This window comes from Cyclopterus lumpus, chromosome 8 (assembly GCF_009769545.1).
Source record: "Cyclopterus lumpus isolate fCycLum1 chromosome 8, fCycLum1.pri, whole genome shotgun sequence".
NCBI lineage: Eukaryota > Metazoa > Chordata > Actinopteri > Perciformes > Cyclopteridae > Cyclopterus > Cyclopterus lumpus.
This window is the reverse complement of record NC_046973.1, coordinates 8156236-8295624: the sequence shown is the minus strand read 5'-3', so window position 1 is coordinate 8295624 and position 139389 is coordinate 8156236. Positions and strand designations below refer to the sequence as shown.

General features: G+C 41.6%; 13 protein-coding genes, 1 long non-coding RNA gene and 2 pseudogenes across 25 annotated transcripts; 13 read left to right on the top strand and 3 right to left on the bottom strand.

Moving 5' to 3' along the window:
• Positions 1-9721: 9721 nt before the first annotated feature.
• On the top strand, positions 9722-12127 carry LOC117734884 (zona pellucida sperm-binding protein 3-like). 3 transcript variants are annotated; one of them, XM_034539209.1, is made up of 9 exons: positions 9722-10149; positions 10221-10336; positions 10419-10522; positions 10592-10766; positions 10972-11089; positions 11164-11246; positions 11331-11479; positions 11562-11699; positions 11983-12127. In XM_034539209.1, exons 1-8 carry the CDS (start codon positions 9778-9780, stop codon positions 11675-11677), a joined length of 1233 nt encoding a protein of 410 aa, XP_034395100.1. In that variant the 5' UTR covers positions 9722-9777; the 3' UTR covers positions 11678-11699; positions 11983-12127. The 3 variants fall into 3 exon arrangements, with proteins under 3 accessions (XP_034395100.1, XP_034395098.1, XP_034395099.1); XM_034539207.1 differs by having other exon boundaries at positions 11978-12127; XM_034539208.1 differs by having other exon boundaries at positions 11913-12127.
• Positions 12128-15571: 3444 nt separating this feature from the next.
• On the top strand, positions 15572-18017 carry LOC117734883 (zona pellucida sperm-binding protein 3-like). Of its 2 annotated transcripts, none has more exons than XM_034539205.1 (10): positions 15572-15999; positions 16071-16186; positions 16277-16380; positions 16459-16633; positions 16833-16950; positions 17034-17116; positions 17204-17307; positions 17448-17603; positions 17665-17772; positions 17855-18017. In XM_034539205.1, the coding sequence occupies exons 1-10, from the start codon at positions 15628-15630 to the stop codon at positions 17869-17871; spliced, it is 1353 nt and encodes a 450-aa protein (XP_034395096.1). In that variant the 5' UTR covers positions 15572-15627; the 3' UTR covers positions 17872-18017. The 2 variants fall into 2 exon arrangements, with proteins under 2 accessions (XP_034395096.1, XP_034395095.1); XM_034539204.1 differs by having other exon boundaries at positions 17204-17349; positions 17855-18014.
• Positions 18018-22361: 4344 nt separating this feature from the next.
• On the top strand, positions 22362-24758 carry LOC117734870 (zona pellucida sperm-binding protein 3-like). 3 transcript variants are annotated; one of them, XM_034539187.1, is made up of 9 exons: positions 22362-22789; positions 22861-22976; positions 23059-23162; positions 23234-23408; positions 23604-23721; positions 23796-23878; positions 23963-24111; positions 24194-24331; positions 24614-24758. In XM_034539187.1, exons 1-8 carry the CDS (start codon positions 22418-22420, stop codon positions 24307-24309), a joined length of 1233 nt encoding a protein of 410 aa, XP_034395078.1. In that variant the 5' UTR covers positions 22362-22417; the 3' UTR covers positions 24310-24331; positions 24614-24758. The 3 variants fall into 3 exon arrangements, with proteins under 3 accessions (XP_034395078.1, XP_034395076.1, XP_034395077.1); XM_034539185.1 differs by having other exon boundaries at positions 24609-24758; XM_034539186.1 differs by having other exon boundaries at positions 24545-24758.
• A 3442-nt stretch (positions 24759-28200) lies between these two features.
• LOC117734869 (zona pellucida sperm-binding protein 3-like) lies at positions 28201-30704 on the top strand. 2 transcript variants are annotated; one of them, XM_034539184.1, is made up of 10 exons: positions 28201-28628; positions 28700-28815; positions 28905-29008; positions 29085-29259; positions 29459-29576; positions 29660-29742; positions 29830-29933; positions 30071-30226; positions 30288-30395; positions 30480-30704. In XM_034539184.1, exons 1-10 carry the CDS (start codon positions 28257-28259, stop codon positions 30680-30682), a joined length of 1539 nt encoding a protein of 512 aa, XP_034395075.1. In that variant the 5' UTR covers positions 28201-28256; the 3' UTR covers positions 30683-30704. The 2 variants fall into 2 exon arrangements, with proteins under 2 accessions (XP_034395075.1, XP_034395074.1); XM_034539183.1 differs by having other exon boundaries at positions 29830-29975.
• Positions 30705-35033: 4329 nt separating this feature from the next.
• On the top strand, positions 35034-42971 carry LOC117734752 (zona pellucida sperm-binding protein 3-like; the record flags this gene model as incomplete). Its single annotated transcript, XM_034539016.1, has 9 exons — positions 35034-35401; positions 35473-35588; positions 35671-35774; positions 41696-41870; positions 42070-42187; positions 42271-42353; positions 42441-42586; positions 42681-42836; positions 42898-42971. Coding segments are annotated over exons 1-9 (1281 nt in total), but the record flags the coding sequence as incomplete, so codon positions are not given.
• LOC117735375 lies at positions 42972-43315 on the top strand. The gene is made up of 2 exons (XR_004609880.1): positions 42972-43006; positions 43091-43315. It is a non-coding gene; the product is annotated as an uncharacterized LOC117735375 (long non-coding RNA).
• Positions 43316-51024: 7709 nt separating this feature from the next.
• LOC117735374 (zona pellucida sperm-binding protein 3-like) lies at positions 51025-53421 on the top strand. Of its 3 annotated transcripts, none has more exons than XM_034539942.1 (9): positions 51025-51452; positions 51524-51639; positions 51722-51825; positions 51897-52071; positions 52267-52384; positions 52459-52541; positions 52626-52774; positions 52857-52994; positions 53277-53421. In XM_034539942.1, the coding sequence occupies exons 1-8, from the start codon at positions 51081-51083 to the stop codon at positions 52970-52972; spliced, it is 1233 nt and encodes a 410-aa protein (XP_034395833.1). In that variant the 5' UTR covers positions 51025-51080; the 3' UTR covers positions 52973-52994; positions 53277-53421. The 3 variants fall into 3 exon arrangements, with proteins under 3 accessions (XP_034395833.1, XP_034395831.1, XP_034395832.1); XM_034539940.1 differs by having other exon boundaries at positions 53272-53421; XM_034539941.1 differs by having other exon boundaries at positions 53208-53421.
• Positions 53422-56864: 3443 nt separating this feature from the next.
• On the top strand, positions 56865-59370 carry LOC117735373 (zona pellucida sperm-binding protein 3-like). The gene is given in 11 exon segments (XM_034539939.1): positions 56865-57292; positions 57364-57479; positions 57569-57672; positions 57749-57846; positions 57848-57924; positions 58124-58241; positions 58325-58407; positions 58495-58640; positions 58737-58892; positions 58954-59061; positions 59146-59370. Coding segments are annotated over 11 exon segments (1581 nt in total). The 5' UTR covers positions 56865-56920; the 3' UTR covers positions 59349-59370.
• Positions 59371-66348: 6978 nt separating this feature from the next.
• Positions 66349-66864, top strand: LOC117734750 (zinc finger BED domain-containing protein 1-like). Its single transcript, XM_034539014.1, has 2 exons — positions 66349-66495; positions 66577-66864. Exons 1-2 carry the CDS (start codon positions 66394-66396, stop codon positions 66862-66864), a joined length of 390 nt encoding a protein of 129 aa, XP_034394905.1. The 5' UTR covers positions 66349-66393.
• Positions 66865-68784: 1920 nt separating this feature from the next.
• On the top strand, positions 68785-71178 carry LOC117735099 (zona pellucida sperm-binding protein 3-like). Of its 2 annotated transcripts, none has more exons than XM_034539539.1 (9): positions 68785-69212; positions 69284-69399; positions 69483-69586; positions 69687-69861; positions 70067-70184; positions 70267-70349; positions 70434-70582; positions 70665-70802; positions 71080-71178. In XM_034539539.1, the coding sequence occupies exons 1-8, from the start codon at positions 68841-68843 to the stop codon at positions 70778-70780; spliced, it is 1233 nt and encodes a 410-aa protein (XP_034395430.1). In that variant the 5' UTR covers positions 68785-68840; the 3' UTR covers positions 70781-70802; positions 71080-71178. The 2 variants fall into 2 exon arrangements, with proteins under 2 accessions (XP_034395430.1, XP_034395431.1); XM_034539540.1 differs by lacking the exon at positions 71080-71178 and adding an exon at positions 71016-71064.
• Positions 71179-79421: 8243 nt separating this feature from the next.
• Positions 79422-82905, top strand: LOC117734748 (annotated as a pseudogene).
• A 5633-nt stretch (positions 82906-88538) lies between these two features.
• On the top strand, positions 88539-94968 carry LOC117735087 (zona pellucida sperm-binding protein 3-like). 3 transcript variants are annotated; one of them, XM_034539521.1, is made up of 11 exons: positions 88539-88626; positions 92594-92889; positions 92963-93078; positions 93159-93262; positions 93335-93509; positions 93714-93831; positions 93911-93993; positions 94082-94230; positions 94313-94471; positions 94573-94677; positions 94760-94968. In XM_034539521.1, the coding sequence occupies exons 1-11, from the start codon at positions 88596-88598 to the stop codon at positions 94948-94950; spliced, it is 1527 nt and encodes a 508-aa protein (XP_034395412.1). In that variant the 5' UTR covers positions 88539-88595; the 3' UTR covers positions 94951-94968. The 3 variants fall into 3 exon arrangements, with proteins under 3 accessions (XP_034395412.1, XP_034395411.1, XP_034395410.1); XM_034539520.1 differs by lacking the exon at positions 88539-88626 and having other exon boundaries at positions 92467-92889; positions 94793-94968; XM_034539519.1 differs by lacking the exon at positions 88539-88626 and having other exon boundaries at positions 92467-92889.
• A 3111-nt stretch (positions 94969-98079) lies between these two features.
• On the bottom strand, positions 98080-99894 carry LOC117734747 (annotated as a pseudogene).
• A 9447-nt stretch (positions 99895-109341) lies between these two features.
• On the bottom strand, positions 109342-111891 carry LOC117734746 (zona pellucida sperm-binding protein 3-like). Its single transcript, XM_034539011.1, has 9 exons — positions 111472-111891; positions 111294-111409; positions 111110-111213; positions 110866-111040; positions 110447-110564; positions 110280-110362; positions 110046-110194; positions 109817-109966; positions 109342-109544 (listed from the first exon to the last, which is right to left on the bottom strand). The coding sequence occupies exons 1-9, from the start codon at positions 111841-111843 to the stop codon at positions 109342-109344; spliced, it is 1470 nt and encodes a 489-aa protein (XP_034394902.1). The 5' UTR covers positions 111844-111891.
• Positions 111892-113739: 1848 nt separating this feature from the next.
• LOC117735009 (zona pellucida sperm-binding protein 3-like) lies at positions 113740-116054 on the bottom strand. Its single transcript, XM_034539395.1, has 8 exons — positions 115583-116054; positions 115361-115476; positions 115176-115273; positions 114936-115113; positions 114741-114858; positions 114557-114642; positions 113939-114042; positions 113740-113855 (listed from the first exon to the last, which is right to left on the bottom strand). The coding sequence occupies exons 1-8, from the start codon at positions 115967-115969 to the stop codon at positions 113797-113799; spliced, it is 1146 nt and encodes a 381-aa protein (XP_034395286.1). The 5' UTR covers positions 115970-116054; the 3' UTR covers positions 113740-113796.
• Positions 116055-135325: 19271 nt separating this feature from the next.
• Positions 135326-137603, top strand: LOC117734745 (zona pellucida sperm-binding protein 3-like). The gene is given in 11 exon segments (XM_034539010.1): positions 135326-135555; positions 135557-135695; positions 135766-135881; positions 135965-136068; positions 136138-136309; positions 136514-136631; positions 136707-136789; positions 136868-137013; positions 137097-137255; positions 137357-137461; positions 137497-137603. Coding segments are annotated over 11 exon segments (1479 nt in total).
• Positions 137604-139389: the final 1786 nt, after the last annotated feature.

The window sequence follows — 139389 nt, the reverse complement described above, 5'->3', positions numbered from 1 at the left end:
CTTACACATACACACAATGTAAATATACAGATTCTTCAATGAAATAACTTGCTTTATTTTTAACCGCTACTTTTATGTATTTACTACTGATTTACACATATGTTCCTATAAACCACTGTATTTTAACATAGTTAACAAGTTTCATGACATTTCATCAATACCTGATGGTTTCATGACTTTACTGCCTCAAAGCTGCATTTTCATATTTTTATGGTCTTAAAAGACGTTTCAGCCTTGGAACAGGCCAAAAACGAATTTTCTTAAAGAATACAAAGTTCCTTGATTTTCTTCAAGAAAGTGTCTCAGAACACAAGACTTACAAGTTTCATACAAGTTTCATGACTTTTTTCATCAATACCTGATGGTTTCATGACTTTACTGCCTCAAAGCTGCATTTTCATATTTTATGGTTATGCTGCCCTCAGTATATGTGCCGTGATACACCTTGGCAGTTAGACAAACTCTTTCCTGACATCACGACTCTAAAGACAGTTGTCCGTTGTCCACAGTTTTTTAGACGTAAGAAAGAGTAAAACTAAAACACACAAAGGGCATAATGAATACAAACAAAATGCTTTCTTTTTAACCTTACACATACACACAATGTAAATATACAGATTCTTCAATGAAATAACTTGCTTTATTTTTAACCGCTACTTTTATGTATTTACTACTGATTTACACATATGTTCCTATAAACCACTGTATTTTAACATAGTTAACAAGTTTCATGACATTTCATCAATACCTGATGGTTTCCTGACTTTACTCCCTCAAAGCTGCATTTTCATATTTTTATGGTCTTAAAAGACGTTTCAGCCTTGGAACAGGCCAAAAACGAATTTTCCTAAAGAATACAAAGTTCCTTGATTTTCTTCAAGAAAGTGTCTCAGAACACAAGACTTACAAGTTTCATACAAGTTTCATGACTTTTTTCATCAATACCTGATGGTTTCATGACTTTACTGCCTCAAAGCTGCATTTTCATATTTTTATGGTCTTAAAAGATCATTGAGCAACAAGTCAAAGTTGTTTCTGATCCTATCTTCGGTGATATCCATGACACTCAAGGCGGTCTCACTAAAGGAGACAACAAGGCAAGGACACAGCAAAAGGCACAGTTCAAAAGAAATACCTTCGCAACTGCCGTTTTTGGTGACTGAACCAGCCAAGAACGAAAACAAGAAAAGCATTCAGACAGGAATTATGTCACCTACAGTCTCAAATGTTTGCTGTTTGTACTGTGGGCATAGACATGCACTGGAGCACTGTCTACACTTAAGAAAAAGAACACATCGGGAAAAATTGGACTTTCTGAAAGAGAAAGGGGTTTGCTTTGGTTGCATGCGCACAGAACACTTGAACTAGAGTTGCAATAACGCTCTTGCGAAGTTTGCAAACAAAATCATCCCAGCACTCTGCACATTGAAAAAAGGGAAAGACGCAAAGGCGATGACAAGCCAAAGGAACTGTCGGTGAGTGGCACAACTGTCTCAACTTGTGGTCATACAGGGGCCGGAGGCAGTAACGGCATCCTCTCAATCTTACCTGTCAATGTCAAGTGTGCAAAGGGAAATAAAATCATACAAACTTATGCATTCCTGGACCCAGGAAGTACCGACACGTTCTGTTCTGAACATCTAATGGAACGGCTGAACATTAAAGGAAGAAAAACAAAGATTCAGCTACGTACAATGGGGCACAGTACTACTGTGCCAAGTTGTATTGTTGAAGGTTTGGAAATCTCTGGAGTTGCCAACAATCAGTTCGTTGAACTTCCTAAACTCTTCACGCAGAGGAAAATGCCAGTGTCAACAGACAATATCATTTCTGAAGATGAGCTTTCAAAGTGGACTTACCTGAAAGGTGTAGACATTCCTCGCATTAATGCAGATGTTGATTTGTTGATTGGCACAAACGCCTCAATGTTGATGGAACCATGGGAAGTCATCAACAGTCGAGGAGAGGGACCATATGCAGTACGAACCCTATTGGGTTGGGTGATTAATGGACCTCTTCATGGAAACAGTGCCAAGCAGTGTGAGAGTGGCTACCCTGCTGTTACTGTTAATCGGATTGTTGTTGACAAGTTGGAAGAACTGTTGATTAAACAGTACAATCAAGACTTTTGTGAGAATTCACAATCGTTGCTGAGGTTAATTCTAATCCCACCCATGAATTGGTCACTCACTTTTCCAGCTGGGTTAGATTCTCATGATGAAGAAGATTTTGCTGTCTTTAAGCAAGAAAAGGAAGCAGTTGATTACTGCAAATACCCAGCGGCGATGGTCGTCTGCTAATGGATGTCAGTGTGGAGATGCAGAAGTTCAAAAGCCACGTTAGGAGGACAAAGGTTGTCCGTGATGACCTCTCTGAAGCGAGGCATCTATTGTTCGCATTCAGCCAATGGGAACGGTTTCACAACGAGATTGCTGCATTGACATCTGGGAAATTGAAAGTGAGAAAAGACAGCACTATCTACAAGCTGAACCCAGTTCATGAAGGAGGTCTGTTGAGAGTTGGAGGAAGACTAAATAAGCTTCAATGCCTGAAGACAGAAAGCACCCGCTCATTCCTAGCTAAGGACCAACACGTCTCAACTCTGATACTCCGCATTATTCATGAGCAACTGGGCCACGGTGGCAGAAATCATATTACTCTAAAATTAAGAAATAGGGAATTGGAAAACAAGTGCCAATTCAGCAGTGAGAAAGGTAATCAGGAAAATGTCTATTTCTGCAAGCGTCACAGAGGAAAGGTTGGAGAGCAGAAAATGGCAATTTACCCGCTGAAAGAGTTGTTCCTGACATCCCACCTTTCACAAATGTTGTTGTTGATTACTTTGGCCCAATTTATGTAAGGAGAGGTCGGAGCGTCATAAAGCGCTACGGAGTGCTTTTTACTTGCATGGCAAGTAGAGCAGTCCATCTCGAAGTCGCTTATTCGCTCAACACAGACTTGTGTGTCAACGCTTTAAGAAGATTCATCTGCAGAAGAGGTCAAGTCGCTACGATGTGGTCGGATAATGGAACTAACTTTGTGGGGAGCCGAAAGAGAACTCAGTGAAGCTCTGGCGTCAGTGGACCACAACAAAATACAAAGTACTATGGCACAGGAAAGGAATTAAGTGGAGTTTCAACCCTCCTGCAGGATCTCATCATGGCGGCATTTGGGAACGTGTCATACGTATGATCAGGAGGATTCTGAACACTGTTCTTCGTCAGCAATGTTTGGAGGATGAAGGATTTCACACTGTTCTGTTTTCACTTATGTTCAACTCATGTTGTCATTTGTTTTCCTGCAAGGCCACTGACAGTTTACAAACACTTTGTTTATTTCTTTAGAAAAAAAGAAAAATCAGCAACACAAAGGAATTAAACCATGGGAATGTTGGAAAAAAGGACAAATGCTTCCATTAAAATAAAAAAAGTGCAACACAATACTTCAAAGAATGAATATTTCTTCTGTTACTTTCAGAACTCTGGGATTGAACATTGTTGTCTTGTTCTGTGTAACCTTCTTTGTTCTGTGTTAATGTTGATTTCATTGACTATTGTCTGTATGTTTTATGTTGATTATATATATTTTTCCTTTATATAAAAAAAAGGAAAAGACAAAAAGACATAATTGCTCACTATCTTGCACACTCACGAAAAAAGTTGATCTTGTCTCAGGAATGCCAGGGTTCCAGAGTACCAACTCCACGCCATGTTAATGTACATTTTTATGAGTAAAAAAAAATATGATGATTTAAATGAAACAATTCTAAGCACTAAAAGTTATGGATTTCAGAAGAAGAGAAAATACCTTTTGTTTCTAAATCCGTAGGCGTTACATAATAACTTTAAATGAAAATGGAGTGCTTTATATATAAATCTATATATTAAAATTGCTTTACATTTAAAAACATCAATGATTTTGATTGTTAAAAAAAAAACAAAGATAGTGAATAACGTGCAAAATGCTGTATGTTTGAATCTTTATTGTGTTTTCTTAATGAGGTCCCATCATGACTGAATCAAGAACATTGTGCATTACTCTTTCTCTCCTCTTTTCACTCTCTCATTCTTCCACAGTGGGTATTATAAATAGAGAAAAATCTGACTTTTGTGGAACATTTTTCACATTTTGGAGGATGTTTGGAAAACATGAGGTGGTTGTAAAGGTTCATGAAACTACGCGTTTGGGGGTATGGGGGTTATGGCCTACTTCTAAGTGACTGATCTATTGCCGGGGTTTTTGGAATCCAATGTGTTTTTATTTTATTTTGAAAGGGGGGGGGGGGACGGTCTGGTGGAGCGTCTGAATAAGACTTTAAAGTCCATGATCCGTAAATTTATTAGCGAAGATGTGCGTAATTGGGATAAATGGCTTGACTCTCTGTTGTTTGCAGTGCGGGAGGTTCCCCAGGCCTCCACAGGGTTTTCTCCCTTTGAACTTTTGTTCGGCAGGACTCCGCGGGGGGTGCTCGACCTTATTAAGGAAAACTGGGAGGAGGGGCCGAGCACCAGCAAAAACGATATCCAGTACGTTTAATGTTAAGTAAAGATGTTTGTACTGAGATTTAATGAAAAGTCAGTGGCTTGTAATGTTTTATTTTTTCTCTCTGTATATCTCTTTTTCCTCATAAAATGTGATTGTTAAATGAGATGCACCCAAACAAATGTTTTCATGAACTATGGAGCTTCTTTCAAATATTAATAAAACAGCATTTTTTCTTGGCTGTGAAAAATGTTGGTTTGTTCTACGAAACCAATATATTTGTGTATGTCCTGGATGATTCACCTCACGCTCGCGTATTATGTTTCTACAGTAGAACTGGTGTGAGTGTAAATGTTTGCTGCACGTCAGGCTCTGAGGGCGAGCTGTCTGGGACAGGCGTAGTAGTTGTCCTGTGGTAGTCGGATGTTGGGGTTAGCGTACACCGGGAAGTTGACTTCCTCCAGGTGTGAGGAGGCCTCAGGGTTATTTTGGGGGATTCCCATACTTTGCTGCTTCCTAGTCATCTCCTCATAGATAGGAACCGGAGGTTGCTGTCTATGATGATGCCTTGCCTTCACCTACAACACATAACTTCACTGTGACCTCACAAAACACATTTGGCAAATAACTCTTTACAATTTCACACAAATAGGATAAAATAATGAAATGATGACATTTTGCACAGATGGAATGTAAACTGCAACATGACTAGCTGGCCATGATTCTAGTTGACTATTATTTTGCAATCAGTTTGTGCTCAGTACCGATTATCAAGAAGTCTCAACACTTTATTTCTATATACTATTTATATGTTTATACTGTTGAGTTGTAGTGGATTTTATATATACTTGCATAAGTAGATAAGAAAGTTTATGTTTTAAATTAATACATATAAAGAAAGTTATGATAATTAATTTGGGATATTATGAGGAATATTCTGGAGGAATGTATTATAAAACATAAGAGAGGATCACTGTTTTATTATTCTGTTTGTTGATGACAAATGTAATGATTAACTGTATGATGCATGAGAATGAATGATGTTTTATTGTTTAGACAATAGTTGAAATGGATGCCGATTGAAACCTGAGATGTTGCTTTTATTCTGAAGGCAGGATAATAGGTTTTATTCTAATGGGGAACTTCCGGTCCCTGACCGGATGTGTGCGCTTTGACCCCGCCAGCTTATTAATTAGCTTAGCGAACAGACCGGCAGCATTCTTTAAACTAGCCAATGCAACTAACCCTTAGGTGTGAATTAATTTGCATGACCATACTAATAGCCGAACATTTGTTCTGGGGAGATGGTTCTACTGGATTGGAGCTCTTTGAGAGCGGCAGTCCGTCTGTGGAGAGTTCTTCCTTTCTGGCCCCACGAACGCTATATGAATATTATCTTTGCCATTAAATATTGTTAAACTTTAATTAATTGAATCCTGAATTTCCTGCGACCACGGGACCCGAGTTCTGAACATATTTTACAATACTCAAGGCCTCATTTTACTTTATGTATTTGTTACTTTTACCATTTGTCTTAATCTGACTGTTTTAATATATTATAATCTATAAAATATCAGGAAATTGTGAACACAATGTTTTCACAGTTTCCCAGAGTTAAAGGTGATGTACTTAAACACCCAAAAAACGAAAGAGATACATTTTACAATCATTAGGAAGACGGTAAGATTACCATTACATTTTTACATTTGAGAAGCTGGAACCAGAGAATGTTTTGCATCTTTTCTTAAAATATTACGTAATTGATGAATACATTGTTGTAGATTAGTTTTCTTGTGATCTTATTGCATGTTGAATAGAGTAATGCTATTTGAGATTACGTTGATGTTGGGGCTTTCATCTTTCAGATGAGAAAAGAAACTATTAGAACTGAGGAAAACCACAATACATTTGTATCCCTCTTGTACTGTGTTCCAGTTCAACCTTTCTTTTGGATTAGAAAAAACAGTTTTTTATCCTCCAATTCTGCAGCTGACCTGCATGACCTAATGATCATTTTGAAATTAAAAAGGGGAAAACCAAAATGAGTGGAAGGAAAAAGTATGTAACAATTCACTCTAAACATGTTTTGCGGCCAGGACTGTTTTTTTTTTTAAGAATACAGCTACTAGGATGGTTTGACCATGGTCATTTTTTAAAGCTGTAGTTTGTTACAGCTGCTGTTTTCTGTCATTTAATATTGATTTGGAGAATCTTTCCCTTTGCCACTAGGCATAATGTCAGATTGTGTGAGTCATGGACCAACAATCTCAGCAGTAATTATCATTTACATAAATTGCCTTGAAAACTAGCTCCCTCTGGCCTCTATTGAAGTTGACACAGTAATTGCTGTTGAACTCAATATGACTCACTTCTGTAAAGGCCATTTTTTACAGCATTTGAAAAGCCTGAAAACCTAGTGCATTATTTAGAAATACTGCAAAATTATAGGACACAATACTGTTTGTCAAAACAGGGGCATTGTTGCATCACATTATAAAAAACATCAGGAATTACCAATGCAGTTAAAAATGTAAACACTTACACATTTATCTATGGCCAGCCAGCTGAGTGTGAGTAGAAGAAGCCCTGCTACTGTAAAGATGGTCAGGAGCAGAGGAGGGTAACTGGGAGAACACTGGCATGACCTCCCTGCACCACACACAACACACACCAATATACATTTCAAGATGCATAGAGGTACTTGGGTTTAACTTCAGCACAGTGTATTGTGAACAACGTACCTGTCCCTTCAACCAACAAGAAAACCTTTGGAGCACTGAGGAAGATCCGGTCAGAGCTGTTCTCCACTCTGTAGCTCAACTCCCACATGTAGAGTCCTGTGTCACTGCGCTGTAAAAGGTCCATGGTCACATTGACCTGCAGGGAGTCCAGACCTCCACAGAGCTGCAGACGCCTCCTGTGTCCAGTGTTGACCCTCAGCCCGCCGCCCTTGGCCATGGACAGCAGGGTCGTCTGGCTCTGGGCACTGCGGTGGTACAGGTGGAGGCCTATCAGGGTTATGTGCTCTTGCTGAGGGGAACAGGAGAGCTCCAGTGACTGGCTCTCTGTCAGCTGCCTAAAGATCAACTCTGCATAGGCTGGAGGAGAAAGAAATAGTTTCTAGTTAAAATTCGAACAAAAATACACAGTTAATGACGGCCTTTAGTCATGCCAGCATGACTTTAGTCATGCTAGCATCACTAAAGGCATGCATAGCTTTGCATGCCTTTGGATGGCAATGTTGGTCAGTAAACCACTTTGGTCCAGACTGAAATATCTCAATATCTCACTGTTTCCTCTGGCGCATGGGAAGAACATGCTGTCTCCACACAGAAAGGCCCACGTCAGGCGATGGGGTCGAACCCAGAACCTTCTAGCTGTGGGTTGACAATGCTAACGACTGCAGAATCGAAAACCACATGTTTATTTGTTAAATATAACACAACTAATGATTGTCTTGTGAAGAATTTAAATACAACCTAAAAATATGTAGACATTTTTATACAAGAATATTTAGTGCTGATTAGCTGATATAATTAATATAATTGCAAACATGCTCAACATTATGCCTGATAAACGTCTGGTCATTGTTAGCATGTCAACATTAGCATTTAGCTAGCTTGAAGCCTCACGGAGCAGTGAGCATGGCTGTAACCAAAGCCCCACGACTGTGGTCGGATAGTCCTCCCAAAATGAAAAACAAATGACATTGAATTAGACGGGAGAAGAAAGTTAGTTTTTGTTAGTAAAAAGTAAAAATGTTCTTACCTTCAAAGAGCTGAATGAAAATGAGAATGCATGCCAAGCTCATCTTCATGGCCTTTTCAGTTATAAACACACAATAAGACCTACCAAAGCTCAGTCATGTTGGACTCCTACCATTTCCTTCTGTCTATTGTAAGACTTTGTGAACTCACTGTATTTATTGTTCTTCACCTCGAAGCAGGAAGAGGACTTCAGTGTAAGAACTGCTGTTGAAATACTGTCGTTGGTCATGTGTGACAGCAAGATTGTCAAAGTGAATTTTAAATACTTTCTTTTGGGTTGTTGTTAAGCATCAGACTTTAAAACCATCAGCAACTGAATGAACCCTTTATGTATAAAGGGAGTGCTTCCAAAATGTAATAAAAAGTCTCAGTATGCTATAATAATGTAATACAAATGTAATAGTATGCCATTAAATGTGATTACTATGCCCTTTTGTGACATACAGGACTATAGCATGTTGACGACTTTTTATGACGTATTATATTATTCAAGATGCTATACTAAGACATTTTATTTTGACAATTCTATTCTGTTAATACTTACCAATGCCTTTTTTTGACATACTATACTTTCTATGATATTTTTTACATGCTATTACTTTTATAACATTTTTTAAACTTACTATACAAAGACTTTTATGACATACTATATTATAATTTTGTTGACATACTATGTTGTACTGTACTGTATAGTCTGGTCTCAAGAGCAAGTAACAGGGGATAAAAAATAGGAGGCTGCTGAAACTATGCAATAATTTGAAAAATGCTTACAAACTTAAATCAAACAGAAAAGGCAGCACTGAATGAAGAAAAACCAATAAAGAATAATGTAACTGGGCTGATATAAATAACGACTGCGTAATGGGGAAGTGTGAACAAGTGAGCAGGAGCACAGGCGACCACAAGGCTAACGATAAACAAGTTGAATTAATGAGGGCGGGGCAGACAATCACAAAAATGGGAAAACAAACAAAGGCTGAAAGTAAAACAAGACACGACACATGAAAAGTTAAATTAAAACTAAAAGCAGGAAACACTTAACCTGAAAGAAACATATGAACACACTCAGAACATAAAATGTCAGAGGGCATGATGCAGACTATACGACACACTATACTATGGCATTTTTATAATTTATTTGACATAGGATACCATGACCTTTTTCAACATATTGCTTTTTAAATAGTATTTGGGCATTTTATTTGACTTTTTCAACATTGTATAATATGATTCTTTTGGACATAGTATTTATTTTATTATAGTACTTTTTTTTTTCATCTTATGTTTAGTTTTGCATAATATACTTTAGAACCAAAAACTCTCGCACAGTGTCCTCACTTGCTTTCAGAAAATGTAGTTACAAGCTGATAATTGGATGATTAGACTCAGGTGTGCAGTGCTGCTTTGATGAGGCTGATTGTCTGAATATAAAGTAAGAAATGCTTCCCTACTCAGATTGTTGTGCTGCTTAGTGGGTCAGACAGGAGGACAGTTTGCAGTCTCAACCAGTTTGCTGTTCTTCAGTGCTATGAAGCCCTTGTGTTTTTTGGTTCACCTCCTAGTTGGACTGTGTTTCAGGTCATATGTTGCTTTTCCTCCCAAAGATTACACTCAACATGCTTCAAATCAAAGTCCTCAGATCACAGGGAGCTCCCAACACACACGGCAAGAAAAGGCTCCAGCCGAGGAACAAGAGCAGGAGAATACGGTCGGAGTGACCTGCCATCCAGACTCCTTGGAGATTATTATTAAAGCTGACATGTTTGAAGTTGGAGCTCATGTTAATGGCGATGACTTGCGTCTTGGAGTGGAGCACAATGACTACTGTAGAGCTACAACGTCTTCAAGAGATGAGTACAGAATCCTTGTTGGACTCATGGACTGCGGCACCAAACAAAGGGTAATGATTAATTCATTTTCAATTAAATTATTTTACACTGTACTAGTTTTAAATGCATTTACTCCCCACAGATGACTGAAGACACACTGGTTTACACAAACCTCCTTGTATACTTGCCTGTGGCCTCTCCAGATGGGGTGGTTCGAATGGATGAGGCTGTAATTCCAATTGCATGTCATTATGAAAGGTCTGTCTTTTACAGCTCATATCTTTAAAGCGCTCGACCCTGTCTGACTTTTTTTATTTTAAATGCTTTTTCTGTTTCTTAGGAAATACAGTTTGTCCAGTTATTCACTCATGCCCACCTGGATCCCCTTCATGTCTACACAAGCTGCAGTGGAAACTTTGGAGTTTGACTTGAGAATTATGACAAGTAGGTTTCAGACATTTCTAATGTTTGTACTTATTGGCTTTCACTTTATGTCTTTTTTTTGTTGTGCAGATGACTGGCTTTATCGAAGAAGCTCTAATGTGTTTTACCTTGGCGAGCCCATCGGCATCGAAGCCTCAGTCAGAGTTGGACATCACACGGGGCTCCGAGTGTTTGTGAGCAGCTGTGTGGCGACACTTTACCCAGATGTAGCCTCTGAGCCAAGATACGTCTTTGTTGAAAATGGGTAAGCGTTTGGAAGATTACTGCATTGTGTGAAGCCTTTTATGGCTCCAGAGAATGACGTGTGAAGTCTCCTCAATTTCCTCAAGGGATTTCATGTTAGTTGGTGTCAGTTGGGTCTGAAGACTACAAATGGAAAAACTAATTTAGGTATTGAAGGGAGGATTAACCACTACTGGAACAGGCTAAATTCTCCCTTTTCTTCACAGGTGCCTTGTTGACTCTGAGCTTCCAGGTTCTAGGTCTCACTTCTTATCAAGGACACAGGATGATAAGCTCCACCTGACCATTGATGCCTTTAAATTTCATAATGAGGATAGAGGAGAAGTGAGGCTCTACTTTAACGTGCTCAAGTCATTATTGCACATGTAGATGTTTTTTTACTTTTTTCCGTCTCACAGCTCTACATCACATGTCACCTGAACGCTGTACTTGCAAATGATGCAGAGGCACCAAATAAGGCATGCAGTTTTGTAAATGGAAGGTAAGTGAGATCAACCCGAAATGTCTATCACGGAAAAATGCAGAGTAAATGAGGGTGCGTGTGAATATTTTAATTGCTTTTCAGATGGAGGTCAGCTAATGGTAATGACTATTTATGTGGCTATTGTCAAAGTCACGATAAGCCCAGCAGCCTTGGCAAGTTTGGTCCTCGTGGGTTTGAGAAGCCAGATGAACCTGAACTGTTTTGGAGGAGTGGACGGAGAACCAATACAGGTTGGGTTTCTTATAGAAACTTGTATGATGGGAACATGCAATGTCTGGCTTCACACATGGTTTTGAACTTTAAATTATTTAGTGTGGGAAAAGGAGGCAAGAGTGGGTCCGATGATTGTCTTGCCAGCGAAGCAGAACAGTGGGCCAATACCTGTGGAGGAGCTTCCTTCTAGTCTGAAAAAAATCGGGAGACCTTGAATTGGAATAAATGACAAAGTTGGTGAGTTTAACTCAAAGTTGCATGATTTTATTTGGGGCCCATATGTTGAAGCACTTTGTGCTCTTGATAGATTTCTGTTCTAGCTGAGAAGGGACTGCTTCTTTGTTCATAATCTACACCAGACAACGTGATGGTTCAGGCTTTAGATTTTAAACGGAATCAAGATGTGGAAAGATTAAATGACTCTTTGCATTATTTATTTTTAAATGGCAGTGGCATGGCAATTAAAACCGACTAATTAGAGATGGGGATGGTGTGACGGTCTATGCCTTTTCTAGAAAAGGAATCTCCCGAGGTCGACTTGGAAACAAAGGAAGCACCGCTGGATGAAAACGGCATGTCAACCCTTGAATGTCAGCTCAACTGTTCAGTTTACTGTGACCAAAATGTAAACTGCAAATATAATAAACTATTGCTTTATAAATGTATTGCTTGTTGTGTGCTGTTGATGCATAGTTTTCCTGCAATGCGCAAAGAAAACTGGACTGGATTTGCAACCGGCTGAATACCCCTGTTTTTTATTTCTAAAAATGTAAAGTTTTCTTTTTGCCACCCATTGTTACCGTTTCCTACGGGACTAAAATGTGGGACGCCAGTGTCTGCAGTCAAATCCACTTCAACTTTAAAATTCCACAATCAAAAACTTCAGACAAGGCACACTGAGATTTCCAAACTCTTTTCCTAGCTCTCTGGTGGTTTAACTTTTCCCAGTTTCCACACCAAGTCAATCAAGTCTGTTTTGAGTATACTTGATACCCTTCCCAATGTACATGCACCATATACCATACCTACTTAGTTTGGGACACTTGTTGCATTGCTGTTATGGAAGTGGCCACAGAAGGGTTAAAATATAGCACGCAGAGACCAACTGCAAATTAGAGTATTAAATCATATGAATAGTTAGACATCTGGTCCTGACCTGTGGTTTAGGTTAAACTATTTTACACTCGTTTATCAATACCAGATATGTCAAAATGTGAATTATCAGATCGATATGACTACAGGATCATATTTTTGAAGCATTGGGGAATATCCACAGCCAGATGGCATCCAGAAAATGAGAACTTTGTAAATAGAACTCAGATGAGTTGCCAACAAGACAAAATGTGTCAAAAATATTCAGTGATTTCTAAGGTATCGAATTCTGTATGAATTTTTTGCATTTTTGGAGTGCAGTGTCATTGCCAGGAAGGGCTTGTTGCTTATACAGAATTGGGTACTGTGAGGTGTTTCTAAACTTGAGTATGCTTATTCGCGGTAAATGTTTTCTTCCTTAATCAATGTACTCCTTCAAATTAAAGCTATATGTTTGTAAGAGAAAAGACAATTTGAACAATGAATCGCTTGTAGGCAACACATTAAAGCTGGATTGTTGTGGAGCTCAAAATGGTCACTGTACCGTTATTTGTCAATGCACATCAGATCATTATTAACATTAACTGTGAAACATTAGTGTGAAGTACATTAGTATGGGATTCTTTGACTCATATTGACGTAGTTCTTGACTAGCCTAGATAGCCTACTACAACAACATATTAGAATTGCTGAAAATCAGTTAACAGCTTTTGGTTTTGGTGTGCCCCCCCCCCCCACAATATTTTCAGTGGCCCCATCTGAACACCCCTATGAACAATATATGGGTGCACCGCTGGCAATCGCAGGCCTGTATCTCAGTGCGCCTGCAGCTTTAATTCTCCCACATCAGTTAAGGGGTAATTGCATCCAGCTATTGTCTCCATGTGATTTGATTTATCTGAAATGGGAAGTATTTAGGATTGTGTGTTTGAACCATTTACATCCATACTTTAGATCTAGATACATATGTCACCATACAAGGGCTGGCTAAATGCATTGAAGAAATCAACAACTGGATGTGGCAGAATTTTCGTCAATTAAATAAGGATAAAACAGAAGTAATTGTTTTTAGTCCCAAGGACGAACGATTGAAAGTCAGCGCTCAGCTTCAACCTCTGATGTTAAAAACCATAAAACAAGCCAGAAATCTAGGTGTAGTTATGGATTCAGACCTTAACCTGAACAGCCAATTACAATATCAGCCTACTATCACCTGAAGAATAAATCAAGGGTTAGAGGACTTGTGTCTCAACAGGATTTGGAGAAACTTGTCCATGCATTTATCTTCAGTAGACTTGACTACTGTAACGGCTTAGTAGGCCTACTATGAAAACACAACTTGATTTTGACTTGAATGAGATTATCTTTTTATTATTTTTGGATAAGGTGTCTCACTGAAAAAGAGGAAGAATCAGACGCACTATTCCAACCCAGAACGAGTGCTTCTTCGCTTCAACTGCAGCTTGATGCTTTCCTATTTAAACAGGAATCGAGGAATTTAGTGAGCCATTTTCACGGTTGATTTAAACATGTTTGGAAATGCTCCCATTTTATATGGTGACATTTCTGTGATCTATTTTATTGTTTCCTTCTTGGTGATGGAGCTGATGTGTGGATCCCATTTAAGGATCTTGGGTTATGGTGTGAGCCCAGTGTGACGGCCATTGTTACCTTACCTTTTTAAGCTGATATAACAAATATCGAAGAATAATATAATGTCAAATAATGTATTCTTGCACAAAAAAAAGGAACATTTGATTTCAGGTTGTCAAGAACAAAAGGGATTGGGTCAGCGTGGGAATCAAAACAGTCAGAGGTCTATGACTTAATTTATGACATGTCCACACAAGTACTTTATAACTTAACGACAGGTACGGGGGTTCCTATGCCATTTGAGCAGTTACTAAATTATCCCGTAGTCATGCAATGGAGGTTCTGATAAAATGTGTCTTAAGAAAGGATTTATAAGCAGAAATAGTATCACTAGATCGGATACTCACTGGAAGACTGTTCCAGAGCGGAGGTGCCAATACAAGAAGTACTCAATCTTCCTTAGACCCTCAGACCTGAACCTGAACTCTGGAACAGCTAGCAGGCCTAACCCAGCTGATCTGAGAGACCTTTTTTGACAATAGGGAGCGAAAAGTTCACTGATGTATTTTGGCCCCTGACCATGTAAGTCAGTAGTAAAGATTGAAAATGGATTCAAAAATAAATTGTTTATCAGTGCAGGGAGGCTACAACTGGGGAGATGTGAGAAGAGCATTTGGTCTTTGTTAGCAGTCTGGCTGCAGAGTTCTGCACAGTCTGAGGTGTATCTACATCTCGGTCACTGAGGCAGGTAAACAAAGCATTACAATAGACCAAAAGTAAGCAAACAAGAGCATAAATCATTTTCAAAGAATAGATCCTTGAATGAATCAATTGAGACAGAAAATGTTCTATTTGACAAAAAAGAGGAGAACCACCACTGAGCCGTTCTAGAAATCCCAACCCAATCCTTCAATCAAACAACACTTTAATAAATAAGCCTGTGTGGACAGAATTGTGAAAAACTTCAAATCTACAATACGACGGCCAAACACAGAGTAAGGCAACGCCCCGGAACAGGCAGAAAACCTAGTTCCTGATTTATATCTTTTAAAAAGTGACTTCATTTAATTTTGATATTCTTTCATGTCAATTATGTAGAGGAATTTTCTACAGGTTTTTTCTTAATTTTTGAACTGCATTTCTGTATTGATTTTCTTTTTACAATGTTTAGTTAATGTAATGCATATTTGAATTTCCAAAGAAAAAAACAATAAACATGTTTAAAATGTATTAACAGATTTAATTATGGTTGAATCTAGCTCAAATTCATCAGACTTTAGGCTATGATTTTTAGAAGGTGTGAAACCAATTACAGGCTGATTAGTGGATGATTGGACTCAGGTGAACCATGCTGCTTTGATGAGGGTGATTGTCTGAATATAAAGTAAGAAATGCTTCCCTACCCAGATTGTTATGTGGCTTAGTGGGTCAGACAGGAAGACAGTTTACGGTCTGAACCAGTTTGCTGTTCTTCAGTGCTATGAAGACCTTGTGTTTTTTGGTTCACCTCCTGGTTGGACTGTGTTTCAGGTCATATTCTGCTTTTCCTCCCCAAGATTACACTCAACATGCTTCAATTCAAAGTCCTCAGATCACAGGGACCTCCCAACACACTCGGCAAGAAAAGGCACCAGCCGAGGAACAAGAGCAGGAGAATACGGTCAGAGTGACCTGCCATCCAGACTCCTTGGAGATTATTATTAAAGCTGACATGTTTGAAGTTGGAGCTCCTGTTAATGGCGATGACTTGCGTCTTGGAGTGGAGCACAATGACTACTGTAGAGCTACAACGTCTTCAAGAGATGAGTACAGAATCCTTGTTGGACTCATGGACTGCGGCACCAAACAAAGGGTGATGATTAATTCATTTTCAATTAAATTATTTTACACTGTACTAGTTTTAAATGCATTTACTCTCCACAGATGACTGAAGACACACTGGTTTACACAAACCTCCTTGTATACTTGCCTGTGGCCTCTCCAGATGGGGTGGTTCGAATGGATGAGGCTGTAATTCCAATTGAGTGTCATTATGAAAGGTCTGTCTTTTAAAGCTCATCTCTTTTTAAAGCGCTCGACCCTGTCTCACTTTTTTTATTTTAAATTGGGGTTTTTTTTCTATTTCTTAGGACGTACCGTTTGTCCAGTTCTTCACTCATGCCCACCTGGATCCCCTTCATGGCTACACAAGCTGCAGTGGCAACTTTGGCATTTGACTTGAGAATTATGACAAGTAGGTTTCTTCAATTTCTCATGTTTTGACTTCTTAGCGGTCTATCTCTCCATCTCTCGCTCTCTCAAATTTGTGCAGATGACTGGCTTTATCGAAGAAGCTCTAATGTGTTTTACCTTGGCGAGCCCATCGGCATCGAAGCCTCAGTCAGAGTTGGACATCACACGGGGCTCCGAGTGTTTGTGAGCAGCTGTGTGGCGACACTTTACCCAGATGTAGCCTCTGAGCCGAGATACGTCTTTGTTGAAAATGGGTAAGCACTTGGAAGATTGCTGCATTGTGTGAAGCCTTTTATGGCTCCAGTGAACACTGTGAAGTCTGATCAATTGCCTCAAGTGATGTCATGTGAGTCGGTTGAGTCTGAAGACTACAAACTGTAAAACTAATTTTGGTATTAAGGGAAGATTAGCCACTACTGGAAGAACAGACAAAATTCTCCCTTCTCTTCACAGGTGCTTGGTTGACTCTGAGCTTCCAGGTTCTAGGTCTCACTTCTTATCCAGGACACAGGATGACAAGCTCCATTTGACCATTGATGCTTTTAAATTTCATAATGAGGACAGAGGAGAAGTGAGGCTCTACTCCAACGTGCTAAAGTCATTGTTACACCTGGAGATGTTTTTTTCCAACATTTACTTTTTGTTGTCTCACAGCTCTACATCACATGTCACTTGAATGCTGTACTAGCAAATGATGCAGAGGCACCAAATAAGGCATGCAGTTTTGTAAATGGAAGGTAAGTGAGATCCAGCCTGAAATGTGCATCACAGAAAAATGCAGAGCAAATGAGGGTGCGTGTTAATTTTTTTTTATTGCATTTTAGATGGAGGTCAGCTGATGGTAATGACTATGTATGTGGCTATTGTCAAAGTCTCGATAATCCGAGCAGCCCTGGCAAGTTTGGTCCTCGTGGGTTTGCGAAGCCAGGTGAACCTGAATTGTTTCAGAGTGGATTGGGAACCAATAAAGGTTGGGTTCCTAATAGAAACGTGTATAATGGTGGGGGGGGGGGGGGGGGGAAAGCAATGTCAGACTTTACACATAGTTTTGAACTTTTAATTCTTTAGTGTGGAAACAGGAGGCAAGAGTGGGTCCAATCTTCTTGCCAGTGAAGCAGAACATTGGGCCTATACCTGTGGAGGAGCTTCCTCCTGGTCTAAATAAAATCATCAGACCTTCACTGTTTGGCAGCCAGTGGCGAAGTGGAATAAACCACACAATTGGTAAGTTGAACTCTAAAGCATTTTGTGCTCTGTTAAAGATCTTAACTTATTTATCTTCTAGATGATAAGGGACTCCTTCTTGGTTCACAATCTACACCAGACGAGGTTGTGGTTCAGGCTTCAGATTCTAAGCAGAATCGAGATGAAAATGGTGGAACACATTTGGAGGGTAAAATATGGAAAGATTTAACATCTTTTATGTCTTAAATAAATGCCACTGTCATAGAAATTAAAACCACCTCTACTTACAGATGCGGATGCTGTGTAAGTCTCTGCACTTCTAGAAAAGGAATCTCATGAGGTAGACTTGGAATCAAAGGGAGCAACGGTGGAAGAAAGCAGCATGTCAACCCTCGACGATGCCAGCCCAATTGTTGAGTTTACTGTGGATGTGACCAAAATGTCAAATGCAACACAAAGTGCCCTTATAGATACAAATGACTCCCAAATATAATAAACTATTGCTGGTAATTTGACTAGTGTGCCGTTGATGCATGGTTTCCCTGCAATTCCAAAGAGAACCTTGTTAAAAGGACCAGTGTGTCTGCTTTAGTGGCACCTCTAGCAAGAGGGTCCAGACTTACAACCAGCTGAATTTCACTGCTTTCTAAATTTAAAGGAATTGTTTTGCCAACTTTAAAATGCCACAATCCAAACTTCAAAGAAGGATAACAGATGTAAAAACTGTTCTGAGCTCTCTGGTGTTTCTTGAATTGTTCCCAGCTGTCCAGTTTCCACACTAAACAAATCACTTTATTTTCTGTATACTATACCTACTTAGTTTGGGACAAGGGTTCAAATGTAGACCCAAACTGCAAATTAGGTGGTGGAAATGGAAGCTAGTGAAGCGATACAATACAGATTTCTTAGAAGCTGAGAAGGATGAACTGTCTCGAGGATAACCAATTCATGCACCTAGTTACTTGGTCAGTAAAGTTGGTAGATTTACACTATTGCATGAGTTTGCCCCTAAGAAATGACACTCGTGCCAATCGTTGCACTGGATTGCCATCCAATTATTTGGCACCGAAGGTGTCATTTCTCAAGTGGAAGAGTTTAGGATGAAGGTTGACCTTTTTGGTGCCACAGCTTCACCTGGTTGTGCATATACTTTAAGAACAACTGCAAAAGCAGTGGAGACGGTGCTAAAAACATTTGATGTCTAAAATCAGTGGCAACAAAGGATCAGGCAATCAGCCGAGACCTACAAGACTTGTTTTCCAGAGGATACCATCTGACCAAGTGGGTAAGCAACAGCTGGACAGTCTTTTTCTATCCCTGGCGAAGAGTTTCTGAAGTAAAAGACCTGGACTTTAGCCACAACTCACTTCCCATGGAACGTGCCCTTGGAGTTTAGTGGAGCACAGAGACTGACAACTTCAAGTTCCAGATAAATGTGCAAGACAAGCCTTTTACTAGACGTGGAATCCTGTCCACTGTCAGTTCTATTTACCCTTTTGGCTTTCTGGCGCCGCTTATGTTGCCAGCGAAGCTCATGTGAGACCTGTGCAAAAGGAAGCATGGCTGGGACGAAGAGATAGAAAATGGACACACCAAAAGATGGCGTGAGTGGCTGTCAAACTTGGAGGTATTAGCAGGATTTAGCTTACTCTGATCCATAGAAGGATTTGGAACCCCTCACCCTCTTGATCAAAGTAAATATCACTGTTACATTGCGTACTTTGAAATCGTTAGCCTTGGTGTCTGGAAACACTCAACCTGTTGATGTTCTACTTCATCCAGTGGGGAGGATCGCCATGGTCTTCGTCCTTTTTGATTTTCGTTGTCTTTCTATTGGAGGCCCTGCCAACCTCTGTGATAGTGTGGCCACTGAGTGCCTGCCTGCTGCAGAGTGCAGTGCAGTGGCCATGGCAGGAGGCATCACACACAGCCAGGTCCAATGGACCCTATGAGACGTGAAGTCACATAGACTCCGCGGAGGAAGCAGAGTTAATAAGGTGCAAAGGAGAGATGTAAATTACTACAAGCTCCTTAAGATATGATGGTGCATCTCCAATCAAGGTTTTGTAGGTGAGGAGAATTTAAACTTAATTTTTGATTTTACAGGGATTTAGTGCAGAGCATCTAATACAGAGATAATGTGATCTCTTTTCTTAGTTTTTGTGAGTACACAAGCTGCAGCATTCTGGATTAACTGTAGGGACTTGAGACTTATTAGAGCAGCCTGATAATAAGGAATTGCAGTAATCTAATCTTGAAATAACAAATGCGTGAACCAGTTTTTCTGCATCTTTTGTGACAAGATGTACCTGATTTTTTAAATGTTACATGAAAAAATGCAGTCCTTGAGATTGGATCCACGTGGGAGTTAAAGGACAAGTCCTGATCAAAGATAACGCAGAGATTCTTTACAGTGGTGTTGGAGGCCAGGGCAATGCCATCTACAGAAACCACATCACCAGATAATTTATCTCTGAGGTGTTTAGGGCCGAGTAAAATAACTTCAGTTTTGTCTGATTTTAACATCAGGAAGTTGCAGGTCATCCATGTTTTTATGTCTTTAAGACATGCTTGAATTTTAGCAAGCTGGTTGGTCTCCTCTGGTTTGATCGATAGATATCATTGAGTATCGTCTGCATAACAATGAAAGTTTATGGAGTGTTTCCTGATAATGTTGCTCAAAGGAAGCATATATAAGGTAAAAAAAATTGGTCCAAGCACAGAACCTTGTGGAACTCCATGATTAACGTTGGTGGTCATCAAGGCTTCATCGTTTACAAATACAAATTGAGATTGATTTGATGAATAGGATTTAAAACAACTTAGTGTGGTACCTACATTGACTACTACTGCTGTGTTGGAGTCTGTCCTCAGCAACTCCCAACTCGACTCTCTCTTTGTCTTACTCCTGCAAGGATCACTTTAGCCAGAGATGGAGGTGTTTGATGTGTTGTTGTTTTCTTGGTTTCACTTATGGAATTGCCAGTGTGCATTTATATTTGATTGTTGTCATGAAGTTTGCTGATATTGTTGCTGTTATCATTGATGATATAGATAATGATTGTTTACATGGCTTTTTTAAATAATGGTCTTTATGCAGTGTTCAGCTTCCTGCCCCCCCCCCCCCCCCCCCCCCAACTGCCTCCGAGGCACAAGCAGTATAGTGAAGAGGTGCAGCAAAGCCATACAAAACACTGCAGATCTCAGTCGAATAGGTTCGTGGGGGAGTTCTTTACGTGGGCTTCTTGAAACCAGACAGGGGGTTTAAATAGTCAATTACATGTTGGTGGGAAAGAATGTGTAGTCAAAGGTTCTCCAGGATAGTGAGCCAACTTCTTCTGTCCAACCGGGGGCGCCGCCACTCTATGTTGTCTCATAACACACACATCCTGATGGGCCTTACTCACACTGGTGCTTTATGTTTAACTCTGGGAGCACTCAGTTACACTTAGAACCACCTCAACTGATAACAGCCTTCCATTTCTATGCAAAAACGAGGAAGTGTTGATTCACAGCCATCTAGAAAATCATAGCGGCTCTGAGGGCAAGCGGTCTGGGACAGGCGTAGTAGTAGTCCTGAGGTTGTCGGATGTTGGGGTTAGCGTACACCGGGAAGTTGACTTCCTCCAGGTGTGAGGGGGCCTCAAGGTTATTTTGGGGGATTCCCATACTTTGCTGCTTCCTGGTCATTTCCTCATAGATAGGAACCGGAGGTTCTGTGATGATGCCTCGCCTACACCTGCAACACATAACCTCACTGTGACCTCACAAAACACAATTGGCAAATAACTCAACGCAATCAGTTTATGTTCAGTATAGATTATCAAGAAGTCTCAACACTTTATTTATATATACTATTTATATGTTTATACTCAAGGCCTCACTTTACTGTATGTATTTGTTACTTTTACCTTTTGTGTTAATCCGACTGTTGTTTTCAATAGATTATAATCTATAAAATATCAGGAAATTGTGAACAAAATGTTTTCACAGTTTCCCAGAGTTAAAGTTGATGTCTTGAAAACAATAAAAAAATGACAGATTCATTTTACAATCATGACATACTATGTTGAACTGTACTGTCTGGTCTTGAGCGCAAGTAACAGGGGATGGACTCAAATGCAGAAAAATAGGAGGCTGCAGAAACTATTGCAGTCATTTGATGCTTACAAACTTAAATCATACAGAAAAGGCAGCACTGAATGAAGACAAACCAATAAAGAATAATGTAACTGGGCTGATATAAATAAGGACTGCATAATGGGGAAGTGTGAACAGGTGAGCAGGAGCATAGGCGACCACAGGGCTAACGATAAAAAAATAACTTCAAAATAAAAGCAGGAAATACTTAACCTAAAAGAAACATTTGAACACAGTCAGAACATACAATGTCAGAGGGCATGATGCAGACTATACGACACACTATACTATGGCATTTTTATAATTTATTTGACATAGGATACCATGACCTTTCTCAACATATTGCTTTTTAAATAATATTTGGGCATTTTATTTGACTTTTTCATGAGGTTTTTCAACATTGTATAATATGATTTTTTTTTGGACATAGTATTTATTTTATTATAGTACTTTTTTTTTTCATCTTATGTTTAGTTTTGCATAATATACTTTAGAACCAAAAACTCTCGCACAGTGTCCTCACTTGCTTTCAGAAAATGTAGTTACAAGCTGATAATTGGATGATTAGACTCAGGTGTGCAGTGCTGCTTTGATGAGGCTGATTGTCTGAATATAAAGTAAGAAATGCTTCCCTACTCAGATTGTTGTGCTGCTTAGTGGGTCAGACAGGAGGACAGTTTGCAGTCTCAACCAGTTTGCTGTTCTTCAGTGCTATGAAGCCCTTGTGTTTTTTGGTTCACCTCCTAGTTGGACTGTGTTTCAGGTCATATGTTGCTTTTCCTCCCAAAGATTACACTCAACATGCTTCAAATCAAAGTCCTCAGATCACAGGGAGCTCCCAACACACACGGCAAGAAAAGGCTCCAGCCGAGGAACAAGAGCAGGAGAATACGCTCAGAGTGACCTGCCATCCAGACTCCTTGGAGATTATTATTAAAGCTGACATGTTTGAAGTTGGAGCTCATGTTAATGGCGATGACTTGCGTCTTGGAGTGGAGCCCAATGACTACTGTAGAGCTACAACGTCTTCAAGAGATGAGTACAGAATCCTTGTTGGACTCATGGACTGCGGCACCAAACAAAGGGTAATGATTAATTCATTTTCAATTAAATAATTTTACACTGTACTAGTTTTAAATGCATTTACTCCCCACAGATGACTGAAGACACACTGGTCTACACAAACCTCCTTGTATACTTGCCTGTGGCCTCTCCAGATGGGGTGGTTCGAATGGATGAGGCTGTAATTCCAATTGCATGTCATTATGAAAGGTCTGTCTTTTAAAGCTCATATCTTTAAAGCGCTCGACCCTGTCTCTCTTTTTTTATTTTAAATGCTTTTTCTGTTTCTTAGGAAATACAGTTTGTCCAGTTATTCACTCATGCCCACCTGGATCCCCTTCATGTCTACACAAGCTGCAGTGGAAACTTTGGAGTTTGACTTGAGAATTATGACAAGTAGGTTTCGGACATTTCTAATGTTTGTACTTATTGGCTTTCACTATTTCTGTCTTTTTTTTGTTGTGCAGATGACTGGCTTTATCGAAGAAGCTCTAATGTGTTTTACCTCGGTGAGCCCATCTGCATCGAAGCCTCAGTCAGAGTTGGCCATCACACGGGGCTCCGAGTGTTTGTGAGCAGCTGTGTGGCTACACTTTACCCAGATGTATCCTCTGAGCCAAGATACGTCTTTGTTGAAAATGGGTAAGCGCTTGGAAGATTACTGCATTGTGTGAAGCCTTTTATGGCTCCAGAGAATGACGTGTGAAGTCTCCTCAATTTCCTCAAGGGATGTCATGTTAGTTGGGTCTGAAGACTACAAATGGAAAAACTAATTTAGGTATTGAAGGGAGGATTAACCACTACTGGAACAGGCTAAATTCTCCCTTTTCTTCACAGGTGCCTTGTTGACTCTGAGCTTCCAGGTTCTAGGTCTCACTTCTTATCAAGGACACAGGATGATAAGCTCCACCTGACCATTGATGCCTTTAAATTTCATAATGAGGATAGAGGAGAAGTGAGGCTCTACTTTAACGTGCTCAAGTCATTATTGCACATGTAGATGTTTTTTTACTTTTTTCCGTCTCACAGCTCTACATCACATGTCACCTGAACGCTGTACTTGCAAATGATGCAGAGGCACCAAATAAGGCATGCAGTTTTGTAAATGGAAGGTAAGTGAGATCAACCCGAAATGTCTATCACGGAAAAATGCAGAGTAAATGAGGGTGCGTGTGAATATTTTAATTGCTTTTCAGATGGAGGTCAGCTAATGGTAATGACTATTTATGTGGCTATTGTCAAAGTCACGATAAGCCCAGCAGCCTTGGCAAGTTTGGTCCTCGTGGGTTTGAGAAGCCAGATGAACCTGAACTGTTTTGGAGGAGTGGACGGAGAACCAATACAGGTTGGGTTTCTTATAGAAACTTGTATGATGGGAACATGCAATGTCTGGCTTCACACATGGTTTTGAACTTTAAATTATTTAGTGTGGGAAAAGGAGGCAAGAGTGGGTCCGATGATTGTCTTGCCAGCGAAGCAGAACAGTGGGCCAATACCTGTGGAGGAGCTTCCTTCTAGTCTGAAAAAAATCGGGAGACCTTGAATTGGAATAAATGACAAAGTTGGTGAGTTTAACTCAAAGTTGCATGATTTTATTTGGGGCCCATATGTTGAAGCACTTTGTGCTCTTGATAGATTTCTGTTCTAGCTGAGAAGGGACTGCTTCTTTGTTCATAATCTACACCAGACAACGTGATGGTTCAGGCTTTAGATTTTAAACGGAATCAAGATGTGGAAAGATTAAATGACTCTTTGCATTATTTATTTTTAAATGGCAGTGGCATGGCAATTAAAACCGACTAATTAGAGATGGGGATGGTGTGACGGTCTATGCCTTTCTAGAAAAGGAATCTCCCGAGGTCGACTTGGAAACAAAGGAAGCACCGCTGGATGAAAACGGCATGTCAACCCTTGAATGTCAGCTCAACTGTTCAGTTTACTGTGACCAAAATGTAAACTGCAAATATAATAAACTATTGCTTTATAAATGTATTGCTTGTTGTGTGCTGTTGATGCATAGTTTTCCTGCAATGCGCAAAGAAAACTGGACTGGATTTGCAACCGGCTGAATACCCCTGTTTTTTATTTCTAAAAATGTAAAGTTTTCTTTTTGCCACCCATTGTTACCGTTTCCTACGGGACTAAAATGTGGGACGCCAGTGTCTGCAGTCAAATCCACTTCAACTTTAAAATTCCACAATCAAAAACTTCAGACAAGGCACACTGAGATTTCCAAACTCTTTTCCTAGCTCTCTGGTGGTTTAACTTTTCCCAGTTTCCACACCAAGTCAATCAAGTCTGTTTTGAGTATACTTGATACCCTTCCCAATGTACATGCACCATATACCATACCTACTTAGTTTGGGACACTTGTTGCACTTGCTGTTATGGAAGTGGCCACAGAAGGGTTAAAATATAGCACGCAGAGACCAACTGCAAATTAGAGTATTAAATCATATGAATAGTTAGACATCTGGTCCTGACCTGTGGTTTAGGTTAAACTATTTTACACTCGTTATCAATACCAGATATGTCAAAATGTGAATTATCAGATCGATATGACTACAGGATCATATTTTTGAAGCATTGGGGAATATCCACAGCCAGATGGCATCCAGGAAAATGAGAACTTTGTAAATAGAACTCAGATGAGTTGCCAACAAGACAAAATGTGTCAAAAATATTCAGTGATTTCTAAGGTATCGAATTCTGTATGAATTTTTTGCATTTTTGGAGTGCAGTGTCATTGCCAGGAAGGGCTTGTTGCTTATACAGAATTGGGTACTGTGAGGTGTTTCTAAACTTGAGTATGCTTATTCGCGGTAAATGTTTTCTTCCTTAATCAATGTACTCCTTCAAATTAAAGCTATGTTTGTAAGAGAAAAGACAATTTGAACAATGAATCGCTTGTAGGCAACACATTAAAGCTGGATTGTTGTGGAGCTCAAAATGGTCACTGTACCGTTATTTGTCAATGCACATCAGATCATTATTAACATTAACTGTGAAACATTAGTGTGAAGTACATTAGTATGGGATTCTTTGACTCATATTGACGTAGTTCTTGACTAGCCTAGATAGCCTACTACAACAACATATTAGAATTGCTGAAAATCAGTTAACAGCTTTTGGTTTTGGTGTGCCCCCCCCCCCACAATATTTTCAGTGGCCCCATCTGAACACCCCTATGAACAATATATGGGTGCACCGCTGGCAATCGCAGGCCTGTATCTCAGTGCGCCTGCAGCTTTAATTCTCCCACATCAGTTAAGGGGTAATTGCATCCAGCTATTGTCTCCATGTGATTTGATTTATCTGAAATGGGAAGTATTTAGGATTGTGTGTTTGAACCATTTACATCCATACTTTAGATCTAGATACATATGTCACCATACAAGGGCTGGCTAAATGCATTGAAGAAATCAACAACTGGATGTGGCAGAATTTTCGTCAATTAAATAAGGATAAAACAGAAGTAATTGTTTTTAGTCCCAAGGACGAACGATTGAAAGTCAGCGCTCAGCTTCAACCTCTGATGTTAAAAACCATAAAACAAGCCAGAAATCTAGGTGTAGTTATGGATTCAGACCTTAACCTGAACAGCCAATTACAATATCAGCCTACTATCACCTGAAGAATAAATCAAGGGTTAGAGGACTTGTGTCTCAACAGGATTTGGAGAAACTTGTCCATGCATTTATCTTCAGTAGACTTGACTACTGTAACGGCTTAGTAGGCCTACTATGAAAACACAACTTGATTTTGACTTGAATGAGATTATCTTTTTATTATTTTTGGATAAGGTGTCTCACTGAAAAAGAGGAAGAATCAGACGCACTATTCCAACCCAGAACGAGTGCTTCTTCGCTTCAACTGCAGCTTGATGCTTTCCTATTTAAACAGGAATCGAGGAATTTAGTGAGCCATTTTCACGGTTGATTTAAACATGTTTGGAAATGCTCCCATTTTATATGGTGACATTTCTGTGATCTATTTTATTGTTTCCTTCTTGGTGATGGAGCTGATGTGTGGATCCCATTTAAGGATCTTGGGTTATGGTGTGAGCCCAGTGTGACGGCCATTGTTACCTTACCTTTTTAAGCTGATATAACAAATATCGAAGAATAATATAATGTCAAATAATGTATTCTTGCACAAAAAAAAGGAACATTTGATTTCAGGTTGTCAAGAACAAAAGGGATTGGGTCAGCGTGGGAATCAAAACAGTCAGAGGTCTATGACTTAATTTATGACATGTCCACACAAGTACTTTATAACTTAACGACAGGTACGGGGGTTCCTATGCCATTTGAGCAGTTACTAAATTATCCCGTAGTCATGCAATGGAGGTTCTGATAAAATGTGTCTTAAGAAAGGATTTATAAGCAGAAATAGTATCACTAGATCGGATACTCACTGGAAGACTGTTCCAGAGCGGAGGTGCCAATACAAGAAGTACTCAATCTTCCTTAGACCCTCAGACCTGAACCTGAACTCTGGAACAGCTAGCAGGCCTAACCCAGCTGATCTGAGAGACCTTTTTTGACAATAGGGAGCGAAAAGTTCACTGATGTATTTTGGCCCCTGACCATGTAAGTCAGTAGTAAAGATTGAAAATGGATTCAAAAATAAATTGTTTATCAGTGCAGGGAGGCTACAACTGGGGAGATGTGAGAAGAGCATTTGGTCTTTGTTAGCAGTCTGGCTGCAGAGTTCTGCACAGTCTGAGGTGTATCTACATCTCGGTCACTGAGGCAGGTAAACAAAGCATTACAATAGACCAAAAGTAAGCAAACAAGAGCATAAATCATTTTCAAAGAATAGATCCTTGAATGAATCAATTGAGACAGAAAATGTTCTATTTGACAAAAAAGAGGAGAACCACCACTGAGCCGTTCTAGAAATCCCAACCCAATCCTTCAATCAAACAACACTTTAATAAATAAGCCTGTGTGGACAGAATTGTGAAAAACTTCAAATCTACAATACGACGGCCAAACACAGAGTAAGGCAACGCCCCGGAACAGGCAGAAAACCTAGTTCCTGATTTATATCTTTTAAAAAGTGACTTCATTTAATTTTGATATTCTTTCATGTCAATTATGTAGAGGAATTTTCTACAGGTTTTTTCTTAATTTTTGAACTGCATTTCTGTATTGATTTTCTTTTTACAATGTTTAGTTAATGTAATGCATATTTGAATTTCCAAAGAAAAAAACAATAAACATGTTTAAAATGTATTAACAGATTTAATTATGGTTGAATCTAGCTCAAATTCATCAGACTTTAGGCTATGATTTTTAGAAGGTGTGAAACCAATTACAGGCTGATTAGTGGATGATTGGACTCAGGTGAACCATGCTGCTTTGATGAGGGTGATTGTCTGAATATAAAGTAAGAAATGCTTCCCTACCCAGATTGTTATGTGGCTTAGTGGGTCAGACAGGAAGACAGTTTACGGTCTGAACCAGTTTGCTGTTCTTCAGTGCTATGAAGACCTTGTGTTTTTTGGTTCACCTCCTGGTTGGACTGTGTTTCAGGTCATATTCTGCTTTTCCTCCCCAAGATTACACTCAACATGCTTCAATTCAAAGTCCTCAGATCACAGGGACCTCCCAACACACTCGGCAAGAAAAGGCACCAGCCGAGGAACAAGAGCAGGAGAATACGGTCAGAGTGACCTGCCATCCAGACTCCTTGGAGATTATTATTAAAGCTGACATGTTTGAAGTTGGAGCTCCTGTTAATGGCGATGACTTGCGTCTTGGAGTGGAGCACAATGACTACTGTAGAGCTACAACGTCTTCAAGAGATGAGTACAGAATCCTTGTTGGACTCATGGACTGCGGCACCAAACAAAGGGTGATGATTAATTCATTTTCAATTAAATTATTTTACACTGTACTAGTTTTAAATGCATTTACTCTCCACAGATGACTGAAGACACACTGGTTTACACAAACCTCCTTGTATACTTGCCTGTGGCCTCTCCAGATGGGGTGGTTCGAATGGATGAGGCTGTAATTCCAATTGAGTGTCATTATGAAAGGTCTGTCTTTTAAAGCTCATCTCTTTTTAAAGCGCTCGACCCTGTCTCACTTTTTTTATTTTAAATTGGGGTTTTTTTCTATTTCTTAGGACGTACCGTTTGTCCAGTTCTTCACTCATGCCCACCTGGATCCCCTTCATGGCTACACAAGCTGCAGTGGCAACTTTGGCATTTGACTTGAGAATTATGACAAGTAGGTTTCTTCAATTTCTCATGTTTTGACTTCTTAGCGGTCTCTCTCCATCTCTCGCTCTCTCAAATTTGTGCAGATGACTGGCTTTATCGAAGAAGCTCTAATGTGTTTTACCTTGGCGAGCCCATCGGCATCGAAGCCTCAGTCAGAGTTGGACATCACACGGGGCTCCGAGTGTTTGTGAGCAGCTGTGTGGCGACACTTTACCCAGATGTAGCCTCTGAGCCGAGATACGTCTTTGTTGAAAATGGGTAAGCACTTGGAAGATTGCTGCATTGTGTGAAGCCTTTTATGGCTCCAGTGAACACTGTGAAGTCTGATCAATTGCCTCAAGTGATGTCATGTGAGTCGGTTGAGTCTGAAGACTACAAACTGTAAAACTAATTTTGGTATTAAGGGAAGATTAGCCACTACTGGAAGAACAGACAAAATTCTCCCTTCTCTTCACAGGTGCTTGGTTGACTCTGAGCTTCCAGGTTCTAGGTCTCACTTCTTATCCAGGACACAGGATGACAAGCTCCATTTGACCATTGATGCTTTTAAATTTCATAATGAGGACAGAGGAGAAGTGAGGCTCTACTCCAACGTGCTAAAGTCATTGTTACACCTGGAGATGTTTTTTTCCAACATTTACTTTTTGTTGTCTCACAGCTCTACATCACATGTCACTTGAATGCTGTACTAGCAAATGATGCAGAGGCACCAAATAAGGCATGCAGTTTTGTAAATGGAAGGTAAGTGAGATCCAGCCTGAAATGTGCATCACAGAAAAATGCAGAGCAAATGAGGGTGCGTGTTAATTTTTTTTTATTGCATTTTAGATGGAGGTCAGCTGATGGTAATGACCATGTATGTGGCTATTGTCAAAGTCTCGATAATCCGAGCAGCCCTGGCAAGATTGGTCCTCGTGGGTTTGCGAAGCCAGGTGAACCTGAATTGTTTCAGAGTGGATTGGGAACCAATAAAGGTTGGGTTCCTAATAGAAATGTGTATAATGGTGGGGGGGGGGGGGGGAAAGCAATGTCAGACTTTACACATAGTTTTTAACTTTTAATTCTTTAGTGTGGAAACAGGAGGCAAGAGTGGGTCCAATCTTCTTGCCAGTGAAGCAGAACATTGGGCCTATACCTGTGGAGGAGCTTCCTCCTGGTCTAAATAAAATCATCAGACCTTCACTGTTTGGCAGCCAGTGGCGAAGTGGAATAAACCACACAATTGGTAAGTTGAACTCTAAAGCATTTTGTGCTCTGTTAAAGATCTTAACTTATTTATCTTCTAGATGATAAGGGACTCCTTCTTGGTTCACAATCTACACCAGACGAGGTTGTGGTTCAGGCTTCAGATTCTAAGCAGAATCGAGATGAAAATGGTGGAACACATTTGGAGGGTAAAATATGGAAAGATTTAACAAATCTTTTATGTCTTAAATAAATGTCACTGTCATAGAAATTAAAACCACCTCTACTTACAGATGCGGATGCTGTGAAAGTCTCTGCACTTCTAGAAAAGGAATCTCATGAGGTAGACTTGGAATCAAAGGGAGCAACGGTGGAAGAAAGCAGCATGTCAACCCTCGACGATGCCAGCCCAATTGTTGAGTTTACTGTGAATGTGACCAAAATGTCAAATGCAACACAAAGTGCCCTTATAGATACAAATGACTCCCAAATATAATAAACTATTGCTGGTAATTTGACTAGTGTGCCGTTGATGCATGGTTTCCCTGCAATTCCAAAGAGAACCTTGTTAAAAGGACCAGTGTGTCTGCTTTAGTGGCACCTCTAGCAAGAGGGTCCAGACTTACAACCAGCTGAATTTCACTGCTTTCTAAATTTAAAGGAATTGTTTTGCCAACTTTAAAATGCCACAATCCAAACTTCAAAGAAGGATAACAGATGTAAAAACTGTTCTGAGCTCTCTGGTGTTTCTTGAATTTTTCCCAGCTGTCCAGTTTCCACACTAAACAAATCACTTTATTTTCTGTATACTATACCTACTTAGTTTGGGACAAGGGTTCAAATGTAGACCCAAACTGCAAATTAGGTGGTGGAAATGGAAGCTAGTGAAGCGATACAATACAGATTTCTTAGAAGCTGAGAAGGATGAACTGTCTCGAGGATAACCAATTCATGCACCTAGTTACTTGGTCAGTAAAGTTGGTAGATTTACACTATTGCATGAGTTTGCCCCTAAGAAATGACACCATCGTTGCACTGGATTGCCATCCAATTATTTGGCACTGATGTCATTTCTCAAGTGGAAGAGTTTAGGATAAAGGTTGACCTTTTTGGTGCCACAGCTTCACCTGGTTGTGCATATACTTTAAGAACAACTGCAAAAGCAGTGGAGACGGTGCTAAAAACATTTGATGTCTAAAATCAGTGGCAACAAAGGATCAGGCAATCAGCCGAGACCTACAAGACTTGTTTTCCAGAGGATACCATCTGACCAAGTGGGTAAGCAACAGCTGGACAGTCTTTTTCTATCCCTGGCGAAGAGTTTCTGAAGTAAAAGACCTGGACTTTAGCCACAACTCACTTCCCATGGAACGTGCCCTTGGAGTTTAGTGGAGCACAGAGACTGACAACTTCAAGTTCCAGATAAATGTGCAAGACAAGCCGTTTACTAGACGTGGAATCCTGTCCACTGTCAGTTCTATTTACCCTTTTGGCTTTCTGGCGCCGCTTATGTTGCCAGCGAAGCTCATGTGAGACCTGTGCAAAAGGAAGCATGGCTGGGACGAAGAGATAGAAAATGGACACACCAAAAGATGGCGTGAGTGGCTGTCAAACTTGGAGGTATTAGCAGGATTTAGCTTACTCTGATCCATAGAAGGATTTGGAACCCCTCACCCTCTTGATCAAAGTAAATATCACTGTTACATTGCGTACTTTGAAATCGTTAGCCTTGGTGTCTGGAAACACTCAACCTGTTGATGTTCTACTTCATCCAGTGGGGAGGATCGCCATGGTCTTCGTCCTTTTTGATTTTCGTTGTCTTTCTATTGGAGGCCCTGCCAACCTCTGTGATAGTGTGGCCACTGAGTGCCTGCCTGCTGCAGAGTGCAGTGCAGTGGCCATGGCAGGAGGCATCACACACAGCCAGGTCCAATGGACCCTATGAGACGTGAAGTCACATAGACTCCGCGGAGGAAGCAGAGTTAATAAGGTGCAAAGGAGAGATGTAAATTACTACAAGCTCCTTAAGATATGATGGTGCATCTCCAATCAAGGTTTTGTAGGTGAGGAGAATTTAAACTTAATTTTTGATTTTACAGGGATTTAGTGCAGAGCATCTAATACAGAGATAATGTGATCTCTTTTCTTAGTTTTTGTGAGTACACAAGCTGCAGCATTCTGGATTAACTGTAGGGACTTGAGACTTATTAGAGCAGCCTGATAATAAGGAATTGCAGTAATCTAATCTTGAAATAACAAATGCGTGAACCAGTTTTTCTGCATCTTTTTGTGACAAGATGTACCTGATTTTTTAAATGTTACATGAAAAAATGCAGTCCTTGAGATTGGATCCACGTGGGAGTTAAAGGACAAGTCCTGATCAAAGATAACGCAGAGATTCTTTACAGTGGTGTTGGAGGCCAGGGCAATGCCATCTACAGAAACCACATCACCAGATAATTTATCTCTGAGGTGTTTAGGGCCGAGTAAAATAACTTCAGTTTTGTCTGATTTTAACATCAGGAAGTTGCAGGTCATCCATGTTTTTATGTCTTTAAGACATGCTTGAATTTTAGCAAGCTGGTTGGTCTCCTCTGGTTTGATCGATAGATATCATTGAGTATCGTCTGCATAACAATGAAAGTTTATGGAGTGTTTCCTGATAATGTTGCTCAAAGGAAGCATATATAAGGTAAAAAAAATTGGTCCAAGCACAGAACCTTGTGGAACTCCATGATTAACGTTGGTGGTCATCAAGGCTTCATCGTTTACAAATACAAATTGAGATTGATTTGATGAATAGGATTTAAAACAACTTAGTGTGGTACCTACATTGACTACTACTGCTGTGTTGGAGTCTGTCCTCAGCAACTCCCAACTCGACTCTCTCTTTGTCTTACTCCTGCAAGGATCACTTTAGCCAGAGATGGAGGTGTTTGATGTGTTGTTGTTTTCTTGGTTTCACTTATGGAATTGCCAGTGTGCATTTATATTTGATTGTTGTCATGAAGTTTGCTGATATTGTTGCTGTTATCATTGATGATATAGATAATGATTGTTTACATGGCTTTTTTAAATAATGGTCTTTATGCAGTGTTCAGCTTCCTGCCCCCCCCCCCCCCCCCCCCCCAACTGCCTCCGAGGCACAAGCAGTATAGTGAAGAGGTGCAGCAAAGCCATACAAAACACTGCAGATCTCAGTCGAATAGGTTCGTGGGGGAGTTCTTTACGTGGGCTTCTTGAAACCAGACAGGGGGTTTAAATAGTCAATTACATGTTGGTGGGAAAGAATGTGTAGTCAAAGGTTCTCCAGGATAGTGAGCCAACTTCTTCTGTCCAACCGGGGGCGCCGCCACTCTATGTTGTCTCATAACACACACATCCTGATGGGCCTTACTCACACTGGTGCTTTATGTTTAACTCTGGGAGCACTCAGTTACACTTAGAACCACCTCAACTGATAACAGCCTTCCATTTCTATGCAAAAATGAGGAAGTGTTGATTCACAGCCATCTAGAAAATCATAGCGGCTCTGAGGGCAAGCGGTCTGGGACAGGCGTAGTAGTAGTCCTGAGGTTGTCGGATGTTGGGGTTAGCGTACACCGGGAAGTTGACTTCCTCCAGGTGTGAGGGGGCCTCAAGGTTATTTTGGGGGATTCCCATACTTTGCTGCTTCCTGGTCATTTCCTCATAGATAGGAACCGGAGGTTCTGTGATGATGCCTCGCCTACACCTGCAACACATAACCTCACTGTGACCTCACAAAACACAATTGGCAAATAACTCAACGCAATCAGTTTATGTTCAGTATAGATTATCAAGAAGTCTCAACACTTTATTTATATATACTATTTATATGTTTATACTCAAGGCCTCACTTTACTGTATGTATTTGTTACTTTTACCTTTTGTGTTAATCCGACTGTTGTTTTCAATAGATTATAATCTATAAAATATCAGGAAATTGTGAACAAAATGTTTTCACAGTTTCCCAGAGTTAAAGTTGATGTCTTGAAAACAATAAAAAAATGACAGATTCATTTTACAATCATGACATACTATGTTGAACTGTACTGTCTGGTCTTGAGCGCAAGTAACAGGGGATGGACTCAAATGCAGAAAAATAGGAGGCTGCAGAAACTATTGCAGTCATTTGAAAAATGCTTACAAACTTAAATCATACAGAAAAGGCAGCACTGAATGAAGACAAACCAATAAAGAATAATGTAACTGGGCTGATATAAATAAGGACTGCATAATGGGGAAGTGTGAACAGGTGAGCAGGAGCATAGGCGACCACAGGGCTAACGATAAAAAAATAACTTCAAAATAAAAGCAGGAAATACTTAACCTAAAAGAAACATTTGAACACAGTCAGAACATACAATGTCAGAGGGCATGATGCAGACTATACGACACACTATACTATGGCATTTTTATAATTTATTTGACATAGGATACCATGACCTTTCTCAACATATTGCTTTTTAAATAATATTTGGGCATTTTATTTGACTTTTTCATGAGGTTTTTCAACATTGTATAATATGATTTTTTTTTGGACATAGTATTTATTTTATTATAGTACTTTTTTTTTTCATCTTATGTTTAGTTTTGCATAATATACTTTAGAACCAAAAACTCTCGCACAGTGTCCTCACTTGCTTTCAGAAAATGTAGTTACAAGCTGATAATTGGATGATTAGACTCAGGTGTGCAGTGCTGCTTTGATGAGGCTGATTGTCTGAATATAAAGTAAGAAATGCTTCCCTACTCAGATTGTTGTGCTGCTTAGTGGGTCAGACAGGAGGACAGTTTGCAGTCTCAACCAGTTTGCTGTTCTTCAGTGCTATGAAGCCCTTGTGTTTTTTGGTTCACCTCCTAGTTGGACTGTGTTTCAGGTCATATGTTGCTTTTCCTCCCAAAGATTACACTCAACATGCTTCAAATCAAAGTCCAGGGGAGCTCCCAACAGACACGGCAAGAAAAGGCTCCAGCCGAGGAACAAGAGCAGGAGAATACGCTCAGAGTGACCTGCCATCCAGACTCCTTGGAGATTATTATTAAAGCTGACATGTTTGAAGTTGGAGCTCATGTTAATGGCGATGACTTGCGTCTTGGAGTGGAGCCCAATGACTACTGTAGAGCTACAACGTCTTCAAGAGATGAGTACAGAATCCTTGTTGGACTCATGGACTGCGGCACCAAACAAAGGGTAATGATTAATTCATTTTCAATTAAATAATTTTACACTGTACTAGTTTTAAATGCATTTACTCCCCACAGATGACTGAAGACACACTGGTCTACACAAACCTCCTTGTATACTTGCCTGTGGCCTCTCCAGATGGGGTGGTTCGAATGGATGAGGCTGTAATTCCAATTGCATGTCATTATGAAAGGTCTGTCTTTTAAAGCTCATATCTTTAAAGCGCTCGACCCTGTCTCTCTTTTTTTATTTTAAATGCTTTTTCTGTTTCTTAGGAAATACAGTTTGTCCAGTTATTCACTCATGCCCACCTGGATCCCCTTCATGTCTACACAAGCTGCAGTGGAAACTTTGGAGTTTGACTTGAGAATTATGACAAGTAGGTTTCGGACATTTCTAATGTTTGTACTTATTGGCTTTCACTATTTCTGTCTTTTTTTTGTTGTGCAGATGACTGGCTTTATCGAAGAAGCTCTAATGTGTTTTACCTCGGTGAGCCCATCTGCATCGAAGCCTCAGTCAGAGTTGGCCATCACACGGGGCTCCGAGTGTTTGTGAGCAGCTGTGTGGCTACACTTTACCCAGATGTATCCTCTGAGCCAAGATACGTCTTTGTTGAAAATGGGTAAGCGCTTGGAAGATTACTGCATTGTGTGAAGCCTTTTATGGCTCCAGAGAATGACGTGTGAAGTCTCCTCAATTTCCTCAAGGGATGTCATGTTAGTTGGGTCTGAAGACTACAAATGGAAAAACTAATTTAGGTATTGAAGGGAGGATTAACCACTACTGGAACAGGCTAAATTCTCCCTTTTCTTCACAGGTGCCTTGTTGACTCTGCGCTTCCAGGTTCTAGGTCTCACTTCTTATCAAGGACACAGGATGATAAGCTCCACCTGACCATTGATGCCTTTAAATTCCATAATGAGGATAGAGGAGAAGTGAGGCTCTACTTTAACGTGCTCAAGTCATTATTGCACATGTAGATGTTTTTTTACTTTTTTCCGTCTCACAGCTCTACATCACATGTCACCTGAACGCTGTACTTGCAAATGATGCAGAGGCACCAAATAAGGCATGCAGTTTTGTAAATGGAAGGTAAGTGAGATCAACCCGAAATGTCTATCACGGAAAAATGCAGAGTAAATGAGGGTGCGTGTGAATATTTTAATTGCTTTTCAGATGGAGGTCAGCTAATGGTAATGACTATTTATGTGGCTATTGTCAAAGTCACGATAAGCCCAGCAGCCTTGGCAAGTTTGGTCCTCGTGGGTTTGAGAAGCCAGATGAACCTGAACTGTTTTGGAGGAGTGGACGGAGAACCAATACAGGTTGGGTTTCTTATAGAAACTTGTATGATGGGAACATGCAATGTCTGGCTTCACACATGGTTTTGAACTTTAAATTATTTAGTGTGGGAAAAGGAGGCAAGAGTGGGTCCGATGATTGTCTTGCCAGCGAAGCAGAACAGTGGGCCAATACCTGTGGAGGAGCTTCCTTCTAGTCTGAAAAAAATCGGGAGACCTTGAATTGGAATAAATGACAAAGTTGGTGAGTTTAACTCAAAGTTGCATGATTTTATTTGGGGCCCATATGTTGAAGCACTTTGTGCTCTTGATAGATTTCTGTTCTAGCTGAGAAGGGACTGCTTCTTTGTTCATAATCTACACCAGACAACGTGATGGTTCAGGCTTTAGATTTTAAACGGAATCAAGATGTGGAAAGATTAAATGACTCTTTGCATTATTATTTTTAAATGGCAGTGGCATGGCAATTAAAACCGACTAATTAGAGATGGGGCATGGTGTGACGGTCTATGCCTTTCTAGAAAAGGAATCTCCCGAGGTCGACTTGGAAACAAAGGAAGCACCGCTGGATGAAAACGGCATGTCAACCCTTGAATGTCAGCTCAACTGTTCAGTTTACTGTGACCAAAATGTAAACTGCAAATATAATAAACTATTGCTTTATAAATGTATTGCTTGTTGTGTGCTGTTGATGCATAGTTTTCCTGCAATGCGCAAAGAAAACTGGACTGGATTTGCAACCGGCTGAATACCCCTGTTTTTTATTTCTAAAAATGTAAAGTTTTCTTTTTGCCACCCATTGTTACCGTTTCCTACGGGACTAAAATGTGGGACGCCAGTGTCTGCAGTCAAATCCACTTCAACTTTAAAATTCCACAATCAAAAACTTCAGACAAGGCACACTGAGATTTCCAAACTCTTTTCCTAGCTCTCTGGTGGTTTAACTTTTCCCAGTTTCCACACCAAGTCAATCAAGTCTGTTTTGAGTATACTTGATACCCTTCCCAATGTACATGCACCATATACCATACCTACTTAGTTTGGGACACTTGTTGCACTGCTGTTATGGAAGTGGCCACAGAAGGGTTAAAATATAGCACGCAGAGACCAACTGCAAATTAGAGTATTAAATCATATGAATAGTTAGACATCTGGTCCTGACCTGTGGTTTAGGTTAAACTATTTTACACTCTTATCAATACCAGATATGTCAAAATGTGAATTATCAGATCGATATGACTACAGGATCATATTTTTGAAGCATTGGGGAATATCCACAGCCAGATGGCATCCAGGAAATGAGAACTTTGTAAATAGAACTCAGATGAGTTGCCAACAAGACAAAATGTGTCAAAAATATTCAGTGATTTCTAAGGTATCGAATTCTGTATGAATTTTTTGCATTTTTGGAGTGCAGTGTCATTGCCAGGAAGGGCTTGTTGCTTATACAGAATTGGGTACTGTGAGGTGTTTCTAAACTTGAGTATGCTTATTCGCGGTAAATGTTTTCTTCCTTAATCAATGTACTCCTTCAAATTAAAGCTATGTTTGTAAGAGAAAAGACAATTTGAACAATGAATCGCTTGTAGGCAACACATTAAAGCTGGATTGTTGTGGAGCTCAAAATGGTCACTGTACCGTTATTTGTCAATGCACATCAGATCATTATTAACATTAACTGTGAAACATTAGTGTGAAGTACATTAGTATGGGATTCTTTGACTCATATTGACGTAGTTCTTGACTAGCCTAGATAGCCTACTACAACAACATATTAGAATTGCTGAAAATCAGTTAACAGCTTTTGGTTTTGGTGTGCCCCCCCCCCCCCACAATATTTTCAGTGGCCCCATCTGAACACCCCTATGAACAATATATGGGTGCACCGCTGGCAATCGCAGGCCTGTATCTCAGTGCGCCTGCAGCTTTAATTCTCCCACATCAGTTAAGGGGTAATTGCATCCAGCTATTGTCTCCATGTGATTTGATTTATCTGAAATGGGAAGTATTTAGGATTGTGTGTTTGAACCATTTACATCCATACTTTAGATCTAGATACATATGTCACCATACAAGGGCTGGCTAAATGCATTGAAGAAATCAACAACTGGATGTGGCAGAATTTTCGTCAATTAAATAAGGATAAAACAGAAGTAATTGTTTTTAGTCCCAAGGACGAACGATTGAAAGTCAGCGCTCAGCTTCAACCTCTGATGTTAAAAACCATAAAACAAGCCAGAAATCTAGGTGTAGTTATGGATTCAGACCTTAACCTGAACAGCCAATTACAATATCAGCCTACTATCACCTGAAGAATAAATCAAGGGTTAGAGGACTTGTGTCTCAACAGGATTTGGAGAAACTTGTCCATGCATTTATCTTCAGTAGACTTGACTACTGTAACGGCTTAGTAGGCCTACTATGAAAACACAACTTGATTTTGACTTGAATGAGATTATCTTTTTATTATTTTTGGATAAGGTGTCTCACTGAAAAAGAGGAAGAATCAGACGCACTATTCCAACCCAGAACGAGTGCTTCTTCGCTTCAACTGCAGCTTGATGCTTTCCTATTTAAACAGGAATCGAGGAATTTAGTGAGCCATTTTCACGGTTGATTTAAACATGTTTGGAAATGCTCCCATTTTATATGGTGACATTTCTGTGATCTATTTTATTGTTTCCTTCTTGGTGATGGAGCTGATGTGTGGATCCCATTTAAGGATCTTGGGTTATGGTGTGAGCCCAGTGTGACGGCCATTGTTACCTTACCTTTTTAAGCTGATATAACAAATATCGAAGAATAATATAATGTCAAATAATGTATTCTTGCACAAAAAAAAGGAACATTTGATTTCAGGTTGTCAAGAACAAAAGGGATTGGGTCAGCGTGGGAATCAAAACAGTCAGAGGTCTATGACTTAATTTATGACATGTCCACACAAGTACTTTATAACTTAACGACAGGTACGGGGGTTCCTATGCCATTTGAGCAGTTACTAAATTATCCCGTAGTCATGCAATGGAGGTTCTGATAAAATGTGTCTTAAGAAAGGATTTATAAGCAGAAATAGTATCACTAGATCGGATACTCACTGGAAGACTGTTCCAGAGCGGAGGTGCCAATACAAGAAGTACTCAATCTTCCTTAGACCCTCAGACCTGAACCTGAACTCTGGAACAGCTAGCAGGCCTAACCCAGCTGATCTGAGAGACCTTTTTTGACAATAGGGAGCGAAAAGTTCACTGATGTATTTTGGCCCCTGACCATGTAAGTCAGTAGTAAAGATTGAAAATGGATTCAAAAATAAATTGTTTATCAGTGCAGGGAGGCTACAACTGGGGAGATGTGAGAAGAGCATTTGGTCTTTGTTAGCAGTCTGGCTGCAGAGTTCTGCACAGTCTGAGGTGTATCTACATCTCGGTCACTGAGGCAGGTAAACAAAGCATTACAATAGACCAAAAGTAAGCAAACAAGAGCATAAATCATTTTCAAAGAATAGATCCTTGAATGAATCAATTGAGACAGAAAATGTTCTATTTGACAAAAAAGAGGAGAACCACCACTGAGCCGTTCTAGAAATCCCAACCCAATCCTTCAATCAAACAACACTTTAATAAATAAGCCTGTGTGGACAGAATTGTGAAAAACTTCAAATCTACAATACGACGGCCAAACACAGAGTAAGGCAACGCCCCGGAACAGGCAGAAAACCTAGTTCCTGATTTATATCTTTTAAAAAGTGACTTCATTTAATTTTGATATTCTTTCATGTCAATTATGTAGAGGAATTTTCTACAGGTTTTTTCTTAATTTTTGAACTGCATTTCTGTATTGATTTTCTTTTTACAATGTTTAGTTAATGTAATGCATATTTGAATTTCCAAAGAAAAAAACAATAAACATGTTTAAAATGTATTAACAGATTTAATTATGGTTGAATCTAGCTCAAATTCATCAGACTTTAGGCTATGATTTTTAGAAGGTGTGAAACCAATTACAGGCTGATTAGTGGATGATTGGACTCAGGTGAACCATGCTGCTTTGATGAGGGTGATTGTCTGAATATAAAGTAAGAAATGCTTCCCTACCCAGATTGTTATGTGGCTTAGTGGGTCAGACAGGAAGACAGTTTACGGTCTGAACCAGTTTGCTGTTCTTCAGTGCTATGAAGACCTTGTGTTTTTTGGTTCACCTCCTGGTTGGACTGTGTTTCAGGTCATATTCTGCTTTTCCTCCCCAAGATTACACTCAACATGCTTCAATTCAAAGTCCTCAGATCACAGGGACCTCCCAACACACTCGGCAAGAAAAGGCACCAGCCGAGGAACAAGAGCAGGAGAATACGGTCAGAGTGACCTGCCATCCAGACTCCTTGGAGATTATTATTAAAGCTGACATGTTTGAAGTTGGAGCTCCTGTTAATGGCGATGACTTGCGTCTTGGAGTGGAGCACAATGACTACTGTAGAGCTACAACGTCTTCAAGAGATGAGTACAGAATCCTTGTTGGACTCATGGACTGCGGCACCAAACAAAGGGTGATGATTAATTCATTTTCAATTAAATTATTTTACACTGTACTAGTTTTAAATGCATTTACTCTCCACAGATGACTGAAGACACACTGGTTTACACAAACCTCCTTGTATACTTGCCTGTGGCCTCTCCAGATGGGGTGGTTCGAATGGATGAGGCTGTAATTCCAATTGAGTGTCATTATGAAAGGTCTGTCTTTTAAAGCTCATCTCTTTTTAAAGCGCTCGACCCTGTCTCACTTTTTTTATTTTAAATTGGGGTTTTTTTCTATTTCTTAGGACGTACCGTTTGTCCAGTTCTTCACTCATGCCCACCTGGATCCCCTTCATGGCTACACAAGCTGCAGTGGCAACTTTGGCATTTGACTTGAGAATTATGACAAGTAGGTTTCTTCAATTTCTCATGTTTTGACTTCTTAGCGGTCTCTCTCCATCTCTCGCTCTCTCAAATTTGTGCAGATGACTGGCTTTATCGAAGAAGCTCTAATGTGTTTTACCTTGGCGAGCCCATCGGCATCGAAGCCTCAGTCAGAGTTGGACATCACACGGGGCTCCGAGTGTTTGTGAGCAGCTGTGTGGCGACACTTTACCCAGATGTAGCCTCTGAGCCGAGATACGTCTTTGTTGAAAATGGGTAAGCACTTGGAAGATTGCTGCATTGTGTGAAGCCTTTTATGGCTCCAGTGAACACTGTGAAGTCTGATCAATTGCCTCAAGTGATGTCATGTGAGTCGGTTGAGTCTGAAGACTACAAACTGTAAAACTAATTTTGGTATTAAGGGAAGATTAGCCACTACTGGAAGAACAGACAAAATTCTCCCTTCTCTTCACAGGTGCTTGGTTGACTCTGAGCTTCCAGGTTCTAGGTCTCACTTCTTATCCAGGACACAGGATGACAAGCTCCATTTGACCATTGATGCTTTTAAATTTCATAATGAGGACAGAGGAGAAGTGAGGCTCTACTCCAACGTGCTAAAGTCATTGTTACACCTGGAGATGTTTTTTTCCAACATTTACTTTTTGTTGTCTCACAGCTCTACATCACATGTCACTTGAATGCTGTACTAGCAAATGATGCAGAGGCACCAAATAAGGCATGCAGTTTTGTAAATGGAAGGTAAGTGAGATCCAGCCTGAAATGTGCATCACAGAAAAATGCAGAGCAAATGAGGGTGCGTGTTAATTTTTTTTTATTGCATTTTAGATGGAGGTCAGCTGATGGTAATGACCATGTATGTGGCTATTGTCAAAGTCTCGATAATCCGAGCAGCCCTGGCAAGATTGGTCCTCGTGGGTTTGCGAAGCCAGGTGAACCTGAATTGTTTCAGAGTGGATTGGGAACCAATAAAGGTTGGGTTCCTAATAGAAATGTGTATAATGGTGGGGGGGGGGGGGGAAAGCAATGTCAGACTTTACACATAGTTTTGAACTTTTAATTCTTTAGTGTGGAAACAGGAGGCAAGAGTGGGTCCAATCTTCTTGCCAGTGAAGCAGAACATTGGGCCTATACCTGTGGAGGAGCTTCCTCCTGGTCTAAATAAAATCATCAGACCTTCACTGTTTGGCAGCCAGTGGCGAAGTGGAATAAACCACACAATTGGTAAGTTGAACTCTAAAGCATTTTGTGCTCTGTTAAAGATCTTAACTTATTTATCTTCTAGATGATAAGGGACTCCTTCTTGGTTCACAATCTACACCAGACGAGGTTGTGGTTCAGGCTTCAGATTCTAAGCAGGAATCGAGATGAAAATGGTGGAACACATTTGGAGGGTAAAATATGGAAAGATTTAACAAATCTTTTATGTCTTAAATAAATGTCACTGTCATAGAAATTAAAACCACCTCTACTTACAGATGCGGATGCTGTGAAAGTCTCTGCACTTCTAGAAAAGGAATCTCATGAGGTAGACTTGGAATCAAAGGGAGCAACGGTGGAAGAAAGCAGCATGTCAACCCTCGACGATGCCAGCCCAATTGTTGAGTTTACTGTGAATGTGACCAAAATGTCAAATGCAACACAAAGTGCCCTTATAGATACAAATGACTCCCAAATATAATAAACTATTGCTGGTAATTTGACTAGTGTGCCGTTGATGCATGGTTTCCCTGCAATTCCAAAGAGAACCTTGTTAAAAGGACCAGTGTGTCTGCTTTAGTGGCACCTCTAGCAAGAGGGTCCAGACTTACAACCAGCTGAATTTCACTACTTTCTAAATTTAAAGGAATTGTTTTGCCAACTTTAAAATGCCACAATCCAAACTTCAAAGAAGGATAACAGATGTAAAAACTGTTCTGAGCTCTCTGGTGTTTCTTGAATTGTTCCCAGCTGTCCAGTTTCCACACTAAACAAATCACTTTATTTTCTGTATACTATACCTACTTAGTTTGGGACAAGGGTTCAAATGTAGACCCAAACTGCAAATTAGGTGGTGGAAATGGAAGCTAGTGAAGCGATACAATACAGATTTCTTAGAAGCTGAGAAGGATGAACTGTCTCGAGGATAACCAATTCATGCACCTAGTTACTTGGTCAGTAAAGTTGGTAGATTTACACTATTGCATGAGTTTGCCCCTAAGAAATGACACCATCGTTGCACTGGATTGCCATCCAATTATTTGGCACTGATGTCATTTCTCAAGTGGAAGAGTTTAGGATAAAGGTTGACCTTTTTGGTGCCACAGCTTCACCTGGTTGTGCATATACTTTAAGAACAACTGCAAAAGCAGTGGAGACGGTGCTAAAAACATTTGATGTCTAAAATCAGTGGCAACAAAGGATCAGGCAATCAGCCGAGACTTTCAAGACTTGTTTTCCAGAGGATACCATCTGACCAAGTGGGTAAGCAACAGCTGGACAGTCTTTTTCTATCCCTGGCGAAGAGTTTCTGAAGTAAAAGACCTGGACTTTAGCCACAACTCACTTCCCATGGAACGTGCCCTTGGAGTTTAGTGGAGCACAGAGACTGACAACTTCAAGTTCCAGATAAATGTGCAAGACAAGCCTTTTACTAGACGTGGAATCCTGTCCACTGTCAGTTCTATTTACCCTTTTGGCTTTCTGGCGCCGCTTATGTTGCCAGCGAAGCTCATGTGAGACCTGTGCAAAAGGAAGCATGGCTGGGACGAAGAGATAGAAAATGGACACACCAAAAGATGGCGTGAGTGGCTGTCAAACTTGGAGGTATTAGCAGGATTTAGCTTACTCTGATCCATAGAAGGATTTGGAACCCCTCACCCTCTTGATCAAAGTAAATATCACTGTTACATTGCGTACTTTGAAATCGTTAGCCTTGGTGTCTGGAAACACTCAACCTGTTGTTCTACTTCATCCAGTGGGGAGGATCGCCATGGTCTTCGTCCTTTTTGATTTTCGTTGTCTTTCTATTGGAGGCCCTGCCAACCTCTGTGATAGTGTGGCCACTGAGTGCCTGCCTGCTGCAGAGTGCAGTGCAGTGGCCATGGCAGGAGGCATCACACACAGCCAGGTCCAATGGACCCTATGAGACGTGAAGTCACATAGACTCCGCGGAGGAAGCAGAGTTAATAAGGTGCAAAGGAGAGATGTAAATTACTACAAGCTCCTTAAGATATGATGGTGCATCTCCAATCAAGGTTTTGTAGGTGAGGAGAATTTAAACTTAATTTTTGATTTTACAGGGATTTAGTGCAGAGCATCTAATACAGAGATAATGTGATCTCTTTTCTTAGTTTTTGTGAGTACACAAGCTGCAGCATTCTGGATTAACTGTAGGGACTTGAGACTTATTAGAGCAGCCTGATAATAAGGAATTGCAGTAATCTAATCTTGAAATAACAAATGCGTGAACCAGTTTTTCTGCATCTTTTTGTGACAAGATGTACCTGATTTTTTAAATGTTACATGAAAAAATGCAGTCCTTGAGATTGGATCCACGTGGGAGTTAAAGGACAAGTCCTGATCAAAGATAACGCAGAGATTCTTTACAGTGGTGTTGGAGGCCAGGGCAATGCCATCTACAGAAACCACATCACCAGATAATTTATCTCTGAGGTGTTTAGGGCCGAGTAAAATAACTTCAGTTTTGTCTGATTTTAACATCAGGAAGTTGCAGGTCATCCATGTTTTTATGTCTTTAAGACATGCTTGAATTTTAGCAAGCTGGTTGGTCTCCTCTGGTTTGATCGATAGATATCATTGAGTATCGTCTGCATAACAATGAAAGTTTATGGAGTGTTTCCTGATAATGTTGCTCAAAGGAAGCATATATAAGGTAAAAAAAATTGGTCCAAGCACAGAACCTTGTGGAACTCCATGATTAACGTTGGTGGTCATCAAGGCTTCATCGTTTACAAATACAAATTGAGATTGATTTGATGAATAGGATTTAAAACAACTTAGTGTGGTACCTACATTGACTACTACTGCTGTGTTGGAGTCTGTCCTCAGCAACTCCCAACTCGACTCTCTCTTTGTCTTACTCCTGCAAGGATCACTTTAGCCAGAGATGGAGGTGTTTGATGTGTTGTTGTTTTCTTGGTTTCACTTATGGAATTGCCAGTGTGCATTTATATTTGATTGTTGTCATGAAGTTTGCTGATATTGTTGCTGTTATCATTGATGATATAGATAATGATTGTTTACATGGCTTTTTTAAATAATGGTCTTTATCCCACTCCTCCTATGAATCGCCACCTTAACGTGGTGGAGGAGTTTGAGTGGCTCTCCTCCTATGAATCGCCACCTTAACGTGGTGGAGGAGTTTGAGTGGCTCAGTGATCCTGGGAGCTATGTTGTCCGGGGCGTCAGCCCCTGGTAGGGTCTCCCAAGGCAAACAGGTCTCGGGGGAGAGCCCAGACTAAGAGCGGTTCAATAAACCCTGATGAATAGCAGCCCACGGATTGTAGCCACCTTGCCCGGACAAGGGAAACCGGGGCACCCTCCCGGAGCCAGACCCAGGAGGGGAGCTCGTCGGCGAGCGTCTGGTGGCCGGGCTTTCGCCCATGGGGCCCGGTCGGGCTCAGCCCGAAAGAACAACATGGAGCAGCTGTCACCCTGTGGACCCACCACCCGCAGGGTGAATTATCGGGGTCGGGTGCTATGTAGACCGGGCGGCGGGCCAGGCGGGAGACCTGGGCGGGCCGATCGCCGGCAGCATAGACTAGCTCTAGGGACGTGGAACGTCACCTCACTAGCGGGGAAAGAGCCGGAGCTGGTGCAGGAGGTGGAGCGGTACCAGCTAGATATAGTTGGGCTCACCTCCACGCACAGCATGGGCTCTGGAACCAAGCTCCTGGAGAAGGGTTGGACTTTGTCCTTTTCTGGAGTTGCCCAGGGTGAGAGGCGCCGGGCGGGAGTGGGGATACTCACGAGCCCCCGGCTGAGCGCCGCTGTGTTGGAGTTTTCCCCGGGGAACGAGAGGGTCGCCTCCCTGCGCCTACGGGTTGCGGGGAGTAAGGCTCTGACTGTTGTTTGTGCTTATGCACCGAACAGCATTTCGGAGTATCCGGCCTTCTTGGAGTCGGTGGGAGGGGTCCTGGAAAGGGCGCCGCCTGCCGACTCCATAGTTCTCCTGGGAGACTTCAACGCTCACGTGGGCAATGACAGAGAAACCTGGCGGGGCGTGATTGGGAGGAACGGCTTGCCCGATCTGAACCCGAATGGTGTTTTGTTGTTGGACTTCTGTGCTAGCCACAGTTTGTCCATAACGAACACCATGTTCGAACATAAGGTGGCTCATAAGTGTACCTGGTACCAGAACACCTTAGGCCGGAGATCAATGATCGACTTTGTAATCGTATCATCTGATCTGCGGCCGTATGTCTTGGACACTCGGGTGAAGAGAGGAGCAGAGCTGTCAACTGATCACCACCTGGTGGTGAGTTGGATCAGATGGCGGGGGACTCGGCTAGAGAGACCTGGCAAGCCCAAACGTGTAGTGAGGGTGAACTGGGAACGTCTGGCAGAGGATCCTGTCCGGGAGGTCTTCAACTCCCACCTCCGGAAGAACTTCTCACAAATCCCGAGGGAGGCTGGGGACATGGAATCCGAGTGGATCTTGTTCAAAGCCTCTATTGTGGACGCGGCTGCTCGGGGCTGTGGCCGGAAGGTCATCGGTGCCTGTCGTGGCGGCAACCCTAGAACCCGGTGGTGGACACCGGGGGTGAGGGTAGCCGTCAAACTGAAGAAGGAGGCCTTTCGGGCCTGGCTGGCCCAGGGGTCTCCTGAAGCAGCTGACGGGTACCGGCGGGCCAAAAGGGCTGCAGCGACGATGGTCGCGGAGGCTAAAACTCGGGCATGGGAGGAGTTCGGGGAGGCCATGGAGAAGGACTTTCGGTTGGCCTCAAGGAAGTTCTGGCAAACCATCCGACGGCTCAGGAAGGGAAAGCAGGGTCTACCCCAGGCTGTTCTCAGCAGGGGGGGGGAACTGCTGACCCGGACTGGGGACATCGTCGGGCGGTGGACAGAGCACTTTGAGGAACTCCTAAACCCGGCCAACATGTCCCCCGGAGAGGGGGCAGCGCCGGAAGACTTTGGGGTGGAATCACCCATATCCCTGGCAGAGGTCGCTAAGGTAGTCAAAAAGCTCCTTGGTGGCAAGGCGCCAGGGGTGGATGAGATCCGCCCTGAGATGCTGAAAGCGCTGGACATTGTTGGGCTGTCTTGGTTGACACGCCTTTTCAGTGTCGCATGGGGGTCGGGAACAGTGCCCATGGACTGGCAGACCGGGGTGGTGGTTCCCATCTTCAAGAAGGGGGACCGGAGAGTGTGCTCGAACTATCGAGGTATCACACTGCTCAGCCTCCCGGGAAAAGCTTATGCCAGGGTGCTGGAGAGGAGGCTCCGACCGCTTGTCGAACCTCAGATTCAGGACGAACAGTGCGGATTCCGTCCCGGTCGTGGAACAGTGGACCAGCTCTTTACCCTCGCAAGATTACTGGAGGGGTCCTGGGAGTTTGCCCAACCAGTTTACATGTGCTTTGTAGACCTGGAGAAGGCTTTCGACCGGGTCCCTCGGGGGTTTTTGTGGGGGGTGCTGCGGGAGTATGGGGTGCCGGACCCGTTGGCACGGGCCATCCGGTCTCTGTATGCCTGCAGTAGGAGCTGTGTTCGTCTCCTCGGTAGTAAGTCAGACATGTTCCCGGTGGGTGTTGGCCTCCGCCAGGGCTGCCCTTTATCACCGGTCCTGTTCGTGACCTTCATGGACAGGATATCTAGGCGCAGCCAGGGGGCGGAGAGGATCCGGTTCGGGAGTCTCGGGATCGCCTCTCTGCTGTTTGCGGATGATGTGGTCCTGTTTGCCTCCTCGGACCGTGACCTCCAGCATTCACTGCGGCGTTTTGCAGCCGAGTGCGAAGCGGCAGGGATGAGAGTTAGCACCTCCAAATCTGAGGCCATGGTGCTCTGCCGGAAACCGGCGGATTGCTCCCTCCAGGTGGGGGCAAACTGCCTACCCCAAGCGAAGGAGTTCAAGTATCTCGGGGTCTTGTTCACGAGTGAGGGTAAGGTGGAGCGGGAGATCGATAGGCGGATCGGTGCGGCTGCAGCAGTAAAACAGGCGCTGTACCGGTCCGTCTTAGTGAAGAGGGAGCTGAGCCGGAAGGCAAAGCTCTCCATTTACTGGTCGGTCTACGTTCCAACCCTCACCTATGGTCACGAACTCTGGGTCGTGACCGAAAGAACGAGATCTCGGATACAAGCGGCCGAAATGAGCTTCCTCCGTAGGGTGGCCGGGCTCAGCCTTAGAGATAGGGTAAGGAGCTCGGACATCAGGGGGGAGCTTGGAGTCGAGTCGCTGCTCCTTCGTGTCGAAAGGAGTCAGCTGAGGTGGTTCGGGCATCTAGTTAGGATGCCTCCTGGACGCCTCCCATTAGAGGTTTTCCGGGCACGTCCAACTGGTAGGAGGCCCCGGGGAAGACCGAGGACACGCTGGAGGGATTATATCTCCCGGCTGGCCTTGGAACGCCTCGGGATCCCCCAGAATGAGCTGGAAAGTGCTGCGGGTGAGAGGGAAGCCTGGGTCGGCCTGCTGAACCTGCTGCCACCGCGACCCGACCCCGGATAAGCGGGTGATAATGGATGGATGGATGGATGGTCTTTATGCAGTGTTCAGCTTCCTGCCCCCCCCCCCCCCCCCCCCCCCCCCCAACTGCCTCCGAGGCACAAGCAGTATAGTGAAGAGGTGCAGCAAAGCCATACAAAACACTGCAGATCTCAGTCGAATAGGTTCGTGGGGGAGTTCTTTACGTGGGCTTCTTGAAACCAGACAGGGGGTTTAAATAGTCAATTACATGTTGGTGGGAAAGAATGTGTAGTCAAAGGTTCTCCAGGATAGTGAGCCAACTTCTTCTGTCCAACCGGGGGCGCCGCCACTCTATGTTGTCTCATAACACACACATCCTGATGGGCCTTACTCACACTGGTGCTTTATGTTTAACTCTGGGAGCACTCAGTTACACTTAGAACCACCTCAACTGATAACAGCCTTCCATTTCTATGCAAAAACGAGGAAGTGTTGATTCACAGCCATCTAGAAAATCATAGCGGCTCTGAGGGCAAGCGGTCTGGGACAGGCGTAGTAGTAGTCCTGAGGTTGTCGGATGTTGGGGTTAGCGTACACCGGGAAGTTGACTTCCTCCAGGTGTGAGGGGGCCTCAAGGTTATTTTGGGGGATTCCCATACTTTGCTGCTTCCTGGTCATTTCCTCATAGATAGGAACCGGAGGTTCTGTGATGATGCCTCGCCTACACCTGCAACACATAACCTCACTGTGACCTCACAAAACACAATTGGCAAATAACTCAACGCAATCAGTTTATGTTCAGTATAGATTATCAAGAAGTCTCAACACTTTATTTATATATACTATTTATATGTTTATACTCAAGGCCTCACTTTACTGTATGTATTTGTTACTTTTACCTTTTGTGTTAATCCGACTGTTGTTTTCAATAGATTATAATCTATAAAATATCAGGAAATTGTGAACAAAATGTTTTCACAGTTTCCCAGAGTTAAAGTTGATGTCTTGAAAACAATAAAAAAATGACAGATTCATTTTACAATCATGACATACTATGTTGAACTGTACTGTCTGGTCTTGAGCGCAAGTAACAGGGGATGGACTCAAATGCAGAAAAATAGGAGGCTGCAGAAACTATTGCAGTCATTTGAAAAATGCTTACAAACTTAAATCATACAGAAAAGGCAGCACTGAATGAAGACAAACCAATAAAGAATAATGTAACTGGGCTGATATAAATAAGGACTGCATAATGGGGAAGTGTGAACAGGTGAGCAGGAGCATAGGCGACCACAGGGCTAACGATAAAAAAATAACTTCAAAATAAAAGCAGGAAATACTTAACCTAAAAGAAACATTTGAACACAGTCAGAACATACAATGTCAGAGGGCATGATGCAGACTATACGACACACTATACTATGGCATTTTTATAATTTATTTGACTTAGGATACCATGACCTTTCTCAACATATTGCTTTTTAAATAATATTTGGGCATTTTATTTGACTTTTTCATGAGGTTTTTCAACATTGTATAATATGATTTTTTTTTGGACATAGTATTTATTTTATTATAGTACTTTTTTTTTCATCTTATGTTTAGTTTTGCATAATATACTTTAGAACCAAAAACTCTCGCACAGTGTCCTCACTTGCTTTCAGAAAATGTAGTTACAAGCTGATAATTGGATGATTAGACTCAGGTGTGCAGTGCTGCTTTGATGAGGCTGATTGTCTGAATATAAAGTAAGAAATGCTTCCCTACTCAGATTGTTGTGCTGCTTAGTGGGTCAGACAGGAGGACAGTTTGCAGTCTCAACCAGTTTGCTGTTCTTCAGTGCTATGAAGCCCTTGTGTTTTTTGGTTCACCTCCTAGTTGGACTGTGTTTCAGGTCATATGTTGCTTTTCCTCCCAAAGATTACACTCAACATGCTTCAAATCAAAGTCCTCAGATCACAGGGAGCTCCCAACACACACGGCAAGAAAAGGCTCCAGCCGAGGAACAAGAGCAGGAGAATACGCTCAGAGTGACCTGCCATCCAGACTCCTTGGAGATTATTATTAAAGCTGACATGTTTGAAGTTGGAGCTCATGTTAATGGCGATGACTTGCGTCTTGGAGTGGAGCCCAATGACTACTGTAGAGCTACAACTTCTTCAAGAGATGAGTACAGAATCCTTGTTGGACTCATGGACTGCGGCACCAAACAAAGGGTAATGATTAATTCATTTTCAATTAAATAATTTTACACTGTACTAGTTTTAAATGCATTTACTCCCCACAGATGACTGAAGACACACTGGTCTACACAAACCTCCTTGTATACTTGCCTGTGGCCTCTCCAGATGGGGTGGTTCGAATGGATGAGGCTGTAATTCCAATTGCATGTCATTATGAAAGGTCTGTCTTTTAAAGCTCATATCTTTAAAGCGCTCGACCCTGTCTCTCTTTTTTTATTTTAAATGCTTTTTCTGTTTCTTAGGAAATACAGTTTGTCCAGTTATTCACTCATGCCCACCTGGATCCCCTTCATGTCTACACAAGCTGCAGTGGAAACTTTGGAGTTTGACTTGAGAATTATGACAAGTAGGTTTCGGACATTTCTAATGTTTGTACTTATTGGCTTTCACTATTTCTGTCTTTTTTTTGTTGTGCAGATGACTGGCTTTATCGAAGAAGCTCTAATGTGTTTTACCTCGGTGAGCCCATCTGCATCGAAGCCTCAGTCAGAGTTGGCCATCACACGGGGCTCCGAGTGTTTGTGAGCAGCTGTGTGGCTACACTTTACCCAGATGTATCCTCTGAGCCAAGATACGTCTTTGTTGAAAATGGGTAAGCGCTTGGAAGATTACTGCATTGTGTGAAGCCTTTTATGGCTCCAGAGAATGACGTGTGAAGTCTCCTCAATTTCCTCAAGGGATGTCATGTTAGTTGGGTCTGAAGACTACAAATGGAAAAACTAATTTAGGTATTGAAGGGAGGATTAACCACTACTGGAACAGGCTAAATTCTCCCTTTTCTTCACAGGTGCCTTGTTGACTCTGAGCTTCCAGGTTCTAGGTCTCACTTCTTATCAAGGACACAGGATGATAAGCTCCACCTGACCATTGATGCCTTTAAATTTCATAATGAGGATAGAGGAGAAGTGAGGCTCTACTTTAACGTGCTCAAGTCATTATTGCACATGTAGATGTTTTTTTACTTTTTTCCGTCTCACAGCTCTACATCACATGTCACCTGAACGCTGTACTTGCAAATGATGCAGAGGCACCAAATAAGGCATGCAGTTTTGTAAATGGAAGGTAAGTGAGATCAACCCGAAATGTCTATCACGGAAAAATGCAGAGTAAATGAGGGTGCGTGTGAATATTTTAATTGCTTTTCAGATGGAGGTCAGCTAATGGTAATGACTATTTATGTGGCTATTGTCAAAGTCACGATAAGCCCAGCAGCCTTGGCAAGTTTGGTCCTCGTGGGTTTGAGAAGCCAGATGAACCTGAACTGTTTTGGAGGAGTGGACGGAGAACCAATACAGGTTGGGTTTCTTATAGAAACTTGTATGATGGGAACATGCAATGTCTGGCTTCACACATGGTTTTGAACTTTAAATTATTTAGTGTGGGAAAAGGAGGCAAGAGTGGGTCCGATGATTGTCTTGCCAGCGAAGCAGAACAGTGGGCCAATACCTGTGGAGGAGCTTCCTTCTAGTCTGAAAAAAATCGGGAGACCTTGAATTGGAATAAATGACAAAGTTGGTGAGTTTAACTCAAAGTTGCATGATTTTATTTGGGGCCCATATGTTGAAGCACTTTGTGCTCTTGATAGATTTCTGTTCTAGCTGAGAAGGGACTGCTTCTTTGTTCATAATCTACACCAGACAACGTGATGGTTCAGGCTTTAGATTTTAAACGGAATCAAGATGTGGAAAGATTAAATGACTCTTTGCATTATTTATTTTTAAATGGCAGTGGCATGGCAATTAAAACCGACTAATTAGAGATGGGGATGGTGTGACGGTCTATGCCTTTCTAGAAAAGGAATCTCCCGAGGTCGACTTGGAAACAAAGGAAGCACCGCTGGATGAAAACGGCATGTCAACCCTTGAATGTCAGCTCAACTGTTCAGTTTACTGTGACCAAAATGTAAACTGCAAATATAATAAACTATTGCTTTATAAATGTATTGCTTGTTGTGTGCTGTTGATGCATAGTTTTCCTGCAATGCGCAAAGAAAACTGGACTGGATTTGCAACCGGCTGAATACCCCTGTTTTTTATTTCTAAAAATGTAAAGTTTTCTTTTTGCCACCCATTGTTACCGTTTCCTACGGGACTAAAATGTGGGACGCCAGTGTCTGCAGTCAAATCCACTTCAACTTTAAAATTCCACAATCAAAAACTTCAGACAAGGCACACTGAGATTTCCAAACTCTTTTCCTAGCTCTCTGGTGGTTTAACTTTTCCCAGTTTCCACACCAAGTCAATCAAGTCTGTTTTGAGTATACTTGATACCCTTCCCAATGTACATGCACCATATACCATACCTACTTAGTTTGGGACACTTGTTGCACTGCTGTTATGGAAGTGGCCACAGAAGGGTTAAAATATAGCACGCAGAGACCAACTGCAAATTAGAGTATTAAATCATATGAATAGTTAGACATCTGGTCCTGACCTGTGGTTTAGGTTAAACTATTTTACACTCGTTTATCAATACCAGATATGTCAAAATGTGAATTATCAGATCGATATGACTACAGGATCATATTTTTGAAGCATTGGGGAATATCCACAGCCAGATGGCATCCAGAAAATGAGAACTTTGTAAATAGAACTCAGATGAGTTGCCAACAAGACAAAATGTGTCAAAAATATTCAGTGATTTCTAAGGTATCGAATTCTGTATGAATTTTTTGCATTTTTGGAGTGCAGTGTCATTGCCAGGAAGGGCTTGTTGCTTATACAGAATTGGGTACTGTGAGGTGTTTCTAAACTTGAGTATGCTTATTCGCGGTAAATGTTTTCTTCCTTAATCAATGTACTCCTTCAAATTAAAGCTATATGTTTGTAAGAGAAAAGACAATTTGAACAATGAATCGCTTGTAGGCAACACATTAAAGCTGGATTGTTGTGGAGCTCAAAATGGTCACTGTACCGTTATTTGTCAATGCACATCAGATCATTATTAACATTAACTGTGAAACATTAGTGTGAAGTACATTAGTATGGGATTCTTTGACTCATATTGACGTAGTTCTTGACTAGCCTAGATAGCCTACTACAACAACATATTAGAATTGCTGAAAATCAGTTAACAGCTTTTGGTTTTGGTGTGCCCCCCCCCCCACAATATTTTCAGTGGCCCCATCTGAACACCCCTATGAACAATATATGGGTGCACCGCTGGCAATCGCAGGCCTGTATCTCAGTGCGCCTGCAGCTTTAATTCTCCCACATCAGTTAAGGGGTAATTGCATCCAGCTATTGTCTCCATGTGATTTGATTTATCTGAAATGGGAAGTATTTAGGATTGTGTGTTTGAACCATTTACATCCATACTTTAGATCTAGATACATATGTCACCATACAAGGGCTGGCTAAATGCATTGAAGAAATCAACAACTGGATGTGGCAGAATTTTCGTCAATTAAATAAGGATAAAACAGAAGTAATTGTTTTTAGTCCCAAGGACGAACGATTGAAAGTCAGCGCTCAGCTTCAACCTCTGATGTTAAAAACCATAAAACAAGCCAGAAATCTAGGTGTAGTTATGGATTCAGACCTTAACCTGAACAGCCAATTACAATATCAGCCTACTATCACCTGAAGAATAAATCAAGGGTTAGAGGACTTGTGTCTCAACAGGATTTGGAGAAACTTGTCCATGCATTTATCTTCAGTAGACTTGACTACTGTAACGGCTTAGTAGGCCTACTATGAAAACACAACTTGATTTTGACTTGAATGAGATTATCTTTTTATTATTTTTGGATAAGGTGTCTCACTGAAAAAGAGGAAGAATCAGACGCACTATTCCAACCCAGAACGAGTGCTTCTTCGCTTCAACTGCAGCTTGATGCTTTCCTATTTAAACAGGAATCGAGGAATTTAGTGAGCCATTTTCACGGTTGATTTAAACATGTTTGGAAATGCTCCCATTTTATATGGTGACATTTCTGTGATCTATTTTATTGTTTCCTTCTTGGTGATGGAGCTGATGTGTGGATCCCATTTAAGGATCTTGGGTTATGGTGTGAGCCCAGTGTGACGGCCATTGTTACCTTACCTTTTTAAGCTGATATAACAAATATCGAAGAATAATATAATGTCAAATAATGTATTCTTGCACAAAAAAAAGGAACATTTGATTTCAGGTTGTCAAGAACAAAAGGGATTGGGTCAGCGTGGGAATCAAAACAGTCAGAGGTCTATGACTTAATTTATGACATGTCCACACAAGTACTTTATAACTTAACGACAGGTACGGGGGTTCCTATGCCATTTGAGCAGTTACTAAATTATCCCGTAGTCATGCAATGGAGGTTCTGATAAAATGTGTCTTAAGAAAGGATTTATAAGCAGAAATAGTATCACTAGATCGGATACTCACTGGAAGACTGTTCCAGAGCGGAGGTGCCAATACAAGAAGTACTCAATCTTCCTTAGACCCTCAGACCTGAACCTGAACTCTGGAACAGCTAGCAGGCCTAACCCAGCTGATCTGAGAGACCTTTTTTGACAATAGGGAGCGAAAAGTTCACTGATGTATTTTGGCCCCTGACCATGTAAGTCAGTAGTAAAGATTGAAAATGGATTCAAAAATAAATTGTTTATCAGTGCAGGGAGGCTACAACTGGGGAGATGTGAGAAGAGCATTTGGTCTTTGTTAGCAGTCTGGCTGCAGAGTTCTGCACAGTCTGAGGTGTATCTACATCTCGGTCACTGAGGCAGGTAAACAAAGCATTACAATAGACCAAAAGTAAGCAAACAAGAGCATAAATCATTTTCAAAGAATAGATCCTTGAATGAATCAATTGAGACAGAAAATGTTCTATTTGACAAAAAAGAGGAGAACCACCACTGAGCCGTTCTAGAAATCCCAACCCAATCCTTCAATCAAACAACACTTTAATAAATAAGCCTGTGTGGACAGAATTGTGAAAAACTTCAAATCTACAATACGACGGCCAAACACAGAGTAAGGCAACGCCCCGGAACAGGCAGAAAACCTAGTTCCTGATTTATATCTTTTAAAAAGTGACTTCATTTAATTTTGATATTCTTTCATGTCAATTATGTAGAGGAATTTTCTACAGGTTTTTTCTTAATTTTTGAACTGCATTTCTGTATTGATTTTCTTTTTACAATGTTTAGTTAATGTAATGCATATTTGAATTTCCAAAGAAAAAAACAATAAACATGTTTAAAATGTATTAACAGATTTAATTATGGTTGAATCTAGCTCAAATTCATCAGACTTTAGGCTATGATTTTTAGAAGGTGTGAAACCAATTACAGGCTGATTAGTGGATGATTGGACTCAGGTGAACCATGCTGCTTTGATGAGGGTGATTGTCTGAATATAAAGTAAGAAATGCTTCCCTACCCAGATTGTTATGTGGCTTAGTGGGTCAGACAGGAAGACAGTTTACGGTCTGAACCAGTTTGCTGTTCTTCAGTGCTATGAAGACCTTGTGTTTTTTGGTTCACCTCCTGGTTGGACTGTGTTTCAGGTCATATTCTGCTTTTCCTCCCCAAGATTACACTCAACATGCTTCAATTCAAAGTCCTCAGATCACAGGGACCTCCCAACACACTCGGCAAGAAAAGGCACCAGCCGAGGAACAAGAGCAGGAGAATACGGTCAGAGTGACCTGCCATCCAGACTCCTTGGAGATTATTATTAAAGTTGACATGTTTGAAGTTGGAGCTCCTGTTAATGGCGATGACTTGCGTCTTGGAGTGGAGCACAATGACTACTGTAGAGCTACAACGTCTTCAAGAGATGAGTACAGAATCCTTGTTGGACTCATGGACTGCGGCACCAAACAAAGGGTGATGATTAATTCATTTTCAATTAAATTATTTTACACTGTACTAGTTTTAAATGCATTTACTCTCCACAGATGACTGAAGACACACTGGTTTACACAAACCTCCTTGTATACTTGCCTGTGGCCTCTCCAGATGGGGTGGTTCGAATGGATGAGGCTGTAATTCCAATTGAGTGTCATTATGAAAGGTCTGTCTTTTAAAGCTCATCTCTTTTTAAAGCGCTCGACCCTGTCTCACTTTTTTTATTTTAAATTGGGGTTTTTTTCTATTTCTTAGGACGTACCGTTTGTCCAGTTCTTCACTCATGCCCACCTGGATCCCCTTCATGGCTACACAAGCTGCAGTGGCAACTTTGGCATTTGACTTGAGAATTATGACAAGTAGGTTTCTTCAATTTCTCATGTTTTGACTTCTTAGCGGTCTCTCTCCATCTCTCGCTCTCTCAAATTTGTGCAGATGACTGGCTTTATCGAAGAAGCTCTAATGTGTTTTACCTTGGCGAGCCCATCGGCATCGAAGCCTCAGTCAGAGTTGGACATCACACGGGGCTCCTGAGTGTTTGTGAGCAGCTGTGTGGCGACACTTTACCCAGATGTAGCCTCTGAGCCGAGATACGTCTTTGTTGAAAATGGGTAAGCACTTGGAAGATTGCTGCATTGTGTGAAGCCTTTTATGGCTCCAGTGAACACTGTGAAGTCTGATCAATTGCCTCAAGTGATGTCATGTGAGTCGGTTGAGTCTGAAGACTACAAACTGTAAAACTAATTTTGGTATTAAGGGAAGATTAGCCACTACTGGAAGAACAGACAAAATTCTCCCTTCTCTTCACAGGTGCTTGGTTGACTCTGAGCTTCCAGGTTCTAGGTCTCACTTCTTATCCAGGACACAGGATGACAAGCTCCATTTGACCATTGATGCTTTTAAATTTCATAATGAGGACAGAGGAGAAGTGAGGCTCTACTCCAACGTGCTAAAGTCATTGTTACACCTGGAGATGTTTTTTTCCAACATTTACTTTTTGTTGTCTCACAGCTCTACATCACATGTCACTTGAATGCTGTACTAGCAAATGATGCAGAGGCACCAAATAAGGCATGCAGTTTTGTAAATGGAAGGTAAGTGAGATCCAGCCTGAAATGTGCATCACAGAAAAATGCAGAGCAAATGAGGGTGCGTGTTAATTTTTTTTTATTGCATTTTAGATGGAGGTCAGCTGATGGTAATGACCATGTATGTGGCTATTGTCAAAGTCTCGATAATCCGAGCAGCCCTGGCAAGATTGGTCCTCGTGGGTTTGCGAAGCCAGGTGAACCTGAATTGTTTCAGAGTGGATTGGGAACCAATAAAGGTTGGGTTCCTAATAGAAATGTGTATAATGGTGGGGGGGGGGGGGGGGAAAGCAATGTCAGACTTTACACATAGTTTTGAACTTTTAATTCTTTAGTGTGGAAACAGGAGGCAAGAGTGGGTCCAATCTTCTTGCCAGTGAAGCAGAACATTGGGCCTATACCTGTGGAGGAGCTTCCTCCTGGTCTAAATAAAATCATCAGACCTTCACTGTTTGGCAGCCAGTGGCGAAGTGGAATAAACCACACAATTGGTAAGTTGAACTCTAAAGCATTTTGTGCTCTGTTAAAGATCTTAACTTATTTATCTTCTAGATGATAAGGGACTCCTTCTTGGTTCACAATCTACACCAGACGAGGTTGTGGTTCAGGCTTCAGATTCTAAGCAGAATCGAGATGAAAATGGTGGAACACATTTGGAGGGTAAAATATGGAAAGATTTAACAAATCTTTTATGTCTTAAATAAATGTCACTGTCATAAAAATTAAAACCACCTCTACTTACAGATGCGGATGCTGTGAAAGTCTCTGCACTTCTAGAAAAGGAATCTCATGAGGTAGACTTGGAATCAAAGGGAGCAACGGTGGAAGAAAGCAGCATGTCAACCCTCGACGATGCCAGCCCAATTGTTGAGTTTACTGTGAATGTGACCAAAATGTCAAATGCAACACAAAGTGCCCTTATAGATACAAATGACTCCCAAATATAATAAACTATTGCTGGTAATTTGACTAGTGTGCCGTTGATGCATGGTTTCCCTGCAATTCCAAAGAGAACCTTGTTAAAAGGACCAGTGTGTCTGCTTTAGTGGCACCTCTAGCAAGAGGGTCCAGACTTACAACCAGCTGAATTTCACTACTTTCTAAATTTAAAGGAATTGTTTTGCCAACTTTAAAATGCCACAATCCAAACTTCAAAGAAGGATAACAGATGTAAAAACTGTTCTGAGCTCTCTGGTGTTTCTTGAATTGTTCCCAGCTGTCCAGTTTCCACACTAAACAAATCACTTTATTTTCTGTATACTATACCTACTTAGTTTGGGACAAGGGTTCAAATGTAGACCCAAACTGCAAATTAGGTGGTGGAAATGGAAGCTAGTGAAGCGATACAATACAGATTTCTTAGAAGCTGAGAAGGATGAACTGTCTCGAGGATAACCAATTCATGCACCTAGTTACTTGGTCAGTAAAGTTGGTAGATTTACACTATTGCATGAGTTTGCCCCTAAGAAATGACACCATCGTTGCACTGGATTGCCATCCAATTATTTGGCACTGATGTCATTTCTCAAGTGGAAGAGTTTAGGATAAAGGTTGACCTTTTTGGTGCCACAGCTTCACCTGGTTGTGCATATACTTTAAGAACAACTGCAAAAGCAGTGGAGACGGTGCTAAAAACATTTGATGTCTAAAATCAGTGGCAACAAAGGATCAGGCAATCAGCCGAGACTTTCAAGACTTGTTTTCCAGAGGATACCATCTGACCAAGTGGGTAAGCAACAGCTGGACAGTCTTTTTCTATCCCTGGCGAAGAGTTTCTGAAGTAAAAGACCTGGACTTTAGCCACAACTCACTTCCCATGGAACGTGCCCTTGGAGTTTAGTGGAGCACAGAGACTGACAACTTCAAGTTCCAGATAAATGTGCAAGACAAGCCTTTTACTAGACGTGGAATCCTGTCCACTGTCAGTTCTATTTACCCTTTTGGCTTTCTGGCGCCGCTTATGTTGCCAGCGAAGCTCATGTGAGACCTGTGCAAAAGGAAGCATGGCTGGGACGAAGAGATAGAAAATGGACACACCAAAAGATGGCGTGAGTGGCTGTCAAACTTGGAGGTATTAGCAGGATTTAGCTTACTCTGATCCATAGAAGGATTTGGAACCCCTCACCCTCTTGATCAAAGTAAATATCACTGTTACATTGCGTACTTTGAAATCGTTAGCCTTGGTGTCTGGAAACACTCAACCTGTTGATGTTCTACTTCATCCAGTGGGGAGGATCGCCATGGTCTTCGTCCTTTTTGATTTTCGTTGTCTTTCTATTGGAGGCCCTGCCAACCTCTGTGATAGTGTGGCCACTGAGTGCCTGCCTGCTGCAGAGTGCAGTGCAGTGGCCATGGCAGGAGGCATCACACACAGCCAGGTCCAATGGACCCTATGAGACGTGAAGTCACAAAGACTCCGGGGAGGAAGCAGAGTTAATAAGGTGCAAAGGAGAGATGTAAATTACTACAAGCTCCTTAAGATATGATGGTGCATCTCCAATCAAGGTTTTGTAGGTGAGGAGAATTTAAACTTAATTTTTGATTTTACAGGGATTTAGTGCAGAGCATCTAATACAGAGATAATGTGATCTCTTTTCTTAGTTTTTGTGAGTACACAAGCTGCAGCATTCTGGATTAACTGTAGGGACTTGAGACTTATTAGAGCAGCCTGATAATAAGGAATTGCAGTAATCTAATCTTGAAATAACAAATGCGTGAACCAGTTTTTCTGCATCTTTTTGTGACAAGATGTACCTGATTTTTTAAATGTTACATGAAAAAATGCAGTCCTTGAGATTGGATCCACGTGGGAGTTAAAGGACAAGTCCTGATCAAAGATAACGCAGAGATTCTTTACAGTGGTGTTGGAGGCCAGGGCAATGCCATCTACAGAAACCACATCACCAGATAATTTATCTCTGAGGTGTTTAGGGCCGAGTAAAATAACTTCAGTTTTGTCTGATTTTAACATCAGGAAGTTGCAGGTCATCCATGTTTTTATGTCTTTAAGACATGCTTGAATTTTAGCAAGCTGGTTGGTCTCCTCTGGTTTGATCGATAGATATCATTGAGTATCGTCTGCATAACAATGAAAGTTTATGGAGTGTTTCCTGATAATGTTGCTCAAAGGAAGCATATATAAGGTAAAAAAAATTGGTCCAAGCACAGAACCTTGTGGAACTCCATGATTAACGTTGGTGGTCATCAAGGCTTCATCGTTTACAAATACAAATTGAGATTGATTTGATGAATAGGATTTAAAACAACTTAGTGTGGTACCTACATTGACTACTACTGCTGTGTTGGAGTCTGTCCTCAGCAACTCCCAACTCGACTCTCTCTTTGTCTTACTCCTGCAAGGATCACTTTAGCCAGAGATGGAGGTGTTTGATGTGTTGTTGTTTTCTTGGTTTCACTTATGGAATTGCCAGTGTGCATTTATATTTGATTGTTGTCATGAAGTTTGCTGATATTGTTGCTGTTATCATTGATGATATAGATAATGATTGTTTACATGGCTTTTTTAAATAATGGTCTTTATGAAGTGTTCAGCTTCCTGCCCCCCCCCCCCCCCCCCAACTGCCTCCGAGGCACAAGCAGTATAGTGAAGAGGTGCAGCAAAGCCATACAAAACACTGCAGATCTCAGTCGAATAGGTTCGTGGGGGAGTTCTTTACGTGGGCTTCTTGAAACCAGACAGGGGGTTTAAATAGTCAATTACATGTTGGTGGGAAAGAATGTGTAGTCAAAGGTTCTCCAGGATAGTGAGCCAACTTCTTCTGTCCAACCGGGGGCGCCGCCACTCTATGTTGTCTCATAACACACACATCCTGATGGCCTTACTCACACTGGTGCTTTATGTTTAACTCTGGGAGCACTCAGTTACACTTAGAACCACCTCAACTGATAACAGCCTTCCATTTCTATGCAAAAACGAGGAAGTGTTGATTCACAGCCATCTAGAAAATCATAGCGGCTCTTAGGGCAAGCGGTCTGGGACAGGCGTAGTAGTAGTCCTGAGGTTGTCGGATGTTGGGGTTAGCGTACACTGGGAAGTTGACTTCCTCCAGGTGTGAGGGGGCCTCAAGGTTATTTTGGGGGATTCCCATACTTTGCTGCTTCCTGGTCATTTCCTCATAGATAGGAACCGGAGGTTCTGTGATGATGCCTCGCCTACACCTGCAACACATAACCTCACTGTGACCTCACAAAACACAATTGGCAAATAACTCAACGCAATCAGTTTATGTTCAGTATAGATTATCAAGAAGTCTCAACACTTTATTTATATATACTATTTATATGTTTATACTCAAGGCCTCACTTTACTGTATGTATTTGTTACTTTTTACATTACATTACATTACATTACATGTCATTTAGCTGACGCTTTTATCCAAAGCGACTTTACAATAAGTGCATTAAACCGTGAGTCCAAACTCAGAACAACAAGAATCAAGCAAGTACAATTTCTTCAATAAAGTTAAACTACAAAGTACTATCCGTAAGTGCCATTTAAGTGCTACTAAAGTGCTATCGGTAAGGGACATTTTAGTGCTACTACGGCATTTAAGTGCTACCTATTCAAGGTATAGTCGAAAAAGATGTGTTTTTAGTTTGCGCCGGAAGATGTAGAGACTTTCTGCTGTCCTGATGTCAATGGGAAGCTCATTCCACCAATGAGGAGCCAGCACAGCAAACAGTCGTGACTTCGTAGAGTGTTTAGCTCGTAGTGAAGGAGCTACAAGCAGATTGGCAGAAGCCGAGCGAAGTGAACGGGCTGGGGTGTACGGTTTGACCATGTCCTGGATGTAGACTGGACCCGATCTGTTCGCAGCACGGTACGCAAGTACCAATGTTTTGAAGCGGATGCGGGCGGCCACCGGTAACCAGTGAAGGTCGCGGAGGAGCGGAGTAGTGTGCGTAAATTTCGGTCGGTTGAAGACCAGTCGAGCAGCTGCATTCTGGATGAGCTGTAGAGGTCGAATGGCATTAGCAGGTAGACCTGCCAAGAGGGAGTTGCAATAGTCCAGCCGTGAGATGACCAGAGCCTGGACCAGAACCTGTGCCGCCTTCTGAGTGAGAAGGGGTCGTATTCTCCTGATGTTGTACAGCATGTACCTACAGGAGCGTGTTATTGCGGCAATGTTGGCAGTCAGGGAGAGTTGACTGTCGAGCGTCACTCCGAGGTTCCTGGCAGTCGGAGTCGGAACCAGCACTGAGTTGTTGAAGTTAATAGTTAGGTCGTGGGTGGGAGAGCATTTTCCTGGAAGGAGGAGAAGTTCAGTCTTGTCCGGGTTAATTTTCAGGTGGTGTGCGGACATCCACTGAGAGATGTCGGTCAGACAGGCAGAGATTCGTGCTGCTACCCGTGTTTCAGATTGGGGAAACGAGAGGATCAGTTGGGTGTCGTCAGCATAGCTGTGGTAGGTGAAGCCATGCGAGCGAATGACAGAGCCAAGAGAGTTGGTGTACAGAGAGAAGAGAAGAGGACCAAGGACTGAACCCTGAGGGACCCCAGTAGTCAGAGGACAAGGCTCAGACACAGATCCTCTCCAGGTTACCCGGTAAGAGCGGTGGGTGAGGTAGGATGAGAAGAGTGAGAGCGCGGTGCCTGAGATACCCAGGTCCTGGAGGGAGGACAAGAGGATCTGGTGGTTCACTGTGTCAAAGGCAGCGGAAAGGTCTAGAAGGATGAGGACAGAGGAGAGAGAGGCTGCTCTAGCAGTGTGAAGCTGCTCAGAGACAGCAAGGAGGGCAGTCTCTGTTGAGTGGCCTGTCTTGAATCCAGACTGGTGGGGGTCTAGAAGGTTGTTACAGTGAAGAAAGGAGGAGACTTGGTTAAAGATAGCTCGCTCTAGAGTTTTGGAGAGGAAGGGAAGGAGAGAGACAGGTCTGTAGTTGTTGACTTCAGATGGGTCGAGAGTGGGTTTCTTCAGGAGAGGGTTGACTCTTGCCTCCTTCAGAGAGTTAGGGAAACAGCCGGTTGAGAGGGAGGTGTTAATAAGATGGGTGAGAAAGGGAAGAAGGTCCAGAGCAATGGACTGGAGAAGGTGAGAAGGGATGGGGTGGAAAAAATTGAGAAGAGCTTTTTAGGGTTAGATAAAGAGGATTCGATTCTGGATTGATAGAACAAACTTTTGGCTGCAGAGATGGACGCAGAGAAGGAGGAGAGAAGAGATTGATAGGCAAGCAGGTCGCTGGCGTGTTTGGATTTTCGCCATTTCCTTTCCGCTGCTCGCATAGTGGCTCTCTCGGCGCGCACCGGTTCGGATAGCCACGGAGCCGGAGAGGACTTGCGGACCTTTCGAGTCGTAAGAGGACAGAGAGAATCAAGAGAGGACGACAGCGTAGAGAGAAGAGTGTCAGTGGCGAAGTTAGGCTGCATAAGTGCGAAGGAATCAGTTGAGGGGAGGGCTGACAGAACAGAGGAGGCCAGAGAGGAGGGTGAGAGGGTGCGGATGTTGCGACGGACAGGTGCAGAATCCGTTGTGGGAGGGTTGTTAGTTCCAAAGAGTGGGAGAGAGTAAGAGATGAAGAAATGGTCAGAAACATGAAGTGGAGTTACAGTGAGGTTAGCTGTAGAGCAGTTTCTGGTGAAAATATAGTGGTTGCCAGCTTTGTGAGTAGGAGGGGAAGGACTGAGAGAGAGAGCAAAGGAAGACAGTAAGAGTAGCAGGTCACATGACTTCTCAGTCTGGATGTTAAAGTCACCCAGAAGGATGAGCGGGGGTCCATTTTCTGGGAAGTTTGATAGGAGGACATCTAGTTCTTCCAAGAAGTCTCCAAAGGAACCAGGAGGACGGTAGAGAACGACAATGGTTAGATGAACCGGATGAGTAACCGTCACTGCATGAAACTCAAAAGACAGTGGGGTAAATGGAAGCGGGTAGAGAGCAAAACTCCATTTGGGTGAGATGAGTAGACCTGTGCCACCACCCCGACCAGAGGGTCTGGGTGTGTGGCTGAAGGAGAAGGCCGAGGAGAGAGCAGCAGGGGTTGATGTGTTGTCTGGTGTGATCCAGGTCTCAGTGAGAGCCAGGAAGTCCAGCGATTGCTTGATAGCGAAGCCAGAGATGAAGTCCGCCTTGCGGTTAGCTGACTGGCAGTTCCAGAGGCCCCCAGTGACGAGGCGCTGGGTCTGTGTAGAGCGGGTGGGATAAATAAGAGAGGAAGGATTTTGGTGCATGTGTGACCGAGTCCGTGGTCTATAATATCTACGAGTAGATGTGCACACAGGTAGTGTTGTTACGAGATGTGCCGACGCTTCGAAGCGTGTGTCGAGTAATGGAGGGGGCGTTTCCTCGAAGCGCGTATCGAGGCTTGCTTCATGTAGGGGAGGAGCCAAAAATGTGACGTCCGAAGCCTCGCTACCCGGCTGTACCACGTGACTGCTTCGGCAAGCGGTTCAGATTTTGCCGGGAGGTTTGACAGCAATATAAACCCCTCAGGCTCCATTCAAAATGTGTGTTGTTGGTTGAGAGTTTGGAGAGAGAGATAGTTTGGAGAGTTTGGAGAGAGAGATAGTTTGGAGAGTTAGGAGAGTGAGGTGAGAAGGATAGGTGATAAGATGGAGCCAGCTAGGAAGAGGAGGATTTCCCCTGTGTGGGAACACTTTGATTTGATAACTCCTAATAAGGTAAGCTAAATCTAACTCTATTTCAGACTCATTAGGTTTGCTTATCAAGAACGGTATTTTGCACAGTTTCTTATTTTATTTAAAGGTGCAGTGTTTATTGTGCTCCAGGGAGTTGGGGTACAATAACAACACCTCATCCATGCTAAGGCATTACCGTGCCTTGCATGAGAATAAGGAGGAAACTGGAGCTTCACCCAGCCATAGTAAGTCATTACAATAATACAAATGCACCATCACAATTTGTCCCTGTTCACTTTTGTTTATTGTGCAAATAAAGACAGGTAACAGACACTGTATGTATTCTCTTTTAACCAGCCACCAGAAAACAAGAGCTGGATGAAGCCCTCGTCTCCATGATAGTGAAGGACACACAGCCTTTCACTGTTGTGGATGATGTTGGATTCAGGGCATTTGTGTCCAAACTGGATCCTAATTATGTTATCCCTACAAGGCAGGTGTGTATGGGTGGGTGCATGCATGAAACAAGAGTACTTTATTGTGTCTCACAGTTCAGCACTATATTTTTTTTCTTTTAGGCTCTGAAGGCCATGGTGGAGGCCAAGTATGAGTTGGCTAAGGAGAAGGCTAAGGCTAAAATGGAAACGGTGGTTGCTGTTAGCCTTACGTCTGACATGTGGACATCCATCAATATGGATGCCTACCTGGCAGTAACATGCCATTTTGTGGGTGAGAATACCAAGCTCAGTTCAGTGCTGTTAGGAGTGCAGGCATTCCCCCAATCACACACTGCTGAAAATATAGCTTGTGTGAAAGCCTCCTTGATGGAGGAATGGGGAATCACTAATAAGGTGACATTTATATAGACTAGCTCTTGCGTTTTTGTGCACGCCAGCGTCTTCTGTACCCTGTGAAAGGGTGTTTTCAAAGGCCGGAGAGGTTGTGTCCAAAAAAAGGAATCGTTTAAAACCAAAAACTGTTGAGAAACTGTTATTTCTGAATAAAAATGAATAAAATGTCCCCTGTCCTGTACATCACTGTCCAAGTTCCACAAGCATATTCAGTCCTCTTTTCCAAGTTCCACAAGCATTTTCACTGTCCTGCCTGCTTAAGCCCATGCCATTTCCCTAAAGTGACATAATAACATTATTACACCACCTGCCTTACCATACGACACTACCATTTTGGGAAAATGTTCACACACAGGATACATTCAAAACATATTTTATTATGCACATATGTGATAGTTTATTTACAGAAATTATTTGGGCATACATTTTTGTAATTCAGTCATTCCCAACAGCCATAACAGACACAACAATTCAATGCATCACATTGTGGTTCAGATACAGCTGCCTGTGATTATACTTTTGGCCACTAGGTGGTGTCGTGTGCACATGAAGCTTCGAGTAATGAACCCTTTCTCGAACCAATTGGCTGAAGTGGTTCGATGCCTCATGAGGCTTCATCTCGCCATCACTACACACAGGTATGAAGAGAAAACACATTATCACAGGGAAATGTATATACTGTATATAGCCACCACCGAAAGACTCCTAGGTCTTTATCCTCCGAGTCTTCATACGAGGAGTCTTCCCTGACGCTACAAGCCCCAACCTAGTTATACACCCAAGTTGGCGGTAATTGGTTACAGCTGTGTCGAGCCCGCCCACAGGTCGTTGAAGGAATTGCCCACTCAGTGATCGATACTGGTAAGCAGGTGACCCTTGCTAACAGTGAAGTCTCAGTTTGCTAGAATGTGAAATTCTTGCCAAAACTGATTAAGGACAAAGATCAGTTTACCTCAAGGTAAAAAGTAGAATAAAGTTTAGTCCCTAGTAGATTTGGATTACAGAGCAAATACTGAAATCCTAGCTGGTTTGGTTGACTTTTACCTTTTGTGTTAATCTGACTGTTGTTTTCAATAGATTATAATCTATAAAATATCAGGAAATTGTGAACAAAATGTTTTCACAGTTTCCCAGAGTTAAAGTTGATGTCTTGAAAACAATCAAATAATGACAGATTCATTTTACAATCATGACATACTATGTTGAACTGTACTGTCTGGTCTTGAGCGCAAGTAACAGGGGATGGACTCAAATGCAGAAAAATAGGAGGCTGCAGAAAATATTGCAGTCATTTGAAAAATGCTTACAAACTTAAACCATACAGAAAAGGCAGCACTGAATGAAGACAAACCAATAAAGAATAATGTAACTGGGCTGATATAAATAAGGACTGCGTAATGGGGAAGTGTGAACAGGTGAGCAGGAGCATAGGCGACCACAGGGCTAACGATAAAAAAATAACTTCAAAATAAAAGCAGGAAATACTTAACCTAAAAGAAACATTTGAACACAGTCAGAACATACAATGTCAGAGGGCATGATGCAGACTATACGACACACTATACTATGGCATTTTTATAATTTATTTGACATAGGATACCATGACCTTTCTCAACATATTGCTTTTTAAATAATATTTGGGCATTTTATTTGACTTTTTCATGAGGTTTTTCAACATTGTATAATATGATTTTTTTGGACATAGTATTTATTTTATTATAGTACTTTTTTGACATACCATCTTATGTTTAGTTTTGCAAAATATACTTTAGAACCAAAAAGTCTCGCACAGTGTCCTCACTTGCTTTCAGAAAATGTAGTTACAAGCTGATAATTGGATGATTAGACTCAGGTGTGCAGTGCTGCTTTGATGAGGCTGATTGTCTGAATATAAAGTAAGAAATGCTTCCCTACTCAGATTGTTGTGCTGCTTAGTGGGTCAGACAGGAGGACAGTTTGCAGTCTCAACCAGTTTGCTGTTCTTCAGTGCTATGAAGCCCTTGTGTTTTTTGGTTCACCTCCTAGTTGGACTGTGTTTCAGGTCATATGTTGCTTTTCCTCCCAAAGATTACACTCAACATGCTTCAAATCAAAGTCCTCAGATCACAGGGACCTCCCAACACACTCGGCAAGAAAAAGCACCAGCCGAGGAACAAGAGCATGTGAATACTGTCCGAGTGACCTGCCATCCAGACTCATTGGAGATTATTATCAAAGCTGACATGTTTGGAGTGGGAGCTCCTGTTAATGGCGATGAATTACTCCTTGGAGTGGAGCCCAATGACTACTGTAGAGCTACAACGTCTTCAAGAGATGAGTACAGAATCCTTGTTGGACTCATGGACTGCGGCACCAAACAAAGGGTAATGATTAATTCATTTTCAATTAAATAATTTTACACTGTACTAGTTTTAAATGCATTTACTCTCCACAGATGACTGAAGACACACTGGTTTACACAAACCTCCTTGTATACTTGCCTGTGGCCTCTCCAGATGGGGTGGTTCGAATGGATGAGGCTGTAATTCCAATTGCATGTCATTATGAAAGGTCTGTCTTTTAAAGCTCATATCTTTAAAGCGCTCGACCCTGTCTGACTTTTTTTTATTTTAAATGCTTTTTCTGTTTCTTAGGAAATACAGTTTGTCCAGTTATTCACTCATGCCCACCTGGATCCCCTTCATGTCTACACAAGCTGCAGTGGAAACTTTGGAGTTTGACTTGAGAATTATGACAAGTAGGTTTCGGACATTTCTAATGTTTGTACTTATTGGCTTTCACTTTATGTCTTGACTTATTTGCGATCACTATTTAAATATCTTCTAATTTTTGTGCAGATGACTGGCTTTATCGAAGAAGCTCTAATGTGTTTTACCTCGGTGAGCCCATCTGCATTGAAGCCTCAGTCAGAGTTGGCCATCACACGGGGCTCCGAGTGTTTGTGAGCAGCTGTGTGGCTACACTTTACCCAGATGTATCCTCTGAGCCAAGATACGTCTTTGTTGAAAATGGGTAAGTGCTTGGAAGATTATTGCATTGTGTGAAGCCTTTTATGGCTCCAGAGAATGACGTGTGAAGTCTCCTCAATTTCCTCAAGGGATGTCATGTTAGTTGGTGTCAGTTGGGTCTGAAGACTACAAATGGAAAAACTAATTTAGGTATTGAAGGGAGGATTAACCACTACTGGAACAGGCTAAATTCTCCCTTTTCTTCACAGGTGCCTTGTTGACTCTGAGCTTCCAGGTTCTAGGTCTCATTTCTTATCAAGGACACAGGATGATAAGCTCCACCTGACCATTGATGCCTTTAAATTTCATAATGAGGATAGAGGAGAAGTGAGGCTCTACTTTAACGTGCTCAAGTCATTATTGCACATGTAGATGTTTTTTCCGACATTTACTTTTTTCCGTCTCACAGCTCTACATCACATGTCACCTGAACGCTGTACTTGCAAATGATGCAGAGGCATCAAATAAGGCATGCAGTTTTGAAAATGGCAGGTAAGTGAGATCAACCCGAAATGTCTATCACGGAAAAATGCAGAGTAAATGAGGGTGCGTGTGAATATTTTAATTGCTTTTCAGATGGAGGTCAGCTAATGGTAATGACTATTTATGTGGCTATTGTCAAAGTCATGATAAGCCCAGCAGCCCTGGCAAGTTTGGTCCTCGTGGGTTTGAGAAGCCAGATGAACCTGAACTGTTTTGGAGGAGTGGATGGAGAACCAATACAGGTTGGGTTTCTTATAGAAACTTGTATGATGGGAACATGCAATGTCTGGCTTCACACATGGTTTTGAACTTTAAATTATTTAGTGTGGGAAAAGGAGGCAAGAGTGGGTCCGATGATTGTCTTGCCACCGAAGCAGAACAGTGGGCCAATACCTGTGGAGGAGCTTCCTTCTAGTCTGAAAAAAATCGGGAGACCTTGAATTGGAATAAATGACAAAGTTGGTGAGTTTAACTCAACGTTGCATGATTTTATTTGGGGCCCATATGTTGAAGAACTTTGTGCTCTTGATAGATTTCTGTTCTAGCTGAGAAGGGACTGCTTCTTTGTTCATAATCTACACCAGACAACGTGATGGTTCAGGCTTTAGATTTTAAACGGAATCAAGATGTGGAAAGATTAAATGACTCTTTGCATTATTTATTTTTAAATGGCAGTGGCATGGCAATTAAAACCGACTAATTAGAGATGGGGATGGTGTGACGGTCTCTGCCTTTCTAGAAAAGGAATCTCCCGAGGTCGACTTGGAAACAAAGGAAGCACCGCTGGATGAAAACGGCATGTCAACCCTTGAATGTCAGCTCAACTGTTCAGTTTACTGTGGCTGTGACCAAAATGTAAACTGCAAATATAATAAACTATTGCTTTATAAATGTATTGCTTGTTGTGTACTGTAGATGCATAGTTTTCCTGCAATGCGCAAAGAAAACTGGACTGGATTTGCAACCGGCTGAATACCCCTTTTTTTTATTTATTTTTTTTTTTATTTCATTGTTACCGTTTCCTACGGGACTAAAATGTGGGACGCCAGTGTCTGCAGTCAAATCCACTTCAACTTTAAAATTCCACAATCAAAAACTTCAGACAAGGCACACTGAGATTTCCAAACTCTTTTCCTAGCTCTCTAGTGGTTCTTTAACTTTTCCCAGTTTCCACACCAAGTCAATCAAGTCTGTTTTGAGTATACTTGATACCCTTCCCAATGTACATGCACCATATACCATACCTACTTAGTTTGGGACACTTGTTGCATTGCTGTTATGGAAGTGGCCACAGAAGGGTTAAAATATAGCATGCAGAGACCAACTGCAAATTAGAGTATTGAATCATATGAATAGTTAGACATCTGGTCCTGACCTGTGGTTTAGGTTAAACTATTTTACACTCGTTTATCAATACCAGATATGTCAAAATATGAATTATCAGATCGATATGACTACAGGATCATATTTTTGAAGCATTGGGGAATATCCACAGCCAGATGGCATCCAGAAAATGAGAACTTTGTAAATAGAACTCAGATGAGTTGCCAACAAGATAAAATGTGTCAAAAATATTCAGTGATTTCTAAGGTATCGAATTCTGTATGAATTTTTTGCATTTTTGGAGTGCAGTGTCATTGCCAGGAAGGGCTTGTTGCTTATACAGAATTGGGTACTGTGAGGTGTTTCTAAACTTGAGTATGCTTATTCGCGGTAAATGTTTTCTTCCTTAGTCAATGTACTCCTTCAAATTAAAGCTATATGTTTGTAAGAGAAAAGACAATTTGAACAATGAATCGCTTGTAGGCAACACATTAAAGCTGGATTGTTGTGGAGCTCAAAATGGTCACTGTACTGTTATTTGTCAATGCACATCAGATCATTATTAACATTAACTGAAACATTAGTGTGAAGTACATTAGTATGGGATTCATTGACTCATATTGACGTAGTTCTTAACTTGCCTAGATAGCCTACTACAACAACATATTAGAATTGCTGAAAATCAGTTAACAGCTTTTGGTTTTGGTGTGCCCCCCCCCCCCCCCCACACACAATATTTTCAGTGGCCCCATCTGAACACCCCTATGAACAATATATGGGTGCACCGCTGGCAATCGCAGGCCTGTATCTCAGTGCGACTGCAGCTTTAATTCTCCCACATCAGTTAAGGGGTAATTGCATCCAGCTATTGTCTCCATGTGATTTGATTTATCTGAAATGGGAAGTATTTAGGATTGTGTGTTTGAACCATTTACATCCATACTTTAGATCTAGATACATATGTCACCATACAAGGGCTGGCTAAATGCATTGAAGAAATCAACAACTGGATGTGGCAGAATTTTCGTCAATTAATTAAGGATAAAACAGAAGTAATTGTTTTTAGTCCCAAGGACGAACGATTGAAAGTCAGCGCTCAGCTTCAACCTCTGATGTTAAAAACCATAAAACAAGCCAGAAATCTAGGTGTAGTTATGGATTCAGACCTTAACATGAACAGCCATATCAAGACAATTACAATATCAGCCTACTATCACCTGAAGAATAAATCCAGGATTAGAGGACTTGTGTCTCAACAGGATTTGGAGAAACTTGGCTTAGTAGGCCTAGTATGAAAACACAACTTGATTTTGACTTGAATGAGATTATCTTTTTATTATTTTTGGATAAGGTGCCTCACTGAAAAAGAGGAAGAATCAGACGCACTATTCCAACCCAGAACGAGTGCTTCTTCGCTTCAACTGCAGCTTGATGCTTTCCTATTTAAACAGGAATCGAGGAATTTAGTGAGCCATTTTCACGGTTGATTTAAACATGTTTGGAAATGCTCCCATTTTATATGGTGACATTTCTGTGATCTATTTTATTGTTTTTTAGATATGTATCACTTGCCAGCTGAAAGCAACCTCTTAAATGTGGCAGACCAGCCCCATCAACAAGGCCTGCAATTATGTAGATTCAAGGTTATTTTCTTTCTTTTGTATTGTAACTCATAAATTTAATATACATATAGTTTTTACTCGACTCTCTATGGATCATTGACATTGGAACCTTTTGGCTTTCAAGGATGGAAAAGTTTCTAATCCTATGGTTTAATTTTGTTCAAACAAGACTGAACTATTTAGAAGCCTGTAATCTTATGTTTGAATTAATCTGTTTTCATGTTTCTTTGTAAAGTTGTTAATATTTAACTTTTAGGGTGTTTGAGGGTGTCCAGAGAGTATATGTATAAAGAAGGATGAAATTTGGCTTTTGGTGTAAATGACCTCAAATTATAGCTTAAGTCAGAGTCTAACCTCCATCATTGTTTTAAATTAAAACAAACTACTGTGTACAGTAATGTCTGCACAGCATTGTGGGATGAACCAAATGCAACAACACAAGTACAACTATTCATGACACATTATTTCTCATGTTTTATGAACACATCTGTATCCTCTCTCATTAGATGGATAACTGTGGATGGCAGTGATGTGTGTCAATGTTTTGAAAGTATCTGTTCCAAAAGTTATTATTACACGAAAATGAGAAGTCAGATCCCTGAAGGTATGCTGTAGATCTTAAGTACATTTTCAGTGTAAACCTGTTATTTCTGTGCAAAAGTAGCAACAAAATGTCCCCTTATGCCTGTTTTTGTCTTCAGATATGGTGGCATATTGAACTGTAACACGTGCCTTTGATGGTTTTCGTCAGCAAGTAGGCAACGAACTGAACACCAAACAATCAATATGACTGTTTCAATATTACATTACATGTACGCTTTTATCCAAAGCGACTTACAATCATGTTACATTCATACACTGTAGACACAGCTTCAGGGAACAATTCAGGGTTAAGTGTCTTGCTCAAGGACATATCGACTAGGGTGGGGATTGAACCGCGAACCCCCTGATTGAAAGACAGACCTGCTAACCACTGACCCACAGTCACCCTCTTGGCATTGTGATGTTAAAATCAACCGTCCTAAGTTCTGTGTGTTCTTTTTGATAATAACAGGCACTGTATCTGTTTTCTTTTTATCTGGGTTGATGAAGATTGGTTCCTTTCCAGTGGTCTCAAACTCAACTTACCTGGGGGCCGCTGGAGGTAGAGTCTGGGTGAGCCTGGGCCACATCAAGTATTCCACAAATAAAGGGTTTCAAGTATTCAAAAAAACAACTGATGCAGTCTTCTCAATCTTTATTAATAAGAGTTCAGAACATGAAGGGGTTCTTCAGAACATGAACGGTTCTTCTTGCCTACTCCTTGCTGCCAGAGACCTGGCAGCACTTCCTCTCACCCAGCTGAGCCACACTTGGTTTAAGGGAGGAAGCAGTTGAGACCCTCAGTATGGCTTGAAGATGCTCATCAGTAAGTTTGGACCTGTACCTTTGACGTATTAAAGTTCATGGTGGACAATAGCTTTTCACACATGTGCTCCCAAAAAGGCACATGGTCCACTTGAACATCCTGGAAAGCTCAGGGAAGGTGGGGGGCAATTCTCTAAAAAATGTTCCAAGCTTGTCTGCTTTTCCACTCACCTCCCCGAACTTGGCTTTGAGTTCAGAATTGCAATGCAGGTCAATGAGCTCCATTTGAAGCACAGGAAGGGCATCTTGCACATCAAAGGAGAAGGGGTCAGCAACAATGTGTGGCTCTGTGTGTCTTGAAGTCTGCAAACCTGTGATCAAATTCCTCCTGTAGCTTTACAATGGCATCAGCATATTTCTCACCACTGAATGGTGTGCCTGCATCCATGAGTGCCTTGCATGCTGGGAAATGGCAGAGGTTTGTCTGAGAGAGCTGGGCTTTCCATAACACAAGTTTTGTGGAGAATGCTCTGACGTTGTCATAGGCAGCACTGACAAGCTGTCCCTGGCCTTGTAACTTCTTGTTCAGCACATTCAGCTCCTGTGTGATGTCAACAAGAAAAGCTAAGTCCATGAGCCATTTGGGATCACTTAACACAGGAACAGCCACCCCATCCTTCTCCATAAAGGCTTTCACTTCTGCTCTCAAGTCAAAAAACCTCTTCAAGACATTCCCCTGCTGAGCCAACATATCTCGGTGAAGTAGAGCACTTCCTCATATGCTGACTCTATTTCTTCCAAAAAGGTGTCGAACTGCTGGTGCTTTAAGCCCCTGGATCTGATATGGTAGATGCATTTCACAACGACAGACATCACATTGTCAAACTTCAGGCATTTCCTGCAAAGAGCCTGCTGATGGATAATGCAGTGCAGAACAATGGCTTCCTCCACACCCTCCTCTTCCAGTTTTCTTTGAACAAGTGCCACCAGTCCATTTCTCCTCCCTGTCATAGATGCCGCTCCGTCAGTTGTTATTCCAGCAAACCTCTTACATGGTAAACCGGCATCCACAATGGCATCAAACAGCTGGCGGAATATCTCCTCAGCAGTGGTCTGGCCATACCTTGGAATCACTGTGAGCAACTCTTCCATCACTTCAAAATTGTCGTCAACACCACGGACATACATTGCGAGCTGCACAGTGTCAGTGATGTCTGTGCTTTTAAAGGCAGGTTTTGAGAAAGACATGACAGGGGCTGGGTGACAGGATATATTTTCCTTTGTGTCACTCCAGAATCACGTTTCAATCAAGTGACTAATGTTGCTTATTCGCGTTGTAAATATAAAACGGCCAGGGCAACGACTCGCGCAATGACTTGGCAAAAGGTGCGTGTGAGAAAAATGCACGGGCCGAAATAACACTAAACTTTTTAAGACCCAATTAAACTATTAAATCTTTTTTTAAAGACTGATCAACAAGATAGGCTTGTTGTCATTGTAAAAAAAATAAGGGAGAAGAATGTTCTTACGTTTTGTAATTGTTGAAATGTCCTAAAGCATCCTGTCTGGAAGACTTCTTATGTTTACAACAAGTGTTTGGTTAATTGAACAAAAGAATTATAGGAACATGTTTTCACTCTGGCCAAATTTACTAGATTTTAGAAAGTCACAAGAGCAACTCTCCAATACTTAAATTAGTAAAACGCTTCACAGCTAAGAGGAATCAACTGGCCCATGTCATCCATTCTTAAACTTCATCTCCATTTTTCCAAACTCAACCTGCGTCTATTAACGATGGTGAGTGCACTGCTCTCTTTAACTAACAGCACTCTAGTAGCATCAAGCTAGACAAAATAGCATCGTATTACTTATGGTTACATAATTACAAAATATGGTTTCATAGAGACCGGTGTAGTGATTCACTTTGGCCACAAGGGAAGTATGATGAACGGAGCATATATGACTGATGCTGATAGGAATTTTGATCAGAATTGTTTATTTACTAAGTATGTTGAACATACGAGGAATTTGACTTGGTGAGAGGTGCATAAACATTGAGATAAAAAAATATAATACAAACAATAATCATAACTATGGTAAGTAACAAACCGATATCAGTATGTGCAAGGGTGTTTGAAATTGTCTTGGGGATGTCAGAGACAGTCAGTCAGTCAGTCAGTGGGGGTTTGTTGATGAACTGCAGCTGGGAAGAAACTGTTCTTATGACATGAGGTCTTAGTCCTGATGGACCGCAGCCTCCTGCCAGACAGAAGGGACTCGAGCAGTTTGTGTCCATGGTGAGAGCAGTCGGCTACAATCTTCCTTGCCCGCTTCAGGGTCCTGGAGGTGAACAAGTCATGGAGGGAAGGCAGATTGCAGCCAATCACCCTCTCAGCAGAGAGAATGATGCGCTGCAGTCTGCCCTAGTCCTTGGCAGTGGCTGCAGGGTACCAGACGCTGATGGCGGAACAGAGGATGGACTCGATGATGGCAATGTAGAAGTGCACCATCATGGTCTTTGGCAGGTTGAACTTCTTCAGCTGCCTCAGGAAGAACATCCTCTGCTGAGCCTTCTTGGTGATGGAGCTGATGTGTGGATCCCATTTAAGGATCTTGGGTTATGGTGGAGCCCAGTGTGACCGCCATTTTTACCTTACCTTTTTAAGCTGAAATAACAAATATCGAAGAAAGAGAACTTGTTTATGGAATAATTTATTCTTGCAAAAAGAGGCACCATTACAGAGTCACTATGAGTCTTCATAAGGATACACTGATACACTGAAGAGTGACAATATACATAGGTATATATATGAGAGGAAAGGAAAGGCTGTAAAGGAACATTTGGTTTTAGGCTGTCAAGAACAAAAGGGATTGGGTCAGCGTGGGAATCAAAACAGTCAGAGGACTATGCCCTTAATTTATGACCTGTCCACACAAGTACTTTAAAACTTAACGACAGGTACGGGGGTTATTATGCCATTTGAGCAGCTACTAAATGACCCCGTAGTCATGCAATGGAGGCTCTGATAAAATGTGTCTTAAGAAAAAAATTGTGTCACTAGATCGGATACTCACTGGAAGACTGTTCCAGAGTGGAGGTGCCAGTACAAGAAATACTCAATCTTCCTTAGATCCTCAGACCTGAACCTGAACTCTGGAACAGCTAAAAAACAACAAATTGGGATTTTAGTACATGATTTGCAAGCAAATAAATGCACAAATAAACTGATAAAACTGAATAACATGCCTGAAGTGTGTGCTGATAGCTGTTGTGAAGAAGGTCCAGGCTGTGGCTCAGTTGATGTGCGCCCAATTACACCCGCACATTCAGGTTTCAGTCTACTGATTGCTTCACTGCATTTGGAGGAACTACGAAACCCGAGTGATTTAAATCTGGGGTCTAGAAGTGTTGATAGGGTCAACACACTTAATGATTCCAGATTGGAAGCAGTGTCTGTGACTCGTCGCCTCAGGTGTTCGTGGAGGTGTATTGGGGCCTGTGTGTGCAAATTTGAAGCGTTACGCTCAAATGCATGATAGAGCATTTTCATCATGGGGATGACCTTTGACCCTGAAAATCTCTTCTCTTCAGACAACTTCACTCTAGCTTGATGGAAAGGAGCAAGCACAAGAAGTGTTTCTCCTATGATGGTAAACTCATCAGCCATAAGTGGAGTTATGTCTGTTTTTAGTGAGACGAGGGATACCCACACTGGTTCCTTCTCATCATGTAGCCTTGCCGAATTTTTGTGGATGAAACCATGTTTGGTGCTGCGTCCGTCACAAGACACTTTACTTTATTAGTTATGGCCCAGTCATCCATCATTCCCCTTGTGACTCGGGCCAAATTGTCAGCAGTGTGACTTTGTGGAAAGTATTGCACTCTCAACACAGATGTACACAACTGCATATTCTCATTAATGTAGTGACAGGTAAGAGCCAAGTAAGCCTCCATGTTCACAGATGTTCACGTCAGCTGTTATACTCACTGCCACAGCTTGCTGTACTTCCATTTTTCTTTGACAGTCTGAAGAAGAAGAAGAAAAGCAAATCAATATATTTAAATTAAATATTAAATGAATTGGATATATCAACTACTTCTCTAGACATTTTCCATACAAACCTTTCTGGTTGGCAAAACATATGATGGCTCAAGGACCTGAAGCAGTTCCCTGAACCCCTCACTCTCAACAATGCTGAGGGGTTGGCAGTCCTTGAGAATGAAATTGAGAACTGCCTGGTCCAACGCATGCTTCCTGGAAGCTTGATGGTCAAAAATGAAGTAATAAAAAAATAATATGAATTAATTATTAATAAAGTGACTATGAGTAAGTTGTAATATGTCTGTATACCTGTGTTTATTCTTGGTGTATTTGTGACCTCCTCATTTTCATGCCTCGCTCTGTAATGCCTCAGCATTGACAAGGTGCTTTTATTAATGTAGGACAGTTCTGTCGAACAAATGCGACATTTAACCTGCAGAAAATAAAATGAATCATTTAAACTAAGAGTCACTTTGAAACAGATTTGAATTCTGATAGATCAAGCAGAAACTGAGAGGAACAGGATGAAACAACAAGGAAATAAAAACAAATACCTTATTTGCCGATATAAGATCACCTTTCTTTTTCTTTCGGGCTCCATGGCTTGAAGGGAAGAATTCCGCTACAAAAGATCTGTGATTCTTTTGGCAGAGATGCATCCCGTTGACAGATGCGCTTCCTTAAAAACACAGTTTGGCGCTTCAGTGACAGGCGAAACAGCAGCTGTATCGGTCACATGACTTTCTTCATATTCTGCTTTTCCTCCCCAAGATTACACTCAACATGCTTCAATTCAAAGTCCTCGGATCACAGGGAGCTCCCAACACACTCGGCAAGAGAAGGCTCCACCAAGGAACAAGAGCAGGTGAATACTGTCCGAGTGACCTGCCATCCAGACTCCTTGGAGATTATTATTAAAGCTGACATGTTTGAAGTTGGAGCTCCTGTTAATGGCGATGAATTACTCCTTGGAGTGGAGCACAATGACTACTGTAGAGCTACAACGTCTTTAAGAGATGAGTACAGAATCCTTGTTGGACTCATGGACTGCAGCACCAAACAAAAGGTAATTAATTGATTTCAATTAATATATTCCACACTATACTAGTTTTAAATGCATCTACTTCCCACAGATGACTGCCGACACACTTGTCTACACAAACCTGCTTGTATACTCGCCTGTGGCCTCTCCAGATGGGGTGGTTCGAATGGATGAGGCTGTAATTCCAATTGAGTGTCATTATGAAAGGTCTGTCTTTTAAAGCTCATCTCTTTTTAAAGCGCTCGACCCTGTCTCACTAATTTATTTTAAATGGGGTTTTTTTTCTATTTCTTAGGACGTACAGTTTGTCCAGTTCTTCACTCATGCCCATGACAAAATTGGTAAAAAGAACTCAAAAGCTCATCTCTTTAAAGTGCTCTAGACATTGGCTCATCATTTTATTTTAAATGATTTTTCTGTTTCTTAGGAAGTATAGTTTTTCCAGTTCTTCACTCAAGCCCACCTGGATCCCCTTCATGTCTACACAAGCTGCAGTGGAAACTTTGGAGTTTGACTTGAGAATTATGACAAGTAGGTTTCATTAATTTCTCGTGTTTTGACATTTACGGTCAATATTTATATATATTTTTTTTGTGCAGATGACTGCCTTTATCAAATAAGCTCTAATGTGTTTTACCTCGGCGAGCCCATCGGCATCGAAGCCTCAGTCAGAGTAGGCTATCACACGGGGCTTCGAGTGTTTGTGAGCAGCTGTTTGGCTACACTTTACCCAGATGCATCCTCTAAGCCGTGATACGTCTTTGTTAAAAATGGGTGTAACAGGTTTCCCTGTTACCCGGTGAGTCGCGGACTTAAACAGATACAGCAACACAGCTCGATGTAATTCAAAATGCGACAATACAGGCTCAGTGACGGCTCCTCGCTCCTCTCTCTCGCCTCTCAGTCCCTCCTGCTCTTTATTGGGAAGAGACAGACAGATTAACCCCAGCTGAGGCTGATTAACCCTCAGCCCCAGCTGAGACTGATTAGACATCATTCCGGCACTGTTCCCTGAACCACACCCCCGCTTCACCCACTCTACAGCTGAGTCTAACCACACCCCCTGCCACATACCTCCACCGCCCGTCTTAGGCCAGGGCGCCATCTGGTCTAACCTACTCCCCCCACCTCCATGAGAGCGGGAGAGGAAGTCGGCCACGACCATCTGCGTCCCGGGCCTATGGATCACCGTGAAATTGAAAGGCTGTAAAGCCAGATACCATCGAGTGATCCGGGCGTTGGTATCTTTCATGCGGTGGAGCGCCCCAGGAGGTAGTAGCGCAGGGAGTCAACCGCGCCCACCCGCTGCACATGCTCCGCCCAGGTGGTGCTGTGGATGATCACATCATCCAAGTAGGCGGCAGCATATGCAGCGTGCGGACGCAGCACCTGCCCCACGGAGGCTCTGTGGGGAACCACTCCTTCACACACATTATCTTCACCCACAATGCCTCCATCAATGCCCCGGGTCGAACAAGGCTCTGGTGGATCATAGACTGCGTACAGCCCGAATCCACCATCGCCTGGTGTGTCCCCCCCCTGGATTCTTACTGGAACGCGGTACGTCGCTCCCGGACCGGGAGAAGGTGTTGGAGAGCCGGCAACCCGAATCACCTGGCCCACCTCCATCACCTGGCCCACCTCCCTCCGGAAGTGCACCTCCAACACTCCTGCCCTGGTGTTCGAGAACCCCCCTGTAGGTCAGGAAGAGTGCCGGTGCTGGCGGTGGCTCGGGGACCCGCCGGAGGGGTGCCGGACACTGTGCCGGCGTCGACTCCGCCAGGGCCTGTGTGGGTAGCCTCCTCCGTAGGGCAGGTGCTGGCCGGAACAAAGCCGGCATGAGACCGCTGTCCCCTTGCCCAGGGGAATAAACCGCCAAGTGGTCCTCCGCCAAGGTGATGGCGGTCCCCAGCAGCAACGGGCGGTGGCAGCGGACCCACGCCGAGGTTCCGGACAGCAATCTGCCCACAAACTGCTCGAGGACGACCTTTTCCACCACCTCCTGCGCCGCTCCCGGACCCCCGGGTTGTAGCCATCTGGTGGCCGCGTCCTTGAGCCGCTGAAGACTACAAATTGAAAAACTAATTTAGGTATTGAAGGGAAGATTAACCACTACTGGAAGAACAGACTAAATTCTCCCTTCTCTTCACAGGTGCTTGGTTGACAATTGATGCTTTTAAATTTCATAATGAGGACGGAGGAGAAGTGAGGCTCTACTTTAATGTGCTCAAGTCATTATTATTATGTATTGTTTTCAAACTTACTTTTTTCCTCACAGCTCTACATCACATGCCACCTGACTGCTGTACGAGCAAATGATGCACCAAATAAAGCATGCACTGTTGTCAATGGAAGGTAAGTGAGATCTAGCCCGAAATGTGTATCATAGAAAAATGCAGAGTAAATGAGGGTGCGTGTAAATAATTTTGTATTGCATTTTAGATGAAGGTCAGCTGATGTTAATGACTATGTATGTGGCTATTGTCAAAGTAACGATAAGCCGAGCAGCCCTGGCAAGTTTTGTCCTTGTGGGTTTGAGAAGCCAGATGAACCTGAATTTGGAGTGGACTGGGAACTAATACAGGTTGGGTTCCTTATAGAAACGTGTATGATGGTGAAACTGCAATGTCAGGCTTTACACATAGTTTTGAACGTGTAATTCAATGGGAAAAGGAGGCAGGAGTGGGTCCGATAATTGTCTTGCTAGCCAAGCAGAACAGTGGGCCTATACCTGTAGAGGCGCTTCCTCCTGGTCTGAATAAAATCAGCAGACCTTCACTGTCTGGCAGCCAGTGGAGAAGTGGAATAAACGACAAAATTGGTAAAAAGAACTCAAAAGCTCATCTCTTTAAAGTGCTATAGACATTGGCTCACCATTTTATTTTAAATGCTTTTTCTGTTTCTTAGGAAGTATAGTTTTTCCAGTTGACTCAAGCCCACCTGGATCCCCTTCATGTCTACACAAGCTGCAGTGGAAACTTTGGAGTTTGATTTGAGAATTATGACAAGTAGGTTTCGTTAATTTCTCGTGTTTTGACATTTACGGTTAATATTTATATATACTCAAAAGTATTTTGTGATCTTAACTTATTTATCTTCTAGATGAGAAGGGATTCCTTATTGGTTCACAATCACCAGACGAGGTTGTGATTCAGGCTTCAGAGACTTGGGAAGGACGTCTTGGCTAGATGGTTATAATAAAACTTATTTAATAAAGTATTGAATAAATTGTGATAGTGTGGTCTCAACTAAGGTCCCGTAGGCTTCCGCGATCCACAGTCCACATGTGTAGTTAGCTGTCTCACACTTCCACCCACGAGCCGAGCTCGCAGACAGGTAGATATACTAGCAAAAAGCAACATTGAATGTATGCACATGGACGGAGTGGGCGCCTTAAAGTTGGTGCGCAGGCGTGTCCATATCTCTTGGCATGTAGTCTCAGTCTTTTGTCTCTCCGCTGATCCGATTAGCATCCGACAGCACAGGCATGTCCACGCCTCTTGGCACGGGATCTTCTCAGGTGCTTTCAATGTATTATCAGTTATTTCTGGTACTTTCCACTAAACATGGTGGTACAATGATGTATTGCATTGAATGCATTTCTTTAATGAGATCTATTACATAGTTTAAAATCATGGTGGTACAATAAGACATTAATTCAATTCAATTCAGTTTATTTTGTATAGCCCAATATCACAAATTACAAATTTGCCTCAGAGGGCTTTACAGTCCCAGGACCTCACATCGGATCAGGAAAAACTCCCCAAAAAATAACCTTTCACAGGGAAAAAAGGGAAGAAACCTTCAGGAGAGCAACAGAGGAGGATCCCTCTCCCCGGATGGACCGATGCAATAGATGTCATGTGTTCAGAATGAACAGCATTTACAAAGTTACATAAACACATTACATGAATATGACAATGTATGAATGGAACTCCAATCCATGAAACAGAAGGAGGTAGAGAGGAGGGGGCGGGGCATCAGCAGGGCCAAGGTGGGAGGCCGGCTCACCAGGCATCAGACACCTCCAGGTCCAATGGACCCTATGAGACGTGAAGTCACAACGACTCCGGGGAGGAAGCAGAGTTAATAAGGTGCAATTGAGAGATGTAAATTCATCCATAAGGAGAGAGAGAAGAGGAGATAGGTGCTCAGTGTATCCTAAAACATCCCCCAGCAGCCTATAAGCCTATAGCAGCATATCAAGGGGCTCGACCAGGGCAAACCTGATTCAGCCCTAACTATAAGCACTATCAAAGAGGAAAGTCTTAAGTCTATTCTTGAATGAGGTGACTACATTACACTGAATGTATTTCTTTAATGAGCAAGCTTAATGATCAGTTATAACGTTTTTTTAAAAGTGGGAGGGGAAGGGATAGTCGGTCCATTAAATTCATCAGCTTTGGATGAGTCATCTGTCAATGGGTTCAACACCTAATAGTGGCATCATTAGGGGCCAGTTCCTAGGTCAGTGCGGTGGTTATGAGTCTAGTAATAAGAGTCCTAATGCAGGGGATGCAACAGTATCCACACAAGATGAGTATGCTGTTCATAATGGAGATTGTTATTACTGAGAAACAATTGTTTGTACTTTTGTACCATGAGTCCAATAAACCTGAGAAGGAGTCGTCAATGCCACTGTTTTCTGCTTGAGGGAAGTCAGTCCTGCTACTGTTCTAGTCACTGATCCGTTGGGGGCTGTGTTGTTGGGAATGAAGGTGCAGCACATAGACCCAAACATTTTACATACTCCGCCTTTCTCAGCCAGCAATATCTTATTTCATTCTTTTTTGCCTGGTCATTAATGAGGTTTTATCTAATTGCTCTAACAACCCTTTGATTGCATCTATGGTGTAATTGACACATCTTTGCTCGTTGTAATAGATGTACCTAATCCAATCTACATTTTGTTAATTGTGGACTATAGGAACAGAGATTCAAAAACTTCTAGGATCTGATTGCGGGCTTTGAACAGTGCGCCTACATCGCCTCAAGGGGTTCGGTGGTGTGCGCGCATTTGGAAAAGTTTTATTTGAAATGTGATTCGGATCCAATGATTGGTTCATTGCAACAGCTACTGTGGTATTCTCTAGGTGGGGGGGAGGTTCTTTGAAATGTTGCATCCCCCACCATATTTTGCCAGAACAATTAATAGAAACAACAGGGCAACAGACAGAGGAGCAACACACAGGACATAGAGAGATATGGACAGCTTCTGGGCTAGAATGGCAACAAGGAAGCATAAGGTATACATTTTTTTTGGCAGGTGTGGCTTGACTACATCTGTTGCTTTTATTGATGCATGCATATATTGTGTCATACATGATGCAAACTATGCATGTTGTATCTGAAGTTTGTTACACTATACTTACAATATTAATGAAAACAAAATATGGTATGTTTTTCCATTTTGTTCTTTGTTCATTTTCAATAGGTGACAGGAGCCAAAGAATTTCAGAGGCTTGCTGCCATCGCCAAGCTGGTCCTGGTGTTGCCCCATCCAAATGCAGATGCTGAGAGGGTGTTTTCAGTTGTGGGACTAAATAAAACAAAGACCAGAAATAGCCTGGCATTGGATGGCACCCTGTCCTCCATCATGGCCATAAATATGGCCGACCTGGAGCCCTGCTTCAGATGGGAGCCCCCCTCAGCGGTCATCAAGGCCTCCAAGAAAGTACAACCTTGACCACAAATCGTAAAAAATTCTGATCTCTGATACCTCATTTTTTGTTATTTTATTTATGTGTTGAACCATTGTTTTGGTTAAAAAGGCTACTGTTTAAGCACTTTATTTGTTGCACTTTTTTGTTTCATAATGAAAAATATTTCTCCCTAACTAATCTTGTGTCATTTTTTGCTTTTTTGCTCTTAAGAATACAATTATTAACAATATAGGTTAGGTTTCAGTTAAGAATTAGTTGAATACCATTGTAATCAAAATGTCAATCAACCTACCTTGGTCAAATCTTAAACACAGGTCTATTAATTAGGCTATATTGTGGTACATAGACAGTCATTGAGGCACAACAATAGTTTTCTGGTTGAATGTTCAGCTCAAGTCGTGAGCAAATGAACATGAATCAGAATAAGTTCAGGTATTGCACATCTTTAGCATACCACCCAAATCCACTAGAATGCATGAAATAACATCTACATAAACCAAAATTTCCTGGAGGCGGACGACCATGTCTTTGCTTCACAGAATGTAACGAATGTTGTCCATCTCCAGTAGGCCGCCCCTATCAACGACTATGGGCCCCACAAACCATCAGAATGCAGGGCACAACATAGGTACAGCGCCAAATTAATTCCAATTTCCTGATATTTGAGCCACCAACGTGTGTGGCTGCGTGCGCGGCAAAATTTTGGTCACCCCCGACAAAATCTCACTCCAAGGTTTTTTGAAAAGTTGGCAGCTCTGCACTGTAGCAGTCCCTCTATCTAATTCCGTTTGCTCGGCCTGTGAGCAGATTTCCAAGCCTTTGCGATTTTATGTTTAGCTTCAAGAAGACAAAATATGACCATCTTTTTTTTGCTATTGTTAAGTGTACAGTTTGCTGGGAAACACCCAAAGAGACAAAGTTTTGGACATAATGGAAGTTGTTTGTTGATAAAAATAGATACAATATTAATAATCTCTTTCCAAAAATCTTGAATGAGGGTGTATTCCCAGAGGCAGTGAGCCAAGCTACCTTTATGTATCCCACATTTAGCACATGTATCCGGTGTATTGAGGTAAATGCGATGTAGTAACTCTGGAGAGATATATGTTCTCATCAACCATTTATATTAGAGAATTTATTGATTGGACTTGACACTGTAGACATATGTCCTGCCATTCTTCTACAGTGATTTCTTCATTTAGGTCTGAACACCATGCTAACCTTTTGTCATCTGAGGATTATTCTGCTGCAGCGATGATAGTCTGATAAAACTTTGAGATCAGACCAGCTGATCCATGCTGGTTTAGAGCTATCTTTTCTAAAGAATTTAGAGAGGGGAGATTTGCTGAGTGCTGTGTTTTTATTATGAAGCTTCTTATCTGGAGATGTTTTAAGAAATGTTTTGTAGCTATTCTAAACTTTTGCTTGATCTCATTCAAGCTTAAAAGAGTTTGAGCATCATAATCGTACAAGTCTGAAATCTTTTCGATACCTCTGTCTGCCCATAACTTAAAACCAGGGTCGTTAGTACCTTGTGTAAAGTTTCTGTTCCCCCAAATAGGTGAGTATTGGGATAGAGGAGTCTTTTCCCCAAGATAACTTAACACCTCATGCCATACTGTCAGCGTATTTTTAACAAAGGGGTTTGCAGTGTGTTTCTTCAAAGTGAGTTTCCTGAATAAAGGTAAAGATATAAGGGGATTTTGGAAGTTGTGGTTTCTTCCATCCTTATCCAGTGCAGCATTGACTGGTGTTCAAACCAATATGAGGCTGCTCGTAGTTGGGCAGCCCAATAGTATCCCTGGAAATAAGGGAGTTTTGCCCACCTCGGTCATATGGTAAGTATAACAGGGTCATACGAAGTCTAGAGCGTCTATCGTTCCAAATGTATTTACAAAAAAGCTGTTTCATTTTGGTAAAGAAGTGCGAAGGAGGAGCAAGTGGGATGGTTTGGAAGAGGTATAGAAATTTAGGAAGAATATTCATCTTCAGAATATTAATACGCCCAATCATGGAAATTGACAAAGATTTCCATCTATTAATAGATTCAACTACTGACTCAGTCACAGGGTTATAGTTAGTAGGTACCATGGATTCTATTGTAGGCGTAATTTTAATACCGAGGTATGTAAAGCTGTCCATAATGTTCCTAAATGGTGTATTTAGTGGTGGAGTTAATCTCAGATTTTTTTCAAAAATAGGATTGTAGACTTTGATGTATTAACTTTATAACCTGAGAAGCTGCCATATGTTCCTATTAAGCTTAGTAAAGAAGGTATAGATTGTTTTAAGTCTGTCAGAAAGAGCATTATATCATCAGCAAACAATCCTATTTTATTCTCAATATCATTAATTGTGATACCAGTTATCTCACTATTGCTTCTAATTGCCATTGGCCAAGGGCATCCTTGTCTTGTGTCTCTACAAAGAGAAAGCTGTTTTGATACCATATAGTTGGTCATTACTGAAGCACTAGATTTATTATATAAAAGTTTGATCCAACTCAGAGTTAAAATTACCAGCACTTCAAATAGGTATTCATGCTCAACCCTGTGTCGTATGTGTACAGATTGTAAAGGCCTCTGAGGCAAATTTGTAATTTGTGATATTGGGCTATACAAAATAAACTGAATTAAATTGAACCCTGTCAAAGGCTTTTTCCGCATCAAGTCCTATCACAGCCATATCAGATATTTCTTTCTTGGCATATGTAATGTTCATCAGTCTACGGATATTGTGAGAGCCCTGTCTTCCTTTAATAAATCCACTTTGGCCACAATAGATGGCAAATGTTTCTCCAACCTTTTGGCAAGCATTTTTGCTATTATTTTCACATCATTATTGATTAAGGAGATGGGGCGATGAGATTCATACATTGTGGAGGGCTTACCTAGTTTTAATATTAAGGTTATAAGTGCGTTCCGCAGAGATGGGGGCAGCTCATCATTTCCAAGTGATTCTTCAAACATATTCAGTAAAGGAACCAGTAGAATGTCCTTACATTTTTTTGTAGATTTCAATAGGAACACCGTCGGGTCCTGGAGCTTTCCCTCCTTTCATACTGTCTATGGCCTCTGACAACTCAGATATTACGATTGGGGAGTTGAGTTCCTCTTTTGCACTCTCACCATGGAGGGGTATTTTTATCTGATCTAGGAAGGTGTGGAGTGCGTGAGATGTGTCTGGGCTTTCTGACGTGTACAATTTAGAATACAATGTCTGGAAAGTGCTATTTATTTCTTGTGGGTGAGTAATTATCGTTCCTTTCTCCGACTCGATTTCTAATATTGATCTTTCGTTCTGCATTGATTTTAAACACCAGGCCAAAAGTTTCCCTGCCCTTTCTCCTTGGTCGTAGTATGTCTGTTTCAGTTTCATTACGCTATTTAATGCTTTATTTGTGGATAATTCATTATACTGTGCTCTAAGAATGGCCAGTCTCTGTCTAGTCTCATTTGTATCATTAAGGTTAATTTCTGTCTCACGTTCTTTGATATCTTTTTCCAGCTCCATCAATTTTAGGTGCTGTTTATTAGATATGCTGTTTGTATAGCTGGTCATTTGGCCTTGAATGCCTACCATCTTGTAGACGATGATGATTAATAGTAAAGCATGATCTGAAATGACGATACTTTTATACAGTGAGTCGTTAACATTAGGTATCATGGACTTAGAGATGAGGAAATAGTCTATGCGGGAGTAAGAATTATGTGTAGCAGAGTGACATGAGTATTCCCGTCTTGAAGTGTTCTTATGTCTCCAGATATCACAAAGATTTAACTCAGACATAAAATGTTGTATTACCTTCCTTCTTTGCTTATGTGAGGTGTCCACACCTGATAATGTATCCAGTGTTGGATTAAGAGCACAGTTAAAGTCTCCTGCCATACAAATCCCCCCATGCAATGTTGATAAAGTTAGGAACAGGTTATTATAAAACTGTGTATCATCATTGTTAGGACCATATATACATACTAAATTGAAATCTTGGTTTAATAAAGAGCCCTGGACAATGACAAATCTGCCTGCTGTGTCTCGAATAGTATTGTACACTCGTAATGGGAACAGATGAATGAATAAGTATTGCTACCCTCTTGCTTGGGAGGATAATGAGACAGATATGACCTGACCTGGTCATCTCCTTTTCAAGGGGATGTATTCACTGGAAAGCAAATGGGTTTCTTGAATAAAAGCTATCTGTGTTTTTAGCTGCTTCAGTCTCGACATTACTTGTTTTAATTTCACTATATTCCTAAGACCTCTAATATTCCATGAAATAATATTTATTTTAGTGTCACCAATCATGATGAAGTAAGCAAAATAAGATTACCTGCAGCCAATGTTTTATTCATGCCATGTGATAAGGTGAATAGTGTGACTTCAAAACAAACAAACAGAACAAATAATAACAATGGCCTCTCCCAACTGAGGCAACATCAGTAGGCCTAGCCGTCACATATCTTAGGTATTTTAGACTTAATGGTCTGATTAGCTCTCTCTAATGTAATAAAGTTCAGACAGGAAGACACCCTCACCAGCAGCACATATCTATACCGGCTGTCACTGTCAGAGGAGTCACAAGTCTACCAGCTGATCAACAGCTGGGCACCCGAGCCAATAGCGCAGAGTCCCAAGCACAGAGTCACGCCCTCTGCATTAGCCTATCAGCCGTTGCCATCTCCTCTTAAATGTGCTGTATCCCTGCCTCTAGCGCCGGCTGCTGTTTCCATGCGACCCTCCGCCTCCCCAGCACCATCAGCCTTCTAAAATTCAGCAACCCATCGCATCTCCAGCCAACTCCTTCAGAACCTCCAGCCACTACCACCAGTGTCTGGACTTCTTGGGGGGATTCAGTTATTGCTGCCGCTCAGGGCAAACAGAGCGCGATCTCAAATCTCCCCGCCAAGTTCAAGCGCCAAATAAATTCAGTGTAACTCATCAACTGCTGCCTAAATGTAAAAATAGGAAAATCCAAACCAATGCTAACATGCTATTCTGGGAATGTAATTCCTGTAATTATCTGCTAGGGACGTAATGTTTTACTTTTGAAAATCCTTAAGTGTATTCTATCATTGGTCACCAGTGAGTCAAAAACTATGTGTAGATGTCACTATTTATCTTGGGTAAGCTCTCGGTCAGTGCTTCACTCTTCCACTAGTTGTTCCTATTTCTTACCTCCCTGTGTCTTGTATGTTCTTCCGGCTGCCATTTTATCTCCAGATCACTTTCTCCACCGATACCTAAATGTCCTACGATAAACTACACAGGATTTGGTTTAAAAACAACAGGTTCCTGCTTACCGTTTATATGGCACATGGGAGGATTCCGCAAAATGTCGGACCATCGAGCTAAATCGCCTTCCGTCGAGCCTCACCAAACTGTTGTGTTAAAAAAAAGGCATTTGTATTTGATAAAAATGCAAACAAAATATTTATTATATATTTTAGTCTTTTTTTCAAGAACAATTTTCCAAACAAGAACAAAATGTCCTATATATAAAATCAAACTATTTACTAACTGAAAACGGCAGAGTTTTTCCAAAGCGTAATGTCATTAGTAATTTCCCACGTGTTCATTGGTTAGTTTCACACAAAATATTGATGGACACACTATTCCACAAATTATGTTGAAGGGCAGAGCTCGACACAAACATCACACGACATGTCCAAGCTCTTGGCTCGCTGTGTGAATCACGTATGATCTTGTGAGAATATAACCGTTGCGTAAACACCGTAGGACGCACCAAAACGTCCATAGACTCCAGAGGGTTAATGAGCAGAGTTATGAAGTCATTTCAAAATACTTAACAATACATTCCAGTTTAAATGGTTCCCAAGAGGACTGAATATTTAGGTAGTAAGCTGTGCTCAGATGAAGAAAATATAATCTCTATTAATATGTTTTGTTTAATGCAAAAACTTAGGGCAAACTTAGACAAATGGAAATTGTTCAATCTTACCGTATGGCGAAAATATATATATCATTAAGATGGTGCTAACTCCACAGTTTAATGATACCAGAAACCATTTCTCAAGGAATCTTTCAACAATAAAATAATCTAATTAAGGTTTTCTTATGGAATGACAAAAAGCCAAAATTAGTATAAAAAAAGAGATAGTGGAGATTGGCTCTTCCAAATATGGAATGATACATCTTAGCATGTGAAAATAATGAGATAACATGGCACTGGGCAAATTATGAATCTACCTTGGGTAAAGATGGAAGGGGTACTAGCAGCGCCATCTCAGGTTTAGGACTCGTTATCACAAAAACACACAACAAAACAGTTAATCTAATTTTACATGGGTAAGTGACCTACCCGGCTGCCTCAAACGCTTCCACGTCGACATAAGTCATAACCCAGACCATCGCGGCGCCACCACCTTCTCCAGTCTACTCCGGACTCCCGTTCCCTGTCAGTATGTCCGAGCCACAGCAACCTGTCTATTTCTGAGCCACAGCTACGCACAATACCCCTGTCGGCGTCCCAGCCTACTCCAGACCCCCCGTGTCCTGTCGGCGCTCCTGCCGACTCCGGAGTCCCGCTCCCCTGAGCTCCGAACCCCAAAGTCTCCGAACTCCTACCATGATCCCAATTTAGCATCTGCAACCACTGCCCTTCTGGCCTGCCTGTACCCCCAGGACAGTCAGAAAAACATAGTTAATAATAATGAGGCAGGTCCTGGAGTAACTGGTCAGAAAAATGGAACTTGTAAAAGAAAAAGGAAATGCAAATGATTGATGGGTATTGTTTCCTGAGGCATTTTCTACTTTTTTTTAATAATGTTTGAACTGCATTTCTGTATGATTTTCTTTTTACAGTTTTTAGTTAGTGTAACACATATTTGAATTTCAAAAGATACAAGCAATGAAGAAAATATGTGTGAAATGTTTTAACATATTCTATCTAATATGTTTGAATCCCCATCAACTTCATCAGACTTGAATGTTAGAAGTTGTAAAACCAATCAGGTTGATTAGTGGATGATTAGACCCAGGTGGGCAGTGCTGCTTTGATGAGGCTGATTGTCTGAATATAAAGTAAGAAATGCTTCCCTACTGAGATTGTTGTGCTGCTTACTGGGTCAGACAGGAGGACAGTTTGCAGTCTGAACCAGTTTGCCGTTCTTCCGTGCTATGAAGACCTTGTGTTTTTTGGTTCACCTCCTGGTTGGACTGTGCTTCAGGTCAAACTCTGCTTTTCCTCCCCAAGATTACACTCAACATGCTTCAATTCAAAGTCCTCAGATCACAGGGAGCTCCCAACACTCTCGGCAAGAAAAGGCACCAGCCGAGGAACAAGCGCAGGTGAATACGGTCAGAGTGACCTGCCATCCAGACTCCTTTGAGATTATTATTAAAGCTGACATGTTTGAAGTTGGAGCTCCTGTTAATGGCGATGACTTGCGCCTTGGAGTGGAGCACAATGACTACTGTAGAGCTACAACGTCTTCAATAGATGAGTACAGAATCCTTGTTGGACTCATGGACTGCGGCACCAAACAAAGGGTAATGATTCATTTTATTCAATTAATATATTCCACAATATACTAGTTTTACATGCATCTACTACTCTCCACAGATGACTGAAGATGCACTGGTCTACACAAACCTCCTTGTATACTTGCCTGTGGCCTCTCCAGATGGGGTGGTTCGAATGAATGAGGATGTAATTCCAATTGAGTGTCATTATGAAAGGTCTGTCTTTTAAAGCTCATTTCTTTAAAGCGCTCTAGACCCTTTCTCGCTTTCTTTTAAATGCTTTTTCTATTTCTTAGGAAGTATAGTTTGTCCAGTTATTCACTCATGCCCACCTGGATCCCCTTCATGTCTACACAAGCTGCAGTGGAAACTTTGGAGTTTGACTTGAGAATTTTGACAAGTAGGTTTCGTCCATTTCTCATGCTTGACTTATTTGCGATCACTATTTAAATATCTTCTAATTTTTGGGCAGATGACTGGCTTTATCGAAGAAGCTCTAATGTGTTTTACCTGGGCGATCCCATCGGCATCGAAGCCTCAGTCAGAGTTGGACATCACACGGGGCTCCGAGTGTTTGTGAGCAGCTGTGTGGCGACACTTTACCCAGATGTATCCTCTGAGCCGAGATACGTCTTTGTTGAGAATGGGTAAGCACTTGGAAGATTATTGCATTGTTTGAAGCCTTTTATGGCTCCAGAGAACACCGTGTGAAGTCTGCTCAATTGCCTCAAGTGATGTCATGTTAGCCTGTGTCAGTTGAATCTGAAGACTACAAATTAGAAAATACATGTAGGTATTGAAGGGAAGATTATCCACTTCTGGAAGAACAGAATGTTCCCTTCTCTTCACAGGTGCATGGTTGACTCTGAGCTTCCAGGTTCTCGGTCTCACTTCTTATCCAGGACACAGGATAACAAGCTCCACTTGACAATTGATTCCTTTAAATTTCATAATGAGGATGGAGGAGAAGTGAGGTTCTACTTTAACTGGCTCAAGTATTATTACACACGTACATAGTTTTCCTAAATGTACTTTTTTCATCTCACAGCTCTACATCACATGTCACCTGAATGCTGTACTAGCAAATGATGTAGAGGCACCAAATAAGGCATGCAGTTTTGTAAATGGAAGGTAAGGGAGATCTAGCCCAAAATGTGTGTCATATAAAAATGCAGTGTAAATGAGGGTGCGTGTAAAACATTTTCTAATTGCATTTTAGATGGAGGTCAGCTGATGGTAATGACTATTTATGTGGCTATTGTCAAAGTCACGATAAGCCTAACAGTCCTGGCAAGTTTGGTCCTCGTGGGTTTGAGAAGCCAGATGAACCTGAACTGTTTTGGAGGAGTGGACTGAGAACCAATACAGGTTTGGTTCCTAATAGAAGCTTGTATGATGGGAACATGCAATGTCTGGCTTCAAACATGGTTTTGAACTTTAAATTCTTTAGTGTGGGAAAAGGAGGCAGGAGTGGGTCCGATAATTGTCCTGCCAGCCAAGCAGAACAGTGGGCCAATACCTGTGGAGGAGCTTCCTTCTAGTCTGAATAAAATCGCCAGACCTTCATTGTTTGGCAGCCAGTGGAGAAGTGGAATGAATGACAAAATTGGTAAGTTGAACTCCGAAGCATCTTTTTTTTTTTTTTGGGGCCCATATGTTGAACATGTTCAAGCATTTTGTGCTCTGTTAACGATCTTGACTATCTCCTAGATGAGAAGGGACTCCTTGGTTCACAATCTACACCAGATGAGCTTGTGGTTCAGGCTTCAGATTTTAAGCAGAATCAAGATGAAAATGGTGGAACAGATTTAGAAGGTAAAATATGGAAAGATTTAACAAATCTCTTATTAGTTTTAAATGGCACTGTCATAGAAATTAAAACCACCTCTACTTTCAGATGAAGATGCTGTGAAATTCTCTGCTTTTCTAGAAAAGGAATCTCCCGAGGTGGACTTGGAATCAAAGGGAGCGACTGTGGCCGAAAACGGCATATCAACCCTCAACTATGCCAGCCCAACTGTTCAGTTTACTGTGGATGTGACCAAAATGACAAATGCCCTTCTAGATAGAAATAACTCCCAAATATAATAAACTATTGCTGTTAAATTGACTACTTTTTGTGTGCCGTTGATGCATGGTTTTCCTGCAATGCACAAGGAAAGCCTTGTTAAAAGGACCAGTGTGTCTGCTTTAGTGTCACATCTAGCAAGAGGGTCCAGACTTGCAACCAGCTGAATAACCCTGCTTTCTAAATGTTTAAAGGAATGGTTTTGCCCCCTTTTGTAGTTTCCTCCTGATACAAAGGTGAGCGTATACTAGCCACTGAAATGTGTGAATTTCTGCCACACCAGTGTCGGCAGTCAAACCAACTTTAAAATGCCACAATCCAAACTTCAGAGCAGGATAATGGATTTAAAAACTGATCTGAACTTTTCACAGCTGTCCAGTTTCCACACAGACTTAGTTTGGGACACTTATTACATCGCTGTTATGGAATCTTCCGAAGGTTTCAAATGTAGCACGCAGAGACAAACTGCAAAATTAGGTGGTGGAAATGGAAGCATTGCTAGTGAAGCAGTATGTAATGGGAATTTTATAGTCTTAGTATGTAAATCATCTGTCCTGCAGAGGTGAGGAAGCATATTGGATACATCCCCCGTACCTTTGTCAAATAAACAATCACTTGTGGAGACAAAGGACTGGACGAAGACTGTTATAATTCCCAGGATCTTTGAATACTCATCTGACCAAGAAGGGATTCAGGAGGAGACATTTGTCTTCAGATCCTTTGATTAATCAAAAGATCTGAAGATAAATTGATTTTAGAGACAAGTTCTGGTTCTTCATTTCAGCTTTAAAAGACAACACTGGGTGCGAACAAATTTTGCGGTCACAGTACAATACAGATTTCCGCTCAGCAGCGGGTTTATACTCAAGAGAAAACCAAAGAAATCCAGAAATGAAGATTACAAGGTCTTCATGAAAGGCATTATTGAAAATACCCACTAAGCAGCTCAGTCGCAGTGATGGCAAAGTGTGGTACATTCCTCACTTCGGGGGTGTACCACCCGAAGAAAAAAAGATAAGAGTAGTCTTTGATGGACAGCTACGTATCAGGGAATGGCCCTGAATGAACAATTACTCCAAGGAACTGATCTCATTAACACTCATTGCTGTCTTACGATTCAGGGAGCACCCAGTATGGCTAGCATACCCAGATGCATCAAGCCAGAAGGATTTGGAACCCCACAGTTGGCACAGCTGCACCATTTTGCTGATGCTAGTGAGGATGGTTATGCCACCACCTTATATTGTTAACCAGCCAGGATAATAATAATATACTGTTCCATTCTAATGGGAAAATCTGAAACTGTCACAATACTGGAACTAACAGCAGCTGTCTTTGCTGTCAAAATGGACAGAATGCTCAGAAAGGAACTTTAGGTTCCATTATGGGAATCAATTTTTTGGACTGACAGCACTACGGTGCTTAGGTACCTTTCAAATGAAGACGCTTGCTTCAAAACCTTCGTAGTTACCACAATAAGGGAGCAATCTCAGCCTACACAATCGCATTATGTCAACTCTGCATTAAATGCCGCTGACTTTCGAGGGTTGAAAGCTGAGAAGTTCATCCAGAGCAAGACGTGGAGGCAAGGTCCTGCATTCTTGCTGAAACCACAAAGTGAGTGGCCAAAGCAACTGGATCAAGAGGATTCAGCAACAGAAGACCAAGAAATCAATATATGTGCTACAGTGTGCACAGCACAAAGGATAGCCTAGACCCAGTTAACTAGCTCATCGCTTACTCCTTGGGGTGGCTACTATAAAAGTTCAGAAGAATCTCGAGCTACTTGGTGCTTGGAAGAAGTCCCGAAGCCAGAGATATATAATGAACAATATTTAATTTAACAAACAAGGATCATCAAGTACATACATGGTCCCGGCCCGGACACCCTCACGTAATTCCGCTTCCACAGTCTACTGGCTTGAGCACTTCTCCTTGAGTGCTCCTGGCGTAGCCAACAGTTTCTGTCTGGCGCAACCCCGTAAGAGACCAAATTCGCGTCTCACAATTAGTTTTATTCGCAGTGCATTAGCTGAGCTAAGAGTTAGTGGAAATACCTTTCAGAGACACAGCATGCTACTCTGACCAGCGACTAAGACATGAGGTTCACACCTCAGAAGTCACCAGCTGTTTCATATTTCCGCTTTCCGGGCACTTCAGAATAAAAGCTTCTACAACCAGAAACAGCTGTTTTTAACGATCTCTCCAGAGAAACCTACTGTCACCAGAACCAATACATTTCATTCATAGTCATCCTATTAGGACAACCATAAAACATCTTACAATCCACATTACAGTTAATAGTGATCATACGCAAATGTTTTCTTAATACACATTCTTAAGAATATCCCTCATTAATTATCTTAATGTATTAATTTAAAACAGACTCTCATTTAGATATGCAAGTGTATATAAAATCCACTACAACACAACACTACCATTAAAAAAAAAAAGGCAGTGGCTTGGTTCAGACTAAAGGATACACTGATGCACCTAAAAGGACCAGAAGGAAAATGCAACAATGGGTGACAAAACCACAACTTTAAACCTTTAGAAAGCGGTCACATTCAGCTGGTCGCACGCCTTGACCCTTTTCCTAGATGCTACACACTGGTACTTTTAACAAGGTTATTTGTGGATTGCAGGAAAACTATGCATCAACAGACAGAAAGTAACGCATTCAAAAAGCAATAGTTTATTATATTTTAGTGATTTGTAACTGAAAGGGCATTTTGTGTTGCAGTTAACATTAGTCACATCCACAGTAACTAAACAGTTGAGCTGACAGTCAAGGTTTCCATCCAGCAGTACTTTGATTCCAAGTCGACCTCGGGAGATTCCTTTTCTAGAAGGACAGAGACTTTCACACCATCCCCATCTGTAAGTAGAGGTGGTTACTTGCCATGCCAGTGCCATTATTAAATAAAAAAGTAAAAATTATATGTGTAAAGCGTTATTTAATCTTGATTCTGCTTAGAATCTAAAGCATCACTTTGTCTGTTGTAGATTGTGGACAAAGAAGCAGTCCCTTCTCAGCTAGAATATAAATCTATCAAGAGTTTTCTCTGCATTGAACCAGTCAACATATGGGCCCACAAGAATCATGCAATTTTGAGGTTCAACTCACCAACTTGGTTGTTGATTCCAAATCACTGCATTCCAAAAAGTGAAGGTCTCCTGATTTTATTCAGACCAGGAAGAAGCTCCTCCACACGCCCACTGTTGTGCTTGTCTGGAGAGACAATGATCGGACCCACTCTTGCCTCCTTTTCCCACACTAAAGAATTACAAGTTCAAAACCTTGTGTGAAGCCTGATATTGCATTTTCCCATTTTACAAGTTTCTAGAAGGAATCCCAACCTGTATTGGTTCTCAGTCCACTGCTCTGAAACGGTTCAGGTTCAACTGGCTTCGCAAACCCACGAGAACCAAACTTGCCAGCGCTGCTGGGCTTATCGTGACTTTGACAATGACTACATGAATAGTCATTACCATCAGCTGATCTCCATCTGAAAAGAAATTTCAAATATTCACAAGCACCCTCATTTACAATGAGACACATTTTGGGCTGGATCTCACTTACCTTCCTTTTACAAAACTGCATGCCTTATTTGGTGCCTCTGCATCATTTGCTAGTACAGCAATCAGATGACATGTGATGTAGAGCTGTGAGACGAAAAAAAAGTAAATGTGGGAAAACAATCTACATGTGTAATAATGACTTGAGCCAGTTAAAGTAGAGCCTCACTTCTCCTCTGTCCTCATTATGAAATTTAAAGGAATCAATTGTCAAGTGGAGCTTGTCATCCTGTGTCCTGGATAAGAAGTGAGACCTAGAACCTGGAAGCTCAGAGTCAACCAAGCACCTGTGAAGAGGGGAGAATTTGAGCCATCTTAATCTTCTCTTCAATACCAAATGTATTTTCTAATTTGTAGACTTCAGACCCAACTTACACCGACTAACATGACATCACTTGAGACAATTGATCAGACTTCACTGGACCTATAAGAGGCTTCACACGTTGCAGTAATCTGCCAAGTGCTTAACCATTTTCAACAAATACGTATCTCGGCTCAGAGGATACATCTGGGTAGAGTGTTGCCACACAGCTGCTCACAAACACTGTGTGATGTCCAACTCTGACTGAGGCTTCGATGCCGATGGGCTCGCCGAGGTAAAACACATTAGAGCCTCTTTTCGATAGTACCAGTCATCTGCACGAAAAGGAATTTAAAATAGATATATACAAATAAGTCAAAACATGAGAAATGAACAAAACTTACTTGTCATAATCCTCAAGTCGAACACCAAAGTTGCCACTGCAGCTTGTAGATATGAAAGGGATCCAGGTGGGCATGAGTGAAGAACTGGACATACTGTACTTCCTAAGAAACAGGAAGAGCATCTTAAAAATGCTGACAGGGTCTAGAGAAGCTTTAAAGAGATGAGCTTTTAAAAGACAGACCTTTCATAATTACAGTCATCTGTGGAGAGTAGATGCATTTAAAACTAGTATAGTGGATAAAATGTGTTTAATAAATCAATCATTAGCCTTTTTTTTGGTCCATGAGTCCAACAAGGATTCTGTACTCATCTTCTGAAGACGTTGTAGCTGTACAGTAGCCATTGTGCTCCACTCCAAGGCGTAATTCATCTTCAGTAACAGGAGCTCCCACTCCAAACATGTCAGCTTTGATAATAATCTCCAATGAGTCTGGATGGCAGGTCACCCGGACAGTATTCACTTGCTCTTGTTCCTCGGCTGGAGCCTTTTCTTGCCGAGAGTGTTGGGAGCTCCCTGTGATCTGAGGACTTTGAATTGAAGCATGTTGAGTGTAATCTTGGGGAGGCAAAGCAGAATATGACCTGAAACACAGTCCAACCAGGAGGTGAACCAAAAAACACAAGGTCTTCATAGCACGGAAGACCGGCAAACTGGTTCAGACTGCAAACTGTCCTCTTGTCTGACCCAGTAAGCAGCACAACAATCTCAGTAGGGAAGCATTTCTTACTTTATATTCAGACAATCAGCCTCATCAAAGCAGCACTGCCCACCTGGGTCTAATCATCCACTAATCAGCCTGATTGGTTTTACAACTTCTAACATTCAAGTCTGATGAAGTTGATGGGGATTCAAACATATTAGATAGAATATGTTAAAACATTTCACACATATTTTCTTCATTGCTTGTATCTTTTGAAATTCAAATATGTGTTACACTAACTAAAAACTGTAAAAAGAAAATCATACAGAAATGCAGTTCAAACATTATTAAAACAAAGTAGAAAATGCCTCAGGAAACAATACCCATCAATCATTTGCATTTCCTTTTTCTTTTACAAGTTCCATTTTTCTGACCAGTTACTCCAGGACCTGCCTCATTATCATTAACTATGTTTTTCTGACTGTCCTGAGGGTACAGGCAGGCCAGAAGGGCAGTGGTTGCAGATGCTAAATTGGGATCATGGTAGGAGTTCGGAGACTTTGGGGTTCGGAGCTCAGGGGAGCGGGACTCCGGAGTCGGCAGGAGCGCCGACAGGACACGGGGGGTCTGGAGTAGGCTGGGACGCCGACAGGGGTATTGTGCGTAGCTGTGGCTCAGAAATAGACAGGTTGCTGTGGCTCGGACATACTGACAGGGAACGGGAGTCCGGAGTGGACTGGAGAAGGTGGTGGCGCCGCGATGGTCTGGGTTATGACTTATGTCGACGTGGAAGCGTTTGAGGCAGCCGGGTAGGTCACTTACCCATGTAAAATTAGATTAACTGTTTTGTTGTGTGTTTTTGTGATAACGAGTCCTAAACCTGAGATGGCGCTGCTAGTACCCCTTCCATCTTTACCCATGCAGGGTTAGATTCATAATTTGCCCAGTGCCATGTTATCTCATTATTTTCACATGCTATGATGTATCATTCCATATTTGGAAGAGCCAATCTCCACTATCTCTCAAGTTCTTCATAGCACACAAAAACAGCAAACTTTATGTGTTACAGTAAATCAAAACTGTAAAAAAATAAAATACAATCAACACAGAAATGCAGTTCAAACATAAGAAAAAAAATGTAGAATGTGCCTCAAGGGGGTTCCGGTTATGACGTGGACGTGAGAAGTTGCAGAACCCATGTGCTCCGGCAAAATATATGATATATAAATGTAAACCCGTTCGTTTGAGTTTGTAAAAAGTCTTAGTCGAGTGATATAAGTGCACGATATAAGGAGGATCCAAAATGAAGTAGAGTAAACCCAGTTCAAGAAGTAAAGAGAACAAGAAAGATGACGAGTTGGAGTTAGCACATGGACTAGCTACAGAAACCCAAGCTAGGGATGACGGAATTTTAGCAGCTATTCACGCTCTCCGAAAAGACTTCTCTGCCCAGCTCAATTCACGAAATCAAAGAAGCCTTAGAATCCTTCTCCGAAAGACTAGGTGGAGCAGAATCCCGTATAAGTTCCGCGGAGGACCAACTGAACAACCTAGCTAACGTCTCGGCAACCACTCAAAGAAAGATGCTAGCACTCGCCAGATCAGTGGAGACCATGGAAAATCGACAGCGCCGCCTGAACGTGAGACTGGTGGGCTTGCCAGAAAACACGGAGAGAGGTGACCTAGTATCCTTCCTCAGCATGTGGTTGCCTGAGAAAATTTCCCGACTCCACCTTCCATCAACCAAGCCTTCAGACTTCCAAAAGCAGCCACAGCTAAAGCTAACAAGCCAAACCGTAAACCTTTTCCTCGGGCGATTCTCGTGAAATTCCGCTGGCTGACCGACAGAGACCGAGTGATGAAGGCTGCCCGGAAGAAGAAATCGCTAAAGTTCGAGGAGAATCGTGTGATGTTGTTTCCAGACCTTTCCGCGGAGATCCAGCAGCAGAGGAGAATGTTCGACGGCGTGAAAACCCGACTGCATAATCTGGATATTGAGTTTGGATTACAGTTCCCAGCAAAGATGAGAATCTACCACAAGGGTAAAATGCTTACGTTTCTTACTCCATCAGATGTGGAGGTCTTCATCCACGAGATCGAGACAGAGCGGTCTCAGACGGAACGGGACGGTGACGTGAGTGAATCTGACTAGCTCGCTTGGATCCAAAACGGATGAACGATATAGACTAAGCTTTGTTGGATAAGAGTGTCATGTATCACACTGGCTGTGTTATTGCTGGCCCTCTGTTTAATACATATTTTACATAATGTCATGGGTCAGTAATTATACATACTAGGGTTTACGTTTTTTGTTTTCTTTATATACTTAAAATTTCTGCCGGACGCGGGTGCCGCCCACTTGTGTTCAATGGTTTGTATCTGCTCCATAGTTAAGGATCAATGCAAGTTGTCCGGAATTTCAGTGTATTGCAAGAGTGTAAGTGGGGTCTGTGCAATTAGGGGGCACAGGGATTTAGGAGAGCTCCGTCTCCGTTCTAGAGAGTTTGTTACTGTTACTGTTTTTTCTTTTCTTTATTTTCCATGTTTTGATGGCACACTGGTCTCCTATGGTAGAAGAGGAGTTGAAGTTATAACAATAATATTACTTAGGCTGGGTTATGAGTAAAGCTCCTTATCTCAATATTACTTCATGGAATGTCAGGGGTATGAGAAAATTTGTTAAAATTAAGCAAATACTGTCCAGACTTAAACATCTCCAAGCAAAAGTCATATTTCTCCAAGAGACTCATTTATTATCTGAGGAGATTGTACGCATAAGGAGGAGATGGCCTGGGCCAATTCTAGCTTCTTGCTGCTCCTCACAGGCAAGAGGAGTAGCAATCCTTATCCATAAATCAGTCCCCTTTAGGATTCACAAACTTCTCCAGGACCCTGCAGGTAGATTTGTGGTGGTTGGGGGAACTCTTTTGAATAAAGAAATTGTTTTTGTAAATGTTTATGGGCCCAACAATGACGATGCCTCATTCTTTAGTAATCTCTTCATGACCGTTTCCTCTTTTCGAGGTGAAATAATTATGGGTGGAGAATTTAATTGTGCTCCTAACCCCCTTCTAGACCGCTCATCAAGAAATGACTCTTCCCATACATATACCCGAAAGGTGATAGGCCACTATCAGAGCTGCATCTTTGCGATATCTGGAGAATTAGAAATCCCACCACACTAGAATATTCATGCCACTCAAACACACACAAAACACAATCCTGCATAGATTATTTTTTAATCTCTGGGACTCTGGCGGCCAATGTACAGGACTGTGGACACAAAGGCATAGTTATTTCAGATCATGCCCTACTGTTTTTGCATTACCGCCTTACTCAACATCCCAGGGGCCAAACAGTGTGGAGGCTTAGCCCGAGATGGCTCCATGATCAGAAGTTTTGAAACTCTGTGGAAAGGAATATTGAGTTTTTCTTTGCTACAAATACGGAGGAAACCTCAGCATCTATCAGATGGGAAGCCTTCAAAGCCTATATTAGAGGTGTGATGATTTATTATACTAGCAGCAATGCAAATAAGACTCATCTCCTTATGACTGAACTTGAGCGAGATATTAAAGACCTAGAAAGGGAGCTCTCAGTGAATAATACACCGGAGAATGTACAGAGGCTCTCAGAAGCAAGGGCTAAATATAATGAGGTTACAGCAAGTAAGGCCTTAAACAGTATCACTCGGTTTAAGCAGACTTACTATTATCACGGAGAATCAGTGTGTAAATTACTAGCATGGCGGATTAAAACACTGCTAAATGAAAGGGCTATCACTGAGATTGAAACTGAAAGCGGGACAACTAATCCGACAGAAATTAACAGAGCCTTTCAAAAATATTATATGAACCTTTATATAAGTCAGAGTCCCCGGATACTAATGACCTTCACTGCTTTTTGGATCAGCTCTCCATTCCAACCTTAGAGGAAATGGTAAAAGAGGAGCTTTTCAATTAAATTCAATTCAGTTTATTTTGTATAGCCCAATATCACAAATTACAAATTTGCCTCAGAGGGCTTTACAATCTGTACACATACGACATCCCTGTCCCAGGACCTCACATCGAATCAGGAAAAACTCCCCAAAAATAACCTTTGACAGGGAAAAAAGGGAAGAAACCTTCAGGAGAGCAACAGAGGAGGATCCCTCTCCCCGGATGGACAGAAGCAATAGATGTCATGTGTACAGAATGAACAGCATTTACAAAGTTACATAAACACATTACATGAATATGACAATGTATGAATGGAACTCCAATCCATGAAACAGAAGGAGGTAGAGAGGGGGGGGCGGGGCATCAGCAGGGCCAAGGTGGGAGGCCGGCTCACCAGGCATCAGACACCTCCAGGTCCAATGGACCCTATGAGACGTGAAGTCACAACGACTCCAGGGAGGAAGCAGAGTTAATAAGGTGCAATGGAGAGATGTAAATTCATCCATAAGGAGAGAGAGAAGATGATAGGTGCTCAGTGTATCCTAAAACATCCCCCAGCAGCCTATAAGCCTATAGCAGCATATCAAGGGGCTCGACCAGGGCAAACCTGATTCAGCCCTAACTATAAGCACTATCAAACAGGAAAGTCTTAAGTCTATTCTTGAATGAGGTGACTGTGTCTGCCTCCCGGACTGAAAGTGGAAGCTGGTTCCATAAAAAAGGAGCTTGATAACTGAAGGCTCTTGCTCCCATCCTACTTTTTAGGACTCTAGGAACCACAAGTAGCCCCGCATTTAGTGAGCGCAGCTCTCTAGTGGGGCAATATGGTACTACAAGCTCCTTAAGATATGATGGTGCATCACCAATCAAGGCTTTGTAGGTGAGGAGAAGAATTGTAAATGTGATTGTTGATTTTACAGGGAGCCAGTGCAGCGCAGCTAATACAGGAGTAATGTGATCTCTTTTCTTAGTTTTTGTGAGTACACGAGCTGCAGCATTCTGGATCAACTGGAGGGATTCAAGAGACTTATTAGAGCAGCCTGATAATAAGGAGTTGCAGTAATCTAGTCTGGAAGTAACAAACGCGTGAACCAGCTTTTCTGCATCTTTTTGTGCCTGATTTTTGAAATGTTACGTAGATGAAAAAATGCAGTCCTTGAGATTTGCTTAATGTGGGATTTAAAGGACAAGTCTCGGTCAAAGATGACGCCGAGATTCTTTACAGTGGTGTTGGATGCAAAGGCAATGCCATCTACAGAAACCACTTCACCAGATAATTGATCTCTGAGGTGTTCAGAGTAAAATAACTTCAGTTTTGTCTGAGTTTAACATCAGGAAGTTGCAGGTCATCCATGTTTTTATGTCTTTAAGACATTCTTGAATTTTAGCGAGCTGGTTGGTCTCCTCTGGTTTGATCACTAGATATAATTGAGTATCATCTGCATAGCAATGAAAGTTTATGGAGTGTTTCCTGATAATGTTGCCCAAAGGAAGCATATATAAGGTAAATAAAATTGGTCCAAGCACAGAACATTGTGGAACTCCGTGATTAACGTTGGTGGTCATTGAGGCTTCATCGTTTACAAATACAAATTGAGATCGATCTGATAAATAGGATTTAAACCAACTTAGCACGGTACCTGAAATGCCAATCGACTGATCCAATCTCTGTAATAGGATGTCATGGTCAATGGTGTCGAACGCAGCACTAAGGTCTCACAAAACAAGTACAGAGATGAGTCCCCTATCTGATGCAATTAGGAGGTTATTTGTAATTTTCACCAGTGCTGTCTCTGTGCTGTGGTGTGTTCTAAATCCTGACTGAAACTCCTCAAATAAACTATTCTGATGTAGAAAGTCGCACAACTGATTTGCGACTACTTTCTCAAGGATCTTAGAGAGGTAGGGAAGGTTAGAGATCGGTCTGTAGTTAGCCAACACCTCTGGATTAAGAGTGGGCTTTTTCAGGAGAGGTTTAATTACAGCTACTTTGAAGGAATGTGGTACATGGCCTGTTAGCAAAGACACATTAACAATATCCAGCAGAGAGGTGCCAATTAAAGGCAACATGTCTTTAAGCAGCCTCGTTGGGATGGGGTCTAAGAGACAGGTAGACGGTTTAGAAGTAGAAACCGTTGAGGACAATTGGCCTAGGTTAATGGGAGAAAAGCTATCAAAATATACACTCTGTGGATGTAACAGGGCCGACGAAGGAGTCTGAGTGCCTTGATGGCTGAGATGAACGGAGGAGCAGAGAAGTTGTTGAGCCCGAGGAGCTGCGAGGTGGAATACTGCAGAACCATGCCAGCCGGGGAGAATGCAATCGCCAACCACGGACAAGATCAGCTGGAGAAGTGACAGGCACGTCAGGACAATCCACAGGTGATCGGAACCCACATCAGGACAGTTGAGAGGCGACCAGCCTCAGAGCAACAGCATGGAGCAGGGAGTCCGCTGGCTCGTTGGTAGCAGCCGGCCAGCAAGAGACTGTCGGCTAGCCAGCCAACGCCAGTTGTTCAGGTTGTCCTGACGGCAGCCGTGGAGAGCATCCAGCAGGGAGTCAGCTGGCTCGTTGGTAGCCGCCGGCTAACGAGAGACTGACGGCTAGCCAGCCAACGCCAGTTGTCCAGATCGCAGAGGTGGAGAGCAGGAGCCAACGGCAAGCAAAAAAAATAAATAATCCAAGATTCGCAGAATAATTAAGTCAGAAGAATGGCTACACTGTTAAATGAAATTAAAAATAATTCAAATGAATGTTAAATTGTAAAAAAGGTTGAAAAAACAAATAAAAACAGTCCTAGACGGAGCGGCGTTAAGTTTCGCTAGCGTCCCCGTTGCCATATGAGGAATATAATATACTGTTATAATATACTAATATACTGTTCACTTTGAAACATATTGTTTGTCAATACAAACAAAACACATTAACACACGTGCACACACATTGGTGGGCGTCACAGACGTGTCTGGTAATTTGTATGTATGTACCTGGTCCTCTTGTCCTCATCTGTCTGACTAACTGTAACTGAACCTAATTATTCAACTTTAGTTGTACAATACTGTACTACACAAACTATGTGAAAGAATGTGAAGGCTGTGGGTGGGTGTTTTATTATTCATTATAACTTTTTTTATGTTTGTTTGACCGTTGTTATTATTTTTAGTTATTTCCTTACTTTATTTTATTTATGTTTTCGTCTTCACTAGTGTAAATTGACTAACTCATACACAAAAAATGAAAATACTTCTTTGATCCCTGTATGTCATATTGTGCATAATTACCAATAAAGTATCTATTAAAAAATATATATATTTTGTCCACACAGGCTTATTTGTTTAAGTTTTGTTGGATTGAAGGATTGGGTTGGCATTTCTGAAACAGCTCTACTCATATCTGTCAAATAGAACATGTTATGTCTCAATTGTTTATGTAACTTTGTAAATGCTGTTCATTCTGAACACACGACATCTATTGCATCAGTCCATCCGGGGAGAGGAATCCTCCTCTGTTGATCTCCTGAAGGTTTCGTCCCTTTTTCCCCTGTGAAAGGTTATTTTTGGGGAGTTTTTCCTGATCCGATGTGAGGTCCTGGGACAGGGATGTCGTATGTGTACAGATTGTAAAGCCCTGAGGCAAATTTGTAATTTGTGATATTGGGCTATACAAAATAAACTGAATTGAATTGAATTGAATTGATTCAGTCATCTCAACTGCACAGCACCAAGTGGTCTACCTCGAGAATCTATTCTTGGACCACTTCTTTTCTCTCCTTAAGGTCATATCATTCAGTACCATAACCATTTCACTGTTATGTAGACGATACAGAGTAATATCTACCCTCTGAATAAAACAAGCTAGCCAAACTACAGACCTGCATAGGTGATGTGAGAGACTGGATGTCACAAAACATTTTGCATTTGAACTCTGACAAAACAGAGGTTTCTTATCATCGGCCCTGAGCACCTCCGTAATCAAGTCCAGCCACTGCTTTGTCCCATTACCTCAAATATTAGGGGCACTGCTATTATTGTCATATTGTGTCAGCTGACTTGTCTGTCTGTTTAGATGCTATCTCATAGACTTCTGTTATCCTCTTTCTCCATTTCTTCACAATGGCCTGATATGAACCTGGCTGGTCCTTTCCAGAAAGGATGTTCACTGGAAACTGGGTTGTCCTGCCAAATAAGAATGGAGATTAGCCCATTGCATCACTCGATGTGCAATTGTAGGCGTACAACACTTGGAGAGAAGTGTTCTGTCAAAACTTTCAGTCCTTCTTTTCCCTTGTGGGTGATAGGGAGTGGTGCGTGATCCCTTGATACCATAGAGTTCAACTGCTGATGCTATCCCTTGATAGCTCTACCCATGACATGATGAATTTTCCCAGGTTTGGTTTCCATTTTGTGAGGCATTTACACACATTTGTCACAAAGTGCTCCCATTACACTGCATTTTTGGCCAAAACTGTCTGATCAGATTAACTGTCCTTTCTGTGCCCAAATGACCCATTTTCGTGTTAAGCCCTTTGAGAACAAGAGGATGGTAGATCGTAGATCTTGGGGAATACTAGCTGAAATCTAGACTGACTCTTCCTATGCAAAATTCCATCTGCCTTGATTTCCAGTTTACTCCATTCTCTAACAAGGTTCCTCAGCTCAGAGCATTCCTTAGGACATTGGGATGTGACCTTTGATTATTCATTTTGTTGTCCAATACTTTGCCAATTACAGTGTCTGTTATCTTACTGTTTTTTGTCTTTGGATCCTGTCTGTATCTGTCCGTTCTAGCGGAGGACTACATTAGACTGAGCTCAACAACGGTGTTGGCTCTTCTTGCTGTACCAGGATACCCTGCTTAGTGGCACTTACCGTTTCCTGGTCTGTGCACTGATTTTTGCATTTCCAAAACTCCATTAGGCATTCTAGACAAGCCACTTCCATTTGCATTTGCTTGGCGCACACTTAATAGTATAATTGAAATCCTCTAATTCGGCTACCCATCTCTGCCCCAAAGCACTTAACGCTTCAAAAATAATTATGAAGTAGTCATACCTATGAATTCACATTGACATATTGGGTATTCAAATGGTTTGAACTAAAACACAGCTCAGGACTTCCCTACCTTTGAGCCAGAATTATTAATTAAGCCACTAGTGTACATTTTATACAACGTAGTAAAAGTTTCAATCTCTGTTCTGTACTTTCAATCTATGAGACTAAAAGTTTTTAGTCTGATAGATTGTCCTGTGATATTCTAAAGTTAGTTGTTTTTTTCTGCCAACACTAGTGTCCCAAATACACACATTTTAGTGGCTTGTATAGCCCCTCACCTTTTGTACCAGCAGGAACACTTAAGAATGGGTGGCAAAATCACAACTTTAAACAATTAGAAAGCAAGGGTATTTGGCTGGTTGCAAATCTAGACCCTCTTGCTAGATGCCACTAAAGCCTACACACACTTTATATAAAAAGGTTTTCTTTGTGCATTGCAAGAAAACTATGCATCAACAGCACACAAAAAGTACTTATTCAAACAATAGTTTATTATATTTTGGCGTCATTTATATCTGAAAGGGCATTTTGTGCAGTTGCATTTGACATTTTAGTCCCAGCCACAATAAACGGAACAGTTGGGGTAACATCGTCGAGGGTTGACATGCCGTTTTCGACCACCGCCGCTCCCTTTGATTCCAAGTCGACCGCGAGCGATTCCTTTTCTAGAAGGGGAGATTTTGCAGCATCTCCAACTGCGAGAGTTGGTTTTAAATGCCATCCATTTAAAACCATTACAAATGAAGATTTGTTAAATCTTTACATATTTTATCTTCTAGATCCTTTCCACTATATTCATCTTGATTCTGATTAGAATCTAAAGTCTGAACCACCACCTTGTCTGGTGTAGATTGTGAACCAATGAGTCCCTTCTCATCTAGGAGAAATACAAATCATGATTTCTTTGCAGAACAGAAAGTGCCAAAAAAAAAAAAGATAAAATCCTGCAATTTTTTTCTCAACTTACCAACTTTGTCATTTATTCCACTTCTCCACAGGCTTCCAAACAGTGACAGTCTGCTGATTTTAGAAGGAAGCTCCTCCACAGGTATTGGCCCACTATTCTGCTTGGCTGGCAAGACAATCATCGGACCCACTCTTGCCTCCTTTTCCCACACTAAAGAATTACAAGTTCAAAACCTTGTGTGAAGCCTGACATTGCATTTTCCCCATTAAACAAGGTTAAGGAAGCCAACCTGTATTGGTTCCCAGTCCACTCCTCCAAAATGGTTCAGGTTCATCTGGCTTCGCAAACCCACGGGGACCAAACTTGCCAGAGCTGCTAGGCTTATCGTGACTTTGACAATAGCCACATAAATAGTCATTACCATCAGCTGACCTCCATCTGAAAAACAATTAAAATATTCACACGCACCCTCATTTACTCTGCTTTATCCTATGATACACATTTTGGGCTGGATCTCACTTACCTTCCATTTACAAAACTGCATGCCTTATTTGGTGCCTCTGCATCATTAACTGGTACAGCATTCAGGTGACATGTGATGTAGAGCTGTGAGAGGAAAAAAGTAAATGTGTGAGAAAAAAAAATTCTACATATGTAATAATGACTTGAGCAGTTAAAGTAGAGCCTCACTTCTCCTCTGTCCACATTATGAAATTTTAAGGCATCAATGGTCAAGTGCAGCTTGTCATCCTGTGTCCTGGATAAGAAGTGAGATCTAGAACCTGGAAGCTCAGAGTCAACCAAGCACCTGTGAAGAGAAGGGAGAATTTAGTCTGTTGTGCAAATAGTGGCTAATCTTCCCATTAATACCAAAAATAATTGCGGTTGGTCTAAGACCAGAATCATGCCATTTTAAGAAGTCTGGAAAACAAGTCACTCTTGCCAACCTAAAATATTATGTTTAACACCACATCCCCAGACTTCTCATTTTCCAATCCAACTGACACAGACTAGTGTGACATGACTTGAGGCAATTGATCAGACTTCACACAGTGTTCTCTGGATCCATAAAAGGCTTCACACAATGCAGTAATCTTCCAAGTGCTTACCCATTTTCAACAAAGACATATCTCGGCTCAGAGAATACGTCTGGGTTGAGTGTTGCCACACAGCTGCTCACAAACACTCGGAGCCCCGCGTGATGTCCAACTCTGACTGAGGCTTCGATGCCGATGGGCTCGCCAAGGTAAAACACATTAGAGCTTCTTCGATAAAGCCAGTCATCTGCACAAATTAAAAAATATAAATATTGATGGCAAATAAGTCAAAACATGAGAAATTAACGAAACCTACTTGTCATAATTCTCAAGTCAAACTCCAAAGTTGCCATTGCAGCTTGTGTAGACATAAAAGGGATCCAGGTGGGCATGAGTGAAGAACTGGACAAACTGTGCTTCCTAAGAAACAGCAAAAGCATCTTAAAATAGTGAGACAGTGTCTAGAGAAGCCTTAAAGAGATTAACTTTAAAAGACAGACCTTTCATAATGACACTCAATTGGAATTACAGCCTCATCCATTCGAACCAACCCATCTGGAGAGGCCACAGGAGAGTATACGAGCAGGTTTGTGTAGACCAGAGTAGCAGCAGTCATCTGTGGGGAGTAAGAGTTTAAAACTGGTATAGTGTGTAATAAACAAAAAATAAATGTATTACCCAATGTTTGGTGCCGCAATCCACGAGTCCAACAAGGATTCTGTACTCATCTCTTGAAGACGTTGTAGCTCTACAGTAGTCATTGTGCTCCACTCCAAGGCGTAATTCATCGCTATTAACGGGAGCTCCAACTTCAAACATGTCAGCTTTGATAATAATCTCCAATGAGTCTGGATGGCAGGTCACTCGGACAGTATTCACCTGCGCTTGTTCCTTTGCTGGAGTCTTTTCTTGCCGAGTGTGTTGGGAGCTCCCTGTGATCTGAGGACTTTGAATTGAAACATGTTGCGCGTAATCTTGCGGCAGAAAAGCAAGATATGACCGGAAACACAGTCCGACCAGGAGGTGAACAGAAAAACACAAGGTCTTCATAGCACGGGGAAAAAGCAAACTGGTTCAAAATGCAGTCTTTCTTCCTGTCTGACCCACTAGGCAGCACATCTATCTTAATAGCGAAGCATGTCTTACTTTATATTCAGACAATCAGCCTCATCAAAGCAGCACTGCACACCTGAGTCTAATCATCCACTAATCAGCCTGTAATTGGTTTCACACCCTCCAAGACTGAAGACCAAAGTCTGATGAAGTTGAGGGGGATTCAACCATAATTGAATCTGTTAAAACATTTCAGACATAATTGCTTTATTGCTTTTTTCTTTGGAAATTCAAATGTGTGTTACACTAACAAAAAACTGTAAAAAGAAAATCAATGCAGTTCAAACATTAAGAAATAAACATAGAAAATGCCTCTACATAATTGACATGAAAGAATAGCTAAACTAAATGAAGTCCCTTTTTAAAAATAATAAATCAGGAAACAATATCCAGCAATCATTTGCATCCGTTTTTGACAAGTTCCAGTTTTCTAACCAGTCACTCCAGGGGCTGCCCCATTATCATAAACTATTTAAGTTTTTCTGCCTGTTCTGGGGCGTTGTCATAGTTTGTATTTGGCTGTCGTATATATGTTGTACAATTTTGTCCACACAGGCTTATTTATTTCAGTTTTCCTTGCCAATGTATGCCAGGTTCGATGTTACATTTTTCAAATGTGAGCAAAACATTGCCTTTCCAGCTCCTCCCATGATTCTTCCTTGTCCAAGTCCACATTTGCAAGATAGCTTTAAGCCAGTTTATATGGAAACAATGACAGACACTATGAAAAACATATGAACATTTTTTGAGAGAAGTGCTGGGGGAAAAAGGCTTTTTTTATTAAACTTTATTAATCTTTGCTCTCAACGTGTCCCAGATTATTTTTGAAATAGCCTGTATTCAGCCACTGCTAAAAAAAAAAACCTGGTCTTGTTCCATCAGTTTAAAATTGTATATGAAAAACTGGTTATAGGAAACATTTTGGAAGCACTAAATAACTGCATTTTTGATCAATTTCAATCAGGATTTTGGAATCTATAGTACTGAAACAGCTCTTCTCAGGGTTACAGATGATCCACTAATGGCTGCAGGCTCGACACTTTTCTGTACTGATGCTGCTTAACCTTAATCAACACCATTGATCACGCTGGACTCGTAAAAAGGCTTAATAAATGAGTTAGCATTTCTGTAACGACTTTGGCGTGGTTCCTTTGTCAAATGGAACATTTTATGTCTTAATTAATCACAGCAAACTGCATAGCACCATGTGGTATACCTCAATGATCTATTCTTGCACCACTTCTTTTCTCTCTGTAAATGCTTTCTTTACGTCATCTCATTTCACTGTTATTGTCACGGCCTGGCTTTTAAGGTTGCGACAGACACGTGGTTTGGAACAAGGAACCACCATTTAATAGCACACGACGGGGTACCGGCAGAACGGAGATCCAGTTCCTCGAGCGCTGGAGGGGACAAGCCTCAAATACCCTCCGGGGACTCTGGCCAGGTGATGCCGATAGTTTTATATGTCCATTAAACCCTTAAGTTCCAGCTGTCTCATTAAACTATGTTTTTTGTTGTGCCTATTTTGGGGCGTTGCTACACACAATTTGGAACCTCTGAAAACAACAAGCTAGATAAACTACAGAGCTGCATAGATGATGCGAGACTGGATGTCACAAAACATTTTGTAGTTGAACTCATCGGCCCTGACCACCTGCATAATCAAGTCCAGCCACTACTTGGCCCATTAAACCATGATGTTAATTTAGACAGCGAGATAAGCTTAGGATTCAGTCTTGCAGCACTCTATATCTGCTGCCACCATTACACTTTCCTTCCAGTAAAACACAAAGAAACTAGAACACAGATCTTAGGCCGGTTGATTTTAATGTCACAATGAAAATAAAATCATCATTGACATCGATTGACTGGATTTCAGTTATTTGCCTACTTGCTGGGGAAAACCATCAAAGGACCAAGTGTTACAGTTCTACATGCCACGATATCTGAAACACAAAAACGGGCTTAAGGACATTTTACACAGAAACAGGTTTACACTTTGACATTGTAATTCAAATCCACAGCATACCTTCAGGGATCCGATGTCTCAGATTGGTGTAATAGTCTGGAGTACTTTTGTAGCAGATACTGTCACAACATTGACACACATCACTGCCATCCACATTTATCCATCTAGAGGGAGGATACATATCCATATTGTCATTTATTCACATTGTTACTGTCCGTTTTAACATATTTGCAATAGCCAATGTATTTGAGGTTTGTTGTAATATTTTATTCACAGACTTATACTTCATGGTTTCTCCAGGTTTGCTCCGTGTCATTGTTGTGAAACAAGTCATGAATTGTTTCTTGTTTTGTTGCATTTGGTTGATCCAAATTTGCTGTGCAGACAATGATGGCTAGACACTGACGTAATCTTAAATTTAAAGTTATACGTCCTATGGGTAATGGAGACACCCTCAAGCACCCTGAAAAATTAATTATTAACAACTTCTCACAAGGCATCATAGAATGTATAGAAACATAAGATTTTAGGCGATACAATTGACATTTTGAAAAAAAAAAAAAAAAAAAAAAAAAGGTGTTCCCATGTCAATGATCATCTGACAGGAGAGTAAAAACATTCCAAACCTGAACAAGTAAATTAAGGAGCTACAGTACACCTACAAAAAATAAAAATCACCTTAAATCTACATAATTGCAGACCTTGTTGATGGGGCTGTTCTTCCATATTTCAGAGGTTACTTTCAGCTGGCAAGTTATAAATATCTATAAAATAAAATAAAAAAAGAGAACACAAAAATGTCAACATACACCTGGGAGAATTTCCAAATGTTGACGTGAACCAAGTTATGAAAATGGCTCACTGAGTTCCTTGAATCCTGGTGGAACAGGAAAGCGTCGAGCTGCAATTGAAGCGAAGAAGCACTCGTTCTTGGTTGGAATAGTGAGTTTGATTTATACTCTTTGGCATCAGTGAGGCACCTGAAAAAAAAAAAAGTAAAAGGTTCTCAAAGTCAAAAGCCAGTTTTGTTTCATATTAAGCCCATTAAGTTACTTACCCATGGTTTTCAATGAAGTAGTATCTGGGAACTGACATTGTGTCAGGTGACAGAGTGGCGACACAGCTGTCGATGAAGAGCTGTTCTTGTCCCGACTGAGGACCAGTGTAAGATGCCTCGAGGTGTAGGAGTTCTCCAATGTAGAAGACAGTGGAAAACTTCTCACTTGTCCAGTCATCTAAATGTAGACACAGACGTCACTGTATGCACACTCAACAAAAACAAGTTGTGCACACGTACCCGTCATCAGCTTTAGCGAGAAGGCAGCAGTGGAAACCTTTGCAGGAGTGGAGGAGGCCAGTTGCGGCTGCTGATTATTACTGCTCACAATCTGTGTCCTGTCACAGAAAAGTTAAAAAAAAGTCAGCCATCATGAAGTCACAAAATAGCTTCTCTATGCAAAAAAACGATTATACAAATATCACCTTTTATAGTGACAGGAAACAGGAACTACAGCATGCATCCTTCTTGTAATGCCAAGGTAACTGTCAGCTGGTGATATTATCAGCTCGTTTGAGTAAATCACAAAGTCGTCAGATATCTGGAGACAAATATTAGAGACATTTTAACTCAGGGAACTTTCTGGAAAAACTGAACTGTTACTCAGCCAGATATCTCCATCATCATGCATCAAATCAACAACTTACAGTTAATTTGGAGCCACAGTCTTGCAGTCTAGCTTCAATGCGATATTCAGTGTCACCAATAGCAACAGCTCGGCACTGACTTCTCTGTGAATGCTCTGGTTCTCCTAAAAAAAGCTCCTCTGGAGACACAAGACGGCCATTTTTATACAGGTCAGCCTTTACCAAAATGATCATGGATGCATCTGTGCATTGTACACGGACAGTGGATGCATAACCGAGTTGTGGCCAGTTGTCTTCTGCCTCAATTCTGAAATTGCCAGATTTATATTCCCTTCCTTCAGCATCGATCATAGGTCCATCTTTCAAAGTTCGAATGGCATTTCCAACACCAAAAGCAAAAGATACCAGCAGCGCAAGAGAGGCTGAGTAAACTGCAATCAACATCATGCTCAAAACAGGACAACACTGCAAAACCTTCTTCTCAGCACAATCAGTAAGACAAGTAGGCTAATGATAATTTCAGAAATCCAAAATGTACTGAAACTTTAAGTAAGGATGCAGAAGGTCCAAACACTCAATCTTAAATACTTCCCAGTTCAGACTAATTAAATCACATGGAGACAACAGCTGGATGCAATTACTCATTAACTGATCTGGTAGAATTAAAGCTGCAGTCACACTGAGATACAGGCCTGTGATTGGCCCACACTTTGCCAGTGATGGGCCCATATATGATTAGATTAGAAAACTTTATTAATCCCCAGTGGGAAAACTAATTTGCCACAAAAAAATCATACAGACAACAATAGATACCGTCCACAGAGCACAACAGACAATAAACATACCACAAGGAACAAACAAAACCAGAATATGCCCCATATTTAAGAGTAGACTTACTCTTTAATAGTGATTATAGTTAGGGCTGGCTCAGGTTTGCCCTGGTCCAGTCCCTAGATATGCTGCTATAGGCTTATAGGCTGCTGGGGGATGTTTTAGGATACACTGAGCACTTATCTCCTCTTCTCTCTCTACTTATGGATGAATTTACATCTCTCCATTGCACCTTACTAACTCTGCTTCCTCCTCGGAGTCTTTGTGACTTCAGGTCTCATAGGGTCCAGTGGACCTGGCTGTGTCTGATGCCTCCTGCCTGGTGAGCCGGCCTCCTGCGTTGGCCCTGCTGATGCCCCGCCCCCTCCTCTCTACCTCCTTCTGTTTCATGAATTGTGGAGGTCCATTCATACGTGGTCATATTCATTGAATGTGTTTATGTAACTCTGTAAGGCTGTTCATTCTGTACACATGACATCTATTGCTTCTGTCCATCCAGGGAGAGGGATCCTCCTCTGTTGCTCTCTTGAAGGTTTCTTCCATTTTTTCCCTGTTAAAGGTTATTTTTGGGGAGTTTTTCCTGATCCGATGTGAGGTCCTGGGACAGGGATGTCGTATGTGTACAGATTGTAAAGAGGCAAATTTGTAATTTGTGATATTGGGTTATACAAAATAAACTGAATTGAATAATTATGTCAATCTTTCAGGGCCACTCTTGAATTCGGTAAGCATGTTTTTTTTTATTGTTGTTGTACATGGCTTCTACAACCGTTAACGGTGCAGTAAAATTGGAGTAAGGGAAGGGACCTCATTGGGAAACGAGTCAACATTCGAAACGAGTTTGTGTTTACCAATTCAAAAGTAACGTACAGTATACTTAACATAACTTCAAGTTTCACTTATTACTTTTGAAACTCGGCAGACAGGACGTTAGTGGTTATTAATAACCGTGACTGTGTGACCAGTGATGAAATATGTTTGACCTGCACAGGTAGAAATATTGGCATGTCATATTGATATAGTTCCTCAATGTTAGTCGTGATTTACTGTTCAAAAAATAATTTAAACAGGATTTCCTGTGTCGTCAAAATATAAGAAAATGTTGTGTGAATATGCTGTGTGACATCTCTCGTCAGATAATGTTATCAAAGAATGTCCACAGACAAGTGCCTCGGACATGCGAGTGGTCATCAGACTAAAGTATAATAATTAAAAAAAATATATGGAGCCCGTTTGGTTCCGTTTTTGTTTCACTACCTTTGAACCAGGATGATCTCACTAATGTACATTTTAAACTTAGTAAAGTTTACACCTCCGTTCTGTATTTTTGAAACATCCAATTTGACATGTTACATCTTCAGAATAATATTCAGACCTTTATCTTGACAGTCCTCCACTTCATTTGTGTTACAGTTTTGGTCTGTGTGCTACAGTTTAATGGACTTATTTGGTGTGGAAACTGGGAAAAGTTGGAGAACCACCAGAGAGCTAGGAAAACAGTTTTGAAATCTCATAGTGTGCCTTGTCTGAAGTTGGATGGTGACATTGGTTGAAATTGGTTTGACTGGCGTCCCAAATGTACACAAGTTTAGTGGCTAGTATACACCACTCACCTTTTGGACCAGGAGGAAACAGTAACAATGGGTGGCAAAACCACAACTTTAAACCTTTAGAAATAAAAAGGGGTATTTAGCTGGTTGCAAATCTAGACCCTCTTGCTAGGTGCCACTAAAGCGCGCGCACACACACACACGTCTTGTCACAGTTCTTTGTGCATTGCAGGAAAACTATGGAACAAGTAATACATTTAAAAAGCAATAGTTATTATATTTTGAAATCATTTGTATCTGGAAGGGCATTTTCTGGAGATTCCTTTTCAAGAAGGGCAAAGACTTTAACACCATCTCCATCTGTAAGTACAGGTGGTTTTACTTGCCATGCGCCAGTGCCAAATAAAATTAAAATAAAAAATAAAACATAAATAAAGTGTATTTCCACATCTTGATTCAGTTTAGAATCTAAAGCCTGAACCACCACCTCATCTGGTGTAGATTGTGAACCAAGAAGGAGTCCCTTCTCAGCTAGAATATACTTGTTTATTTTTTTAAATCATGGAACTTTGAGTTAAACTCAGCAACTTTGTTATTTATTCCAATTCACTTGCTGCCAAACAGTTAAGGTCTGCAGATTTTATAGAGATAAAAAAGTAAAGAAAGGAAGTATGAGAAATACAAGGAATAGTTTAGAATAGCTTTATTGTAACGATAAGGTGAGCTAAATAGTATCGTGCAAGATTAATGGAGATTGGGCCCTCAACTCCTTAACGGTAAGACACATGCAAATTAGCCACTGCATAATGGTTGGCTTGGCATCGTCAGGAATTAAGTTAAAAAGACAAAATTGGGGTTAACTTGGATCCAGGTAATTTGAATAAATAAATGTAAAACAGTAATAAGGGACAGAGGAAAAAGAGAGAGAGATAAGATTAAAGGAAAGGATCATATGACTGAGCCGCAGAATCTGGATAAATAAACATGGGCCGGAAAACCTGGAACAACACTGTATGGTCAGTTTAACTGGAGATTGTAGAATAAAAGGTTGATTGACTGTTCCCACTCTGACATTTGTTGACGAACAGTGTCTGATGCATCCTCTCATTGACTAATTACATCTCAGAGGTAGCATACATTTTATATGAATAAGTAAGGAATTAAAGGGTTCGGCAAAAGCATGCTATATGAATGTACGGTATGAATGAGTTGTCTTTGTTTTGGGAGCAAAAGTAGAGCTGTCTGTGTGTGCGCTGAGAGAGCTGGCTGTGTGTGTATGTGAGGCGTGATCAGCTGTGTGTGAGAAACTGCAGGAGAAGGAAATGCTATTGAGTGGGGGTTGTATGTGAGAACGGAGGATTTGGTAACTTGTAAAGACAAATATTTTGTTCAATGTATTAAATATATATAATGAGCTTGTGAGAAGACGTAAGATAATAAATGAGTTATTAAATATGCAAATGAGCTTCCTTAGAGAGAGGACGTAACATAAACAAATAAGTTACTAAATACACAATCAGCTTCTTAAGAAGACTAATATAAAATGAGCTCTGTTTTCTTTCTTCTATAAAGGGACGTAATGACTATGAGTCTCCTATTGGAGAAGTAAGACCCCTCCCCCCAACTGTCTCTGTTCATGTGAAAATGCGTGTGTGAAAGTGTCTCCTCCAAGGGGGGGGAGATTTTCAGTGCACGTCCCACTGAAAAGAGTTCTTTTGTCGCTTGAACTGTTTGTTTTATTTGGTTTTCATTGAATTCTACAAATGTTTAGGTAGGGGTTTAATTTGGGAATTAAGTTTATGATGCTGTTAAAGAACCTAATGGGTTCATAAGAGACTAAATAATTGCCTGTTTCTTTTCCCTTATTGATGGTACACATTTTAACCTGCTTTCATTTATAAACTTATACGAATATTGATCTGGTTGCATACACATGAAAGACTACATGCTGTAGTTAGTTAAAGGAAAAGTGGATAAATAAATAGAGGGCTTGGCAACTGACTGACCAGTTAATTAATTTAATTAATTAATGGCATATGATTGTTTGGCCTAAACTCTGTTGACAATTGCGGATGTCGGTTTTGTTGTTTGTGCGTGATTTAGCCTGATTTGTGCTGTGTTGGAGAATCAATATTGTGACTGTCTGACGATTTGAGCTAGATATTGGACGATAATTAGGCGATGGTCCTACAGTGATTAGGATCACATTTGGTGACAGTCAGTCACTGGTGGGAGCACGTGATCTTTTTGTCGAATATTATAAACGGGCTCTTGATCCGTTCGGCGTTGACAAATCAATTCCATTTTTGACTAGGGTGAATTTGTGGCTTTAAATACATGAATGACTGAATTAATTGATTCATTTGTTGGTTCACTGAGGGATTGATTGAATTGATTGATTGGCTAAGTGATTCATTTGATTGATTGGCTGATTGAATGATTTGTTAATGTTTTCCCGATTGGTTAATTGTTTGATTTGTTGGTTTGCTAATTGGTTTATGGGTTGATTGGTTAATTAGTTGAAATAAATAAATAAATAAAAATTTTAAACGTGGGAGGAGTAAGTAGTTTTAATCGTACTTCTTAATTTACAAATAACGGAACATAAGGAAGCCGTTATAATGGGGAAAAAGGATACTAAAAACCCAAAAGTAATTACTCCTGTTGATGTAGTACAGAAGAATAATCCTCGCAAACATTGCAAAAATATCGGAAAAATGGCAAAACGTTGGCCTGAAATTGACCAACCATGGCCAGTGGAGGGGACTCTTAACCCAGATGTAATTAAAATAATGCAGGTACTTGTATCCACATACAAGGCGGAGCAAAAGAAGGGAAAGAAGGGGGAAAAAATGCAAAGAGAAGAGGCAAGTGGAGCTTGGCATTCTCCAGTTGTTTGAAAATGAGGGACAGAAACTGATCAAAGCTGCAAACGACAAGAGAGTTAAAGACGTAGAAGAAATGGGACAGAATGCAGAACAAACAGAAAAACTGTTGGCAGACACCAATTAATTTTTCTCACACATGAACCCTGTGAAAAGACTGCCACCTTATGAGGTAGAGATGAAGTCTAAGAAAATCTATCCTCAGCTCCCAATGATTAGTCAGGAGGGTAGCTATAATATCAGAGACAAGGAGGACAAAATAATAGAAACAGGACTAGCAGAAACAACTGTAACGATGTATCCAAATTCCAAAGATAGGAAGGAAGCAAGTTCGGGAACTAGGATACGAAGGGTGGAGTCTAGAGACAATAGTGACCAAAGTGATCCGGAAGGGGCCATGGGAGGATATGACCCTAAAGACAGGCGGATGCTTGCCAGAGCAGAAAAGAGAGGAGGTGATACCAATAATGACAGTGAGGATGAAGACAGCAATGAAGAGGACACACGGAGGGCTTTAAGAGAGGTCGAAGTAAGAATAGACTGATGCCGCTGTGACTTGAGTAAATCTAGTTTCCCAGAAAGACAAAGTTCACATGCTCATCGATATGTGGGAACTGCTGTGAATGATGCAGAGCTGTTTGCTGCAAGAGGTCGAGTGTGCAGAGCGCTTAAAGATACATTTCCGACAAATGTACATCCTGACAATATTTTTATTGAACCACTGGGACAGGAAGAAAACCCGAGAGCCTATCTGTCGAGAGCTCATCAAGTGTGGAGAAATGTCACAGGAAATGACCCAGAGTTGAATCAAATGGAGCAGTCAATTTTGCGAGCCAGAGTACAGAAGGGGTTGCCAGTGAGGAGCAAACTGGCAGAGGTGGTTGGTCTTGGAAGCATGACAAAGAGTGTTTATACAGATCATATAGCCCACCAAGTGGAGCTGTTTAGGAAAAAGGAACATGATCAGAAGGAACAGGACAAAGAGATCCTCAGGAAACTTAATCAAATACAACTAGTGGATAGTAAAAAGATGGAGAAGAAGCAGGCTTTGGTTATACAGGATCAGGCTCCGCTAAATCAACTATTACCACAACCACAGCCGAACCAGGTTCAGTTCCAATGGTTCAACCATCACCGGTGGTTCCAGTTATCTCTTACCCACAGCTATCTTTCGATCAAGCACAGTCCTGGAGAGGAAGAGATCAAAGAAATTTCGGAAGAGGAGGAAGGTTTAATTCAGATTTTCAACAGCGTTCAGACGAATGTTATAATTGTGGACAATTAGGCCACTTTGCCCGTGAGTGCAACAAGTCAGGGGGGAATTCCAGAGGGAATTTCAGAGGGAATTTCAGAGGAAATTCCAGAGGAAACTTCAGAGGAGGATTCAGGGGCCAATCAGGGCCACCCAGAGGACCGGTGGACATTTCACAGTGTTAGATTTATGTGGTGCTTTTTTCAGTGTCCCATAGAAAGTCAAAGCTTATTTGGGTTCACGTACAATGGACAATCTTATGAGTATGAGAGATTGCCACAAGGGTTCAAACATTGTCCTCACATTTTCAATAAAGTATTGAACGATGATTTGGTTGGGATAGATCAGGTATTGAAAAGCACTGTAATTCAATACGTGGATGACATTATCATTTGTTCACCAGATGAGGAGACATGTCATAAGGACTCAATTAAATTGCTACAAATACTGGCAGAAAAGGGGCACATGGCCTCTGAAAAAGCTGCAGTATTGTCAGGAGAAGGTAGCTTATTTGGGTCAAATAATAACGCAGGGAAACTTAAAAGTTGAGTGGGAAGATAGCCATGGTAAGGTTCTAGTTCTGTCAGAGTCATTACCATTAGGGAAGTATACATTACTTAACGACAAAAAGAGACTGAAGATCGAGGGAGATTGTAGTCTCTATGTACATAGGCCTCAACAGGAAGATCAAGGTGACTATAGGTGTTCTTTTTACGATCCACAGATTGGGAGTGAGCGGTACGAGTTAGGATTTAGAGTTCACATAGTGTCTCTAGTGATACTAGGGGAGAATAAGAGTATAGGCCTCCAAGATGTTGGGGAAACGAGAGAATCAGCAACGATGACATCAACTCTCCAGACGAAAGCTGGGAGAATGGAAGAGAAATCTACCATTTCAATGTTAAAAGCTATTGAGGGTATAAATGTATCACATTTAACTACAGCGACACCTCAGATTGTTTCTATAACGTCACCTCCATCAACTACTGTGATCAGAGTTAAGCTAGGAGGAACAGTTTACCTTCCTTGTCAATGTGGAAGATGGAATGTTGGTGGTAATATTCCTCCTAAGTGGGAAAATAGTCGTGGTGAAGATTTGTTGTTGACAAAACCTGAAGATGACATTGTGCCTCGTAAACAAAGGAAGTATATTTTGTACAATGATGGAGGTTTCACGGTTACTAAAGGGGTTCAGGAACAATATACCACAGTAACCACTCCAAGGGTGAATAGTACACATATGAAGTCTGGGACTTTAGTGCCAGAAATAACTGAGAATGTTCATACAACAACTCAGGCTACTACTCTAGCTATGAATTTGAAGGGAATGAATGCTACAACAGTGACGACATCTTTGGCTTCTACGACATTTGTAAATGTAACACAGACATCCAACGTGACATCTTCGACAGTTAAGGATGGGATTAATGTAACCCAGAAGCTAATGTTCAAAATAGAGCCTAGTGTGAACAGTAATAATGAGATTGTTGAAGTTAGAGAACATATGATAGAAGATAATTATGTAGATTCATCTGTAACAGCTCAGAGGACCATTTCAGACGTAGATAATAACTTTTCTGACTCTGATCAGACACCAGAATACATGACTGGTCAATACCATGCATTACAAAAGAGAGAAACTAAATGGAGGGCGTTCGGGTTTGATCCTTCAGTGTTACAAATTGCAGACCCTTGGACAAGTAAGAACTTATGGTTCCAGCAATTAACTCATTCCGTAAGATCGGTTGTGAAATGGAATGGTCCATGTCTAGTAAAAGTCCTAACGCCAAACTCATGGCCTTCAATTTTAGAGACTACACCAGAACCACTAACCGCTATTTGTCAAAGTAATGCACTATCATGGCTGTTGTATCAGCAGCAGTCAGCAGGAGATCCCATAATGGCGTTATACATCTGTTTAGGCCGAGATTTACTTGTTCTTGGTTGAAAGGATTATCATATGTAAATTTACTCGATCAGCATGAAAATATCAGAACGGCGGTCCCTCATATAATGGAAGTGACATCAATTCGAGCAGACAGCTGTTTTTGTTCGAATACAACTTATGATGGGCCGGGAATGTTTATGGGGATATCAGATTGTAATAAATATATGATGGACTTGGGTAAACATGAACATAAGACTAGTAATGATTCGTATGAAGTCACTTTTGCTGTACCAGACCACAAAAAGGGTAAAACTTTAAAGGTGTAGAATCAAATTTTGCCTGGGAATGTGACTATAGGGAATTTCAAGGATATTTGGTGGGTTTGTGATGATAAGGCATACATATTTCTACCGTATGGGTGGACAGGATGCTGTTATATAGCAACGTTGAAACTTCCATATGAGGTTCTTACTATCCAGAAGGGAAAAAGGCAAGATGGGTTCCAATCTAATGTCGCACCAAGAAGTAGGAAGAAACGGGAGATGGCACAGTTTAACAATTTGGAATCGTACCATTGGAGAGTAAGTATAGCAGAGAAGTGGGGAATAGGATTATTTCCATGGTATGGGGTGACATTCTTGGCAGATCACATCGTTAACATTACCTACACCTTGCAGGGTTTTGCGAACGAAACCATAAGAGGGTTTGAATATTTGTCAAACACTCAGAGAAGCCACAGACTGACGTTGCTAAAACACGACATGGCTCTTGAATATACTTTGGCCAAACAAGGTGGCCTTTGTTTGACTTTGAACTTAACTGGGGAGGCTTGCTACACTTTGATTCCTGATAATTCTGATAATATGATTAATGTCGTTGATGCATTGAAGCTTATAAGAGATGCATTTGGCCCGTCGGAAAACGCTGGATGGTCTGCAAATGCTTGGTTGCAGGATAAATTAGGGCCATTAGGAGCAGTATTAGTACAGGTTGTGGCAGTGCTCGTTCTGTCATTATGTGTGATGTTTTGTTTTTGTACGGTATTGTTGACCTTTTACAAGGCTATGATAATGAGATGGGTTGGAGTTGTGATGCCAGGCGATCAAACTCAGATGCCATTATTACATGGGGATGACACAGACATTGATGAGGACAAAAGAATAAGGGTCGAACTGGTCCATTTTGAATGTCTGATGTTATTTTAATCATACCTCTGTTATTGCTTGGTTATTCTGTAGTTTTGATTTTGTTTCACTCTTTCGAGACTCTGTGTGGTCTCGAAGGGGGGGGGGGGGGGGGGGAGAAATGGGACTAAAACATCAAATACAGAATAACACTTCTATAAGTGTTATTCTGTATTTGATGTTTTAGTGTGATTTATAATTTCACATATACTTATAGAAGTGTTCATCTGTATTTGATGTTTTAATTTGTATCTGTTCTGTATGCAAAAGATACTGGTTTTCTTTTCTTTCATTCTAGAACATATTGGGGTAGGACCACTGTGCGGGTGGTGAATTGTTATGGGACTCCGATGTGTTGAATGGATTCAAGACACATCAAACATGAACAATAAGAATGATCTGAAGGACTCTGAACAAGGACTGATGACACAACATCCAGATTCAAGACGTCGTCGATACTACAACTGAGAGTCAAGGCTGCTGAGAAACTGCAGTGTTATACATTCTTATGTCTTATCTTATACCAGGGGTCGGCAACCTTTACCACTCAAAGAGCCATTTGGACCCGTTTCCCACAGTAAAGAAAACACTGGGAGCCACAAAACCCTTTTGACATTTAAAATGAAATAACACTGCATATAACGTTTTTTTTGCCGTTATGCTATGTATAAACAAACTATAATGTGTTGCATTTATGAAATCAATGAACGACTGCAGAGAAAACAAAATTACATTTCTGCATGCAACAAAACATTTTGAGCTCCCGAAAAAAAGATGTTGATGTTGGGTTGAAGGTTACTTTCAAGTAAAATACTCAATGTCTATTTGAGTCCTTCTTGTATTTATGAAAAAAAAACGCTGAACTTAAATTATCCACAGTCAGTAAACCAAAAATGCCGTCCTCTCTGTGTGCCGTCATTCAGTTTATTTCAGTTTATTTTGTATAGCCCAATATCACAAATTACAAATTTGCCTCAGAGGGCTTTACAATCTGTACACATACGACATCCCTGTCCCAGGACCTCACATCGGATCAGGAAAAACTCCCCAAAAATAACCTTTCACAGGGAAAAAAGGGAAGAAACCTTCAGGAGAGCAACAGAGGAGGATCCCTCTCCCCGGATGGACAGAAGCAATAGATATCATGTGTACAGAATGAACAGCATTTACAAAGTTACATAAACACATTACATGAATATGACAATGTATGAATGGAACTCCAATCCATGAAACAGAAGGAGGTAGAGAGGAGGGGGCGGGGCATCAGCAGGGCCAAGGTGGGGGGCCGGCTCACCAGGCATCAGACACCTCCAGGTCCAATGGACCCTATGAGACGTGAAGTCACAACGACTCCGGGGAGGAAGCAGAGTTAATAAGGTGCAATGGAGAGATGTAAATGTATCCATAAGGAGAGATAGAAGAGGAGAGAGGTGCTCAGTGTATCCTAAAACATCCCCCAGCAGCCTATAAGCCTATAGCAGCATATCAAGGGGCTCGACCAGGGCAAACCTGATTCAGCCCTAACTATAAGCACTATCAAACAGGAAAGTCTTAAGTCTATTCTTGAATGAGGTGACTGTGTCTGCCTCCCGGACTGAAAGTGGAAGCTGGTTCCATAAAAGAGGAGCTTGATAACTGAAGGCTCTTGCTCCCATCCTACTTTTTAGGACTCTAGGAACCACAAGTAGCCCCGCATTTAGTGAGCGCAGCTCTCTAGTGGGGCAATATGGTACTACAAGCTCCTTAAGATATGATGGTGCATCACCAATCAAGGCTTTGTAGGTGAGGAGAAGAATTTTAAATGTGATTCTTGATTTTACAGGGAGCCAGTGCAGCGCAGCTAATACAGGAGTAATGTGATCTCTTTTCTTAGTTTTTGTAAGTACACGAGCTGCAGCATTCTGGATCAACTGGAGGGATTTAAGAGACTTATTAGGGCAGCCTGATAATAAGGAGTTGCAGTAATCTAGTCTGGAAGTAACAAACGCGTGAACCAGCTTTTCTGCATCTTTTTGAGACAAGATGTGCCTGATTTTTGAAATGTTACGTAGATGAAAAAATGCAATCCTTGAGATTTGCTTAACGTGGGAGTTAAAGGACAAGTCTCGGTCAAAGATAACGCCTAGATTCTTTACAGTGGTGTTGGATGCGAGGGAAATGCCATCTACAGAAACCACATCACCAGATAATTGATCTCTGAGGTGTTCAGGGCCCAGTAAAATAACTTCAGTTTTGTCTGAGTTTAACATCAGGAAGTTGCAGGTCATCCATGTTTTTATGTCTTTAAGACATTCTTGAATTTTAGCGAGCTGGTTGGTCTCCTCTGGTTTGATCGATAGATATAATTGAGTATCGTCTGCATAGCAATGAAAGTTTATGCAGTGTTTCCTGATAATATTGCCCAAAGGAAGCATATATAAGGTAAATAAAATTGGTCCAAGCACAGAACCTTGTGGAACTCCGTGATTAACGTTGGTGGTCATTGAGGCTTCATCATTTACAAATACAAATTGAGATCGATCTGATAAATAGGATTTAAACCAACTTAGTGCGGTACCTGAAATGCCAATCGACTGATCCAGTCTCTGTAATAGGATGTCATGATCAATGGTGTCGAACGCAGCACTAAGGTCTAATAATACCAGTACGGAGATGAGTCCTTTATCTGATGCAATTAGGAGGTCATTTGTAATTTTCACCAGTGCTGTCTCTGTGCTGTGGTGTTTTCTAAATCCTGACTGAAACTCCTCAAATAAACTATTCTGATGTAGGAAGTCGCACAACTGATTTGCGACTACTTTCTCAAGGATCTTAGAGAGGAAGGGAAGGTTAGAGATTGGTCTGTAGTTAGCCAACACCTCTGTCATCCTTTTACTGGCGCGTGCAGTCAGCTGTCAACTCTTTGCAGAGAGGGGCATATCCTTGATTTTCTGCACAATTTCACTCTTGTTTTTAAAGTCCGTGAATAGATGTTCTGAAATCTTAATGAAAGATTCTTTTATATATTCTCCATCTGTGAACGGCTTCCCGTGCCTGACTATTTCCTGAGCGGCTACAAAACTCACATATGTACTTGAATTTGCAGACTTCATCCACTTCTTGAAGTGATTTTTACTCAGATCAACCTTCCGCATCAGTTCCGAAACGGCTTTTTTTCTCTCATCTCCATCAGGATATTTTTGAGCAAAGGCTGCGTGTTTATTCTGGAAATGTCTTGCGACCTTTGACTTTTTGTTGTTTCCTAGTTTCTCATTACATATTAAGCATACTGGTAAACCGGTCTCGTCAGCAGTGAAAGCAAATGAATCTGTCCACGTACCATTGAACGTTCTGTTTTCTTCAGACACTTTTCTCTTCTTAGAATTCTCCATAGTTGTCCTACCTGGGATTCGAAAAGTTCAAGAAATCGCGCGCTGGCGGGTGTCGCACATTGGCGGTTGTGACGCATAGTAACAGCGTAACAGCGACATAACATTTTTTAACACGTTTTATTTAGATGTTACAAGATCACCTTAATCTTCAAATTTAGAATTACATTTTAAAAACGAACAAACTAAAATAAAATACATTTTAATTAAATACTCATTAATTATTTTCAAAAGCCACAGGGAGCCGCATCAGAGGGATGAAAGAGCCGCATGTGGCTCCGGAGCCGCGGGTTGCCGACCCCTGTCCTATACGTTACATTAGTAGTATTAAAAATGAATTTTCTTCTTTATGTGCCAATTGTTTGGGAAATGATGTTTGGTTGTTGGGTAAATATAGATGGGACCTTGGATGTTTTTTTTGCTCGATGTTCAGGGAAAGTGGGCGTAGGCAGGGAAAGGTCCACTTGGAAGGTACGATGGGTTGACCAGCCTGACTTTGGACATTATTTTGTTTTGATTTGCTGAGAGTTCCATATGTATTTGCTTAAGTCATTTCCTTACACAATTTGCTAAAATTCAGCATTTCAGTGGTATGGAGTAAGGTTGCCTTGGCAGAGGACCCGTGAGAGAATTTTCCTGTATCCATTGTTTCATGAACTCCTTCGCTTGGGGTAGGCAGTTTGTCCCCACTTGGAGGCAGCAATCCGCCGGTTTCCGGCAGAGCACCATGGCCTCAGATTTGGAGGTGCTAACTCTCATCCCTGCCGCTTCGCACTCGGCTGCAAAACGCCCCAGTGAATGCTGGAGGTCACGGTCCGAGGAGGCAGACAGGACCACATTATCCGTGAACAGCAGAGAGGCGATCCCGAGACTCCCGAACCGGATCCTCTCCGCCCCCTGGCTGCACCTAGATATCCTGTCCATGAGGGTCACGAACAGGACCGGTGATAAAGGGCAGCCCTGGCGGAGGCCAACACCCACCGGGAACGTGTCTGACTTACTACCGAAGAGACGAACACAGCTCCTACTACAGGTGTACAGAGACCGGATGGCCCGTGCCAACGGGTCCGGCACCCCATACTCCCGCAGCACCCCCCACATAAACCCGCGAGGAACCCGGTCGAAAGCCTTCTCCAGGTCTACAAAGCACATGTAAACTGGTTGGGCCAGGACCCCTCCAGTAATCTTGCGAGGGTAAAGAGCTGGTCCACTGTTCCACGACCGGGACGGAATCCGCACTGTTCGTCTTGAATCCGAGGTTCGACAAGCGGTCGGAGCCTCCTTTTCAGCACCCTGGCATAAGCTTTTCCCGGGAGGCTGAGCAGTGTGATACCACGATAGTTCGAGCACACTCTCCGGTCCCCCTTCTTGAAGATGGGAACCACCACCCCGGTCTGCCAGTCCATGGGCACTGTTCCCGACCCCCATGCGACACTGAAAAGGCGTGTCAACCAAGACAGCCCAACAATGTCCAGCGCTTTCAGCATCTCAGGGCGGATCTCATCCACCCCTGGCGCCTTGCCACCAAGGAGCTTTTTGACTACCTTAGCGACCTCTGCCAGGGATATGGGTGAATCCACCCCAAAGTCTTCCGGCGCTGCCCCCTCTCCGGGGGACATGTTGGCCGGGTTTAGGAGTTCCTCAAAGTGCTCTGTCCACCGCCCGACGAAGGACGTATGTCCAAGACATACGGCCGCAGATCAGATGATACGATTACAAAGTCGATCATTGATCTTGGGCCTAAGGTGTTCTGGTACCAGGTACACTTATGAGCCACCTTATGTTCGAACATGGTGTTCGTTATGGACAAACTGTGGCTAGCACAGAAGTCCAACAACAAAACACCATTTGGGTTCAGATCGGGCAAGCCGTTCCTCCCAATCACGCCCCGCCAGGTTTCTCTGTCATTGCCCACGTGAGCGTTGAAGTCTCCCAGGAGAACTATGGAGTCGGCAGGCGGCGCCCTTTCCAGGAAAGAAAGAACGAGATCTCGGATACAAGCGGCCGAAATGAGCTTCCTCCGTAGGGTGGCCGGGCTCAGCCTTAGAGATAGGGTAAGGAGCTCGGACATCAGGGGGGAGCTTGGAGTCGAGTCGCTGCTCCTTCGTGTCGAAAGGAGTCAGCTGAGGTGGTTCAGGCATCTAGTCAGGATGCCTCCTGGATGCCTCCCATTAGAGGTTTTCCGGGCACGTCCAACTGGTAGGAGGCCCCGGGGAAGACCGAGGACACGCTGGAGGGATTATATCTCCCGGCTGGCCTTGGAACGCCTCGGGATCCCCCAGAGTGAGCTGGAAAGTGTTGCGGGTGAGAGGGAAGCCTGGGTCGGCCTGCTGAACCTGCTGCCACCGCGACCCAACCCCGGATAAGCGGCTGATAATGGATGGATGGATGTTTTCTTCTTTTGTTCGTTGGTCGAGACTTTGTTTAGTCTCGAAGGGGGGAATATGTGGTGTATTCTCAGCTGCTTTAGAAGCTCGCTTCCAGAATACTGTGTCCCCCTCAAAGAATGCCCTTTGACCTGTTGGAGAGGGGGTCTGTTCCTGTGCACGGAGGTCATGTGTTAGAGGCCTCTGTGTGACCACATCTGTTATGTCCAAATCTTGTTATAGGATACTCCTTCCTGTGTCTGGAAAGTAAGTGTTTAGATTGGGGGTTCCTGAGTGACGTTATGTATCTCAGGGTCTGGGCACGACGAAGTGGGTATATAACTGAGCTGCAGTGCAGTCTCCGTAGATCTTCCATTTGACTGAGAAGCTTCTCCGAGCGATCTAGACGCTCGTGCTGACCTGTGATTCCTCTCTGTAATAAACTCTATTATAACAGAAAGAACAGTGTCCGCGGAGATTCCTTCATCCTCATTTTTCAACATCACTGCCGCTTGAAAGATACAACACTATTAACAGACTTCCAATGCTGGAGCCCACAGTTTTTAATGGCAATCCTATTGACTTTGTAGAGTGGACATTTATGTCCCTTATAGATGGAAAGAACATTCCCACTAACGATAAGCTGCACTACCTCACGAGATATGTAGGTGGCTCAGCTCACAAATGCCTAGAAGGGACATTCTATCGTAGTGACAGCGAAGCTTACAGTGACGCTTGGAACAAGCTCAATCAGAGGTATGGCCAGCCGTTTATCATTCAAAAGGCTTTTAGAGAAAAGTTATCCAACTGGGCAAAAATACAGTCTAAAGATGCTGAAGGACTGAGAGATTTCTCAGATTTCTTAAATGCCTGTCTGCAGGCCATGCCCCATGTAAAAGGCTTAAACGATTGTGAGGAAAAAATCAGAAGTTGATGCGGAAACTGCCAGAGTGGCTAGCTTCACGATGGAACCGGCAAGTGACATTACGTCTCACGGAGGGAAAGGATTTCCCTAGCTTCAAGGACTTTGCCAAGTTCATGTTCGTGGAGGCCGAAACCACCTGCAATCCAGTCACCTCTTTTCTCGCTCTCCATTCAGCTGAATCCTGTCAAGACAAGTGGAGCACAAGGGAAAGCAAAAGAAATGAAGCCAGCGCCTTCAACACACAAACAGTGGTGGAAAAGAATAAGCAACAAAGGAAAACGTCAAGGCCCCTTGCATGCTATGCCAGGATATCGGTCATCAGCTTTGCAAATGTCCAGACTTCATGAAAAGAAAACTGGAATACAGGAGGACGTACGTCAAAGATAACCTGTGTTATGGATGTCTAAAACCCGGTCACAGCGCAAAGGAGTGCCGGCATCGCCACACGTGTGACTCATGCAAAGGACGACATCCCACATGTCTTCACGACGATGGCTACGGAAGAGGTGAAAACGAAGAATGGGCAAAAAGGGAAAATTCAGCGCAACGCAGTAAAAGGGAACCAACATCTGCTCTGTCCTTCAATGTCACCAGCCAAGGTCAGTCAGAAAACACCTCCATGATCGTGCCAGTGTGGGTGTCGAGCGACAAGAATCCATCCAGTGAAAAACTTGTGTATGCCCTGCTGGATACACAATGTGACACGAGCATTGAGCAAGATATCACTTTAAACTGAACTGCAGCTGAATACTTGCCCAGTTAAATTGAAACTCACTACTATGATGGGCGAAAATATGGTCTTTAAAAGTAAACTGACATCTGGTCTGCGTGTGAGAGGGTTCAATTCCACTGTGCACATCAAACTGCCTCCTACATACTGTAGGAGACTGCATACCCATGAACAGACAACATATACCAACGCACAAAACGGCTAAAGGATGGAGCCATCTCACAGCAATTGCAGACCAAATACCACCTCTTCTTAACTGCGATGTGGGGTTACTGATTACAATTGTCCAGTAGTTCTCGTACCTAGACGTGTCATAACAGGAAAAGATGATGAACCATTTGCCATTCTTACAGACTTAGGGTGGAGTATTGTTGGCTGTTCAGCACCTCACTCTGATGCGCAATTGTCCAACGGTCACTGTCACAGAGTAACCGTGAAGGAGCTGCCCGCAGTGACTCCAATGGATGCAATAAGAATTCTCCAGACTGATTTCAGAGACACACAAGGAGACGACAAAACAGTCTCTCAAGAAGATTTGATTTTTCTTGACAAATTAAAGGAAAGCATACAGATAAACGGACATGGACATTATGAAATGCCCCTCCCCTTCAGAAAGAGGCCATGTTTACCTGATAACAAGCAGCTTGCTGCTGTGAGGCTGAGTCAGCTGAAAAGGAAGTTCACTGCAAATGAGAGTTACAAGAATGACTACATTAACTACATGAAGGACATCATTGAAAGAGGTGACGTCGAGGAGGTATGTGCTGAGGGCACTTTTGGAGAAAAATGGTACGTACCTCACCATGGTGTTTATCACCCCAAAAAGCCTGAAAAGCTGAGAGTAGTTTCCGACTGCTCGGCAAAGTACAAGGGAAGTAGCCTCAATGAACACCTTCTCCCAGGCCCAGACATGATAAACAGCCTGACAGGCAACCTAAGCACACCTCCCCATGAATTCAGGATGAAGGTCCATCTCTTTGGAGCCGTATCATCACCAGGGTGTGCAAATTATGGATTAAAGCAGCTCGCCAAAGAACACAGTCACACACACCCATTAGGGTCACAGTTCATTGCCAGAGACTTTTATGTAGACGACGGCATCATTAGTGTTGAGTCTGATGAAAAGGCCATTCAAATAGCAAAGGAGGCACGTGAGCTGTGTGCAAACGGAGGTTTACGGCTTCACAAATTTGTGTTCAACAACTGTGCTGTTCTCCAGAGCATCCCCTCAACAGAACATGCCAAAGACATCAAAGCAAAGGATCTCAGATTCAATGACCCAGCCTTAGAGAGAGCATTGGGAATATACTGGAACATCGAGAGTGACTGTTTCACCTTCAAGGTCTCACCAAAGAACCAGCCCGCAACACCATCAAGGAACAGGATAGGATGACCCAATTCCAGAGCGATTGAAGGCACGGTGGGAGAAATGGCAAGATGACCTTGTTAAGTTGAAAAAGATACAGGTAGCTCGCTACCAGCCGGAAAGCTTTGGAAAAGGTGATAAAAACAGAATTGCATCACTTCTCGGATGCCAGCACCACTATGGCCAATGCACATACCTGAGACTGAAGAACGAAAGAGGAGACATTCACTGTGTTCTTCTCATGGGAAAAGCGCGCTCGCCTGCTGAAGATCACAACAAGACAGTGCTGGTATAGCACTAAAAGGAACCTTCAGGTCGGTGATATAGTACTGGACGCTGAGGACACTCTACCACGAAGCAAATGGAGACTTGGGACTGTCGCAGAAGTCGTTCAAGGCAAAGATGGACTTGTGAGACGGGCCAAAATCTTGTTTAGAGAGAAGGAACTGAAACACAAAAGAGAGCACACCAGCAGGCCCGCTTTGGAACGCCCTGTCCAGAAATTAGTATTATTGCTAGAAGCTGTTTAAGCACTATGCAGTAGAAGAAATGTGATAACGTTTTCTGTGTGGTATAGCTTATACATTCAAAGTGTTATTCTGTAAGTGGAAATTGTGTGTTTTTTTAAGGTTTGCATTTTGTAAAACACTATAATTTGGTGGGAGTGTAAATAAGCCCATGGAAAGTTTATTGTTTTGTTTTTATTGCCTGCATTGTATTTGCCTTATTGCCTTTGACGTATGTATAGTTATTGTATTGTTTGAAGAATTTATAGAGGCTTTATGCTACTTCCTCTCTAATAGTTAAATAAGACTTTTATTTTGTAAAGGTTAAAAGAAAACAAAGTTTTGTTTTACGTTCGAATGCAAACTTGACTACGGCTACGGAAAGTGTAATAGTTTAATGGACCCGTATGAGGCTAAAGCTCTTACGGTGGTGATTGTTTACACGTTTAAATAATGTATTATAAAGAACACTCTTATATTTCTTTGTGTCAACAGTCTTTTATTACATAGGTTTGAACGTATTGATCAAGACTTAGACTTGAACCAACTCTTCTGCTTTGATCCTGGTTAAATTTCTATAACAACACCTGAGTCCAATCGTCCACTAATCAGTCTGTAATTGGTTTCAAACCTTCTAAGACTCAAGACCAAAGTTTGTGTTACTGTTACACATATTTTAAATTCCAAAGAAACAAGCAATAGAGCTAATATGTGTAAGATATTGAAACCGATTCAAATATTGTTGAATCCCCGTCAACTTCATCAAACCTTGGTCTAGAGTCTTAGAGGGTGTAAAACCAATTACAGGCTGATTAGTGGATGATTAGACTCAGGTGAGCAGTGCTGCTTTGATGAGGCTGATTGTCTGAATATGAAGTAAGAAATGCTTCACTATTAAGGTCAGACAGGAGGACAGTTTGCAGTCTGAACCAGTTTGCTGTTCTTCAGTGCTATGAAGAACTTGTGTTTTTTGGTTCACCTCCTAGTTGGACTGTGCTTCAGGTCATATTCTGCTTTTCCGCCCCAAGATTACACTCAACATGCTTCAATTCAAAGTCCTCGGATCACAGGAAGCTCCCAACACACTCGGCAAGAAAAGGCTCCAGCCGAGGAACAAGAACAGGTGAATGCGGTCAGAGTGACCTGCCATCCAGACTCCTTGGAGATTATTATTAAAGCTGACATTTGAAGTTGGAGCACCTGTTAATGGCGACGCATTACGCCTTGGAGTGGAGCACAATGACTACTGTAGAGCTACAACGTCTTCAAGAGATGAGTACAGAATCCTTGTTGGACTCGTGGACTGCGGCACCAAACAAAAGGTAATGATTCATTTATTTCAATTAATGTATTATCCACTATACTAGTTTTAAATGCATCTACTCTCTTCAGATGACTGAAGACACACTGGTCTACACAAACCTGCTCGTATACTCTCCTGTGGCCTCTCCAGATGGGGTGGTTAGAATGGATGAGGCTGTAATTCCAATTGCGTGGCATTATGAAAGGTCTGTCTTTTAAAGCTCATCTCTTTAAAGCGCTCTAGACCCTGTCTCACCATTTTATTTTAAATGCTTTTTCTGTTTCTTAGGAAGTACAGTTTGTCCAGTTCTTCACTCATGCCCACCTGGATTCCCTTCATGGCTACACAAGCTGCAGTGGAAACTTTGGAGTTTGACTTGAGCATTATGACAAGTAGGTTTCGTTAATTTCTCATGGTTTGACTTATTTTCCATCAATATTTATATTTTTTAATTTGTGCAGATGACTGGCTTTATCGAAACTCTAATGTGTTTTACCTCGGCGAGCCCATCGGTATCCAAGCCTCAGTCAGAGTTGGACATCACGCGGGGCTCCGAGTGTTTGTGAGCAGCTGTGTGGCGACACTTTACCCAGATGTAGCCTCTGAGCCGAGATACGTCTTTGTTGAAAATGGGTAAGCACTTGGAAGATAGCTGCACTGTGTGAAGCCTCTTATGGCTCCATAGAACTATGTGTGAAGTCTGATATATTGCCTCAAGTGATGTCATGTTCATCGGTGTCAGTTGAATCTGAAGACAACAAATTAGAAAATACATTTAGGTATCGAAGGGAAGATTAGCCACTTCTGGAAGAACAGAATGTTCCCTTCTCTTCACAGGTGCTTGGTTGACTCTGAGCTTCCAGGTTCTCGGTCTCACTTCTTATCCAGGACACAGGATGACAAGCTCCACTTGACCATTGATGCCTTTAAATTTCATAATGAGGATAGAGGGGAAGTGTGGCTCTACTTTAACGTGCTCATATTTACACATGTAGATTGTTTTCACACACATACTTTTTTCCTCTCACAGCTCTACATCACATGTCACCTGAACGCTGTACTTGCAAATGATGCAGAGGCACCAAATAAGGCATGCAGTTTTGAAAATGACAGGTAAGTGAGATCAACCCGAAATGTCTATCAAATGCAGAGTAAATGAGGGTGCGTGTGACTATTTTAATTTCTTTTCAGATGGAGGTCAGCTAATGGTAATGACTATTTATGTGGCTATTGTCAAAGTCACGATGAGCCCAGCAGCCCTGGCAAGTTTGGTCCTTGTGGGTTTCAGAAGCCAGATGAACCTGAACTGTTTTGGAGTGGACTTGGGACCAATAAAGGTTGGGTTTCTTATAGAACGTTGTATAATGGGAACATGCAATGTCAGGCTTCACACAAGGTTTTGGGACTTGTAATTATTTAGTGTGGGAAAAGGAGGCAAGAGTGGGTCCGATGATTGTCTTGCCAGCCAAGCAGAACAGTGGGCCTATACCTGTGGAGGAGCTTCCTTCTAGTCTGAATGAAAATGGCAGTCCTTCACTGTTTGGCAGCCAGTGGCGACGTGGAATAAACAACAAAAAGGGTGAGTTGACTTTTTATTTTGGGCCCATATGTTAAATGTTGTTAAAGCACTTCGTGCTCTGCAAAGAAATATCTTAGAGGTAAATTATAATGTTCTTCTAGACGAGAAGGGACTCCTTTCTGGTTCACAATATACACCAGACGAGGTGGTTCAGACTTCAGATTCTAAGCAGAATCAAGATGAAAATGATGAAACCGTTCTAGAAGGTACATATAGCAATTAAAATCACCTCTACTTACAGATGGGGATGGTGTGAAAGTATCTGCCCTTCTAGAAAAGGAATCTCCCGAGGTTGACTTGGAATTAAAAGGAGCAGCGCTGGATGAAGACAGAAATCAACCGTCCTAAGTTCTGTGTGTTCTTTTTGATAACAGACAGTGTACTAGCTGTTTTCTTTTTATCTGGGACCATGAAGATTGGTTTGAAGCGGCATCCTTGTAAACTCTTAAAAGGTTTTTGAAAGACTGATCAACAAGATAGGCTTGCTGTCATATTGTAAGAAAAAGAGAGAAGAGCAGCTCTTAAGTTTTGTAATTATTGAAATGTCCAAAAGCATCCTGTCTGAAGAGTTCTTTTGTTTACAACAAATGTATGTTTGGTTAAACAAAATAATTGTTTTCACTCTGGGCAAATAAACTAGATTTTACAAAGCCACAACAGCAACTGTCCTTAAATTAGTAAAACACAACAGCAAAGAGGAATCAGCTGGCCCATGTCATCCATTCTTGAACTTCTTCTCCGTTTTGCCAAACTCAACCTGCGTCTATTGACGATGGTGAGTGCACTGCCCTCATATTGACTAACAGCATCTAGCTACATCTAGTAGCACCAAGCTAGACAAAATAGCATTGTATTACTTCAGGTTAAATCATTACAAAATATGGTTTAATAGAGGCCAGTGTAGTCATTCACTTTGGCCACGAGGAAAATATGATGAATGGAGCCTATATGAATTTTGATGTGGGTTAAACTGGTTTTCACAACAGAAAATGGTTCTCAAAACTCGTTATTTGTACCACCTGTGTATAATAAATGAATATATTAGAGTGGAATAATGCATTGATTGTAAAGATGTTTCAGGTCATTATAAAAGGTATTGTACTATATTCAATTTCTCTAATGGATCCCCTGAAATGCTGTACACTACCTTTTTAACCGCATTTACTATTTAAATGACTGCAGTTTCCCACTGTGAACCCTTGACTGTCAAGATCACTGGCCAAGGCAGATGCAACATTTCCAGTGATGACTATTAAAATTAAAGTCAGTTGTCATTAGATTTCAAAGGAAACCACATTTTAACATTTAGTATGCCGCCATCAGTAATTCAAGTTAGGCTGAAAATAAATGCATAAACTATACATTTCTGACCAGCTAAACTGAAGGAAGCACAGTAGAAAAATGGGGTTTCCTCTGAGTTTTGACATGTGCAAGGATTATTTACTGTGCAGCTGTTCAAAATGTTTTACCTTGGATGACTTATTGCATTATCCCTCTAAAATAATTATTTCTATTGAGAGCCTCCTAATACAATATTGTTAGTATAACAAGGAGTAACTGGTTAATGTTTCCAAATGCATTAAAACATTGAGAATATGGTACAGCATCACAAAGACAGTGTTTATGAACTGGTTTATTGAAGGACAATTGGCAAAACACAAATCACAAAATAAATCTAGTAGAGTGCTTCAAGGGACAGATCCTAAAACACATTTATAATTCAGCTTCAGTTTTTCACATAAGCGGTCACGTACCATCCTACACTGTAAAATGTAATAAGTTGACTTTACTTAAAAAACGTGAGGAAACCGATTGCCCCAACATTTCTAAGTAAAGTAGCTCAATCATTTTAAGTTCTTAAAACTGAAAAAACTGAGTTTAGGCAACTCATGTAATTGCAGTAAACATTAGTATAGTTAACTCAAAATTATTAATTAGTTTAACTTTAACTTTCAAATGTAAATTCAGACAACTTAAAATCTTTAATTATGTTGACAATAAATAGTCAGTTCAGATAACTTAAAGATCCAAGTTATATTAAGTAAGCGGTACTAATAAGAAAGAGTTATCTTTACTAGTCCAAGCGTCCACATTACTAGGAAATAATGAGGAAACCGATTGCCTTAAAATTCTC

Excerpts from the sequence above, each read along its gene's own strand:
- LOC117734746 (XM_034539011.1), bottom strand. The coding sequence starts at position 111,843 with ATGAAGACCTTGTGTTTTTCTGTTCACCTCCTGGTCGGACTGTGTTTC. Across the intron at positions 110,565-110,865 it reads TATGTCTTTGTTGAAAATGG|GTGCTTGGTTGACTCTGAGC; the intron begins GTAAGCACTTGG and ends TTCTCTTCACAG. Across the intron at positions 110,195-110,279 it reads TGCAGTTTTGTAAATGGAAG|ATGGAGGTCAGCTGATGGTA; the intron begins GTAAGTGAGATC and ends ATTGTTTTTCAG.
- LOC117735009 (XM_034539395.1), bottom strand. The coding sequence starts at position 115,969 with ATGATGTTGATTGCAGTTTACTCAGCCTCTCTTGCGCTGCTGGTATCT. Across the intron at positions 115,274-115,360 it reads GTTTCCTGTCACTATAAAAG|GACACAGATTGTGAGCAGTA; the intron begins GTGATATTTGTA and ends TTTCTGTGACAG. Across the intron at positions 113,856-113,938 it reads GAGACATCGGATCCCTGAAG|ATATCGTGGCATGTAGAACT; the intron begins GTATGCTGTGGA and ends TTTGTGTTTCAG.
- LOC117735099 (XM_034539539.1), top strand. The coding sequence starts at position 68,841 with ATGAAGCCCTTGTGTTTTTTGGTTCACCTCCTAGTTGGACTGTGTTTC. Across the intron at positions 69,862-70,066 it reads TACGTCTTTGTTGAAAATGG|GTGCCTTGTTGACTCTGAGC; the intron begins GTAAGTGCTTGG and ends TTTTCTTCACAG. Across the intron at positions 70,350-70,433 it reads TGCAGTTTTGAAAATGGCAG|ATGGAGGTCAGCTAATGGTA; the intron begins GTAAGTGAGATC and ends ATTGCTTTTCAG.
- LOC117734870 (XM_034539187.1), top strand. The coding sequence starts at position 22,418 with ATGAAGCCCTTGTGTTTTTTGGTTCACCTCCTAGTTGGACTGTGTTTC. Across the intron at positions 22,790-22,860 it reads ACTGCGGCACCAAACAAAGG|ATGACTGAAGACACACTGGT; the intron begins GTAATGATTAAT and ends TACTCCCCACAG. Across the intron at positions 22,977-23,058 it reads ATTGCATGTCATTATGAAAG|GAAATACAGTTTGTCCAGTT; the intron begins GTCTGTCTTTTA and ends TCTGTTTCTTAG.
- LOC117734884 (XM_034539209.1), top strand. The coding sequence starts at position 9,778 with ATGAAGCCCTTGTGTTTTTTGGTTCACCTCCTAGTTGGACTGTGTTTC. Across the intron at positions 11,090-11,163 it reads ATAATGAGGATAGAGGAGAA|CTCTACATCACATGTCACCT; the intron begins GTGAGGCTCTAC and ends TCCGTCTCACAG. Across the intron at positions 11,480-11,561 it reads TGGACGGAGAACCAATACAG|TGTGGGAAAAGGAGGCAAGA; the intron begins GTTGGGTTTCTT and ends TAAATTATTTAG.
- LOC117734883 (XM_034539204.1), top strand. The coding sequence starts at position 15,628 with ATGAAGACCTTGTGTTTTTTGGTTCACCTCCTGGTTGGACTGTGTTTC. Across the intron at positions 16,634-16,832 it reads TACGTCTTTGTTGAAAATGG|GTGCTTGGTTGACTCTGAGC; the intron begins GTAAGCACTTGG and ends TTCTCTTCACAG. Across the intron at positions 17,350-17,447 it reads TGGATTGGGAACCAATAAAG|TGTGGAAACAGGAGGCAAGA; the intron begins GTTGGGTTCCTA and ends TTAATTCTTTAG.
- LOC117735374 (XM_034539942.1), top strand. The coding sequence starts at position 51,081 with ATGAAGCCCTTGTGTTTTTTGGTTCACCTCCTAGTTGGACTGTGTTTC. Across the intron at positions 51,826-51,896 it reads TGACTTGAGAATTATGACAA|ATGACTGGCTTTATCGAAGA; the intron begins GTAGGTTTCGGA and ends TTTGTTGTGCAG. Across the intron at positions 52,385-52,458 it reads ATAATGAGGATAGAGGAGAA|CTCTACATCACATGTCACCT; the intron begins GTGAGGCTCTAC and ends TCCGTCTCACAG.
- LOC117734869 (XM_034539183.1), top strand. The coding sequence starts at position 28,257 with ATGAAGACCTTGTGTTTTTTGGTTCACCTCCTGGTTGGACTGTGTTTC. Across the intron at positions 29,260-29,458 it reads TACGTCTTTGTTGAAAATGG|GTGCTTGGTTGACTCTGAGC; the intron begins GTAAGCACTTGG and ends TTCTCTTCACAG. Across the intron at positions 30,396-30,479 it reads TGGTGGAACACATTTGGAGG|ATGCGGATGCTGTGAAAGTC; the intron begins GTAAAATATGGA and ends CTCTACTTACAG.
- LOC117734750 (XM_034539014.1), top strand. The coding sequence starts at position 66,394 with ATGATAGTGAAGGACACACAGCCTTTCACTGTTGTGGATGATGTTGGA. Across the intron at positions 66,496-66,576 it reads ATGTTATCCCTACAAGGCAG|GCTCTGAAGGCCATGGTGGA; the intron begins GTGTGTATGGGT and ends TTTTTCTTTTAG.
- LOC117735087 (XM_034539519.1), top strand. The coding sequence starts at position 92,518 with ATGAAGACCTTGTGTTTTTTGGTTCACCTCCTGGTTGGACTGTGCTTC. Across the intron at positions 93,994-94,081 it reads TGCAGTTTTGTAAATGGAAG|ATGGAGGTCAGCTGATGGTA; the intron begins GTAAGGGAGATC and ends ATTGCATTTTAG. Across the intron at positions 94,472-94,572 it reads TGGAATGAATGACAAAATTG|ATGAGAAGGGACTCCTTGGT; the intron begins GTAAGTTGAACT and ends ACTATCTCCTAG.